The 122,942-nt window shown below is 37.3% G+C and overlaps 8 protein-coding genes and 1 long non-coding RNA gene across 16 annotated transcripts; 5 read left to right on the forward strand and 4 right to left on the reverse strand.

Moving 5' to 3' along the window:
- Positions 1–2,594: 2,594 nt before the first annotated feature.
- On the reverse strand, positions 2,595–11,683 carry LOC130428226 (thymus-specific serine protease). The gene is made up of 12 exons (XM_056756078.1): positions 11,620–11,683; positions 10,535–10,695; positions 10,301–10,400; positions 10,005–10,134; positions 9,800–9,923; positions 8,262–8,339; positions 7,160–7,207; positions 6,813–7,097; positions 4,108–4,240; positions 3,139–3,318; positions 2,827–2,978; positions 2,595–2,733 (listed from the first exon to the last, which is right to left on the reverse strand). Exons 1-12 carry the CDS (start codon positions 11,681–11,683, stop codon positions 2,680–2,682), a joined length of 1,509 nt encoding a protein of 502 aa, XP_056612056.1. The 3' UTR covers positions 2,595–2,679.
- A 1,228-nt stretch (positions 11,684–12,911) lies between these two features.
- LOC130428481 (delta(3,5)-Delta(2,4)-dienoyl-CoA isomerase, mitochondrial-like) lies at positions 12,912–22,040 on the reverse strand. Of its 3 annotated transcripts, none has more exons than XM_056756559.1 (11): positions 21,158–22,040; positions 18,650–18,773; positions 18,113–18,245; positions 17,675–17,763; positions 17,362–17,486; positions 16,094–16,145; positions 15,934–15,998; positions 15,661–15,731; positions 15,509–15,580; positions 14,829–14,979; positions 12,912–13,255 (listed from the first exon to the last, which is right to left on the reverse strand). In XM_056756559.1, exons 3-11 carry the CDS (start codon positions 18,238–18,240, stop codon positions 13,151–13,153), a joined length of 858 nt encoding a protein of 285 aa, XP_056612537.1. In that variant the 5' UTR covers positions 18,241–18,245; positions 18,650–18,773; positions 21,158–22,040; the 3' UTR covers positions 12,912–13,150. The 3 variants fall into 3 exon arrangements, with proteins under 3 accessions (XP_056612537.1, XP_056612536.1, XP_056612535.1); XM_056756558.1 differs by having other exon boundaries at positions 12,914–13,255; positions 18,113–18,277; XM_056756557.1 differs by having other exon boundaries at positions 12,921–13,255; positions 18,113–18,242; positions 21,158–21,240.
- A 144-nt stretch (positions 22,041–22,184) lies between these two features.
- On the reverse strand, positions 22,185–27,872 carry LOC130428480 (delta(3,5)-Delta(2,4)-dienoyl-CoA isomerase, mitochondrial-like). The gene is made up of 10 exons (XM_056756555.1): positions 27,622–27,872; positions 26,745–26,910; positions 26,356–26,444; positions 25,304–25,428; positions 25,114–25,162; positions 24,962–25,026; positions 23,937–24,007; positions 23,764–23,835; positions 22,819–22,969; positions 22,185–22,603 (listed from the first exon to the last, which is right to left on the reverse strand). The coding sequence occupies exons 1-10, from the start codon at positions 27,650–27,652 to the stop codon at positions 22,499–22,501; spliced, it is 924 nt and encodes a 307-aa protein (XP_056612533.1). The 5' UTR covers positions 27,653–27,872; the 3' UTR covers positions 22,185–22,498.
- Positions 27,873–29,807: 1,935 nt separating this feature from the next.
- On the forward strand, positions 29,808–38,797 carry hnrnpl2 (heterogeneous nuclear ribonucleoprotein L2). 3 transcript variants are annotated; one of them, XM_056756551.1, is made up of 14 exons: positions 29,808–29,937; positions 30,473–30,591; positions 30,864–31,101; positions 31,178–31,263; positions 31,504–31,600; positions 31,693–31,765; positions 34,940–34,972; positions 36,144–36,212; positions 36,423–36,682; positions 36,759–36,880; positions 36,972–37,173; positions 37,256–37,313; positions 37,891–37,995; positions 38,119–38,797. In XM_056756551.1, the coding sequence occupies exons 1-14, from the start codon at positions 29,851–29,853 to the stop codon at positions 38,175–38,177; spliced, it is 1,608 nt and encodes a 535-aa protein (XP_056612529.1). In that variant the 5' UTR covers positions 29,808–29,850; the 3' UTR covers positions 38,178–38,797. The 3 variants fall into 3 exon arrangements, with proteins under 3 accessions (XP_056612529.1, XP_056612530.1, XP_056612531.1); XM_056756552.1 differs by lacking the exon at positions 36,144–36,212; XM_056756553.1 differs by lacking the exons at positions 34,940–34,972; positions 36,144–36,212.
- LOC130428479 (uncharacterized) lies at positions 37,300–39,870 on the reverse strand. Of its 2 annotated transcripts, none has more exons than XR_008907470.1 (3): positions 39,439–39,681; positions 37,556–37,992; positions 37,300–37,427 (listed from the first exon to the last, which is right to left on the reverse strand). It is a non-coding gene; the product is annotated as an uncharacterized LOC130428479 (long non-coding RNA). The 2 variants fall into 2 exon arrangements; XR_008907469.1 differs by lacking the exon at positions 37,300–37,427 and adding an exon at positions 39,824–39,870 and having other exon boundaries at positions 37,783–37,992; positions 39,439–39,570.
- Positions 39,871–39,925: 55 nt separating this feature from the next.
- Positions 39,926–43,544, forward strand: chchd2 (coiled-coil-helix-coiled-coil-helix domain containing 2). Its single transcript, XM_056756554.1, has 4 exons — positions 39,926–40,102; positions 40,475–40,724; positions 42,804–43,002; positions 43,226–43,544. Exons 1-4 carry the CDS (start codon positions 40,056–40,058, stop codon positions 43,234–43,236), a joined length of 507 nt encoding a protein of 168 aa, XP_056612532.1. The 5' UTR covers positions 39,926–40,055; the 3' UTR covers positions 43,237–43,544.
- A 1,376-nt stretch (positions 43,545–44,920) lies between these two features.
- Positions 44,921–51,958, forward strand: phkg1a (phosphorylase kinase, gamma 1a (muscle)). Of its 3 annotated transcripts, XM_056757660.1 has the most exons (12): positions 44,921–45,124; positions 45,512–45,548; positions 46,191–46,287; positions 46,752–46,898; positions 47,043–47,221; positions 47,423–47,477; positions 47,565–47,630; positions 48,410–48,573; positions 49,461–49,551; positions 49,674–49,827; positions 50,877–51,002; positions 51,222–51,958. In XM_056757660.1, coding segments are annotated over exons 4-12 (1,104 nt in total). In that variant the 5' UTR covers positions 44,921–45,124; positions 45,512–45,548; positions 46,191–46,287; positions 46,752–46,896; the 3' UTR covers positions 51,489–51,958. The 3 variants fall into 3 exon arrangements, with proteins under 3 accessions (XP_056613638.1, XP_056613637.1, XP_056613636.1); XM_056757659.1 differs by having other exon boundaries at positions 44,921–46,287; XM_056757658.1 differs by lacking the exon at positions 46,752–46,898 and having other exon boundaries at positions 44,922–46,287.
- A 993-nt stretch (positions 51,959–52,951) lies between these two features.
- On the forward strand, positions 52,952–83,351 carry urb1 (URB1 ribosome biogenesis homolog). Its single transcript, XM_056757405.1, has 41 exons — positions 52,952–53,137; positions 54,258–54,397; positions 54,957–55,108; positions 55,198–55,327; positions 57,186–57,282; positions 57,359–57,444; positions 57,534–57,659; positions 58,065–58,192; positions 58,897–59,092; positions 59,886–60,023; positions 60,110–60,283; positions 60,389–60,515; positions 60,603–60,725; positions 60,819–60,931; positions 61,170–61,289; positions 62,107–62,223; positions 62,316–62,454; positions 62,563–62,733; positions 64,209–64,402; positions 64,572–64,784; positions 65,911–66,090; positions 66,916–67,181; positions 68,816–69,119; positions 69,272–69,533; positions 70,243–70,447; positions 71,172–71,349; positions 72,103–72,161; positions 72,577–72,764; positions 72,876–72,986; positions 73,067–73,130; positions 74,010–74,178; positions 74,390–74,498; positions 75,568–75,728; positions 76,896–77,007; positions 77,509–77,615; positions 77,698–77,841; positions 79,090–79,199; positions 79,301–79,498; positions 80,335–80,576; positions 81,677–82,255; positions 82,817–83,351. Exons 1-41 carry the CDS (start codon positions 53,005–53,007, stop codon positions 82,999–83,001), a joined length of 6,750 nt encoding a protein of 2,249 aa, XP_056613383.1. The 5' UTR covers positions 52,952–53,004; the 3' UTR covers positions 83,002–83,351.
- Positions 83,352–90,692: 7,341 nt separating this feature from the next.
- On the forward strand, positions 90,693–109,286 carry tgfb1a (transforming growth factor, beta 1a). The gene is made up of 7 exons (XM_056756734.1): positions 90,693–92,726; positions 101,043–101,306; positions 102,202–102,294; positions 102,404–102,551; positions 102,697–102,847; positions 106,024–106,134; positions 107,091–109,286. Exons 1-7 carry the CDS (start codon positions 92,405–92,407, stop codon positions 107,136–107,138), a joined length of 1,137 nt encoding a protein of 378 aa, XP_056612712.1. The 5' UTR covers positions 90,693–92,404; the 3' UTR covers positions 107,139–109,286.
- Positions 109,287–122,942: the final 13,656 nt, after the last annotated feature.

Here is a 122,942-nt window from a genome sequence, read left to right on the forward strand (position 1 = left end):
CCAAAGCAAGTCACTCAACGTACCTCCTTCTGGGCTGCTCCAACCGCTTCTTGTCCCCTCCCGCCCATGGTCCCATATTGCCCTGGATTTTGTGGTTGGTCTCCCTAATTCCAGTGGCAATACGGTAGTCCTTACGGTAGTGGACCGTTTTTCCAAAGCGGTACACTTCCTGGCTCTCCCTAAACTCCCCTCTGCGAAGGAGACAGCCCAGACCGTCGTCGATCACGTCTTCCGGCTTCACGGCCTTCCGGAGGACGTGGTTTCCGATAGGGGACCACAGTTCGTTTCTTGCTTTTGGCGTGAATTCTGCCGACAGATTGGCGCAACCGCTAGTCTGTCGTCGGGATTTCATCCTCAATCTAATGGCCAGTCTGAGCGCGCCAATCAGGAACTGGGTCGTATGCTCCGCTGCCTGGCTTCTCACAACCCTTCTTCTTGGAGTCAGCAGCTTACGTGGGCTGAGTATGCTCACAACTCGTTGCCGGTATCATCTACTGGTATGTCTCCTTTTATGTGTTGCCTCGGTTACCAACCTCCTTTGTTTTCTTCCCAGGCTCCCGAAGCTGCGGTTCCCTCGGTCAACGCGTTTATTCGCCGTTGCCGCCTTACCTGGAGAAGAGCCAGGGAGGCGCTGTTACGGACCAGGGACCGTACCAAGCGCATGGCTGACCGCCACCGGAGAAAGGCTCCCAGGTACATCTGTGGACAACGGGTGTGGCTCTCTACGAGGGACCTCCCTTTGCGGGTTCCGGCTCGTAAGCTGGCTCCTCGTTACATAGGGCCATACCCGATTGTTAAAGTCATCAGTCCGGTGGCGGTAAGGCTTCGGTTGCCTGGGTCCCTTGGCCGGGTGCACCCAGTCTTCCACGTCTCCAGGGTCAAGCCTATCTGTCGCTCTCCTCATGTTCCCCCCCTCTCCTCCCCTGTCTCCCCCCCTCCTCCCCTGGTCATTGACGGAGCTCCCGCCTTCAGGGTCAGGAGGGTGCTTGACTCTAGGCGACGTGGTCGGGGATTCCAGTACCTGGTTGACTGGGAGGGTTATGGTCCGGAGGAGAGGTGTTGGGTCCCGACCCGGGACATTTTAGACCGTTCCCTCATTGAGGCCTTCCACCACCGTCACTCTTCTTTCGCCTCGGGCGCACCGGGAGGTGCGCCTGGGGGGAGGGGTACTGTCAGGTCTCGGGTTTAACTTTCCTTTTTCTTCCTGGCAATCTCCTCACAGCTGTTTTCACTCACACTCTTCCGCACCTGTTCGTTATTTCCTCATTATCTTTCGACTCCTTATAGTCAGCCTCTGCCTTCCTTTCCGTTGCCAGTGTGTTAAATCCTTTCATGATTATCACTTGTGCTCTTGTCGTGTTATTTTTCTAATGCTCTTTCTTCCAGTTGCATTGCTGGTGGTTTCTTGTTCGCAGGCTGTTTGTCTCGCCGCTGCCTTCTATTTGGATTATCCGGTTTGGACTAACTCTGCTGCCTTCACTACTACGATTTCGCCTTATTCCCTTGGATGACGTTCGCACCTCGCCTGACCTTGCCTGTCTGACACAGAGTCCTCTTCAACCCCACGGAACCTGTTAGCACCTTACTGACCTTCGCCTGTTTGACTCCGATCTGCTCGCTCCCATTTACCTTTTGCCTCTACGGAGTTGTTTATGTTTTTGCTGTCTCCTAAGTTGATTAAAAGACTATTTAACGCATCTGCTTTTGGGTCTGTCCTCTTTCCGTGACAAAAGCCCTTAGCATACTCACAAAAATAAAGTTTTAATATATTTATGGTAGGAAATTTCCAAATTATTTTCACAGAACATGATATTTACTTAAATTTTTGTCATAACAGAAAAATCTATAATTTTGACCCATACAATGTATTTTCGCACTGCAAAAAATGACTTTCTTGCTTTCTTGTTTTTTTTCCAGTTTTCCAGTAAAAATGTCTACAAATTCTTGAATCAAGATGCATTTTCTTGATGAGCAAAATGACCAAAGAAAATAATTTTAATTTTCAGTGAATTTGTGCTTAAAACAAGCAAAAAATCTGCCAAAGGGGTAAGAAAAAATTATCTTGAATTGAGTGACTAAGAAAAAGGTAAACCTTAATTCAAGTTTATTTTACTTACCGCATCGTCAGATTTTTTGCTTGTTTTAAGCACAAATTCACTGAAATTTCATATTTTTTACTTAAAACAAGACTTATTTTCATAGGTCATTTCATCTTAAAAATTTTGCTTGATCCAAGAATTTGTGACATTTTTACAGGAAAACAAGTAAGAAAGTCATTTTTTGCTGTGTAGCTATTACATTAATGTTCCCGTACTGCGACTGGTTTTGTGGTCCAAGGTCACACAAATATTCTTACAGTATATTTTTGATTTATGTTTCAAAACATGCAAGCCATTTAAGACGAGCCGTAATCTCTTTTGCAAATTCATTTCTCTCGGCATTCTAAGACTTTTAAAGCGATCCATTTGCATCCCGTGCATGGTCAGCATACTGTAGGAAAAGCAAGAATTGTATTCTGTTACTGCTAATCTAACCATGGGTGTCGATAACACAGAACCTGTGTCATTTTTCTTCCGTAGGAGAGAGGCGGTGCTCTTTGATATCTTTTGGTGTGGCTGAGCAATATGTAAAAGCATCAATGCAAAGCTACTGGTGCTGATATCAAAATATCTGAATAAATCATGTAGTGCCATTTTGCATCGCAAGCCACATGGCCACACGTCTTTCAATCTCCTGCGAAGATAACAACATAAAATATGATGAATAGAAAAAAATCTGGCTTCCTTATCCCATCTGTTCACACAATGTTTTGCGCAGTATTTTTACCTTTCTGGCCCGGTGCAGCGCAGGTCTGTCGAGAGCTTTATTGTGGTTCATGTCAGCACAATGTGCAGTGCCATTAATAAGAATGACCCTGTCATTGTCCTCCGAAGTGTCATTCCAGGTCACGCTCAGCTCCGTCCATGGATCAATGTTGCCTTGGTGAGAAAAGGTAACAAATCTTTATGGTTCAGATAATGTTATATCACATATGGGGGATTTTAATAGACTGTGTTAAACCTCAATTGTGGTAACAACTGCGGCAATTAATAACTAAATTTTGTGACGAGCGTAAAAATGTAAAAGCAAGACGTTCACCGTTGATGTAGAGCACACGCTGTGTTCGTGGCCGGTTTCCTCCATAATACTGGTTGGTGAAGTCAATGTAGACAGGCAGACTGTACTGCGGGATGTTGAAGAGTTGAGAACAGAGCTCGGCTTGAGACTGGAGGTTTATCGTGTGTGAGAAAGGGCAGCTATCATCCTCACATGTCTGATCTGCTCCGTAAACCAACACAGAAGTACAAAGTTAACTTACAAAATAAAGTTCAATCATTTAGGCTCGGTTTCGTAGGCAAGGCTTTGCTCGAGCCAGGGCTATATTAATTTAGGGGTTTAGAAGGGATGCTTCTCCCAAAAATGAAAAATTCTGTCATCATTTACTCACCTTCGAGTTGATCCAAATGTGCATAAATGTCTTTGTTCTTATAAACACAGAGTGAGATATTTGGAAGAATGCTTGTAACCAGACAGATCTCGCCCCCATTGACTCCCATAGGAGGAAAAAATACATTATGATTTTCCCAGTTTATCACAAAAAAATATATTTTGAAGAATGTAGGACAGCAAACAGCTCTGGGGTACTTCTGATCACCATTGTATTTCAATGTATATAGTCAATGGGGGGCAAGATCTGTTCGGTTATAAGCATTTTTCCAAATATCTCCCTCTGTGATCATCAGAACAAAGACATTTATGCAGATTTGGATCAACTCGAAGGTGAGTAAATGATGACAGAATTTTCATTTTGGTTGAAGTATCCTTTTATGTCGCTTTTAAAAAGGGCCTTTCCTGATGTGCATCTTGAGGCAAAACATATATGTTTTAAAATAGCCTGGGACTAGCCTTAAGTCTGTGAAACCGGGACCAAATAATACAAATTGAATTGTTTTTAATTGAAGCAATTTATAAGAAAACATTTAATATAACATGTAATTATTAGTTTTTATGCTTAATATTACCAGTTTTATCAAAGCAGTAGGTATAGAGGGAGAATGTAATACTCACAGAAGCCAAACTCGGTGCAGGTCTGGTACAACCACGGCCTATAACTGGATCTAACTGTGGTGCTATTGAGTTCAAGCACAAACGTCTCATGAGAGACATCCAGACAAGTTGCGTCCACCCTTGCACGATACATCTGAACACACGCACACGATCATATACAAAACTGAGTGTTAAAAACATGCTGTCTGGTACCATTGCTCATGACAGACTATCTGTTTTACTCTCATCTTTTGTTAGGGTGCTTGCTTGGTTTGTGTTCATTGCTATTGTAAAATAATCCAAACTAAAATCACATCTCTAATGCATTTTTAACTCGAGCATTGATGAGATGTGGCATGTGTGATAGAAGCGGGCAATAGCAGAGCCAGTGATGCCCTCTGTTGGTCACATATGGACCAGCAGCATAAATTTTCCATTTGCTTCAGATAAAGGAAACATCTCACTCTTAGTCCTGCTTGACCTTAGTGCTGCTTTCGATACTGTAGACCATAAAATACTACTAGATCGTTTACACAATTATACAGGTATTCAGGGACAGGCACTGCAATGGTTCAGATCTTACTTAACAGACCGATATCAATACGTCCATTTAAATGGGAAATCGTCAAATCTTACGCAAGTCAATTATGGATTACCTCAGGGATCGGTTTTAGGACCCTTGCTTTTCTCCATATACATGCTGCCCCTCGGCAACATTATTAGAAAACATGGAATTAGCTTCCACTGTTATGCAGATGATACTCAGCTATATATCTCATCAAGACCAGATGATTCCTTTAAGCTATCCAAACTGGCAGAGTGCATCGAGGACATAAAACATTGGATGACTAGTAATTACCTCCTTTTAAACTCTAGCAAAACAGAAATATTACTTATAGCACCAAAATTAAGTAAACCGAATATCTCCGATTACAGCCTGCAAATTGAAAGCTGCACTGTTACTCCAACAAATACAGTTAAAGACCTAGGCGTTATATTAGACGGCAACCTGTCATTTAAAAATCACATCTCAAATATCATAAAAACAGCCTTCTTCCACCTTAGAAATGTTGCCAAATTACGAAATAGTTTATGTGTTGCAGACGCAGAAAAGCTTATTCATGCATTTGTGACCTCACAGCTTGACTATTGTAATGCTCTACTTAGTGGTTGTCCTGTATCATCGATAAACAAACTACAGTTAGTTCAGAATGCAGCTGCCAGAGTTCTTACTAGGTCAAGAAAATACGATCACATAACCCCAGTTTTATCATCGCTTCACTGGCTACCCATTAAGTATCGCATTGATTTTAAAATTATTTTTATTACTTACAAAGCCCTGAACGGTTTAGCACCTACTTACTTAACCGAGCTTTTATCACGTTACAACCCATCACGCTCGCTGAGATCTCAAAACTTAGGACTTTTGACAATACCTAGAATAACAAAATCCACCAAAGGTGGACGAGCTTTCTCATACGTAGCACCTAAACTCTGGAATAGCCTTCCTGATACTATTCGAGGGTCAGACACACTCTCCCAATTTAAATCTAGATTAAAGACACATCTTTTCAGCCAAGCTTTCACTTAATGCATAGTTAATGAACAGCAGCTACGCTAATTATTCTATTTATTCTCTTTCCGCCTCTGCCTCGGGATGCCCATCCCGAGGTAGGAAGAAGTTCCACCATGTCCAGACGACTGACAGATGCCCATCCCCATGCCCATCCCGAGGTAGGAAGAAGTTCCACCATGTCCAGACGACTGACAGATGCCCATCCCCATGCCCATCCCGAGGTAGGAAGAAGTTCCACCATGTCCAGACGACCGACAGATGCCCATCCCCAATTTGAGATTACACCAGATACAGCTGCAGACTGACTGACCATCCCAGCTCCATCTAAGGCAATTCCACCAGCTGCCAAGAGAAATATGACCATCGGACCATCCCAGCTCAGACCACTACATCCCCAACCAAGAGCAAAGACGGACTATTTGTCTTATTAATGCTGAAGTTACAATATTTGGTATTAAATGCTAAACTAAAATCACATGTCACCAGTCTGAGTGCAGCTATGACACGTCAGAGGGGATCTGGCCCTCCCGGTTGAGCCTGGTTTCTCCCGAGGTTTTTTTCTCCATTAATCAATCATTGGAGTTTGGGTTCCTCGCCACAGCAGGGCAGTGTTGGCCTGCTCACCGGGAGACTGCATTCATTCATTTATTTATTTATTTATTTAGAAATTAGATGTTATTTATTAGAATGAACTTACTCGTTGTATAAATACCATGCACTGTGCTGTGTTTTAACTTTTCTGTTTTTCCTGTTTGCCCTTGTAAAGCTGCTTTGAAACAATACACATTGTGGAAAGCGCTATATAAATAAACTTGAATTGAATTGAATTGAAAGTATTTTCATACATATAGACAATGTAGACACATTCAAGTGGCCCTATATTTTTGGAATGGTACTTTAAAAGAAACTTCAGTATAGAATAACGTCAGAAGTCAAGAATAAACTAATGAAACTGTGGCAGCTATCATAAACACTTTTTAAAGGGGATATATGACACAACATTTTTTTTTTGATATAGTGCTTGATGTTATGTTTATACACAAATTAAGATTCAAAGACACTGTATTTCCCACATACCGTGCATGTTGGTATCTCGCGCTATATGACCCCTTTAAAATTCCACATGAGATAAAGAACTGTTGCTGTGTACCTCCACTAGTTTGATCAGACGGTCGTATGCCTCCTCCTTCTGATTATAAGCTTCACTCTTATTGGTCATAATGTGACAAAGCTCCTCGATGTTGAATGCAACCCCCTCCTCATTGTACTGGACGGTGCCCATGAAGATGTCTGCTAAACTCTGCATAAATTCAGTCTTGTCTTGTGGTTTTATGGGGGTCTCACAGCAGCCGAAGTCTTTGGCAAGCTGGATTTCATTCCCCATCAGCAGAGCGGCCTCCACTGCGGCAAACGCCTCTCTCACTTCTGTTAAACACTACAACACACATTTATCCTCACAAAGAACACACAAAACGTGTTTTGGTAAAGGGTCTTTACCTTTTTAGAGCCTCCGACTGCCTTATTCATAAGACTACGACCAACCACCTGCATAAAACAAAATGAGATTTCATGCAAAACCAAATCACTACTGTTATAGACATGAACGAACTGTAATCTATTTATTTGTGTTTACTGACAGGAATTTCCCCCCTTTTAGTGTCAGTCAGCACGACTTTAAATCTAATGCATTATAAAATATGTTTTCTTTCATATGTATAAATACATATCAACGCAGTCTGATGGGAAATCTTTCCTATTTTACAAGGTCATTCGTGTGAATTCCTATTTCCTACAATCTCATTGGTATGTTTTGACTCTTCCCCTGTGGCGTCATGTTAAGGGGCGGGATTAGGGGAGCCATTTATAGTTGTTTTGCCACCTCGCGAAACTCTCTTTTTTAAGCTAAATTAGCCTTTGCGGCTGTTAATTTAGGGTTTGGGGATGAAGTAAGGTGTTAGTCAGACACATCCTAAAATATATGCGACTTGTTTGATATCAGGTTATATATATATATATATATATATATATAAACAGAGCATGTGTATTGAAAGGAGAATGACGTGCTCACTGACACGAAAAAATGGGGATATTCGTGTCCATGAACACGCATTAATAGACTGCGAATTTCGTGTCAAATTGAAATTTCAAACAATAAACATGTCCATCTATGCAAATTCATATCCACATTTAAAGTTCTTATGAACTGTAAGAATTTTGCATTGTGACAATTATGCACATTTCATTGCAAATTCCCATTACTTTAATGTGGTTAGATTATTTTAATGTAATAAAATGTCAAATTGGAAAATGAATTAAGATAACAGTTTACACTTTACAATTAGGTTAAATTTGTAACATCGGACAATGCATTTTAGCCATCATAAACTAACAGTTGACAATTATTCTGACAGCATGTCATAGTGTAAGTTAAAGCTAACGCACACATAAAGTAAAGACTAATATCAAGTCTTTAATTATGTAGAAACATGACACTAAACGATACAAAAATTAAATAACAGTGTGAATATGTAATTGTAAAAGTAATGTTTCAAGTGTTTTGTGTGTGTCGGTAGTAAGCCACATGTTCTTCATGTTTCACCTTATTATATGAGCTGAAGTCCAGCTGGGCGTGAACAGGAGCGGAGGACGCCACCGCTCCATAGATGAGATGAGGAAACTGAAAGAGAAAACAAAATTTTGCATGCAAAATTCAAGCAGAACGATGAAAGAGATGTTGTCACTCAAGAGCAAAAATATTGCCTTCCACTGTTTGTCTATACATGTTCACCATGTTCTGACATACATTACGCATCTGGAGATCTAAACCTGCCTATTGTAAAAACATGTGCACTTTCTCCATATTCATTTGTGATATTTAGTGTAATGCATGCAACCTTTATATGTATTCGTGTGAATGTTAAACACATAAACTGTTTAATCAGTTTGTCTTACACACCTTCAGAAGACCCGCTACAGAATATGTTTGCCATATTATTATACCTCATAGCACGTTTATTTACCTAAATTTACCCAAATTAGGCATAATTATAAATCCCATTATACACTATGAGAAATCCCTTTCTATGATATAATGGGTAGGCCTATTTACAATAAGCTGCTATTTGTTAACTTTAGAAAATGCATTATCTGACATTAGCTATCAATGAAACATTTATAAACATTTATTATTCCTTGATATTACGCGGCTCGTTGGAATGCTTGATTCTGATTGGCCAGTTGTGACATTTGCATGTTCGTTATTCCCAGATAAAAACCTCACAACTAATAACACACGTCGACCCCGATGAAGCAAATAATTTTGACAAGTTTTTTGACAAATTAAATAAAAATATATCTTTTAATAACATATATGACATTATATTTACAAATTATCAAACCAAATTGCCTGTTTGTGACATTTGAATGTCATACCTTAAAACCGAAAATAACGGCTTTTCCTAATATATATATATAAAATATATATATTTTTAAATATTGTTACATGGCTACTTCCCACATGAGAAAAACTGGACATAAAATGTGAATTTCAAATATTTTATTTGATAATTTTTACCGAATTCAGACCTTCCACAAGGAAAAGCCATTTTGTTTCGGTTTTAAAGTAAGAAACGATGTTCAAACGTAACAGACAGGCAAATTGGTTTAATCGTTTGTAAATATCACGTCATATATGCTATTAAAATACATATTTATTTATTTTTGTGTAATACTAACGTGCCCCTCTCAAAATGATTTGCAGGATGCGGGCTACAGGGTGTTATTAGTTTTGAGCGGTTGTTATTTGAAAGTAACAACCCTTGGAATGTCGCGGCTGGCCAATCAGAATCAAGCATTCAAATGAGTCGTGTAATAATTTGGAATAACAAACCTGCAAATGTTGCGACTTGCCAATCAGAATCAAGCATACCAACGAGCCATGTAATATCTAATGTTAACAGACACAACGTTTGATTTTAATAATGTATCAGCAAATGCTGAAATGAACATGAACTAACATTAATAAATGCTGTGTTAGTATTGTTCATTGCAAGTTTATTTTAGCTAATGCATGAACTAATTGTTAACAAATAGCACCTTATTGTAAAGTGTTACAAAATAACGATAATGACGACAGACCTTCCCTCTTAACCAAGCCGATAGAGCTCCCGCGTAGGAACCCCCAAAACTGATCCAGGTGTTCTTATAAGAGAGGCCAAAACGCTGGCTGATATAACGATGAAACACTGCCAGGTCAGCCAGACTGAAAGAGGAAGGAGATGTGACATAAGGTGTCAACTGTTTATTGTGATGTGTTATGGAGAGGTTTATCAGCACCGCTTACGCTTGCTGACTGGAGAGATCTTTCAGCTGCTGTGTTTCCAGACCATCAGGGTTAATGCTTTCCCCATAAAAGCGGTGTTCCAGAGCTACCAGAAGAGCTCCGTGTCTCTCTGCCATTTCCACATGATGACCTGAGAAATGAATGATGTCATTGTTGGACACTTTGAAGGTCTTCTTGCATCACAACATACTGTTGTTATAATGTTGCAATTACCACAAAAACTATTCTGAATTGAGCTATTTGATTTCTTTCGTGACAGTTATGGAGCTGAGATGTAAGGGAAAGTGAGTGCTGACCGTACAGTACACTGAATTTAGAGAGGGGGCCCTCTCCTGCTATGTAGAGAAAGACTGGTCCGTCTGATCGCTGCCAATAAATGTCATTCACAAAGAATCTCTGTGCAAAACCAACAGTGACAATTTCATCAGATATTAATAATGAATGTTGACTTATTATCTGTGTAATTATTGCTGAAAGCAATACAGGGCGGCATCGTATTAGACTGTTTAAGAGCGAATAGTTGTACGTACCTGAGGAAAGGTTTTGGCGTTTTCTATGTCTAAATGGTTCAGTGGTTGATGAATTCTGCCTTCTTTGGGAATAGCTGTGGAGGGGTGTGTCATCACATGCTGCTTTGTTCTGACCTGTTGGATATTATGCAATTGCTCTTTCATTCTCCAGAGAAGTCGACCTAGGAGAAAAATATACTGTATATATACGTATATATATAAATGAAAAGTCAGTAAGTGTTTGGTAATTTACTAATGTGGAACGTGGTTTGGGTGCTTGTTATTTTCGTTATTTTCAATTGTCAGTCGGATGTTTACTTATAGCACATGATACTAATTATAGTTATATATAAATTACTTTATAATATGGTTGTAATTGTCAACATTAGTTACAGGAGAAATGCAGAGATTTTACTGGGATCTAGTGGTCAGGTTGCGAATTGCAACCAACGGCTCACTCGACTGCTCCCCCCTCTCGTTCGAAGCACTACGGTTACTGACAATGAACTGAGATATTGTCACGATTCGCTTCTTTGTTGAAGGAGATTACTTATTTACGAAACCATGGGCCATGATAGCTGTTGAGACGCGGAGGAATAAACAAAGGTTATATGGATTATATACGATTGCATTATATTCCCGTCTCATGCGGTCCTTTGCCGATCCTGCTCCCCGTCTCTTTCCTGTCACCTCTCCACTTTCCAATCATAGTAATTGCAAAAAGCCCAAAAATATAACAAAAAAAAGATCCTCCAAAAGACTACACACAGGACCTTTAATGCACAATTAATTACTATGAACAACTGCAATAGCATTCACCGACATTAACAAAGATCAATAAATGCTGAAAATTATGTTGTACATTTTGTTAGTTAATGCATTTACTAATTTTAACAAATACAACCTTATTATAACTGTTATCTGATATTTATATATGTTGATCAGGGCTTATTTCACATAAAGTTTTATTTGTTTTATTTAAAGGTTATAGAACTGATAACAAGCATCCTGGAAAAAACCCAAAATATGCATGTTTGCTAAATGTATATTAACTTACATTCATATATAGTGTTAAAAATTGTAAGGTAGAAGATCATCAGTCTTACCGGCGCAAACCAGGTCAAGTAGCAGCATGACAGTTACACATCTCAGCGAAGATGATAAAAACATTATCACGTAATTATCTTTATAAATGAACTCTCCAGCTCAGTGTTTTGATGTGGTCTACAGCTAATACAAGATCAAACCCCTATTTATACTTAAATGGTGGCCAATCAGCTCCGTGTTTCACTTCACAAACGTTAAACACGAAATGTATTATGCTGACTTGAAAAATCACATGATATCCACGCTATGATGCCTTATTACATTACAACACCGAAGCACTTTCCCTTTCATTGACAATTTCACTATTGGTTATATCAACATGTAAGTCACTGTGACAAATCATGGGATTGTAAACACAATACTTTGGATCTAAAATGAGCCAGTAGTTGGTAGTAGTTGGGTAAACTTAAATTTGGCACCAACGAAAACATCAAATTTAAGTTTTACTTAACCAGACCTGGAAACACGTAACACATATCAACACTTAAATGCAAAAGCATAGAGGTATGTGCCCTTGACTTCTAGGACTTCAAGCGGCGCACGCAAGGCCGCATTCCATGCACCCTTGATATCGAGAACACATCCGGATACTTTCATGCATTCTCTGGTCTCTGAGACGTTCTGTCTCTTCTCCAACGTTATGGCAGACTTTGTCAAAACATTTTTGTTTTGGTTTGTATATTGTGTGTCAGGAACATTCATGTCTGTTGTCAGTCACCTGTATATTTTCCTGATAAACTGCACTTCTTGTGGCTGTTTTCAGAGATGACAGTAGACACTTTACTGTATATTTCTGCTAGAACTGATGGCCCTTTAAGAACGAATCATCTCTATGTAAACTGCGAAAACAGAACATTGCAAAGCGCTGACGTCATACGCATGTGTATTACATGTTTAGTCCCGAATCAATAATGGCGGCCTCTAGAACTGGGTGTTTGTGGCTAGGCGACATACTTATTGACATTTCTCCGGTAAAAATTTACTGCACCACTAAGACCAGTGGATACATATTTTTAACATACACCAAACTTATAAACACACATATACCCCAACAAAGGGTATTAGAGGGTGTGTGTATGTGTGCAGGCACCTTGTGTTTCTTTACAAAGTAACATCGCCATCCAGTGGCTTGTGGCATGCAAGATACATCTGTTTTCTGGGATCCGTGTGAATGCAGATCGTTTTGACAACGGTGTCATCATGAAACTTTTATAGCTTTTCTGTTTTTCATTGTGTAAACATGACCAAAGACCTCCACCATTTATTATGACCTTTAGTAGAATCCTTAAACTCCTGAAGGAGTCACAAATCGGGGCATAAAGAGCTTTCTGTCTGATGCTGAAGAACTAAAATCCCAATTCACCATCCAAGCAGCTCAGTACATGGCAACATGTTTTTGGTTAACTTTACATTCAAAATCATTAAAAGCAAAAACAAGAAATCAAACTTTATTGTAGCTTACAAGACCTATAAAAACATAACACTTCTAACTGGACTCCAAAAGAATACTGTTGGTGGTCCCACAGAGTCTCAGAACTTTGAGAAAACAACATCTTTAGGGCTTTTCTTCTCTTTAGCTGCCTGAGCTGACTTCATCAGATCTTGGGTTTGTAACATGCTCATATTCCAGCTGGCCTGCAGAGGGACAGATGGGACGGGTAGTACAGGTGAGAACGGTGTTATGTTTAAAACATGGGTGGTACATGGGTTGTTGACGTCTGTAATAGCACAGAAAGCCAAATCCTACATTTGGCTCTAGTTTAAAATTCAAGGTTCCAAGGATGGCAAATAAATTTGGTGTCGCGAGAGTTAAACGTTAAGAGTTAAGGTTAAAAATTGGTAAAACTTTAGTATAGGGACCAATTCTCACTGTTAACAGTTTGCTTATTATAATGCATATTATTAGCATATTGGCTGTTTATTAGTATGTATAAAGCTCATATTCTGCATGAACATATTCTACATCCCTAATCCTATCCAATACCTAAACTAAAAACATACTTTCTATTAATAAGCACCAAATGAGGAGTTTATTGAGGCAAAAGTAATAGTTCATGGTTTGTTAATATCGAGAATTGGACCTTAAATAAAGTGTGACCAAATGAAGTGTACTACTACATACAAGAAAGCAGATGAGTCTAGAATATAATAGTAACATAGAGTAACAGGGATAGTTCACCCTTATTTTATCTCAAAGGGTTATTTACTCAACCTCAGGCCATCCGATATGTAATAATAATAGAAGTAAACAGGTACCGGCACACTTTGAGAGTGACATATCATCTTGTAAACCTATTCGATTGATTTTGGCAAGAAACTGAACATTATTTACAGCATTACAGCCTCTGCCAAATGCCCAGAACACGCTATTAACTCTAACATCTATAAGCATTCATTTCAGTCTTGACTTAGCAAGCGGTTCTCAACCTTTTTTGTTGTAAGTCCCCGTTTTTGTATAGACTGCATCGTTTTGCGGCCCCCAAATAAATATTTATAATCTTTAACTTAGAATTTTTCATAAAACCAAAAACAAATGTAGTTATACAACGCTGGATCATCAACTCTTTCGGTTGGTGGTCTTATTTTAAGTTCATGATAAATTTCTATATTTCATAAAATGCAATGGAAAATTTGTGCCCCCCTGGAGCCACTGTAAATTATCTTAAGTTTATTGCAAACACAGATGTCTCAATTTCTACTTTATTCTTCAGCAGAAGAACAAATGTCACCCTGGATGGCCTGAGGGTGATATAATACATAAATAACATATTTTTGGGTGAAGTATCGCTTTAATTACACTTGAAACTAGTTATTTATTATTCACTTGAATGAATTAAAAGAGCCGTTGTTATGTCTATCATTGAAGGAATTCTAATCAAGCTTGACAGGACATAGTAATTATTAACAATAAGTTACTTTATTATAAAGTAATTATTAACAATAAGTAATTAAATACTTTTTGGAGAGAGTCATTTGTACAGTAGTCTAACTGCACGATTGAATATGTAATAAGTAACTAATAATTCATTACTTTTTAAGAGTAACTTACCCAGATCTGCACGTTATAAGAAAATGCTTTTCCATCGTAATGCATCAAACCACGTTAAGCATTTTTCACGTGAATCGTTTTAGCATGTCCAAGGCATTGCATTACATTTTCATCTATGTGTATAAGGGTTAAGAGTCTTGTGTCAGATTTAGATCTCACCATGTGCTTCAGGCCGTCTTCAACACTGTGATCTCTGGAGAAAACAAGATTGATTTTGGTTCCTTGGACTGCTACAGGACTCCTGCTAGCGATCTCTCCTGCCATCTCCAGAGCTCCAGCCATCATGGTCTCTTTATCTGGAAACACTCGGCTGTGTTAGAGAAGAGAGAACACGAGAACAGCAATGTTATAGGATTATAGTTATAGGTTATAGGAGCATCAAAGTGCCAACTATATATCACTGCCGACCTCTGAACCAGAAAACCATAATTAAATGAAATTACAGGCCTACAGGAGAAAAATATGTTTAAAAGGAAAACACCACAAACTGTAGATATTGGAGATAACAAGTTGATTTTAGAGGAAGAAATAAAATAAAGGACATGATCCCTTAAAATATGTATAAGTTAGGGACACATTTATATTGGTTAAATATTTAAAGCATGTATTTCCGAAATGAGATACATTTTTCAAAATATAATTTTTGAACAGGTCTATCAATCAAACTGCAGTCGCTTTGTTTTGATTTAAGCCACAATAACTCAAATAAACAGCTAAATAACACATTAAAAAGATGATTTTTTTAGTTATCTCTTTTTGGAAATAAACTCTTCATTTGAACTTTGCATTGGGTTAAGCAACCCCTCCATACCTTCTAAATTATTGCTTAAATATCTCACCTGACCAATCCACAGCTTTTGGCTTCATCTGCATACATCTTCCTGCCAGTCAATGCCAGCTCGTTCACCAGACTTAAAGACAATAAACACTGATGAAAATACTGTGAATTGCACAAAACTATGGATGTTACTGGATAATACAGCTATGATACCTTCGACTTCCAATAACTTTGGGAAGACGCTGCAAAGTCCCAAGATCAGCTACCAGACCAAAGTCAACATCCTGAACAGAAAACATCAATTACAGGAATTCTTTATGTACATTTAGGTTGTGAATTTTGATTTTTCAATTATCTGTGTATATATACACTATACATTCAACAGCAACTATGATGAATGGTTGTATGAACCGTTCCTGGCCCAAGTATTGGCTATTATCTTTGAAGGTAAGTGATGTTTGCAACATATGCAACAAGGTTACACACCTTAACCTGAAACCAGGCGTCTTGTGAACACAGTCGTATATCACATGCTGTGATCAGATCCATTCCTGAACAGATACACAGGAAAAATCCCATGTTTACAACTAATCATTAAGAATGCAATGCTAAAATTGTGATAGAAAGTAGTGTTTCGTAAACGAACCTCCTCCTCCTGTACATGCACCATGAACGGCCACGATCACTGGTTTTGGACACTGCAAAGAAACATCAGAGACATGATATAAAACACTTTGTACATGACATCATAATGTGAACTTTTCTTAACAACACATGGGGTGTCGTGGCACCCCCAACAATTCAATAGTTAGAATATTTAAGTGTTGGGTCGCGATTATGTAGAAGCCTTAAAGCGAGTCACGCCTCCATTACAGATGGTTTTGTTTTTACAACTTAAACAAACGTTACTTTGCATGTGCACTTTTGTGACTTCCCGGCCCAACTTAACTTCCTAAACACTTTCACAAACAATAAAGTGCCGGAAGATTATTGCTCAAAACTATGAGAAGAAACTGAGAAGAATTGTTACTTGGCTAAACTCGTCTCTCTAATATTTTGAATGTAGACTGCGATACTAAACTCAACCACTAGATGTCAATGTAAAATATGGTTTCTTTAAAGGCGACCAAACTACAGGACCCACTCAACATATTGTTCATTTAATAAAATGAACATACAACACAATTCAACAAATCGTTTACTTATTACCATTATTATACAATAAATAACAATACAAATGAAATAAAATATAAATAGTTGTTTCTGGAAACTAGCCAAACACAAACCGGAAGTTAACTGAGGGTCAGACCAGCGCGCGTCCGATGAAGCGGTCTATATTGAGTCCACCCGGAAAGATATTCATTAAATTATCGTTTGTTGTGTCTTGGCGAAAAAAAGCGAGTAAATATTTTTTTTCACCTCTGCAGCTCTGGTGTGTGTTTTGCAATTTTTATATGAATCTAAAAGAGTGCCCTACCCACATACTCACCATTTGAAAATGATTCTGTTATCTTACTCTAAAGTGTAGATTGGTAAAAAATACAGTCATAGTCTTGCGAGTGTTTTCATTTGATATGTCTTGTGTGATGTAAGTATGAAACTGAATATTATTCGTATGATTTTTGCAGGGGGTTGGTTGTGGGAAGACAAATTGAGAACTTTATTTTGTATTTTTTTACGTAACTTAAAGGCTTAATCAATAGAAGTGGTGGGAAAACTGAGGTTCTTAGCTTTCAAAATACACCATATACTGTATGTCTAGTTTTGTGTTTCAGATACAATGATGATGCAATAGTGGACCCACCTGTGGATCCGTATGGGGTGGCAGAGTTGAAAGGTTAACAGAACCGGCTAAACTGTTCCTTTAAGGTTTTTCATTTACTGAGATCATATGAATACATTCTAAACGCTCACCTTTTCCATTACAGAGAAAGCCTCTTGGTATTTGACTATGATCTGGCGAAAACCCCATGAGATTCTTGCTGTGTCCTCTCCCACAGGCTGTAGTAAATCAATGGCCACGTCCATAAAATCAAACCCTGTCAATTAAATGATCACGATTCAGTTAATATGTCATTTATGTCTGTAGTGCTGCTGCTTTGGATAAAGCGTCTGCAAAACGCGTACTAAATGTAAATCACAAATAAAAAAACAATGAAAAGAAAGTCATAAAGAAACAACCGGTCATATGTTTTAAGTGTTGTAGTAGTAGATATTGTGGCTATACCAGACGTGAAAAGCTTGCCAGCCCCAGAGAAAACCACCACACGACACTCTGAGTCTTCAGCTATCTGCTTGAAGCAGTCAACCATTTCACTGCAAGCAAAACAGAAATCACACATTCATAACAATTCAACAAACTTGTTCTCAAACTAGGGGGGCCCCAAGATGGATCCTTGGGGACACTCATTTTCTGTGGCATTTTATGAAATATAGAAATTTATCCTGAATTTTATTCCACTAATTTACCACCATCGGAAAGGCATGATGGTCCAGCATTGAATAAAAAAAATATTTTTGTTTATTAAAATACGTTTAAGATTATAAATATTTATTTGGGGGCCGCGAAGCGATGCACTCTATACAAAGGGGGACTTAGAACAAAAAGTTTGAGAACCATTAGCGTAGATAAGACTGAAATGAATAGACAAGGCCTCAGGTGTACCTCCAGAAAGCCGCAATCAATTCATTGTCTTTCTCAGGTAGACAAAGCTCGACATGAGTGATGCCATTGGCCGGGCGGCTGATTGTCAGGGTTGTGAAGGGAGGAGTAGGGCGTCCTGAAGTAGACATTTCTGCTTTCGAGACAGGAATACATTTCCTGTTAATACTAAACAAACCCATGAAAGATGACCGTTTAGTAAAAATCTAATATCTTGACAACGTTTGCAAGCATAACATTTCAATAACAGCAAATACTATTGCATGCATTTTTTGCAAGATGTGACTGCACATTTATTACATGACCTTTAACCCAATGAACTAACCCAAGAATGTGTAATCATTCACCTACATTTAGCTAAAGAAAATCATTTTACAGTATAAATACAAATAACTGTTGGATAACGATGCATATAAGACACATTTTTTTCCAAGACACAATAACAAACAATAATACAGTTTGATGATTACATCGATTATTAAAACAGAATATATCAAGATTATTTCTGTTGTTAAATATGATCAGTTCCTGACTACTTACTTAACAGCAGATCTGAAAATAGTTCCTGGTGCCTTAACCGATATTCACCCTTACAGGACTGTATGACACAGATCCACAGACTTCAAAATGTGTAACTTAACTTGGGAGGAGGGGCTATCAGACGCTGTGGGGGCAAAGTGCGAGCAAAGCTTCATGTGACATTTGCTGTATACATCATTAACATACAATCACAAACTGTGACAACTGAACAATTCTGTTGCTGAAGACGAATCCTTTTACCTGATCTTTATGGAAGACCAGGAGTGGGAAAAGTACAAAAATATTATACTCAAATACAAGTAGTACTTCTTTGATGAAATTGTACTTGAGTACAAGTAAGATTACCAGTCAAAAATCTACTCAAGTAAAAGTAGCTTGTTTCAAATGTACTCAAAGTAAAAGTTACTTAATTACTTTTTTAAAGCGAGGGGACCTCTCCTGTTTTGTGCAACACCAATAATAGTCATCATAGTGCCACAATAGCGCCTAATTTATATATTAAAACAGGTTACAAGTGCACTGCAACCAAAAGATTTTTTTGTCTTGTTTTGCAGAAATATCACAGAATCATATAGAAGAAATATTAATAAAACATTTATTAAATAATATACATTTTCCTGAGAAGCAAAATGAAGCTTTAAAAAAGAGTTTAAGCCTGGTGTTCTTAATAAGTTATCAATACGGTTATCCGTTTGATACGTATCTGCCATTTTCGTCCAAAGACTGGTTAAGTGAGCGAAATTGTATGATTTATGTTCAGAGCTTCACAGCACTCTCTCGCGGTGTTGCCATGTTAACATATTTTTAAGAGCTTCACATTTGTTGTTAGTCTTTTCTTATGAAGCTGCATATACTTTATATATTTAGTAAAGTGAACAGTTGCGCATAGTGTTTTTTTGTCTTATTAAATGTGTCGACGTGTATTTCTGACTTGTCATTGTTTGCTGTTCTTGTCAGAAATATATAATCTGGCAACAGTCTTTTTAACGGCAGGGCTGGTGAGGCTTTTCAAAATGCATGAAATAGCAAGCATATTCATGTGACTTTCTTGCCCCGCGCTTACAGAAGAGAGAGACATGATGCACGTTTAAATATGTCATTAAAGCAGAAGTTGTTCAGTTCGGTTCAATACACTCTGTGTGGATGCGGTGCAGAGACATAAGTGAACCGTGCGTCTATAAAACAGGATTAAACACTTAAAATATAGCATTATGCACCAATGTCATCTTGACTTTTACTAAACTGTCCAAACTTCTTATTAGTTACCAATGTAACAAGGGAACGAGCAGAATTTAAAGGTACAGTTTGTAAGAATTTTGCAGTAAAATATCCAAAAACCACTAGGCCATTTTTATATATTTTTTTCAGCTGAGTACTTACAATATCTCAGATGTTTCCAACTGCTTTTAAATCCTGAGAAAATCTCCATTCTAAACAGTGGACCGAAGACGTTTAGTCGCCTGTCAATGGCATCATATCCACGTTACCCTTTGTTACCGCCTTTACTGACGTAGCAACCGCGTGACACTGTGTTGACTGATACGCAAGTAGTTTGTACCGTCGTTCCGTCTATCATTCTAGCAAATGATGTGGGTACGTTCAAAATAACTTTTACTATAATTGATTTGAACACTTTAAACTGCGCAGTGTTATCACACCATTGAATTGGACAATTACAGTATTCATGACTAACAATTTAGTTTTAAACCTTACATTACTCGGGTCTAATCCATTATAATGAAATCAAATGATTTTATCAAACGCAACATTTATAAAACTTTATTACTTTTCCTCTTCCGCTAACATGATTTCTCGTTTCCGTCTGATTGATGTATAAGTGGTACCATCAGCGGTGGAGTTGAAGACAACATATCCCATCATTACACAGCATAACTTACTTCCCACCTATGAAAGACCGTAAATACACTTTAACGCGTTCGTTTCAAACGTTTTGTCCCTGTTGGCCTTCCATAGAACGTTATCTCTTCTATGCAGCTCTATTTGCATTGACATTCCAGCTACACTCCTATTTCAGCCCTAAGCCCTTAATGACTTGGAATCTGACCCTATGACCCTATAAAGTACACACTTAGTGATATATTTGCATACCATATTTGGTTAAAGGTAACATTTTGGTGGGTTGGTTAATGTTAACGTTTTCTTTCTGCATGCCGTTTTAATATAAGCAAAGTAGTTCTGAAATAACTCTTGATAAATTTACGCCCGTGGGTATTACACAACAGTACAATTGTCACATTACCATGAACAAATCATAAGTATTTAATTTTTAAAGTATTCTGAACTAGCTCAACTTGTAGCTGTAAACTTTATCCTCAATCGAAGGGGCAACACCCATTTTTATTGATACCAGAAGCACTACAGATATCATTTATGGTAGCCTACATGAAACATCTCGTAACATAACAGCAAAGACATACATTTCAAGTGTACATTTATACCAAAAGTGTCATTAGATAGCAAGTAAAAATGTTAAAGTTATATGCTCACCAGCAGTATGTCTCCAGACAGACGCACAGAGGAGAGAAATGCTGCATGTTCTGAGGAGAAGTGGACCACGCCCACTTTTTTCTCTATAACTAATGCTTTGATTTTATCTTTATCTTAAGACACCCAAAAACATTTATTAACGGGACACCACTGAGAGAAATCCTAAACATGCTTTAAATAAATGGAGATGTTTGTTTATGGCGCATTTTATAAATCCCGTTGGAGACATCTATAATAGATTGAAGTTCTGTAACAGTAAGATGTTCATGGATTCCTCATGTGACAATACATTAACAATTGAACTCACAAAGGTTACGCTTTAATTAGCCTGATTCTTCAATATATATTTTTAATATCTTATTTCTTTATTTTATATCAGTATTGGTTCATGATGCAGTGTTGGGCAAGTTACTCTGAAAAAGTAATGAATTACTAGTTACATATTCAATAGTGTAATTAGATTACTGTACAAAAAGTATTTAATTACTTATTTCTAATTACATTCTATATCCCATATCAACCTTGATTGGTTAAGTGATTCAAGGACAGACATGAAACTAATTCATTCAAATCAATATTATATAACTACATAAAGTACTCTTATTAACTGACCAAAATATTACAAAATTGTGAATTATACCGTACATTAAACCACAGATTTTAAAGTTGGACTTGAATTTTGTCATCAATTCCACTATTGCACACACATGTATTTCACAAAGTATTTACTTTAATTTCTTCAGAAGTAACTGTAATTAAATTACAGAAAAAATCGGAGTAATCCCTTACTTTAGTTTTTCAAGGGGAATGTAATTAAATCACAGTAACTTATTACATGGTAACTACACCCAACACTGTTGATATACCTCACCTGTGTCCCCGACTGTCATTCTTCATCATCTCCTCAAGCTACATCACAGTGTACTGTTCAAACTATTCACATATTCTTTTAACAAACCAACCTCCGGGGACTTTTACATTTACATTGAACCCTGCAACACTGTCGATATGTAAATATAGGAGTAAATTCATCTTTCAATTCTTTTATATTTAATGTTAAGAAAACAGTACAATCATCATTGTCACGTCATATTGTGTAAGTCGTCGTCAAAAAATGACAAGGTACATAAAGCACAATCTAAGGTATGGATCTTAAATGATTTTGTTTTAAACGTCGTCTGTGATGTAGTTTTTTGGTTAAACTGACATTTGTGTGCCAAACATTATTAAAGCCACCCACAAAAATACTGAATCAAACTTTTAGTTAACCAGATCTAGAAACAGAACTCTTCTCCCCGAACTTAAAACTAAAACGAAGAGTTAAGATGCTTCCACAGAGTTTCAGAGCTTAGAGAAAATAATGTCTTTAGGGCTTTTCTTCTCCATCGCTGTCTGAGCTGACTTCATCAGGTCATGGGTTTGAAGCATGCTCATATTCCAGGTGGCCTGCAGAGGGACCGACGACAAACGAAAGTACAGGTTAGAACAGTGTTATGTTTCAATTATGGGTGTCACATGCTTTAATGGCATATATTTATTTTGTCCCATATTTAAATTTCCTCTTAATAACCTTGAAAATATTTAAAGGATTGCTACACAACCTAAAAATGTGAATTTTAAATAAGGGCATGATTCTTATGTCAGACTGATTTAGATCTCACCATGTAATTCAGGCTCTCCTGAACACTGTGATCTCTGGAGAAAATAAGATTGATTTTGGTTCCCTGGACTGCTACAGGACTCCTGCTAGCGATCTCTCCTGCCATCTCCAGAGCTCCAGCCATCATGGTCTCTTTATCTGGAAACACTCGGCTGTGTTAGAGAAGAGAGAACACGAGAACAGCAATGTCAAGTTTCTTCAAATGATCAAATGCATATTGACAACAAACACATTGCGCAACAATGTAAGGTTGTGGCTTTAGAAGTCTTTGATTAAAGGATTAAAGAATCAAAGAGCCAGTCTACAGCCTGTGGGCATTAGTTCAATCAAAAGTACAGTAGGATTAAAGCTAAGGGATGTTGGAAATTATATCTACAACCGATTGCGAATGTTTTGGGAATAACAAACAATAGCTAACATTACAAATCAACTTTAAAGGCAAAAAAAGATGGTGTAGAATATACCCCCCTACTATACTATAAACATATCATTTGTTTTACTATGATGTAGTCACTTTAAAGTAGCAAAATTACACTCGAGGCCATGCTGTTTTGTTAATACAGCTACACGCTCTAGTACGTGATCGTTTTTACTTCTGAATTTCAAAGAGAAAATTTGTGGGCGTGGCTTGCGTCTTTCAACGCAAATTGATTGGATGTGTTAAAACAGCCGTTGCATTTTGAAATTAAACTGGCAGCAGACTGACAGTTAATGGGGAGGTCTTAACGGATGCTCCGGCCAAGCCGTCTAATCTACGTCATCTCAGATGGATCGTCATTTATGGCCGGAAGTGCATTTTAGATTTAACTGAAGATTATGCGGTTACGTGAAATTTTAAAAGAAAATGACCTAAGTAAGCCCACAGTATTTCCTATAAACGCTGCAATATTTCATGAAAAAATAAGAATAGTTCATTTTAATTTCCCTGGGACTTTAAATATCTCACCTGACCAATCCACAGCTTTTAGCTTCATCTGCATACATCTTCCTTGCAGTTAATGCCAGCTCGTTCACCAAACTCAAAGACAACATGAATACATTTTACTTTTAAATTGCAAAAAAATATGTTCTTGTTACTAGATGTATAATACAGCTTTAGATTCCGTGCATATTGTATACCTTCGACTTCCAATAACTTTGGGAAGACGCTGCAGAGTCCCAACATCAGCTGCCAGGCCGATGTCGACTTCCTGTTCAGATAAAAATAAATGAATACAGGCATCTGAAACTTAAAGCAACACTATAGAAATTTTGCCCACGCTTCCCACATGTGGTTGATAAGCGCAATTGCCTGTTACCAGTGATGTGTATAAGCTTATACAGCGACATTATTTACGTGAATTTACAGCGAATACAGAAACGTTTTGGGGAAACCATATGGCAGTCTTCCGCAGCCAGGGGATGGGCGGGGCATTGTGTACCGACCCGAACACAGAACTTACAAAGGGTGCTTGTAGCCGCTATGAGGCTGCTCAGGTAGCAGCGGCAGTAAATTCGTCCATTTAAGAGTTGTTCTACCTCTGAAATAATTTTGGTGACATTATTTAAAGGTCGAAAAACTACAAAGTGTTGCTTTAAGATACTTAAACTGAATTTTGTTTTAAAGATAGAGTTTTGCATGTTTATGTATACAATAATCTATGTATACATATACACTCACAGAGCACAGAAGGTACACCTGTTATATATATTTACATTTAAATTTACATTTAGGCATTTGGCAGACCCAATTATTCAAAGAGACTTTTATTGCACCTATACATTTACATAGGTATTTGCAATCCCCTGGGATTGAACCCACAACCTTGCATTGTTAACGCAATGCTCTTACCACTGAGCTACAGGAAAGCTCTTATATATTGTTCATTCATGTTAACCACGTGGCAGCAACACGGAAACCCAATCTCTATTCAAGACAGCAACTTGGGATCTACCCCATGAATGTGCATCCGAATAAACTGAGATTTAGTTGTTGTCCTTCAATTTAGATCAAAATCTTTGAGGAATGTATCCTTTGTTGAATCAATGCCACAGCTAGTTCTGAGGGCAAAAGGGGATCCAGCCCAGCACCAGCACGATATACTTAATAAAGTGTTCAGTGAGTATATAAGAGTAAACCACAATGAAAATCCTCTTTTACGCACCTTGACCTGAAACCAGGCATCTTGTGTACAAAGTCGTATATCAGATGCCGTGATCAGATCCACCCCTGTCAGAACACATAACAAGGAAAAATGTGTTTTATTCATCACTAAAATAATCACAATAGAACGTACATAGTGTAAGAGAAACTAACCTCCTCCTATACACGCACCATGAACGGCCACGATCACTGGTTTTGGACACTGCATAGAAACATCACAGACACGATATAAAACACTTTGTTCATGTCACACCTCCACATGAAGTGAATACCGCCTTTGTATGACTGCCTATCCATGTGGATATACTGAGATGTTCTTCTGAATGATGTCATCAAAAGTCACCTTTTCAATAACAGAGAAAGATTCCTGGTATTTGGCTATGATCTGCCGCAAGTTCCATGAGATCCTCGCTGTGTCGTCTCCCTCAGGCTGCATTATATCGCTGGCCATGTCCATAAGATCAATCCCTGCGTATGGAATCAAATGATTACGATTTAGTTAATGTGTCATTCGTGTGTCTTTAGTGCTACAGGCCGAATATATATCTTATATCTTAAAGTGCTTTTAGTTACAAGCAGTATCTGCTGATGCAAGCATCACTATAACTAATGCATAGCTAATACATTCCATGTACGAAGAGCTAGATTTCGCAAACAAGATCTTGTCCGAAAAAGGCCTCTTGCTCCCAGCCAGTTATACATCTAAAGTTGACCAACGTAATGCACGAAAAGTCATAGAATTAACATCAGATAACACATAGCAAAGAACATCAGATCTCTTCCCCCATTGAAAGCCATAGTAGGGAAAATAAATACTATGGGAGTCAATGGTGGATGAGATCTGTTTAGCTACTGACAATTCTTCCAAATATCTTCATTTGTGTTTAGCAGAACAAAGACATTTAAACAGGGTTGGAACAATAAATTATGACAGATTTTTCATCTTTGTGTGAGCTATCCCTTTAAACGGTGGGTCCACAAGGAGAGGGTCCCATGATACTTATTTGGGCTTGTATGTTTTGGGCTCTGAGATAAAGGGAGGGACGGCCCGGTCCACTGATCACCAAATGGTTGTGAGATGGAGACAATGACCCAGGAAGGTTGGAACATAGAGATGGAACATTACTGCTTCTAATGTTTTTAAAAGCACATTTTTCATATTAAAACAACCTGTATGATTTCAAATGATAAATGTTCCTGTAGCTCAACTGGTGGATGATGGTGCTTACTTCACCACGACAGTTGGTTCATTTCTAGTAAATGACACATGACTTCATGTACACCGTAAATGTACTGTAAGTTGCTTTGGATAAGGCATCTGGCAAATGCATAAATCACAGAAAAAGCATAAAAAAGATTTGGCTGTAAAGTGTTAGTGTAGTAGTGTGGATTTACCAGCTGTAAAGGTCTTGCCAGCCCCAGAGAACACTACAACACGACACTCTTTGTCTTCAGCTATCTGATTGAAGCAGTCGACCATTTCACTACGAGGAAAACAGAAATAACACAGCAATTCAACATAACAGTATTATAATGCATTCTCTGTAACTTAAGTGTAAACCGGAAAATGCGACCGTCTTTGTTTCCACGTTAATGGATCCAAATCGGTAAACTGATGTTAAAGATAGAGGACTTTAAGGATTGACTTGCACAAATGAATTTTACACCACATATGTGAATTTACAAAGTAGAATTTTGATTTCATTTGAACTTTAAGTATAGCATTAGTTAATAATGAATATAAGCCGCATGTGGCATATTCACAGAAGTCAGATCACATGCACCTCCAGAAAGCCTTGTTCATGGCGTTGCGTTTCTCTGGTCGACAGAACTCGACATGAGTGATGGTATCGGCCGGGCGGCTGATTGACAGGGTTGTGAAGGGTGGAGTGGGGCTTCCTGTGGACATTCCTCTGACAGCATTCAAGACAGGAATCAACAGACCCTGTTCTAAGCAGACAAGATAAATACACATGAACATTACGGATATTACAGACATGATCCACAAACATTTAATTAAAGTGTAGGATATTTAAGGCACTTTTATAAAAACATTACTGGTTTGCATCTTGAGACTAAACAATGGCACTGACATATTTTAAGATGTCAGGGCAAATTATTTTCAATTAAGACTGTTCAAACAATCATTTTAGTCTGGGACTAGCTTTAAATCTTGTCTTTGAAACCGGCTTCAATCTACAACCTTCTTTTTGTGAACAGTTATGCTTGAACCTTTAAAACGAATGGCACTTTCTTTAATATATTGCTACGGCACAGATTTTAAGTCCATCTATACATTAATATACACGCACGACACGGTAAGTGATTAGTGAAAGTCTTGTAGATTTCATCACACACACACAATAGAGCTTATTTGCAGAATAATGAACATATAAACATTTTATATTATTTACATGTACTAATGTCATTGGCATTTGAGCATGTATCGTGTAAATCACTTAATCTTCTTCATCTCATGTTATTCTAGATCATATGAAGTGAATTTTCAGATGTAATAGCACCTGACCCTTTACCCAGTGACCCAAACTCATACATGTGAAATTAACCACTTGCATTCATCTATGGAAAAGCATTATTACAGAATTTTTCCAAACTCATATTTTTGGTAATTTCGACCAAACAATATTCGCGACGACTTACTTCTGAACGCAGTTCTGAATAGAAACGTCATTGATGCCCTTTGACCGAGATTTACGTTGACTGGACTCGGGGTCTGTTTATGACTCAAAGAAAAGTGCCGCCTTGACACTTCAAAGACGTTGTCAAACTTCACTGTGTTTATCGAGTAAAATAACTTGCTATTATTAAATACAAATAAAAGCAGAACTATTCGGCATGTTTTATTTACGCCTTTCTTCTTCTTTGATGTTTATGGCGGTTTGCAAACCAACTTATCTTGCAATGTCCGCCACCTACCGTGGTGGCGTGAGGCGTTGATTATAAACTGTACCTATATTCCGTTATACAGTTTTGCTTTTTTTAGGAAATTAAACAGAGCTATATTAAATCTATAAAAACTGTTTAGCACATTCTATAAAGTCAGATAATTTAAATTTATTTTATTTTCTTATTTAACTGCAGTCTTTACCTTTCGTGTGGCTTTTATTAACTAAATCAGTACCTGCTTTACAGTTTCTGGAAGACTATTGATCAGACTGACCGGATTCATGCATTCTTATTGTTTGAATTTTCTAAAGAGATTTATTAAAAACAGCGTGCTCAATACTTATCTATACAACTGTATCATCCCCTCTATTTTTTAGGTACAGTTTTTTAATATGAGAGAGATGTAATTTATATATAACTGCATTTAAGTGTATGTTAATGTGTGTTATTGAAAACATGCTATTATGAAACTAATGAATATATAACATATATAACTGAATATATAATGCTTCTCATTAGATACATAGACGACACGGTAAGTGATTAGTGAAAGTCTTGTAGATTTCATCACACACACACAATAGAGCTTATTTGCAGAATAATGAACATATAAACATTTTATATTATTTACATGTACTAATGTCATTGGCATTTGAGCATGTATCGTGTAAATCACTTAATCTTCTTCATCTCATGTTATTCTAGATCATATGAAGTGAATTTTCAGATGTAATAGCACCTGACCCTTTACCCAGTGACCCAAACTCATACATGTGAAATTAACCACTTGCATTCATCTATGGAAAAGCATTATTACAGAATTTTTCCAAACTCATATTTTTGGTAATTTCGACCAAACAATATTCGCGACGACTTACTTCTGAACGCAGTTCTGAATAGAAACGTCATTGATGCCCTTTGACCGAGATTTACGTTGACTGGACTCGGGGTCTGTTTATGACTCAAAGAAAAGTGCCGCCTTGACACTTCAAAGACGTTGTCAAACTTCACTGTGTTTATCGAGTAAAATAACTTGCTATTATTAAATACAAATAAAAGCAGAACTATTCGGCATGTTTTATTTACGCCTTTCTTCTTCTTTGATGTTTATGGCGGTTTGCAAACCAACTTATCTTGCAATGTCCGCCACCTACCGGGGTGGCGTGAGGCGTTGATTATAAACTGTACCTATATTCCGTTATACAGTTTTGCTTTTTTTAGGAAATTAAACAGAGCTATATTAAATCTATAAAAACTGTTTAGCACATTCTATAAAGTCAGATAATTTAATTAATTTTCTTATTTAACTGCAGTCTTTACCTTTCGTGTGGCTTTTATTAACTAAATCAGTACATGCTTTACAGTTTCTGGAAGACAATTGATCAGACTGACCGTATTCATGCCTTCTTATTGTTTGTCTTTTCTAAAGAGATTTATTAAAAACAGTGTGCTCAATACTTATCTATATAACTGTATCATCCCCTCTATTTTTTAGGTACAGTTTTTTAATATGAGAGACATGTAATTTATATATAACTGCATTTAAGTGTATGTTAATGTGTGTTATTGAAAACATGCTATTATAAACTAATGAATATATAACATATATAACTGAATATATAATGCTTCTCATTAGATACATAGACGACAGATTAAAAAAATACATTAACAAATTAAAGGTTGATACAGCTAGAGAATGTGTATAATATATTATAACAATTTTATAAATATACAATTATACAAATATTACGCACTTCAATGATAAAAATATCACAGAGAAGCGCTTTCTGGCAATTTGGTTTTATCCAATCATAAACCGCAATATTGAATTTCACTATTTTCATTGGATTACAATGTTGATTGACAGTTTATTTACACCAGTAAGACTTGTCGTTCTTCTCAGAAGGGCGTTCCCTTGCCTAGCCCATTTTCTGTAGTTTTCATCCATTTCGTTTTGATGCGCGTGAATCGTTACGGGACAACATGGCGGCACAGACGGCCCGCTACTACAGCGAAGGCGGCAGAGCGACGAAACGGCAAAAAACCGAAAACGAAGGTGGAATGGCGACCGTAAGACGAGAGTTTATAAAGATACTATTGAATAGTTTAGTATTTACCTGAGTATTTTATAAAGTTGTATTTAGCTTGCTTTGAAGGTTGAAATGGCAAGAGTTAGCCTACTTGCTAACCAAACAATTAACGGTCTGATACAGCAACCTGGGATTTACACTACAGAAAAATACTGGAAATATGCCGAATGTGCTAAAATAACAAACCATGACGTTGAAATGTTAATAATATCTGATATATACGTTATATTAGAGGGTATTGATTTGATTTTGTAACACATGTCTGCAATTCTAATATTGCTGAATGAATGGATGTTGTATGTAACCTCATTAGAAAAAGAAAGCTTATGGGAAATTGTGTTCATAATATGCAAAGAGGAGTGTTCAAAATATGTCAATTGTTAGTTTTGCACATATACAATGTCTTTATATTGCTATAAACCAAACATATTGCTGTTTGCATGCGAGTTTAACACGTTGATGACCTACAAGTGTGTCACGCCTGCGCTTGAACTATTGAATTGTTTACATTGCAGGAAGGTTATGAAGATCCTCACAAGACCCTCCCCTCTCTTGTGGTGCATGTCAGAGGGTTAGTGGATGGGGTTTTGGAGTCCGACATTGTTGAAGCCCTGCAAGAGTTTGGAACCATCAGGTAATATGAAAATTAGTTTTCACTGTTTTATTCTTATGTATATATATATATAAAAAAAGATGGAGAATAGGAAACAGAATATGTGACAGAATTAATAGATAATGTGATCTTATGTTTTCGAGATGTCTCAATTCATTTGGGCGCCCCTTCATTTGCGTATTTTGCACTTATACTGTCAACTAAGTGCTTAAGACGTTAATGATGTATGAATCTGACCTCGCTAGTTGTGCTGTATCTTGTTTATGCCTCTTATTGCATCCAATTCTCTGCAGTTATGTTGTACTGATGCCAAAGAAGCGCCAAGCCCTGGTTGAATACGAGGACATGAATGGGTCCTGCAATGCTGTTACTTATGCCAACGACAACCAAATCTACATTGCCGGGCACCCTGCGTTCATAAACTACTCTACCAGTCAGAAGATATCCAGGCCGGGAGACCCTGATGATTCCCGCAGTGTTAATAATGTTTTGCTTCTCACAATCATGAACCCTATTTATCCCATAACCACGGTAAAGCTCACTATCGGCACGTAATATGTTTGCCGTTTTTCAAAAATGTTTGGTTTTAACGGCCTTGTTTTTACAGGATGTTCTGTATACAATTTGCAACAACTGTGGTCCTGTTCAGCGAATCGTCATCTTCAGGAAGAATGGTGTCCAGGCCATGGTCGAATATCCTTTTGTGTTTTAGGCTACGGATGTTTGGTAGAATGCAGCGGTTTATAGAACTCGTGAATATATCTTAAAGATTCGGTCTTGTTTCAACCTGCCGTAATTTTTTTAATGATGTCTGGAAGGGGTTGTGTATCTCATTAACCTTTCTTAAGTATACTGCATTATAAAAATACTCTAGATAACAATGTCTGTATTTACAAGACTTGATTACAGTCATATTTCTTTAACTCCCCGCACATTTGACTCCGTTCAGAGTGCCCAAAGGGCCAAAGCCTCGCTTAACGGGGCTGACATATACTCTGGCTGCTGTACTCTGAAGATCGAGTATGCAAAGGTGAGGATCGTCAAAATTGTATATGTTAGTGATGGGCGAAATAGCAAAAACCATCAAGTTAAACAAAACAACAAATTTATTTTTCCTTCCAGCCGACACGTCTTAATGTATTCAAGAATGACCAAGACACATGGGACTACACCAATCCAAACCTGAGCGGCCAAGGTAACGTGAACTCTGCGTCTGCTCTGACATCGCTCAGCGCCCTTACTGCCACTGTGGGGAAATAAGCGGGTGGGTCTTGGGCAAGAACTGCAGCGATCAATCTACCGCTCACCTTAGGTTATACCAACGTCTTCATTATATGTTGTGTATGTTGTTCTGGCTCTCTGAGGGGGAGGTAAAGCTCTATCCTTGTGATCCTCAGGATGTGCTCCTAATATCTTACAAGCTTCCTTTTCCAGCAAAGCCCATCTAAAGTCGGTAGTGTAAGGGGCAAGTGGCTTACTGGGTCAGCACCGTATCACTGCATGGTTTCTTAAAGTCAATGTGAAATGTTGATCGCAAAATGTTTTAAGATTTGATTGGATTGTAAAAATTGGTTGGTAGTGTTTAACCAGAGGTGAGTAAAATAAATGGGGTTAATATTGGTTTCATGGTGACTTTAAGACATGGCTTTGACTCGTAGATATTTGTCTGATGACGTACCCCAAAAAGTTCAAATCTTAGTTCTTCTGAACGAAATGTTCTTTGGTGCTCGCCCATGGCAATTTGCTCCTCACATTCATGCTGTACATTCAGAGACCAATACGAAAGCACAGAAACTTCCAGCAACACTCAGTACATCTGGACACTGGGGGACATGACCTATATTTCATTGAAGACACAACAAGTTGCTCACACTATCAGTCTACAAAGCACAACTGCTTCCTATCGCTGTGAGAAAATTCTCCAGATGGACAAACACTCATTTTACTCTCGTCAAACTGCAAGGCATCCTGACAAACACCTGACCACGCAACATTTCGCACTCCCACAGAACCGACACTGCCAACGAAGACATGCTACCACGGCACAACACACTGAAGGATTTGGGGTTGTCGGTGCAAGTAGTTTTGGCTCCAACACCCTTTCAGCCTTTTTTTAACGGCTCGAGAACAAGACACACATCACCATAACTTCACTGCTCATAAGGGATCTCGAAAAGTGACAACACACCACAATGCAAACAAACAAAAGCCTCCTCATCATTCGTGTCAAACTGACGTCCAATACCCCCTCAAAAAAAGCTTTCTCTGAACCTGTCTGTCTTTCTCTGGGCTACGCCTTCTCTCTCGCCGATCATTACAACACAACACTGACTCTTCACTCGTCTACAGCTGATGACACAAAACCACTCGAGACACCGAAGACACAGCAAACAACATTCTGACAAGCAGATGCACTGACATGCAGACAGATGATATGGCAACTTTTCCCCTAAAGCCTTTCAAAGATTTGGCTTGGAGGCTGCTGTTTCAGATACGCCCTCTTCCCCGTGTACTTCTTTAGTCCTTCCTTTCTCCTAAACGCTTCCTCTCTCTTTCAATGTGTGACATTTTTCCCTTTTTTTCAGTCCAATGACTACTGTGTAACTCCTTCCGTATGATGCAGGTTGGCTATGTGTCTCTAGTGGAAGCGCCAGTCAGTCTGAATTGGACACAAATTGCTCCAGGTTTTCAGCCGTTGAGAAAGAAGCTGTTGAAATGAGAAAACTGATGCCGACCTCAGTGGAGCTTTGTAACTGACACGAGAAACGCTTGGAAAATAAGTGGAATGGACTGATGGAAGAAAGAAATTGGACGTTTTTAAGTGCGATAAGGAAGAGGACGCCATGCTCAACGATGGCTAAGTTACGGCATCATCTACTTGCCTCGTCTCTCAACCCCCAACCCTTGAGTTTGTCCTGTAAGTAACCCCAAGCTTCTGTTGTCTTGGAGTGATACTCTCATAGTGTAATGTTTCGAGGGGACGTGTGAGAAAATGTTTGACTAACTTCCCCTTTTCTCCCCAGTTGTTTAGTTTTCTTCCAATTGGGGTCGAAAGTCGGCAAGGTTTATTATAAACATTGCTGTGTTGGGTTGAGCTTTTACGAATTTAGGTGCGATTGTCAGATATGTCGTAGAACCCCTTTTTTGACCGACAGGGCCCAGTTTGGCCAAATTCTGCATGTTAGCGCCAAAGAAAAGTTGGAAAGCTAAAAAAGTTAGATCAGTTTGGCTAGCTGATGCAAACAAAAACATGATCACAAAAAAACTAAATTCTTATGAATTTTTGTATTCAAAGCGTCCGATGTCACTAAATCCATTGCATTGTCTTCTTTTGATGTTTTTGAAAAGTATCATACTTGGAAATATATTGTGTGAATTTTATTTGCTGTTACCTTTAAAGTTAAAATGTTAAAAATAGGGATGTAACGATTCACTCGGCTCCCGATGTGATTGACGATACTGATCTCACGATGCGATTTATTCCTCGTCTACAAATTAGAAATGAACAACTGCCCTTTTATTTTTTCTTCAATGTTGCAAATTTAATTGTAAAATAAAAATACATTCACTCAAATAACAAAAAACTGCAAAAACAAATTCCAATTTAATTAAGAAATGAATAATACAAAAGTAAAAAGACTTTGTCTGTACTATAAAACCACGTATACATTTACTTCCAAGCGGTAAAATTGGAGTGAATGGGAGACGGTTTTTTGAAGCTCTAAAAAGTGCATCCATCAATTGAAAAATTGCTCTGTGGTCTTAACAAAGGTCTTCTGGAGCGAATAGATGCATTAGTTTAAGATAAAAATCCTTATTATAAAATGCTATTAACCCTAATGTCGAACATCCGCTACAGGCAAGAAGGGGCTTGTTCAAAAAATGGAGACGTGGTATAATATCTCCGACTTCATTATACTTCAAGAAAAAAGTCACATTAACTGAGGATCCCTTGAGGGTAGGGGAAATTTTTATTCAAGCTTGAAGTATCCCTTTAAGAAATATCAGCATATCCAAGTTTGCAGTATACACAGCGGCCCCTGCTATTCACAATGTGTATTGCGGTTCATTTTACATCTCAACCGTCTTGAATCGTCACATGTTTCAAATGGATTTACAACCGGCTTACAGTGAATCGTAACATCCCTAGTTAAAAATAACCCCTCGTGCACTATGCTTGGTTGTGAACAATTTATGTGATAACATAATAAGTTCCGTTCTGTTTTATGGCTGGTCTGATTTGATGCATTGTTTCACTGATTAAGAGATGTTTTTGTGACTTTAAAGCATTCATGTAGAGTAATACGACTTGTTTTAATGTTCAGAAATGTGAGTGAGATTTATGTTTGCACTGTGTGTACCTGAACAGGTGCAGATGCTGATGGCAATGGGGGAAATCAAGGTGTGTGTCTGCATTTAGACATTCTATGCATCCCCACCCACTCACTCCCTACTGTTATACATCACATGCTTACATTGCCAAGGGGATCAGCCAATGAGCTCTCTCTCTCTATCTCGCTTACTGTTGCCGTCTTGTGATATGTGGTTTGAGCTCCTAACTAACTGATTAAGGCTGGAATCTCTACAGAAAGCACACATTTATACATCTGACTGACTGTATTAAACAGGTTAAGAATGGTAATAGTGCGAGGTGAAACTTGTCGAGATCATGCATGGGTCATTTCACACTCCAAAATCAAAAGAGATGTAGGAAATAATTTATCAGACCATTGATATTTCTTTCATTCTGATGTTATTTGCCTATTTCCCACAATTCTCTGTGCTGTTAGAAAAGAAACTGGCGTTTATGTTGCAGAGCATTTATGCTTCATAGTACATAAATACTATCTATAATGTATAATGATTTGATATAACAAAAACTGGGATATAAGAAATACATTTCCAGAAAATTCAAGATTACTTGTATTACAGTAATGAGAATTTGGGTTCAATTTTACCCGAAAAGGAAAATTCTGACATTATTTACACAGAGTAAGACATTTGAAAGAATCCTTACAGCCAGACAGATCTCGACTCACATAGTATGAAAGATTACTTTACAAATATTTGTTCTGTTAAACACAAAAGCGTCATTTTGACGAATGTCGTACCCCAAACATTTCTGGGGCACCATTGACTACCATTGTATTTTTTCCTACTAAGGGGGGCAAAATCTGTCTTGTTATAAGCATTCTTCCAAATATCTTTCTCTGTGTTCATCAGAACAAGGCAATTTATACACATTTAGAAAAACTTCTAGGTGAGAAAATCATTATAATTTTTGGGTGAACTATCCCTTTAAAAATTTTGTAAGTCTTAATTCAAAGTATAAATGTGTGTGACATGACCCAGTCATGTTTTTTTTAGACATTCTTATAGTGTTGCCACTTTTTTCTAATATTCTGTGTTGTTCTCTCTGCTTATCTTAAAGCTCAAGTCAGTCATGTGAACATTCACATAGTCAGTGTCCTGTCCTGTCGCCTCTCCGCGAATTCATCTTTCGCTCTCTCTCCCTTTCTTTTTGCCTGTACCCCTTTCCTTTCTCTGGTCTTTTCCTCTCTCTCGCCTCTCAGATATGAATGCCAACCCCAACAAGCGCCAGAGGCAGCCGGCTCTGCTGGGAGACCACCCTCCAGAGTATGGTAAGGCTCGCTGGGGCACACGCGTAAACACATATGCTTCGCAAACAGGGGCTGTGATTGTTAAAACATCTGCAAATCGGGACGCATTCATCACAGTGGCAGCAAGATGGTGCTGTGTTGACATTAAAGCTTAAACTAACACGCAGGCCATGTGAAATGTTTCCTAAACTGCCCACAACCATCACAGATAGTCTGTTTGTTGGTTCTCAGGTGGGTATCACGGATACCAAGAAGAGAGCTACGGTGCTGGACCCTACGAAGGGCGGCGAATGGGGCCGCCCATGGGTGGTCCGAGGCGTGGCGGAACCAGTCAACGCTACGGAGGACAGTACGGCCCCCCTCCTCCACCCCCGGGTGAATATGGCGCACATGCAGACTCCCCAGTGGTCATGGTCTATGGCTTGGATCCATCTAAGATAAACGCAGATCGGGTCTTTAACATCTTTTGCCTGTATGGCAATGTAGAACGGGTATGTGAAACAAAACTTCTTTGATTTTGTCAAAATACAGACGGCTTTATTTGAGCATTGTTCACTCCAAATGCAGGTGAAATTTATGAAGAGTAAACCTGGAGCTGCAATGGTGGAGATGGGAGACTGTTACGCTGTAGACCGTGCCATCTCTCATCTTAACAACAACTTCCTGTTCAACCAGAAGCTCAACGTATGGTATGTTCTCAATCTGAAGGGGTTGGCTTGTGTCATTTATCTGCTCGGATCAAGAGCAAAAGAACCGATTCTTAATTGGCTTTTTCTTAAGTGTGTCCAAGCAACAGGCCATCATGCCCGGGCAGTCTTATGAGCTGGAGGATGGGAGCAGCAGCTTCAAAGACTTTCATGGCAGCAGAAACAACCGCTTTACTTCTCCAGAGCAGGCAGCAAAAAACCGCATCCAGCATCCCAGCAACGTTCTTCACTTTTTCAATGCAGCACCAGAAGCTTCTCCAGAGGTCTTCACTAGAGTAAGTTCATGTCAGATATGAGTTGATGCTTTTCTGTTAACGGGACTTGATCTTTAAGATGTTGATCTGTAACTTTGTTCAGGTCTGTGAGGAGCTTGATGTGAAAAGCCCTGCTAGTGTCAAACTTTTTGCAGCAAAAGGTAAGCGATGTCAAGTTTCTTGTCATAAAGTCTTAAAGTGTTGGGTTTGAGGTAGGCTTCGGATTGAAATTTGGCCTTGAATACAGAATCCAGGTTTTTTTTCTTCTCATCCGTCTGTTGGGAATGTGCGTGAAATTTTAAAGTTGGCTCTAAAACATACTAGTTCTGCTATCAATTGATCAGTTATTCATTATTATAGTTTTCACATTCATTTAATATGCATGTTATGCAGTTTTATTTACCCTCATGCCATCTATGGTGTAACTGTCGTCCTTTCTTCTGCCCTCCACGACTGGAGTAATGATAAATAGAAATTGCGTCTATTCCTAGCTTTGCAATGCTATTGAATAAAGTCCTGTTTTTTTAAGTTCCAAAAATCACATCCACTCATCATAAATAAACGTTCATAAATGTTTTCCGAGGTTAAACTACACATTAGTTTGAGAAAACAAGCATTTTGAGGTCAAGATAGGTTGCATTATAATTTAATCATGCAAAGATAAGAGATCTACGTCCAATATGGCTGCACGTCGTGTCCATCTCTTGTTGATATTTCATTCTCGCTGGTTCTCATTAGGTTCCTCATCAGAGAAGAGTTCGTCTGGGCTTCTGGAGTGGGAGTCTGTCAATGATGCAATGGAAGCCCTTGGCATGATGAACCATTACCAGATGAAGAATCCTAGTAAGTAGATATTTTGTCTGTTTAAGCTCAATGTAATGATACTTGATTTCTAATTATTAACAACTTTGGATCAATGAATGTTGAAAGTGAATGCTTGCTTATCTTCTTTTTTTTTTTTTGCAGATGGCCCGTACCCATATACGCTAAAGCTGTGCTTCTCCACTGCACAGCACGCAAACTAAGCAGCATATTTCGTCATGTCCCAGTATCAACCCTCATCATCTTCACTTGCTACGTTTATTGTCCTTTATTGGCTCATTTGGGCGAGTGGGTGTGCCGATCTGTTAAGTTTTGTCCTTTATATTGAGCCACAGCACAAGCAGAGAGTGAAACTGACTGAACCCTTTCAAATAGTTTTTAAGAGGAGATTCGAAAAGCTTTTGTACCAGTATTCTTTTTGTTACCTTTTGTTTTGTTCCTTTTTTTATTGCTTATTGTAATTGACTGTTAGCTGTGTGCTCGGCACCTTACTTTTAGAAACGTCGACCTGTAAAGAAGAGATTTTTTTGGATTGTAAAATAAAATTAGTGACAACGGGTTTTTGTTGTTATTAGTGGAAGAAGTGCAAGACTTGGGTTTTAGATAGCTGCCTAAATGTTACGGTCGGGCATTTGCAAACATGTGATCAATTTGATGATCTGCAAAGAATGAAAACTTAAAAGCGGCTCAGCGACACTCAAGAGTTTATTGTGAGAAATGGATCATTTTATGCGCTCACTAGGAGGAATGGTTGCTTTGTAAAATAAGAACAGAAATAACGTTGGGTGTATGCAGAGCCTAAATAAAAATGCATTTAATTCAACATTTCCACAATTTTATGATTACGAAGCATATTGAACTGAATGTTAGCTTCACAAAGCTGCTTTAAGCTTCCCAGATCAAACTTTATCTTGACTTTGGTCTGTGAAGCTTAGAATAGGAAGTAGGTTTGTTACTATAGTTAATGAACAAGCAAGGTGAGATGACAATATATTACATAGAACAATAACTTTATTGTAATATGTAAATATCGCCTGCCAGGATTGATAATTTTCACAAAAATCCGGCCCCATATTTTCTTCTATGAGTATATTAACATACATTATATTGTCTTTTAACAAACAAAATGTTATGTTTTATAAACTGAACCTCTTCAGAAGATAAGCAACAGCACCCCCTGCTGAATAACATTGAAAACACGGATTGCACGAAGCTTCCATCAGTGGCGGGGAAATGAGTATGTAAGGATGTTATGTGATGACGATCCCTGCGTTCCAATAAGCATACTGTCCGTCATAATAGTATTCAAAGAACACAAACGGCGGATATTACCCACAACTCACCGCGAGTTGGCGGAGTTTAGTGACGCTCCACTGCAATGAGTTATAAAACTGATGCGTCACTAAATTAACAAATGTAACTATACAGTAAACATTACATACGAAATTATACATTTATAAATACCTTAATGGAAAGAAGAGGTGTATTTTGATGTGTGTGACAGTTGTTGGCCACAATGTTGTCTAGGCAACAACGGCCACTTCCGCTTCCTGTTAGTACGTCCCATCTATTTTGCCATGCACTCAAATGTATCTGCTATTTCAACACAAAAACAGTACCTACTAAGTAGGCAAATTGAACCGCAGGGTCAGTCAAACAAGGGCTATTTTATAAAATTACACTTCCACAAAAACATTTTTTTATTCTAGGTATAAAACACAATTTCAGGTTAGACGACGGACATCATGAATACACCGCAAAGCCCTACAAATCAATATAACATATCAACATAGTTTTTTTAAATAAAAAAAATTAAATACAGTTAAAAATAAACTGAAAGAAATCTTACAACAGACTCAAGAATGTTACACGTATAATTCCCCACTTCTATTTTGAAAAACAGCTCGCGCGTGCGCACAAGTGGAGCCTGCTGACGTAACATACCAGAAAGTTCGCTTCCCCGGATGTAATAAGTACAGTACGAAGGTCAGAACAGCACAGTGAGTTATCTAAACGTGACATCCAAACAACAGATTTAATCGAGTCTCTGGGCTTTTGTGGAAGTAATAACAAACGCAAACATGCCGAGAGGAAGCCGAAGCAGAACCTCGAGGATGAGTTCTCCAAGGTGAGTGTGTGTTAGCGTAACATTAGCGTAGAAATGAGTGCTAGTCATGTGTCAGGAACTAACGTTGACAGTTATTCTTATGAACAACCATGTGTGCTGTCGTCGATATGTGCATTTTTATTGGACAGCAGAGGTCTCTTAATGACATTTTAACTGTTTGGATTTGTTTAAAACCTCACGAGTCTTTTGATTACATCATTACAAAGGAGTCATTATGACGTAGTAGTTTTGTAATGACACGAGAACACTATGAAAGCATTTTTTAACTCCATTTAAGGGTGTGTGTACAATGCGTGAATGGGCTTTTGGTTGTTTTCAATGGTTGATCAAACGGGTTCCCAGATCTCTGAGTAATTCATTGTCGTCTTTTAGTTTCTCCTCACCTCCACCTATGGCTAGGGCAGCACCTCCACGATCATATGCCCCAGCAACTGCCCCGGCTCCACCATCGGCAGTGGCCGCCGCTGCTCCCCGGCAGCCGGGTATGTTCGCCCAGATGGCGACGACTGCAGCAGGCGTTGCAGTGGGCTCTGCAGTCGGGCACACGATAGGTCATGCCATGACCGGTGGCTTCGGTGGAGGAGGACAATCTGAGGCTGCTAGGCCCGATGTGACTTATCAGGTAAACACTACTTATGTCAGCTTGTGTAATAACCCAAATCTCAGCTGGTTTTAAGTCCAGGGCTGCGTCCGAAATCGCATACTGTGAAAGTACGCACTGCATTTGAAGTACATACCATCGACAGTTAAAACAGTACGTTCCATATAGTGTAAGTGGGTGTAGTATGAATATATTTCGGACATACAGCGTCAGCCATATTTTATGGTCAGGTGTGCTCTTTTCAGGGTCAGGTGTGCTCTTTGACCTATGACGTATTAACAACAACCTACACGCGTTGATAAAAACATAGGCTGCGTCTGAAATCGCCTACTTCCATACTACATAGTAGGCGAAAATGAGTATGAGTCATGAATAGTATGTCTAAACCAAAAACAGTAGGCGAGAAATACCTGGATGGTCTACTACTTCCGCCGAGATTCGTGAGTGTGGATCGGACGGACACTTTTCTATCCCATGATGCCATGGGAGCTGAGCGACGGTCAAATTTCAAAAGTAAATCAAATAAATATTGCAGAAAACTTCAAGACGGACATCCGTTTTTAATATAAGTGCCAACAAAGGAAGTTCTTTTGCCCGAATGATGTTTTTATCAACGCTCAGCTGTAGGTTGTTGTTTATAGGTCAAAGAGCATATGGGTCACATGACCATAAAACATGGCGGACGCAGTATGTCCGAAATATGCAGACTATATAGAACGTACCGTTTTAACGGCCGATAGGTAGATTCTTATTCAAATTGAGTACGTACTGTCACAGTATGCGATTAAAGATGAGAAATTCATTACTTGGCACTTACATTAAAAACGGGTGTCCGCCTTAAAGTTTCCCCCTATATTTATTTGATTTACTTTTGAAATTTGACCGTCGCTCAGCTCCCATGGCATCATGGGATAGAAAAGTGTCCGTCCGATCCACACTCACGAATCTCGGCGGAAGAAGTAGACCATCCGGGTATTTCTCGCCCACTGTTTTTTGCATACTGAGGTTTCGGACATGCTACTCGTGACTCAATCATTTTCGCTTATGTGTAGTATGGAAGCAGGCGATTTCGGATGCAGCCCAGGTGTTTTTATTTTAGGCTTTAAACGTTTCGCTGGGTGTATGTATTGAAATATTTATTATGGCCTCAATGCAGACTTGTTGGAAACCATAACTTCTTCTTAAGAAAGAAAATGTGATTGTGATTGTCACCACATGCAGATGACAAGCATTAGTGTGTAATGTTGGTATCACTTTACTAAAAGGTTGTATTTGTTAAACTTAGCGTTAGCTAACATGAACGAACAATGAGAAATATAGTTTTTCATATGTTAGTATATACAATTGTTCATGCTAGTTCACTAAGTGTATATTTAATAATGTTAACTTTAGAAATATCAAATATATATGGTAGTAAGTGCTGAAATTAACATGAACCAAGATTAATAAATGCTGTAGTAGTATAACTAATGCAATAAAAAAATACAACATTATTGTAAAGTGTTACCATATGTACCCGTTAAAGGTATAGTTCGTCCAAAAATGAAAATTCTGTAATCGTTTACTAGCGCTCAGGTTGCTCCAAACCTGTATAAATGTCTTTGTTCCTATGAACACAGAGAAAGCTTTTTGGAAGAATGTTAGCAGTTTTTAGTTCTGGGACACCATCCACTACCATATTGGGAAAGAAATAGTTTTTTGTTCTGTTGAACACATAATGAGATATTTTAAAGAATTTAGGAAAACAAAGAGTTCTCGGGCACCTTTGACTACCATTTAATTCTTCCTACCATGGTAGTAGTCAATGATGTCCCGGAACTGAGAATGACTAACATTCTTCCAAATGTCTTTAGTTTATACAGGTGTGAAATTACATGAGCGTGAGTAAATGAAGACAGAATTTTCATTTTTGGATGAACTATCCCTTTAATGCTTTTCGGATGCAGCACATCCAACACATATAGGCATATTCAGTCCCTAAAGAAAATGGTTTAACTCAGATTTTCCTGAGTAAAGTGTAGTGAAAATTTTGCTATGCAATATCAGAAGTATGAATTCAAACAAATCCTAATAACTTTTTCTCTCAAATGTTTTCCTCAGGAGCCCCAACAGGGTCAGCCCATGTACCAACAGCCTCAGCCAATGTACCAACAGCAGCCCATGTACCAGCAGGACACACTACAGCAAAGTTCCTGTTCATACGAGCTGAAGCAGTTCATTGAGTGTGCTCAGACCCAGAGCGACCTTAAACTATGTGAGGGATTCAGCGAAGTACTGAAACAATGCAAATTCGCCAATGGTATGTATATTATAAAAGTATATTATGTATGTATATATACATTTTGGACTGTTACTATGGTAAAGGTGTGTCATGCCAGTGCTTTTTAAGGGTGTAACTGAACTGTGTTCTCGTATAGTTTTTCAAGTAAATGTTCAAACCGATCTTAATACAAAAATGTTAAAAAGAAAAGTATCGACGTGTAGTTACTAGTATGTATTAAAAGTACTTTTCTTTTCCTCAGGACTGTCATGAGATTTAGATGGAAACACGGACACGGCTCTTCCTTCTTTATTCTCCACCTGATTGCATTTAGAAAAATAATTGAGAATGGCACAGAAGAGTGATGTTAATAAATATCAGAAATGCAAAATGTAAAAGTAGTGTTTTTGGAGAAATGCTGCGTAACATATCTGATGCTTAGTAGTAATGTGTTATTTTTGACAGCTGCTGCTTTTTGTTTGTTTTGCTTCAATACAAGAGATGTGTTTTTCTCATAAACAATAATGTTTTGTTGTAATAATGTGATCTTGAATTGCAAATAAAATGATTAAACACTGAAATGCATGTGACTGTTGCTGTACATATTTAAATATAACCTCTTTTCAAATATTCAGTCATCTCATTGAGTTTATTTAACAGAATGTATAAAATGCTTAATAAATCATGTCAATTACATCACACTGCACACGTGACATTGCATATAAAGAGTTTGGTTCCAAAATGACCAGTAAAGCTTAGTTTTTTCCAATTACAGTTTTACTCGATTGTTTAAACATTTCTTGAAATGATGCACCAATTTCTCAAAACATTATACACAAATCCATAACCTCTCACCCGATTCTCCATAACATCCCATTTTCAGGTCAAAATATAGCTCTTATCTCAAAACCATTCAAACTTGCTGAAAAAACAGACTTTTCCTGCAGATATGACACACAAGGCCTCAAAATCCCCACACTGCAACATAATCACGCTGGTGAGATAAATTCAAAACACTGTTACTAAAACCTATTGTCGGGATTCAAGGATAATTTGACATCCCAGTGTTTATTAGAATATAACATAAGAGTGCACATAGAGCAAAGTGCAAGAATGAGCTTTAGGAAAAGTTAAACATTACCCAGACTGTAAAGTAGAAAAAAATGCTATCCGCTGCACCTTTAGCCAAATTTCATAAAAGTATCCGTATTTTCGGCAAAAATACAGAACAGGTAAAAAAGGGTGCACACGTGCTACAGTTTACTGGATACACAACAGTGAAATTTCTCTGATATAATGTGTAGTGTACTTATACTGTATGTTTACAGTAAGAAATATAAAGCCCAGGAGATGATTCTGGGATGCAAGATGATGTGCTCCTGATATTTTGATTGGCGTGTCATCAGTTTTGCACTGATGGGTAAATGTGTGCTATCTGAGTTAACATCTTGACACTTCAGCTCATTATATTGTGTGTTTGTGTTTTCTGAATGAGAACATGGTCAAACCTTTGCAAAATGAGTCTGTTTTTGTGAGGGGTTTGTACAAGTTGGTGTATTGTCATGAGAATGTGTTTATAGTTGTCAGTTGTGAATTGTTCCATGAATTGTGTGTTAGCTATCGAGAAAAACTGTAATATCAATAAAACTGCAGTTGGTTTGTTTTGCAGTTTTTAAGTCATAATAACTCAACTGACACAATAAAAACGATGACAATTAAAAAAGATTTCCGAAAATCCTTTTTGAACCAAACTCTTGATATACTATTATTAGAAAACGCTTTCACATTCACACACAACATTTCTAAACCAAACTAGTTTCAATTTAACAGTTTCGATAAAATAAATAATTATTATCGAATCGTTGAATATACTGCATAGTTATGTAATGCAATAATCATCGGTATATAATTGAAATGTTTAAAATACATTTTATAACAGTGATTTGGTTCCTTCAGCACCCCCCAGCACTGACAGTAACGCGATATGTTCCCTCACAGTCCTTAATGTCGCCTTTTATTTTTGGATCTTGACATTCAGAGTTGCCCTTTCGCCGTGTTGATGAACGCAGCAGAGCTGTGCATTTCTGTAACATGGACTGACCATCGAAGGACTAACGTTAGCAGGACAACAGTACTGGATTTATATAGATTATTTTAACAGGTATGGTGAACGCAGACGATTTTATGTAACATTAATCCGCTCGTGTGTAAAGTGATCTCGGCCACATTACTGCCGCTATATCCCTGATGATGCGGAACAACAGACCTGCAGCTTTATTAAACATCACATATCATCACATACTTTAAATATATGGACATGTGTGCGTATGTAAGCATAGATCCGTGAAACGGATTCTCATCATCTGTCTGACCCTTAACACGGGGAACGTTATGGCGTGACATTTAAACGCGTTTGCATTTATGAATTAAACCACGAAACAACAAGTTGCATTTTATTAACATGATGTACTTTCTTACAAATTACAATGTTTATTTTCAAAACAATATTTTTTTAATGATAATAATTGTACAGCTTTTTGTGTGCCAGATGCTCGAAACAGTCGGATAGTATCATACTACGTAACGTAAGTAGGCCTATATCATTGCGCATTTGCATTTATTTATTAAGTACAAACAGTGTTTTTTTTAAAGATTTATATTTATTTATTATTTTCTGTCGTGTGGTTATTATCAGATGTTTGTTTAATTATCTTCAAAACATTTAGCCCATAGAATATATGAATGTACACTGCAAAAAGTGTTTTTTTCTTGTTTTTCAGCAAAAATATCTAAATTTTAACATTTTCTTGATGAGGAAAATTACCTATTTTTTACTCAAAAAAAAAAACAAGCAAAAATAATCTGCCAATGGGGTAAGAAAAATAATCTTGAATTGAGTGACTAAGAAAAGCTAAACCTTAATTCAAGATCATTTTTCTTACCCCATTGGCAGATTATTTGCTTGTTTTTAAGCACAAATTCACTGAAATTTCATATTTCTTTACTAAAATCAAGATTTATTTTGTTTAGTCAGTTTGCTCATCAAGAAAATGCTTCTTGATTCTAGTATGTTTAGACATTTTTACTTGAAAACAAGAAAAAAAGACAACGTAAGAAAGTCATTTTTTGCAGCGTAAACATTAAGTCTGAACCTGAGTGAGTCGCTGATGTAAGTTTATGGGTTATTAGACTATTTACTGGTTTTAAACAATATTCTTATAATACAGACGAATCCATAATTATGGCCAAAGAAGACGAAATACCAGAATGGGTCGGAGCTCAGGACTTCTATGAGAAATATGACCCAAAGGAGATCCTCGGAAGGTACTGGCTTATTCAATTAATATATGGTTGATTCTCATAAAAACTATTTTGCATTCATTTAAATTGGACTCCAAAACAGACATGTTGTTTTTATGACTGTTGTTGTTGAGTATGTGTAATTCATACTGTTAGTTCAGCATCTTTTCTAGATCAGTGGTTCTCTGTAAGGCCCCCCTACAGTGCATCGCTTTGCTGTCCCCCCAAGTAAAGTCTTATAATCATAAGCTTAGAATTTTAATTAAAACAAAAACATATTCAGTTATACATTGCTGGAACATCAATTCTTTTGGTTGTTTGATTGCATAAAATCTATGAAAAGTTTATATATTTCACAAAATCTGTGGCCCCCCTGGATCCATCTTGGGCCCCCCCAGTTTGAGAACCATTGTTCTAGATAATCAAACCCACATTAATCAACCACTTTGTAGTTTGTCCCAAAGATTTCATATAATTTATTTCTACAGATCCTCCTTCCTGTGCGTGTGTCTTGTTTATTACAAATTTTGTCCGATTTTGTCTGTGGCTGGTCAAATTGTGTTATTGATACACTCTCTTGTGTAACTTGCAAAACGAAACTGCTTTAACCAATTTCACCTTCTCAAGAACATAATGTACGTATATATTTTCATTACCATTTGCATGAAATGTAAAATCTGTAATATAAGAAATCCGAGACATTACAAATGATCATTAACAAATGTGATTAATGAAGAGCAGAGACACATCTAATTGAATTCGTTCTGTTTTTATTGCAGGGGGGTAAGCAGTGTGGTTCGTCGTTGTATCCATAAGCCCACCACCCAGGAATACGCTGTCAAGGTCATAGACATCACTCCCTCAGATAAGATGAGCCCTGAAGAGATCGAGGAGATACGAAATGCAACGATTAAGGAAATAGAAATCCTCAAGAAAGTCTATGGGCAGGAAAACATCAGTGAGTGTCGTTATTCTGATGTTTTAAAACATGAACATATGGGGAACATATAAACCACACCTTAAAATGTTTGTCATTGCATTAGAAAACAACATCTCAAACCAAGTGTCAAGTATTTTTAAATAAAGATATACATCTTAAATAAAAAAACAATAGTTTTGTAATTTTGCAAGTCATTTTTTGTGTTTCTTATTTCACCAGTTCAGCTGAAAGATTGCTATGAAACTAAAGCTTTCTTCTTCTTGGTGTTTGATTTGTGAGTATATTGTGGTCTTATGTAAAGCTTGCTTTAAAATTTGAAACAAAAACCTTTTCAAAGTCATGATAAATATTGTTCTTACAGGATGAGGAAAGGAGAGCTTTTTGATTACCTAACCGAGAAGGTTACACTCAGTGAAAAAGAGACGAGGTTAGTGTCTCATATGACATGAATCTCCTAAAAACTCTCTGAGACAGATAATATGATCATTAACATTTTGGCATATGGCTGGCACATCATCTATTGATATCGAAGTACAATATCAATAGAAAGATACAACAAAATCTATTTTGCTTTACGAAAATAAATCGTATTTAAGGGGGTGATATGACACGACTGAAACAAATATTATGGTTTGTTTTAGATGTAATGTGTATACATGATTTAAGGTTAAGAAACGGTGTATTTTCCACATACCGTGCATGTTTGTATCTCCTCTTTGCTCCGCCTCTCTGAAACGTGCAGATTTTTTACAAACTCATCACTCTGAAAAGCGAGGTGTGCTATGATTGGCCAGTTAACCAGTGCGTAGTGATTAGTTGAATACTGCAAACGTGTGTCGGAAGTGTAACGCCCCTTACCAACACGTGTTTGCGGCATATGACCCCTTTAAGAAAAATGTTGTCATCGCAGTATTGCAGAAGTAATTTCATTTTGTAAAATAATTCATATGGCCTGTTACTGAAATGTAAACCATAGTTGTGTTTGATAAACTACCTTTAATTTGTGTTGTTTTAAATAAATACAACATCTCATGAGAAACGCCTTTAAAAATGAGATTTTAACAAATATAGATTTAATTTGGTGTGAAACACAATATTGTTATAAAATTCATCACCCTATATTGTGTGTTTAGAATTGATCACAGCTCGCTGTAAAACAAGAAAATGGTATATGTTCATTTGTTGGCATATATTTCTATTTCGCAGGAAGATTGTGCGGTCCTTGTTGGAGGTGGTTGAGCACCTTCACTCTCAAAACATTGTCCACAGGGATCTAAAGCCGGAGAACATTCTTTTGGATGACAATATGAACATTAAACTCACCGATTTTGGCTTTGCTGTGCAGATTGCCCCTGGACAAAAACTTAATGGTAGTCACTTTTCTAGCTATAGCTATCACTGATGCATTGCTATAATTGAACTCTTGGAATTAGGTTTCGTGGGTTGTCATAGCTACATAGCTGGTTGTCATCTGAAGAGTAATTTTCCCGTCCTGTGGTCATGTGGTGTGCCCTCTGACCTTTTTTACAGGAACAGGAACATTCTCGGTTCCAGTCGTGACCGGTTGCTTAAGTAAACGTGTTTGTTGCATGTCAGACTCTTTAGTCTCACTCTATGCAAGCATTTTATGTTTTTTTTGTGAGTTTCGTCAGAATGTTTGTACAATTTGTGTTCTTAGTTGACCCACAGCTTGAATTTCAACATTGAGTTATTGTTTAAAATGAACAAAACCCCAAACATTTAAAGTGGCAAAAAAGGCAAACTACAGAGTATTGGGGAGTATAGGTTTCATTAGAGCATCATTTCACTTTCTTCTCAAAGCCAAGCTGCAGTTTCAAGCATTGTTCAAATTGTGTCAAAGCTCTTGGGGGTCCCCTAACCAGCCCTACAACAAAATATTTGACGGATAGTAACTATTGAGTTTTGTCCTCGATAAAGTGTCATTTTAATTAGAGTCTTATAAAATGTTTTTGTTTTAGCGTGTTTATTTGACAAAAAAATATTTTGGACCCTGGGTTTTTCCATTAAAAGTTCATTATTTTTGACCTTATGAGGGGTCCTTTAGGGCTTATAAGGGGTCTGATGTAAATGTTAGCTGAAACATTTCTCAAAGTTGGACTTCAATTTTGGCCAGTACTGTACATTGTCATGTACCCTAAATCTAAATAATAAACATATTGTTTGCCTAAATAATATGAAGTGCATGCATTCAGTATCTTATAATTGATATTTTTCTTGTTGTGTACCCCACGCACAGAGGTATGTGGAACACCAGGTTATCTAGCTCCAGAGATTATCGAATGCTCTATGGATCCTCACCACCAAGGTTATGGAACCGCGGTAGATCTGTAAGTAATTTAGTGAAAGGCTATAAGAACATTTAGCATGCATAAGTAACTGTTAAATAAAAAAGTATGGACTAGTCTATATTTGGATGGACACGAAAAGATGATTTTCTTGTATTTCTCAGTTGGAGTGCTGGGGTGATCATGTACACCCTTCTTGCGGGTTCACCTCCCTTTTGGCACAGAAAGCAGATGCTCATGCTACGTATGATCCTGGCCGGTAACTTTCAGCTCACCTCTCCGGAGTGGGACGACCGTTCAGACACTGTCAAAGACTTGGTGGGTAATGTGTAGCAGAACTGAAAATATAAAAAAGTGACTTCATATCCGAAGAGAGAATTAACACTGTCCAAATGTATTTATGAAAATGCACTTTTGCTTTAAGATGGGCTTTACTAAGTAACTCCTATGGAGTACCACAGGGATGAGGTATTTTTGTATGCACCCCGGAAGCGAGTTAGCATTTTAGCACTTCCGGTTCCATCGACCCAAAGTCAATGTTTTTTTTTTATTGGTTTTTCGTAAATCACCTGAAATAAGGTTTGTGGTTAACAAACGCTCTAAATATTTTCATCTATGAAATAAAACACACCAGTCATGACCCGCCTGTGATTTTTTAAAACCTGTATTGTGTCTTTAAAACGGCGGTCACTAACAAGTTGCTAAATGCGACGACTTCCTTTGGTGCGGACATTGGACGTCATCGCGCATTTAAATCTCACAAATAATGCAACGAATCTCTAAAAAGATTGTTGTGGATTCATTCACAGAGTAATTACTCTCCAGAGAACACATTTTTAATAAAGTGTGAGAAAGTTGTCGGAGGCTTGGTGGTTGTGACGTTGATATCGAGCAGCCGTGTTGTAATCTTTTTATAGCCTCGTGTCCGATTATAGCAAATAATAGCAAACATCACACAAATTTGCATCCGAAATTTCTGCATGTTAAAAAATACGACCTCACGTTGTGTTAATTATATTACCTCCGATATTTTAGGACCGGGCTCGATTTTCTGTGTTTTTCGCATCCGTCAAGTATTTTAAGTAACCTTTGTAACAATTCAGAGACACCGTACAAATGGGAGCCATATACGAAAAACTAATACGAAAATTTTGAATTGTATGTGCAAAGACCTTTAATCTGTAAAGGTGATCTTGATAGACAATTTTGCGAACTTGCAAAAGTTTATGGGAAAAATTGATAGGCTTTGGTTGAACAAATCAGCGCAGCGCTAACTTCCGAGTTGGTCTACAAAAATACATCATTTCTGAGGTAGATCTGTTAACCTGCTCTGCTGTGCACGATGTGTGATGTGTAAACCTTTTCAGATTTCCAGGATGCTGGTGGTAAATCCTGAGTTGCGGTACACGGCAACAGATGCCTTAAACCACCCTTTCTTCCAACAGTATGTGGTCGCAGAGGTGCGGCACTTTAGCCCATACAGGAAGTTCAAGGTATTTGTTCTGTGTTGTTTGTCTTTTGTATAATAAGAGGGATAGTTCAGGGGCAAAACAAAAGTGCACCATGTTTAACTCATCCTCAAGGCTTCCCTCGGTGTACATGACTTTCTTCTTTCAGACGAATACAGTCAGAGTAATCATTTATATTGGCTCTTCCAAGCGTTTTACCATCATCCTTCCGAACATAAACAATACTTGTCGTTTGTTTTTCAGGTCATCTGCATTACAGTTCTGGCTACCATGCGCATTTATTGCAATTATCGACGTGCCAAACCAGTTACCAAGGAAGTGATCAAGAGTGACCCCTATGCACTTAAACCTATTCGCAAGCTCATCGATGCCTGTGCTTTCAAGATCTATGGCCACTGGGTCAAGAAGGGCCAGACACAGAACAGAGCTGCTCTCTTTGAGAATAGCCCAAAAGCTATCTTGCTTTCTCTAGCGGCAGAAACTGAAGATTCGTCTCTCCGAACGATGTAATGATTGTAAAACACATCACTGCAACTAAGACACCTATACACGGTTTCATTGAACGCACGCATCTGGCCCGAATTTACTTCTGGTCTGTGTTTCGTAGCTAGGAATATATTTTATATTTAATGTATACTTATTTTAATATTTCATTGTATATTAATTGTATTAATTAAACTACTGTTGTTGCCACTGAAACCATCTGTATTGGATAGCATGTTCATGTAAAAAACACACTTTAAATGTGTGGTGGTATGACAAACAGCCAATATCTCTGCTTTTGAACATGAATTAGCACAAACGTCAACGCACTTTTTGATTTGCTTGCAAAGCAAATATTATTTTGCTCTAAAGAGTTGCATTATTGGCTACGATGTTTAAATGTAGTTACTTTGTATTTTAAAATGGAAATGTTTTATGTGCTACACCTGGATACTTGAAGTTCCTCCTCTATCATAATAAAAGTCATCTTTTGATTATTCTGTTTTATGAAATTATTTGAAGTATTAAAAACACATTTCAGCATATGCTTTGTATATGATCCTGATATTATAATATTTTGAAGTGAAAAAAACTAAACAGATGCATTATTACCTCCTTCATTTGGTTCTTGAATATTAATTAATTAGATGATGCCTATTGGCTGAAATACAGTGTTCGAATTGACCAATAAAAGCAGAAGAATTAAAATTCTGTCATCATTTACTCATCTTTGTGTTCCATATCTGTATACATTTCTTTATTCTGATGAACACAGAGAAAGATATTTGGAAGAATGCTTATAACCAGTCAGGTTTTCTCCCCCATTGACCGCCATAGTAGGAAAAATACATTGATAGTAAAAAGTTCCCCGGAACTGTTTTTTGTCCTACATTCTTCAAAATATCTTCTTTTGTGTTGAACAGATTGACGAAGTATTCTTTCAAACTATGGGAGTCAAGATCTGTTTGGTTATAAGCATTATTCCAAATATCTTTCTCTGTGTCTCTGAACAAGAAATCTATACATATTAGGAACAACACGAAGGACAGAATTTTCACTTCTGGGTGAACTGTCCCTTTAACTAAGCAAGGGTACTGGGCCAGAGCCAATGAGAAAGAGTTCCGCCAACGATAGTACATTAAGCTGGTGCGTCACGTGATTCATGTTGCCTTCATATAGTTCCAGGAAGTTATGTTATCTCTTTAAATGCTTTATTCTTCATTTTTCATTCATTAAATGGCTTTCGTCTTTTAATTGGTTAAAAGTTTACCTTAGTTGCTCTGTTTAGTCGCAGCTCCATTAACTTGTAACTTCCGGGAACTATTGAGAGCCTCCACGAACCGCCGATTGGTGTGAAACAATTGTTCAATTCGAGTCAACAGAGTTGACGCAACTCTCTCTCTCTCAATGGCTCTCGACTGGCGAGCTAGAAACGTCACGTGGGAAAATGAATATTCATGAGCTAAACCTTTCCACGTGGTAGCTCCGTCTATACACTTCCGCTGCTCCATGTGTCTGTATTCTTTCACAGCGAAGTGAAGAGATGGCGAATAAACGTCAACATAACGAATCTCCCAAATGCACAACAACTGCAAAGCAAAGCAAACCAGAAGAAAGCGAGTTTAATGGCACTGTCTTTAAATCCATGTTAAAAGATCCGTCTAAAGAGCTAAAGGGTAAGTTTGTGTTAGCTGCTGAACGTTACCGACTCACTCTTATTGACTGTATGCGCGAATAATCGCGAGATGTAACGCGAGAATAATCGCAAGAACAGTTTTAATGTAAATGTGTTTTTTTAGCTATTTAGCAAGTTTCTCTAAATGGTTGAAATGTCATGATTTGTTTAATGGGTTACACTTTAAGTTTAAGATGTCAATGATGTCAGAGGAAACGTAGTAAAAAGTATTAAAAGTACATTTAAAGAAGCTCACCCAAAATAACCTTAAAACAAACCTCACATTCACTGCAAAAAAACTTTTTTTCTTGTTTTCCAGTAAAAATGTCTACAAATTCTTCAATCAAGATGCATTCTCTTGATGAGCAAAATGAGAAAATAAGTCTCGTTTTTAGTAAAAAATATGAAATTTCAGTGAAATTTTGTTTAAAACAAGCAAACAAATCTGCCAATGGGGTATGAAAAATAATCTTGAATTAAGGTTTATGTTTTTATTAGTCATACAATCTAATTATATTTCTTATCTCATTTGTTTGCTTGTTTTAAGCACAGATTTACTGAAATTTCATAACTTGTACTAAAACAAGACTTATTTTCTCATTTTGCTCAACAAGAGATCTTGACTCAAGAATTTGTAGACATTTTTCCTAGAATAAAGTCAGAAAGTCATTTTTGCAGTGTTGTTTTTAAATGAACCCTTTTTAATTTACTTGTTTGCTGTTTTTGAGGTGTGTGGAATAGTTAAAAGTATATTTCACCCTACAATGAAAATCTGTCATCATTTATAGAATAGAATAGAAATGGCTCTGAGAGTTACCAAACAAATTTACATTGTATTAATATAATGACAATAAAGTTATTCTATATAAAGTATATTCTATTCTATTTCTATTCTATTTATTGCCCTCATGTCATTCAAAACCTGTAAAGGATTTATTCTTCTATAATTCACATAACAATACGTTCATAAAATCCAAGATACTGATACAGTTCCTTGTTCAGTAATTTGATTGTGCTGTTTTTTATTTTTACAGTTTGCTAAAAAAGTAAATATTTTTAAGTGTTTGAGATGTAGGTACTGTTATTTTCATCATGTATCTTATGCATATTCTTTTTTCTAGGTTTGGAAACCTTCATAAGAATCGCACGGAGACTTCCCTGTGCTGACCTCCACGATGTCGTCGAGGGCTACATTAAAGTATCGGTCGAATGTTCAGAGATTTTTAAATTACTGGAGGCAGAGGGTCGGTCGGAGTATGAAGTGAGTCACAATGAAATAATCTTAATTAAAGATGGTTTGCAACCTGCCATAAAACGTACAAAGAAGAAGTACGGCCAGAATGACTTATCATGAGAAGAATCAAAATACACTTTAATCGCGTAACATCATTTAATGGAAACGCAGTCATTCCGCTAAATTGTTTATATCGTCATTTAGAAAACATCGCTTACATTTTGTAATGGAAAGCCCGCCCCGGAGACTCATCAGTCTTTATCGATTGACGATTGGCTCTTCTTACTCATCTTCGCTTGAACGACCATTTTGATGATTTCATTCACAGTAACGTCAGTTGTGCATCTTGAACGATTATTGTTTTTGATGAATTCAGTGTATTCCGTTATCGCAGAAATAAATATGGTCGTACTGCATTTAAATAGTTTTGTGAAAGTAATTACCTTCTATAACAAAGTAAGTAGTGTGCTAGTGTTACTATGATACTCAAATTCTGATCAACATTAGCACTTCTTAGTGTTACAGTCACAACTGTACGGCATTAAAGATTCACTATAGTTTGCGGGATATTTTTTGTCTTTTCTAGTTGATGCAGATTTTTCAGAGTCTCGAGATGATTTTGCTGCGGACAGCCAGCGATTTGAGTCACTTGAGTATGGTGGGCTCCAACATAGTTAAGAAGATGGTTTCAACTCATATGAAACTTCTGCTCACCTCCCTGCATGCTGACGAACATCGGTATTTCTTAGAAGAATCCTGCACATTTAAAAAATATGTATTGCATTGCATGCATCGCAGTGATATGTTTGACTGCTTTATTTCAACAGGTTTGTTCGCCAGTGTCTGCTGTTCCTGTCCGCTATGGTTTCTCAGGGAGCAGAGGCTGCCAGGGACATCTTCAGTCACACAAACTTCTGCAAAGGAATTTCTGGACTCGCTCGCAGAAGAGACAAAACGGTGTGCACTTGTTAAACTGTTGAACTCTTGGAGGAAAAAAAGCTTTCATAATGTTGATTGTGACAGGCAATGATTTCAACGAAACCTTATGGCTCGTTCATACAAAGAACGCTTACTTTAATACTTCTGTTTCACGTGTACGGGAACGTATAAGCGAACACTTTCGTACTTACTTTGATTCATTCACGTTCATACCACTGAGCTATATAAATGACTGAATGCGCCTAGAACGCTAAACCAACGGAAGGTGATGAAGCCACCGGAAGCGATCGGGCTGTTATCTTGACTTGATCAAAATGACGATCTAAAATAACCGTTTTTCAGCTTATTAGGCGCGTGATTAGTTTTAAATTCACATTTTGAATAGTTACTTCTGACTTTTTTTCTCCAAAGTTAATCTTTATTTTGTAAGTCTATAGATCAGTGGTTCATAAGGGTTTTGACGCATGCCTTTTATGACATATTGCAATACCTCTCCAGTTTTTATTCTACTTCAATGAATTGATGCTCCCAGGACACGTTTGGCACCTGGGACCGGATTCACAAAACTGTTCTTAAGACAAAATCTTAGATGGTTCTTAAGATAAATTATAGGAAGTTCGTAAGAATGTTTGTGAGAGCGATTCTCGAACATTTTTCAAAACGTTTTCAAATATTTTCTTAAGAACATCTTCATTTTTGTCGTAAGAATAAAATAATATGATTACACTCGCTTGCACATGTGGTAACTGTAGATGTTTATCTAATAAACTATATGTTTGTTACAAGCACATCGCATACTTATGTAGAATATATAGTATATTGGGATTAAACGGCATTTATGACTGCATGTTAGCTAATATGTTAGCAAGCGTTACATTTTTTTTATACTACGGCATAACACTTGTAACCCTCTCTGTTTCGATTCACTTTGTCCCAGAAAGGGATCTAGACCTAATCATTATTATATCAAAATAAATATTCCTTAATGGAAAGTTAACGTCGAAATTATGATTCTGGCCCAAAACAATACACGTCACATGTTAAACAACCAAATACATGTATTAAATCTCAAAAGGTATGATGTTTAAGTCAACTGTGAGGCTGTCGTTATTTTAAGATGATATTTACAACCGAAAAGAATTTGGATTCTTCAGGTTATTTTCCGGAATACGTAACATTTCTTACTTTTTTCTTAAAATTGGAATATATGAAAAAACATGAAGTTAACAAGAATTTTCTTCTTAAGAATGTTTTGTGAATCTGGCCTCTGGTGGTTAAACTAATAACTGCAAGATATGGAATGCGCTACCTGCGCCTACTTTGAACACGACGCGACAAAATTTCGGCAGTGCGTGTCCATTAACGGCACGTGAGATAACAAACGGCACGCATTCTATTCCTTGGACGAAATTTGCGTCATGCACACTGTTAGCTGAACTATACTTCAGGCTTATTAACATCCGCACCAATCGGTCTTACGTTTGTTTTTAGACGCACTCTGCAGTTTCACATTTTAAACGTGCGAACACTTTAAATTAGAATAGATTTATTGGACCATTAGTGTTTTATAACTATCAGTTGATCAAAAAACGCATTTATAATCATGCTAATGACATTGTTCCCTCTCTATCATTAAAGTTGTTGTGTGGACTCCACTATTCTCTTAAATTTTGATTTTTTTCATAATTTACTAACTGACAAAACACGATGCTAAAGATACAGCAGATTTTCCGCACTATTTTTTTTTCAAATAGTCGATTGTGATCAAAGCTATTAATGGTCGCTACCTACTTTCATACTATGAAAAACAAGCAAATTACAAGAACTGCTAGGGTTTTTTTGCCTGTCTGTGAACATATTTTTATACTTTTTACAGGGAAAACCTGATGTAAGAATGGCTTATATACAGTTTGTTCTCTCATTCCTGATGTGTGGAGACAACACAACTATTGATCAGATACTGGAAAGCAAAGGTAATGGTGACCAGATCCGTTTTGTCTTACACATGCGTTGATGAATGACACCCTAAATGCTTTTTTTGCTGTTTAGATTTATTGTCTGCAGTTTTGTCCAATGGACTTAAAGAAGACAGAATATCAATAGTAAACCTGATTCTTTCCACCCTTCAGACAAGAGTAAGACCTCCATTTGCAATGTTGAGCTGTTTTTCTATGTTGAAGATGTATAAATGAGCTATAAATATGAGCTTTGTTTTGCTTGTTAGGTTGTGCAGAATAAAGCCATAAGGAAAACTCAGAAGGTGCGTTTCTTTAGCGCTTCAATACTGGCTCAGATCGCCTCTCTTTATAAATGGAATGGGATTGTGGATGTCGTCACGGATGATGAAGAGGTACAGTGCAAGGTTACTAAAATTAAACTTTTAAATACGTTCCTGTTCATTGAAATCAAATCAAATATTGACCTTAAAACAGTTGCCTCAAACATGAACTGAAGTAAGTTTTAAGCAGTACAATTATTATAATAAAATGTTTTAATATTTTATAGCAAATTGAAAATAAACCAATACATTATAAAATGACAAAGCATGTACCAAAACTTTAACAAAAATTAACCCAAAAACTCAAATTATAAAAATAAAAGCTAAATTGAAATATGAATAAAACTAAAATCAAAACTCTGGTATAGTGCAGATGTTTTTATTTTCTTCTGGAATATATTGTTTGAGATTGAAATGTGTACAAAAATACAAAACTGAGATGTGATGAGATTTCATGTTGTATCATTTTTCTTTTAGGAACAGAAAGACCGAGAGGGAGGACAGGGTATAGTGAGAGAGCTGGTGCATAAGTTCCTGCTGGACCTCTGCTGTTCTCGTAAATATGGGATTAGTTTCTATGACCCCAGTCTGGGGACCATGGGACGGTAAGTTTGCATGAAGTGCATTAATCGTATTAAAGTATTTTATCCTGGGCTGAAATATTCCTATAAAATGGGCTTGTTCCCATTTGTGGTATTCGTGGGCATGAGAATGTGTGAAACGGGTGTAACGGAGTTTGAATGTTGTTAAGTTTAATAGACGGATTCATCTTAACAACATAAACAAATGTTTTGTGACCCCCAACTGAATTTACGGTACACGTTCACAAACAACAGAGCGCCTGTAGATTATTTCTGATAACAATAAAAAAAACAGAAGATGCGTTACTTGTCTATCTAATATTTAGAATTTAGACTGTGATACCAAACTCAACCACTAGATGTCAATGTAACATACGGTTTCTTCAAATGCGAACGAACTACAGGACCCACTCAAAAAATTGTCTATTTAATAAATAAAAAATTCAACAAATCGTTTTTTAATGCAATAATTATTCGTTAAACTAAGAATACAAATTAACATAAATTACATTAAATATAAATAGTTATATTATTAAAGACTAGCCAAACACTAACCGGAAGTTAACTGGTGGTCAGGAGCGCGCACCTCTGATGAAACGGTCTTAACCTTCACAGTTTCATGGTCTTATGCATACACATTCTTCATGTGATATTACAGAAATATAACACCTGACAGTGACGAAACACCTCTGTTCATCAGTTTTCTTTGTATTCCTTGTCGTATCCAGATTGGGAAACATTGTTCTCCTTCAGTTCCTGGTGGGGCTGAAGCAGTTGACTGAAGACGAGATGGTGGCAGATCTGGTTGTTAATATTCTGAAGGGCAGTCCTGATATTCTCACTAGATACTTAAAGGAAACCCAGTTTTCATTCACTCCACGCATCAAGAGCTCCTGGCAGGATAACATCACTCTTCTCAAGAAAGTGAGTCTAAAGGGCGATTTATGGTTCCTTGTCGGACCTAAGCCGCTGCCTATGCAGAGTCGCGTACCACATGCCGCGGACCTCTCCAAAAATATAACAACGTGTCAACCCGCAAGCACTGTGATTTGTCTATTTGAAAACCCTGCCTTCAGATAAAAAAACTGTGCGATAGCGTCGGGTTTACTCAAACACAATTGCGAATGAATTATCTAAATCAATTCTGTGTTTTTCTGTATTTATCAAATCAATTGTTTTATTGACACCATCACTGCTAAATGCTTCTCAGACGGTGTACACAACGAGAAGCTTCTTCTTCGGCTCTTGTCTTGGTTACACAAGCAACACGCCTGTGGACATTGACACTTAGTGGCCATTGTCTGTTGACAATATTTTTTCATTTCATTAAAAATATCAAAATTGTCTTCCTGCTTAAATGTTTACAAAATCTTTTTTTAGGCGTCAATGTGGATCAGGAACAATATAGGTATTTATGAATATTGGTGATATTTAGCATTCACTCTAATTTAAAAGAAAATTAGCCCAACAATTTAATTCAGCACAGTATAGAGTTAGGGCCGATTCACATTTCGTGTCTAAAACCGTGCGGAAGATGCGGAAAAAAAGCTGAAATATTTTAATATTGATGTGGCACTGACGCACCTAGAAAAACGGGAGCACCGCATCGCATCGCGACCACGTTGAGACCACGTCGCTCCCTATTTGTGCGCGACTTATTGACGCAAAAGAGGCGGAATGTGAATCACCCCTTAACAGTTGTTTGATGTTGTTGCAGATCTTTGAGGCCCAGCCGGAGATGTCCAAAGCTTTTCAGACATCTGAGTTGATTCCTTTACCTCGGTTGCTTTCCATGGTGCTGGTCACGTGTCTCCCTTCAGCGTGTAATAAATTGTTTTTCACTCAGGGACTCAACGTAAGCGATACCTTCAACAAATCACTCCATCCACTTCTAGATGTGTTACTAAATGTGTACTAAGGGCCTTTATTTTTTACAATCAGTTACCCAACGTGGTGGTCCAACACACCACACTTTCTCTCTTGGCCTTCATCCTCAAGCGAGCCCAGAAGAATATTGAGCACTGTTTAGACAAAAAAGTCTGGGAGACTTCGGACATTTACAATCCTGCTATGATGGAGGAGTTTGTTCAGCTCTTCAGAGAAGCCTTGAGCAAGGTATGTAGTGGTGTTATTTTATTTCTTCACTATACAAGTTCAGTGAAACTGCATGCTGTTAGGAGGGAAAAAGCTATATCAACACTTATTCTTCTGGTGTCGTAGATTCTGCCGGACACGCTGTCCATCATTTCCAAATGGCAGTCGCTCTCAAAGGAAAAGGTAGATGGTGCCAAGACGGCAAACACAGAACAACAGCAAGAAGACAAGAAAAGGATTGAAGAAAAACGGGGTGGGTGCCATTTTAGGGGTGTCTTTATTTTTTAAATGCTGTTGTTTATATACCGTGTATTAAAAATGGCTTTTATCCCGACGGCAGGTGAGGATGACCCACAGCTTATTCTGGTGAAAGCGCTGCTTCTCCAAGTGATGTGCTTGTATCAGAGGGTGGTACCTCACCTCGTCAGACAAAGCAAATTCGACTTTAGCAAGCTCCTGAAAGGCAGGCCACATCTCTACTGTTTTTTTTTGTGCAAGACATGTTATGCATCTGCTGTAGATGGATGAAGTAACGCTCTTATTGACACATTTGCAGGCGTGGTGATGAAGAGAGGAACGAAACAGGAAGTTCCTCCAGTTCTGCAGTATCAGATTCTACAACTGGCTCTTGAGCTCCCTGCCAGCAAGTTCTCCTGGTTCAGGGTTGAGGTACAAACATTGGGAAGTTTTTATTTTTAAGGCTTAAGGACTGAAGGAATGGAAGTTTCTGGGTGATTCTCACGAATTCTTGAGAATCACATTTTTTTTTAATTCATTAATAACAAGGAATCACATGTTTAAAAGCATTCATTTCAAGACTTTTGCTAAACGTTGAACATGTTTTAACCAAAAAGGCCTTAAAAATGACCGTAACCAATTAAGACTTCTTTCTTTCTGTCAAACACAGGAACTAGCAGATCCAGATCTTGAAAAAGGAGAGAACTCTGTTTTCTATTTGTTGTTGAAGATGCTTGTAAGCGGTAACAGTAACTACTTGAAGACCTCAACCAGGATGCTTGTCCTAAAAGTGAGTTTGTGTACCTGGGCAATAATGTAAACTGTTTTCTTTTGTAATGTATGTCATTCATGATAACACTATCTAGTGAATGGTTAGTTAAAACAGAATTAACACTGACATGGAGCATCTACTTGCCACTTAAAGAAAAATAAATACATTATATTTAACATTGGAGAAATTGGTTCTGATCATGTTTTAGTGGATTCAGTTTGTTCTAAATACAACTAAAATGTATATTAAATCCAATGCAACTGTTGTTGGAGTGATTTTTAAAGGTAAGGTAACACCCAATTTCTGCCAATCTCTTATTGACGTAGAATAGGGCGGGGCTATATATATATATATCGCGTTTCACATAAATTATACACGTCTTAATCGATTCTGTGTCTTATGCACAGCTCTTCCGTGAAGTACGGCTCTTTGATCAGGAAGTCTTGCTCGATCTAAAATCACTACTAAATTGAGTCGTTTGAGCATTTGAAAAAGCAAAACTCGTCAAACATCATTATTTTAAATATACTTTACTATCAAGAAAATACCAGAAAAGGGAAGATTAGCGATAGAATATTACCATTGGCTACGTCTAAAATCGTTAGTATGTTAGAAAGTTAGTATGAGTCATGAGTAGTATGTCCGAAACCTCAGTATGCAAAAAACAGTAGACGAGAAATTAAGAAAGCCTCATTATAAGCTGCATGGATAGCAATGCATTATACTCTATTCTTTTAGATGTAGTCTTTATATATGAGATTAACATTATCTGAATATTGAAAATATTGAATGAATATCATCAAATGAATGAGAAACGATCTGCTTTGTTATTCAGGTGTTGAGAGACAGCGGCGTATTCGAGCACACATGGAAGGAGCTGGATCTATGGTTGGACCATCTGGTCCGTTTCGACCCCTCACAGCAGGAGACCGTCATTCAGTTTTTAGATCATGTACTACAATCTGACCACATGCATCTAACTTTTCAATTTTTTTGTCATAAAATTGAGCAGGAATAAACATGTCTAAATGTGTTTGGTGACAGGCTCTTGTTCAAGTGGTGTGTAACCAACACGTTTACACTGAAAAAGCCACAGGTATGGTCCAGGAGGCGGCGTACCTGCAGGCAAACCTGAGCGGCCAAGAGGGAGATGAAGCTAGCATCCCCATATCACACATCGACGGTTAGCCATGCACATTTGTTTCGTAAAGCCACGTCTAACGTGTTAACCTCAAATGATGCCCTTTGATCAAACATCTTACGCCGTGTTCTGTTTTCTACTTTGTTTAAGATGTGCTGGATATGGTTGATGTTATTTTGGAGGGGGGTGAAGGGGACATCGGAGAGATCGGGCCGTCCCTCACCGACGACGTTATCCTCCAGACGTTCCCGTTCAGTGTCATCGTGCCTGCTGTGCTAGAGGCTCGCAACAATCTGCCAGCCAGTTCAAAACATAAAAAAGGTAATATTGTAATAAAAATCTGACTTTAGCGATAGGAAAATTGGGAATGCTGTTAGTGCAGATGCTCCAGATACATTAACCCTTGATTTCGAAACAAGCGTACAACACATTTTTTTTTTTCATTTTCATTCATGTGAAGGTACTTTCATCATCTATCCCATCATGTACATATCTTAAGTATTCACTTGGTAATTATAATTTAGAATATTGTATATTGAAGCAAACAGTGTACAGATATACGTATTTTTGTAGACCAACCCGAAAGTTAGCGACACACTGATTCCCTGGAACCAAAGCCTATGCATTTTTCCCATTGACTTTTGGAACATCGCAAAAAGTATGTTCATGATGTTTACTATCAAGACAATTTTTACAAATTTACACAAGATTTGCTATTCTTGAAGCCTAAATACAATGTGCAGAAGTAAAAAGCTAACACGGGGCTATAAACGGACTACACCACGGTAGCTCGATATCAACGTCACCACCACCAAGCCTCCGACAACTTTCTCAAACTTTGGTAAAACGTTTCCCTGGTGAGTTATTACCAGAAAAAATCCCCAACAATGTTTTTAGTGAATTGTGCCAATGTTGCGTTATTTGTGAGCTCGTACACAACGGGACGAAAAACGCATACGGTTCTCGCTAGCGTTTTTCTAGACGTTTTTCAACGTTCATACCTAAGTGGCGATGAGCCGAGAACGTGCATTTTCATTCTCTGACATAGATGCCGCTTAATGAAAAACAGAAATTCCCCGGTAAACAAGGTGGTTTTGTGCTTGAGCGCCCCCAAGTCGTGTTTTATTGTAACTTCAGCTCTAGGCAAGTGAACTAAAGTGCAAATCTCATTGGTCGGCCAGTTTTTAACGTGTGGCTTTAAACCCAAAAAACAAGCCTGAGGTGCAATAAAAGAGATGTTTTGCGCATCAGTGTACACTCACATTGGCGCCTTTTGTTTAGTCACGAGGCGTTAAATGTTGACGATAAACGCGCGCGATGTCGTCCTGGTGTTTACAAGCCCTTAAATGCGCGATGATGTCTAACGTCCCCGCCAAAGAAACTAGTCGCTTTTAGCAACTTGCCAGCAACCGCCGTTTTAAAGACCCAATAAAGCTTTAAAAAATCACAAGCATGTTAAAACTGGTTCGTTTTATGTCACAGTATGAAATATGAAAATATAGCTTTCATAACCACAGGTATTATTTCAGGCGATTTACCAAAAACCCATGGACTTTTGGGCGATGGAACCGGTAGTGCTAAAATGCTAACTCGCTTCTGGGGTTTGCATACAAACATACATCATCCCTGAGGCACTCTATTACTGCACTTCCTGTTAATATATATATATATATATATATACTTTAGCCTGTGTCTCCTCAACAATCCCATTTATCCAAATTTTTCCCAATTGAATTTGTTGTTCTAGCACTGATATTAATGTATTTTTGACAGTGATTTATGGGCTGTCTCTGCAGGTGCGGTGTATGAGTACATGAGTGCAGTTCTGTGTGACGTTCTGCACTGTCAGAGGGACCCGCTGGCTCTGTGTCTGACCCTCCAGCACTATGATAAAGAGTTAAACACATCAGACACTTCACCTCATCCTTCTCTTGTCACTTTCTACCATTACTACTCACAATGGCTTCCCAAACCAACACAAGACAAGCTGGTTAGTTCATATTGAAATACGACTCAATTGCAAAAGTGGATGGCAATTATTTGTATCCTTATTTGCTCACCCAGGTGTCAACGAATGCATTTGTTTGTTGTAAATATCAGTGTAAACATCTTATTTAGGCGAATAGTTATATAGTCTCAACTTAGCTCTTTTCTCACAGTTTATCGCTGCAGATATCACTGAGGGACCATCAGATGTTGGTCTGAGCGCTCTGCTGAAGGCGTCCTATAGCGAAGGACCCGATGCTTTCCTGCAGGAGGACTTTAAAGGGGCCGTACGGGAAGCTTTGGATACACTTGATCTGTACCAGTTTCCAGTGGTTGTCAATCAAGTGCTTCTCTACCTCAGAACCTATGTGGTCAATTTCAATTCGGTATTTAGTCTTTAAGCATATTCTTTATTTTTTATATGTTTTTCGGAGAACGTTGAGTGTTATTTTTGGGCCACAAATGTCCATATGGTGTGTTAAGGAGGAAGTATAGTTCCCCTTTATGCGTACGGGCACAGCGAACAAGTGCGTGTGGCGCTAATTTCATTGGCAAACGTGTCCTGAGAGCAGCGTTTTATCGGATTGGTTTTATTTGAAGCTGTGATCTCAGAAGGCGTGTGTATAACTAGGTTGTATGAACTACATTTGTCATCTTTATCTCTGTGCTTTTCTGCTACATTAAGGCTGAATTGTAGTTTTGGTGCGAAGATGAAGTCGAATTAGAAGATTTGAACAGATGTATCCACGGCATTGGAGCGTTTTTATTGTATAAGAAAGTGAGATTCACTGGGTGATTAAGGGGCCGTTTACACAAGACTGTTTTCAACTGAAAAAATTATGCGTCTTGGCAAAACTCAAACTTTTGAAGACTGGTCTCAAAGTGCGACTTTTTGAAAAGGCGCCTTTTTTCGTATCCATATAAACGGCAAGATGGAACTTTCTGATGACGATGACGTCACGCACATGCGTATTACGCACTCAGTCGCGCGAGTATAGCCAAAACAAAATGGCGGCTTCCCGTACTGTGAGCTCTCGCTGCTCGACTATGTATTAACGTTTCCCCAGCAAAATGTGGATTTGCTGCACCAATAAGACCAGCAGACACACTATTTACATTCGCCAGACTTTAAACACACATATACGTCGACCACCGGTATTAAAAAACACTTTTGGCTTATTGCAGTGCATGTGTATGTGCCAAGGCACATCCTGTTTCTTTACGCAACAACATCGCCATCCACTGACCTGGCATGCATACTACAGTGGTTTTATACGCTATCCCGGATCCGTGAAAATGCAGACGGTTTGATAACGCTGTCATGTGTACGTGAAACAAAAACGCGAAGGATAAACTTTTACGTATGTCATTGTGTAAACGTGCTCTAATATTTAAGGAATTATTTTTCATGTGGATGGCGTTTGAAGGCTCTTAGATGGATAAATGATGGAAATCCAGTGTATCTGATAATGTAGAGTGGTTCTCATAAGTGTATTTTTCCTGCGTTTACAGCTTGGAAAGGCCATCGCATCAGAGGTGTTGGGCAGTCTGATGACAGCGCTGAACTCTCTCGTTCTGAAGCTGTTGAGCTCAGAACAGTCAACTCACATTGATTCTAAAGAAACACCTGAGGACATAGACCTTTTCCTTGATAGCGACCTTATACCTGCTCAAAACCTTGACAAGGAACAGGTATGTCTTAGTTCTAGCTATATTCTTTGTTTGCTTTTAAAGGAATAGTTCAGCAAAAGTGAAAATGCTATCATTACAAAAAACATTTTTTACGAGCAGAGAAGACATTGGTGGTTTGTCGGGAATGGGATTTTTTTTACATCAAGTTACCCTTCTTAGCTTAAAGCTTTATCAATATAATGTGGTATAATTTTATTTGGTAGATGAATGGCAAGTGGTTCATCTCAAAATTTGGAGATTGAGAATGAAATGTGTTTATTCACTTCCGTGTCGTTCCAGACAAAAGAGACTTAAATAAATATTTCTCTTCAAATTCTAGAACTATATGACATATTATTTAATTATGTTTATCTTGACACAAACCTTTTGTTCTGTATAATGTAAGGGAGCGTCACATACTTTGAGGATAGTAGGAGAAGTTCTTTGTTCGGTTGAGCACAAAAGAAGATATTTTGAAGAATGTAGGACAGCTAACAGAGCTGAGGCACTCTCGACTAGCATTGTCAGTTTTCCTACTATGGGAGTCAATGGTGGCCAAGTACTGTTTGGTTATAAGCATTCGTCTAAATATCTTCCTCTGTGTTTATCAGAACAAATAAATGTATACGATATGAGGGTGAGTAAACAATGACAGAAGTTTTATTTATGGGTGATCTGTAGGGTTAAATTGTCTTTTGGGTGAACTGCCTTTGTGAACATTTGAATCTAAGGTATGTTCCTTCATTGGCTGTGAATGTATTTCTTGTCATTCATTGAAATCCCTGATGTTTGTTAACATTGGCTCAAGCATTGGCGGTCATTATCACTGTTCCTTCTTTTCTCCAGATCGTGCGGACTGTGCTCAGATCGGTGTTTAAACACCCGACTGTGGAGCAGTGGTTTTTGGCTCTGGAGTTGAGTTCTTTACCACCGCACACGCTGAATCCCGTGCGGTTAAAGCAGCTGTGTGGTTGTCTCACGGAGAACACGCTCACCCTGCTGGAGTCCAGTGCCGCCACCCTCAGAGACCTGGAGGCGTCAGACATTATCAGCACGTATCTGACCGCGGCTCACAGAGCCGTACTCAAAGAACTGCAAGAGAAGGGAAACAAGTGAGTAGCGTAGCCATTTCAGGTTTTTGGATTATCAGAAGTCTTCCTTTTGTGTCAGAAATGATTTTCTGCACCCGGTTGATTCATTCTGAGCGTTATGAACTGTTGCCATTTCAAAGAAAGTCAGAAGCTTAAAGTGATAGTTCACCCTGAAATGTCATTTCAAACCTCTATGACTTTCTGTCTTCTGCTGCACCCAAAAGAGGATATTTTGAAGAATGTCGTTAACTGGCCCCCCATTCTCTTGCATGTATGGGTTCCACTGCTGTTTGGTCATCAACTTTTTGTGTTTTGCGAAAGAAAAAGTAATACAGGTTCGAAATGACTATAGCATGAGTAAATGATGACAGAATTGTTCACTTTTGGGTGAACTATCACTTTGTTATTATATTTTTTCAGTGGTTTTGTTACTTGAGCTTTCAAAACTTCTCATGACCCCTCCTGACATTATTAGGAACATTGAAATTTGATGGCAACTTTAACCCACATTAAAATATGCACAGTACATTAAGACCACATCCAGCCGGAGAATTCCCCATCCTTTTCACGACGTCGTCTCAAGAAATTTTTGCATACACACAAAACCAACTCAAAGCGATGTAGCCTACATGCCAAATCAGTATGTGGCGCTGTAATTCTGCTACAGAGATGGACTAAAAACGGAGAAGAACATTTGGAGCATGCGCATAAACTTTTTATGCTGTGGTGATGACGACATCATCGTTTAAGGAAATATACAGATAGGCCCGATTCTTATTTTGCGTCTTTTCACATTTCTTATTTTAAGTGAAGACGTGCAGCAGGCTCGTGCAAATAGAGCCCGACACGGTCGCGATGTGCATGCGGTGCTGCGCCGCATTTTTCTAGGAGAGATTGAAATAGTTCAACTTTTTGGAGTGCCTCGTGCGTGCCGCAAGATATCTGAAGAGAGATAGTAGCGCAGCTCGCGTGTTTTCCACACGAAATGTGAATCAGACCATAGGCTGTACACGCCAATACGCAAGGGTGGAGTATTCAGATTGATCCACTCTGGGACCTGGTTTAAAAAACTAGCGGTTTCAGGCTCCCAAAACGCCAGATCCTTGTGGACGAAACGTCATTACGAAACAAAATCATTACACATGATCTACAGATGGGCCCGATTCACATTTCGCGTGTTTTCCGCATGCATTTTCGTCATTTTAATTAAAGATGCGTGGCAGGCGCGTACAACAGGGGGCGACATGGTCATGACGTGCATGCAGTTGCGGCGCCACATTTTTCTTGGTGATATGGAAATATTTCAACTTTTTGGAGTGCCTCACGTGCACCGCAAGTTATTTGAAGAGAGATAGTGGTGCAGCTCGTGTTTTCCGCACTGTTTAAGACGCGAAATGTGAATCGGGCCATAGGCTGTACACACGAATAAGTAAGGGTGGCTTTTTCAGATTTATCCCCTTAGGGACCGGGTTTAAAAAAGAAGCGGTTTCACAAAATCTTTACACATCTCCGTGTGGATGGCCTCTAAATAAGCCCGTTTTACACAGAAATGGTGATAGCGAGGCAAAAGTTACAGATTGTAGCTTTAATGGACAAGTGTCTTTGAAATACCCACATCCTCTTTTCAGAAAAGAATACTATGTATTGCATTTCAGAAAGTGTCCAAAAAAGGAATCGGCCTCTGTTCGAGTTCTCCTGGCTCTGCACGAGTACCTGGACTCATCTAGTCTGAAGGAGCTGGTGTCCCGTATTCTGCTGCTCCCTCAAGAGTGTCTGTTGGCTGCCAAGAGTGAGTTGAGCGTGTATGGTCGTGTGGTATTGAAACTCCTCACGGATGACGTGAATCGGCTGTCTGAAGAGCACAGCAGCTCGATCGCTCTGTCACAGGCTCACCTGCGGGGTCTGGCCGCTCTCCTCACGTCCTGCCAGTGTGTTCAGCTTGAGGACTTCCTGTTCCGGGTGCGTGAACTTTACACGGATGGAAATGATTCATTTTGTTTGAAGGACATCCTGCTTTTTTTAGAATCACAGTCACTGCCGTAGAAATCCAGTATACCTACGGTGTGATGTTTTTGTGATTGGAAAGTGATTGTGAAACTGCTTCCCTGTAGGTGTTGTCTCGGGAGCCGGGCAGTGCGAAGCTGATTCAGAGCGATGTTCTCCTGCACTGCATCCAGAGAGACGGTCCATCAGCCGGGGCCGTTGGCGTTCTCCTGCTGCAGAACTGTTCCACACACGTTCTCAGCTTTGAGCTCTGGTGCCTGGAACCATCAAACCTGTCACAGGTCACCATCGGGAGTGACAGCTTTCTGCGTTTACTCGACGCCTACCTGCAGAAAGCCGCCGTAGATGATCCTTCCCGATCCAAAGACAGTCAGTACTGCTGCTTGCTTTTCTCAAGTTTGCATTTTACATGAATGATTTCCCCCTTTAATCTCATTCGATTTACTTGCATGTGCAGCTTTACAAGCCCTGAGTTAGTGAGGTGAATTTGCGATTGTCCTTGAATATCCGTAACTTCCCTTTTCATTTTAAAAATAAACGAGGGTTTAACTCACTGATTTAAGTCCAGTGTTGGGTAAGTTACTCTGAGAAAGTAATGAATTAATAGTTACTAGTTACGTATTCAATGGTCTAATTAAATAACTTTACAAATGACTACATACATCAACCTTGATTAGGTAAATGATTCGAGGATAGACAGAAAACTCCTCATAACAATAAATAATATATAACTTCTTAAAGTAATCTTATTAACTGACTAATGTTAGAAATATACATTAATTCAAGCATTTCAATTTTTATGTCAATTCAAAGATTGTATGAATTATTTAGTTCAATAACATCCAAAGTAACTAATTACAGGAAAAATAAGAGTAATCCCTTACATTACTTTTTTAATGGAAAAGTAATTAAGTTACAGTAACTAGTTACACCCAACACTATTTTAGTCTTCGTTCACTTTCATAGTACGGGAAAGAATGGCCAGGCGAAGTTTTTTGGTCAACTGTTGCTTTATCATTTCATATTTTCGCGTTACGTTGATGTGTAAAATACTGATTTCTTGACGTTTTTTATCTAGTTCAGAGATCAGTCCTGAAGACTCTGAAGAAAGCGTTCATGTCTGAGCTGCGGAGCGCCGTGCAGGATGGAGAAGTCAAGGTGTTGACAGGTCTTCAGTTGGACGTCCTCTCCAACCTCATCCGACTGGCAGCTGCGAACTCTGACCTCGCACGATTTATGAGCGATCTTCCTGCTATCCTTCAGAGACCGGACAGTAATGAAAGGTACAACTATCATTTCTTCCGTCATATAAAGCTGGGCAGTATAGCTAAACTGTAGGGTGCATTCAGATAAATGTGGCACTTTTTTTAAATAGGCACCTAAATTCACCCCTGATTAACCGAAAACATTTGGGGTGGTTTCCCGGACAAGGATTATCTTAAACCAGGACTGGAACTGCAACACAATCGCACCGATTTATTTTATATTTAAGATATGTCAGTGTAAGTTGTATTCGATCAAGACATCTCTAAAATTAAGAAGTGAACAAGTTAGTCTGAGACTAGTTTTAAGCCCTATTCAGCAAAGCGGCCCATAAAGATTAAAAAAAACATTTAGGTGCAGCTGTGACGTGTCAGAGGAGATCTGGCCCTAAGTGGTGAGACTGGTTTCTCCTGAGATTTTTTTTCCACCATTTATTCACCAGTTGAGTTTGGATTCCTTGCCACTGGACTGCTGACATAAGATTATTTTAAGATTCTGTAAGCTCCATTAACAAATCTTCCTTAAATAGTGTAATAGAGCATTCACACAAGACGCGACTTGCGCGAATGAATTTGTGTGTAGTTCGACGCGTTAAATTTTTTGAGTTTACTCGCTTCATTCGCGCGTGAAATTCACTTCAGATGTCCTCCATTGTTATTTCTGCCACCTCTCGCTATCATGTCACTACTAGAACAAGCTCTTGATTGGTTAACGTGGTCCAAAGTTCAGGTTTAACTGTTTCAGGTGGAAGCTGGCGGACTCTGTGAGTGTTAAGCTGTCTGAGAATCCAGAACTGGGGACTGAGTGGAGGAAATCTCTGCTTGCTGCTGTCTTTCACTGGCTCATCGCTGTATACAAAGAGCAGAAAAACCCACAAGACCAACAAGAAGAAGCCATGTTGAAACGACTTCAGTCACTGATGGTGCGTACAAGCGTTCACACTAGGGCTGTCAAATGCTTGTTCGCTACCAGAGAAAACGTTTGTTCACTTAACATACATATCTGTACTGCGCATATTAATTTTGTATTTATAAAAACATATATATATATATTTATATTTGGGAAAAATACAAAGGTAACACTTTATAATAACTTTCATTTATAAATCATTAGGAAATTGTGTTCACGTAGCTAGAAATACAAGATAATAATCTTGTTAATGTTTACTAATGTAGTTTTTCTAAGCATTATCTAATGATTAACAGATCATTATTTAATGTTAATTGAAATGCTAACAAATGTCATAAAACTTTCTTCATTTTTGTGAATGTGTAGAAACATAATTTAGTACCTTTATTGGCATTGGTCTTTAACAACATTGTTGTAAAGGGTGGGTCGTTACATTCAATGCTTGCTAAAAGCATAACAATCAGCGTCTTACCCAACATTTATATATCATTTATATCATTGGTTTAAAAAAATACATTAAAATATTTCCTAAATATGTACACGTGTGTGTTTATCAATACAAAATTTAAATGCACAGTACATGGATGTATATTATTTAAAAAACAAACTTTTATTCTGTAAGTGATTAATAATTTGTCAACACATCTTTCAGCCATATTTTCTGTCATTATTACTTGTAATTCAATAACATTCACTTTTTATCTGCAGTTGTTTTGTTTCTGCTCTGGTTGTTATTATGTTATCTGATGTCGGGTTATCATTACAGATTTTCCCAGACACTGTTGCTGCATCAAATTGGAATAACTTTGTCAAGTCCGGTCTAAAGCAAGTGTTTTTTATTTATCTTTTAACATATTGAGAAATAGGATTTAAATATAGTTCACCTTCAAAATGAAAATTCTGTCATCATTTACCCGCCCTGTTGTTATTTTCTTTCTTCTGCAAAACACAAACAAAATATTTTTTAAAATGTCGGTCACCATTGACTTCTATTGTATGGACACAAAACCAATGCAAGTCAATAGAGACCGACGCTTTTCTGTTTTCCGACAAAATTTCTTCTTTTATGTTTTGGAGAAGCAAGAAAGTCATACAGTCTTGAAATGACAATGAGTCAAGTAAATGATGACAGAATTTTCATTTTGAAGGTGATCTGTCCCTTTAAAGAAGCAAGTAGAATATTTGTAGCTAGTGGTGTTTACTACTCGGTCAACATAAATCTGGTCAATTCCATGTGCAGGCATCGGTACCTTGATCCTGTTTTTCTGGAGACCCTGAACCACTTGTTAGAGATCATGTATGGGACGCTGGAGAGCCCTAAAGAGTTGATGCCCTTGTCCACCATTCATATGATGACCACCAGCCACTCTCAGTTCTTGTCCACGATGCTTTCCACACAAGACAGTGACGGTCTTCATTTGTCTAAAGGTAAAGAAAGACCTTCAAGAAAGGCCAAGTAACACCGTAAATAATTCAGCACCCATTCAACATCTTGGTCGGAAACTCTCTCTTTTAAAACCCAATATATTTGATTTGCAGAGGCGTTGGTGTCTCTTCTGCTCACTGTGGTGAGAAAATGTCCTGAAGTGTGTAACAGCAGTCACTTCCTCGTCAATCTCGGCGCGTATGGAGCATCGCTGAGCACCACAGGTAAACGCCTCCATTCATTTGACATGGTTCACGTGGCTCGTGAATGAGCGTTTAACACTTTCTTTTCGATGACTTCACAGATCAGAAGATTTTGCTTCTGCTCCAGGAGTACGAGAAGAACAACATTAGCCTCACGGAGTTTCAGTAGGTTTCTATGCACATTTCACTGAAAAATGCCGTTTTGAGACCATTTTGGCAATTCGATTCTCATGTATATGGTTTCAATTCTATTAGATTTCAATTCGATGCAATATCAGCATTTCATTTTAAATATGAGTTTTGCGGACGTGGAATCCATATTTAAATACATAGGCTGGTAACTGAAACCCCTCACTTGGCTAAATTAATGAAATACTCATTCACGTAAAATTACAGATAAAGAAAAGTAATCCCTTACTTTACTTTTTTGAGGGAAAAGTAATTCATTTACAGTAACCAATTACACACAACTGTTTGAATTATTTTTTACTTTTTCTTTAAGTAACCAAACATTACTTTAAAAAAACTTGAAACGTGTTTAAAGGGGTCATATGGAGCGAATATGTGTTTTTATGTGTCTTTGGTGTGTTATAAATTGCCCGTGCATGTATTAGACACGTAAAATTGTGAAAATGTAAGTATCGGAAACAAAAGATGCATTCTATAACTTGAAAAATTGTGCCATCCTCTAGACAAGAGGTTTCCCGAATCAACATTCTTTCTTTAAATTGAAGATCGATTAAAATCGAAGAATCTTTATTTTTTACCCAGCCCTATTTGTGACCCTGTCTGTGAAATCCAGGCCAAAGTCTCATAATCTAAAAATGAAATTATGAGTATTTCAGTCATTTATTTCAATCTTTGACAACATTCTATTTTCACAGAATGGTCTTTGCATTACTGTATGTAGGAAACCGTAAATCACAAAAATGATAAGCTGGATTTCACAGGCAGCGTCAAATTTGACCTTCTGCCCCTTAAATAAAACTCTTTTACGGCTGGCAGATCTTGAATAAGTATGAAATGCGTGTTATTTCTTATCAGATTTGTCTTGTGGGGTCCTGCCGCGGTGGAGCATCATAAAGCCCGCAAGAGTCTGGGTCCGTCTCTGTGGCAGAAGCCCAGCTCAGAGCAGCTCCTGTCACTGCTTTCCACAGACAACATGTTAAACACCATCACGCACTTCCCACAGCAGCGATATATTATACCTCAGGTATTCGCAGCTTATTAAATGAACCAGCGTACAGCATTTAAATGCACTTAAAACACAAGCTTGACCCAGTCAAGGAATCTCATTCAGTTGCAACATACAGTATACATTTTTACCTGAGAAAGTATCCTTTTCTATGAGTATTTCAATAAATTGCTGTATAGGTCTATGGTATTAAAAAAAAACTAAATGAGTTGTGAACTGTGTCCTACAGGATGGCAAAGACATCATCTACACACCGGAGGGCAAAGGTTGGGTAGATCCATCATCTATGTATGACCCGTGCTTCCTCCTGCCTCTCTTCAGCTTTATTCTTCGTCCAGGTAACCTGACACGACTCAGTTTCACAAAACTGTTGTATAACACAGATCTGATGTTGTAAATGTCAAGAAAAATTACATTTATTAAGGCTCGTACACACCGGATAATCGTGCGTGATTATTGCCGACATTTAAAGCCCTGTGACCAATGTGAGTGTGCGAGTGATGCGCAAAACAGCAGACGTTAAAGCATCATAAAAGAAAATGTGAAAAAACATCCCACTATACAGTGCGAATCACAGGGCTCCAGACTTACTTTTTCAACTAGGAGTTAAATGAAATTTTCAAGAGCGCAAGCAAAATATGTATGGGCACACTTACAATTATTCTATTATTTCCCCCAAATTAACTGTATTACCGATACTGACAAATAAGTTACTTGGACCGCCGATTTGGTTCTGCTTATTTAAAGATCTAAAGAGAAGCTTTGTTATTGATTGTTGCTAAATAGAGAGACTGTATTCTGAATTGATTTGAAGAAACTATGTTTGTCAAAAAGTATAGATTTAATTGTTAAAAGCAAAATGAAAGGTCTCGTGTTCTTACGACGATTTTATTGTGTATTAAGGACACTTTTCCTCTTCTTCACACAACACATGTAAATATAATGTCGAATAAAACTTTACAAAAGCATTCGCCTGTCGTTCGTTCTGGCTGTTAATGGATCTGAAATGATCTTGAAATGATCCAGGGCTGTCTATAAACTATTGCAATAACTGTGACAAATAAGGTAAAAATTTACTTTTTAAAATTACAAACTATAAAGCCACGCAGAAGTATATTAGTGGTATGACAAATGTTCTGTACTGTCAGGCGCAGGATATAATACGTCAGTGTCCGAAATCGTTCACTCAGTCCACTATATGTGGAAGAAGTCAAGGAAACTATTTAGCATTCGCTATATAGAGAACAGTGAATGAGTGAACGAATTCAGATGCAACTTATGAGGAATGGTCCACCTGTGTTCACCATTATTTGATATAAATATTAAGTAGTTACAGATAAAACTGCAATATTTTCATGCATGTAAATTAGTAAGATTGACCTGTTAACTATTTCTCTCTTTCAACAGAATGTGAGGTGGACTGCCAGAAATTTGTTACCAGTCATGCTTTGGGTGTTACAGTGGCGGCGCTGAGCAGTTATGACTGGAAAGTGAGGGCCGCAGCGTACCAAATACTGGGCTCGTTTTACCAGCACCTCGAGGGAGCTCGCTTCCGAGAGAAGAGACAGGTAAAGAAAGAGAGATATAAAGGCCAAACTAAAGTATTTCTTTAGTTTAAGTATGCCAACAGCGGCACAGTGATTTGTTTACTGTTCACCAGTGTTATATTCAAACTCCTGTGTGACTATTATTTATAGCTACATATCTACGAACCAAATAACGTTTCAGGGACGCAACGAGAACGTCTAAAACGAAAAACATTTTATCATTTAAATATTAACGCGTCGTGACTCACATGGTGTATTCAATTAATCTGTGCATTAAATATTCAATTTTATGCATAATTTAAATAATTTTCTAGTTAACTATGTATTATACAAAGAATAATGATTATAACGACAGCAGTATCCTAATAAAGTGCTGATGTTCAGTGAAGTACATGACATAAATAACCAGTGACTTCAACACAATATAGAGGATTTATTGACAGAGATGAATAAACATTAACATGATATTCTTGTTTTACCACAAGTTAAGCGGGATGTCTGTTTTTTAGAAACAACAATCAAAAGCTTCTTCAGTCACATTCACAAACATCAAGGTCTGTTCATTTAAGCGTGCCAAATTGACGGAAAATCACTAAAATATGTTTAGTCTCACATCTGTTAGGTTTAAAGAAAGAATATTAATAAACTGCTAAAGTTATATATCATGCATTGAGGTAAAACGAAATGGCCGGTAATGTTTAAATGATGCAGAACAGAGAATACGCATTCTGGACAGGTAAGTAAGTTAATAAATAAATAGAAACTGTTTTAATTGTTGTATTTTATCAAACTTCAGTTTATTGGCTATAAAAAAGTCAGATTAATAGCATTCGTTTTGACAATATAACAGATTTGACTCTCATCATACATTTTCCATATAATAGCATAATAAACCGAAATTACCAAATTCGTTAATCAAATGACCAGTGTCCATGTTATCTGACGACCAGTATACCACGTCGCTACAACGTTCTCCTTGGGATCCATCCACAACGTTTCTGGAACGTTACAAAAAATTCTTAGAAATGGAACTTTGCCAAGATGTCTTTAGAACGTGGTCATAAAGTAATGTCACGATGACCAATTGAAGACCAACTGGCAACGTCGTCAGACATATACTGTGTTTGCTGGGTTTTAACTTAGGATGTCTTCTCACTTTAATCTTGAATGTTTGCATTAAATATCCAGCTCCTGTACTTGCTTGACACAGTCAAGAATGGAATCCGAAAGCAAAATATCCGGTTGCCGTTTGTGCATGTGACGTACATTGCCAAAGTTGCTCAGCAAATTTTGAGACCAGGTGAGTGTTGAGAAAGTGCTTACACACGTTTATAGCAATACAGCTCTGTGATTTATTTACTCATTTGCATGGCATTTTGAAGCTTAATGTTGCTTTTATCCTTAACTGTTGTGCTAGAATTTTCATGGTTTAAACGACAACGATTTGGTAAAAACTACTTCGTAACGTCTTACCCCGTCTATGAAATAATGGGTAAAATCACCCCCCAAAAAGGAGCATCAAATATGTCATAGCCATGAAAACTTATTACATCAAAGATTTTGATACTATATTTTATTTTTTTACCTATAAATATACCTGAAGTTGGATTCTTAAACATACATTTCAGTCTCTGACATGGCCCTACTCTGTCAATACTAAAGATTTCAAGGTTATATTTTCAAAGAATGTTTATTTTGTAGAATCATTTTACGTAGAAAACAGTGACACTAGTTGGGTTTTCGTATGGGATTCATTCTGTATCAGTTTGCCTAAACCCTGACCTTTAACCTTTCTTCAAAGAGGAACACATGTATTTGGTGATAAACCGGTTTCTTCTGAGGAATCAGTTTCTGGACCTGCAAAAAGTCCCTGACTTCTTCAAACTCTTTTACAGCTTTGATCAAGAGGTACCAAAGTTTCAGATATCTGCTATAACTGAAATGATGAATCTGCTCATGTTTATAGAGTTATTGTTTGCTCTCTTTCCAGCACAAACTGGAGCGCGAATGGGTTCTGAGCGTGTTGGAGGAAGGGATAAGAGATAAGTTATGCTATGAGATCTGTGAGCAGCAGAATGTCTATCAGACTCTCCTGGGCTTTGGGAGCAGTCCACTCTCTGATCAGTCCTCTCAGGTACACGCGTGCAAATATATATTTGACCACAAAATCTCTCTGTTTGTGAAATTGGTATTAAGGTGCCCAAGTTTTGTCATGGAAACCCCTTCATCCTCCAAATAAGCTTTGATATCTTACAGAGCATTCACAGCAGACACGAGTTACGCAAATGACTCACTTCACAACAGATGCGAATTTGCGTCATGGGAGGGGCTTCTGCCAGATGGCTCCAGTCTCATGTATATGTATAATGTATATAGCTCAAATTGAGTCAAGAGCGTTTTTTCAAACTTACCAGATTGTCCGACCTCCTCACTCTTTGTTCCAAGCAAGATCATTTCTAATCCTGTTTCGATAAAAGTTAAAAGATGTATCGTACAGCACCGGGTATCCACATACAATGGCAGGGTATTTATTTATTTATTTAAAGAGTGCGTTAGTAAAATACGACTATAGAATGCGTGTTCACTCTTGCGCAAGGTTAAAGGGAGGGAGCAGACCATCTACAGGACAAGTTGGAATGTTGATCTTTATGTACACTGTAGTAATGTGCACCGTTTCCTCGCTAGAGAAGCGTTCAGTCTTGGCTCTAGCAAGTTCCGCCTCTAAATAGCGAATTTGCCATGGCATGAGCACAACTGGCTCGTAAAGGGAAAGGGTGATGAGACACTGATGCCCTGATCACACGAACATGAACATTTTCGTGTGCTATACGTCCATATGCAAAAACAATACTCGGTTACTAAAACCAAACATTTACAAAATTTCAAGATTTTTAGAAACTCTGGTTTCCGTGTAGATGGAGATTTGTCATATGACGTGCCGCTATCTCCTTTGTTTCGACATCAGATTCCAGGCTTCTGATTGGCCAACAAAGCTTTATGGTTAGGGTTATATCGCCACCTGTTGGATTGGCATGCTTTGACAGCGCTTTATAGCTCAATTTTTTTTTACGAAAAAGGAAAATCTCAGTTTATAAAAATACCCGTGTACATGTGGACAAGGCCTAATTGGTTTACTCCACGTTTTGCCCAAAACACACCCATTGCTCCATGATAAATAGGGAAAACGATTTTAGACCATGCGCTGGGGTCGCCCACCATTTTTCCCGTCGTTAACTAGCAAAAGTGTATTCGGACACACCCTAAGTGCACCTGCGCTTTAGACAATCCGCTTAGATCTTTAAAATAGAAACACAAAAGACAATTCAGTTAAATGTGAATTTTGTCAGTGCGATTTTGACAGTTTTCTCCTCTGCTGTTCTAGATTCAGATCGTGAACGTTTTCTACAAGACCGCTCATATCACCAGAGCTGCTTATGACCTCATCAAAAACCATGGAGTCTTAACGTGGATATTACAGCTGATAGGAAAGAGGTGGACAAGGATTTCGCTTATCTGCACATTTATATCTTCATCTTTTATCTTAATGGGTCTAGATGCTTAATGTAGTTATTGTGCTTATATGATTCCCACAGGTACATCGACAGCAGGTTATTAAGTCGTGTCATCGAGCTGCTCCATAAGCTGTGGTTCACTAACTTGGGTGATAAAGAGAGTCAAACAGAAGCAAGCGACGCTATAGAAGAGCAACCACAAACCTCGGCCAAATGTCTTCCTCTTCCAATCATCAATGAGTTTCTGTGCACACTACTCACACTCATCAGACATCTGGGGTAAGACTGGACATCATTTAAAGATATAGTTCATTTCACTTGAAGGGTTTATTTCACGCTCTTATATTCTTACTTCTTTTATAAGAGTCCAAGCCTATTTATTAGAGATGATTTACAAAAAACGAGTCGTTGGTATTTATGTCACAACTGCGTTGACATACTGTAACCACATTTTTAGTAAATATAAAAGTCGTAAAGGAATAGTAGCTAAAACATCCTGTTTATAGACTTGTTTCATTGGACACGCGCACTCCTGATCCCAAGTTAACTTCCGATTTGTGTTTGACGAATTTGTGTTTGTGTTTAAGAATAGAACCATTTATATTTAATAAAATTTTTGCTAATATTAATTAGTATTATTGTTTTAATGTATTATAATTGTAATAAATAAATGATTTTATTGAATTGTGTCGTATGTTAATTTGGTTAAATAAACAATTTGTTGAGTGTGTCCTATAGTTCGGGCGCATTTAAAGACAGCGTATGGTACATTGACATCTAGTGGTTGAGCTTGGTATCGCAGTCTAAATTTAAAACATTGGAGAGACAAGTTTAGTAATGCTTCTTCTCGTTTCCTTTGATGTTATCAGAAATAATCTACAGGATTGTGTACCGGAAGTTCAGTTGGGGTCACAAAATTGTGAATGCGCAGTAACGTTTCTTTGTTGTTAAGATACCCGTCTATAGGATCCAATACATATTAAAGCTGTGCTACAAAAAGCTTGATTCTTGCTTTTTTATTTTAGGGAGAAAAGTAATTTTTCGTCTGTAGTAAATAATTCCAGAATTATGATTTCATAGTAAAACTTTCTGTTTGTTTCTCTGGTGCTGTTCAGAGGTGGTGTGGCTGTACCTCAGCTGAAGGCATTCCTTCACACACTCTCTTCTGTACTGATGCATTGTGGGACAGTTTTAAACGCTCACAAGGAGGCCGGCTGGCTGACACTCCATCCACGGAAACCTTCTTGCTCCGAAGTCCTCAGTGTCCTGCAGCGCTGGGGAACTCTGGCCAGAGACACCTTCCTGCTGTCGGCTCTTCAAACTCTCGCCGACAAACACAATGTCAAAGAGCTGCTTGGTAAGAAGTAATGTCATCTTTTCCTGTTGTCATAAAAGGTAATCGGGACTATTGGACTCTTATAGGGAAAGTTCCTTGAAAAACGAAAATTCTGTCATCATTTACTCGCCCTCAAATTGTTCCAAACCTGTATACATTTCTTTGTCCTGTTAAAAACAAAGAAAGATATTTAGATGAATGTTAGCAACTGACATTCCTAGGATCATTGTCTGCCATGGTAGGAAAAAAAAATGCTTGGATTGTTGGTTTGTAAATTCTTCAAAAAATATTATTTTGTGTTCGTTTTTTTTCAACTTTTTATTACTATGGTTGTGAATGATGTACCAGAAATGTAATTTGCTTAGACCTTTTCAAATATCTTCCTTTGTGTTTAGCAGAACAAATAATTTATACAGGTTTGGAACAACTTGAAATTTAAGGGTGTGTTCACATTTGGTGTCTTTTTTGACAAGAAAAAGTTGACAAGGGCGCTTTTTTTAATAAAAAGCTGGCAATGTTGTGGTTACAAATGGCAGCCGAGGGCGAAACGGACATTCTAAGCAGCATTACGGAATTATATTTGAATTATAAACGGAGTGCGTATTTGCAGTAACCAATCATATATTTTAAAACTACAATACAAATTTCTCGTTAGAAATACAATCCAAAGTTATTAAAAAATGAAAAATTAACTTTTAATTTATACAAAAATATGCTCAAAACGCAGATTATGGCCACCATTTTATTTTAAAGACCTCGATTCTGCTTGACCGATCACCTTCTTGGCATGTTGTTATAAAAACTACAGGTCTCGCTACTCGCTTGTCATTGGTCAGCTATGGATGGAGGCGCTTTTTTTAACTTCGTTCACTTATAGTACGAAAAAAGAAACGCTAAAAATTGTTAAAGGGACAGTTCATCCCAAAATATTTCTTTTTCTTTTTGGGTGAACTGTTCCTTTAACTTTCCCTTAACAAACACTTGTTCACACTGGATGTCACATCAGGCAGATAAATGGCCAGTCCTTGGACTTACAGAAACAAGATATAGGTTACACAAACAAATCACATGTTTTGATACACTAAATGTTTTCTAACTAAACATTTCATTTGTATACGCAGGCTCTGGTCAAGGAAAGAGAGGAGAGAAAGGCCAAGGAAAAAGTCACTCGGCAAAGTATGCTCCTTTCCGAACTGAAAAACAGGACGACACTGAAGCTGGACAAAGTGATAATCTGGTGCAAACTTATTTGGAGGATTGTAAACCTTTGCTTCGAGACATCATCATACACTGGGAACCAAAAGTGCAAGAGCCTTCATGTGACAAACCCGATGCTAGTGATCTAGATGATGCCGCTACCTGTTTAGTAGTCAAGTGGGCCCTTAAGACATTGACAGAGAGCCCGTACGAGGACAGCAGTACCTCTGCTGTTTTAAAATGGGTGCAGAGGATCGTTCTGCCTCGCACAGATATCATAGATGCTTTAAGTGATGAAAGCACGAGAAAGGACTTCCTCAAACTTTATCACCAGACATGTGAGCACACGGCCCAAGAGCAGCGCTTCACAGTCGAGACCCTACAACTCTTCTCTGCCATCATGATTCAGATGCTGGAGGCAAACTGCGGTTCTGTGAGTGACTTGCATCAGATGGTGATAAGCACGTGCTTGCCTTCAGAAGTCGATGACGACGCCAATACAGGTAAGATCCAATTTAAAGCAACACTATGGAATGTTAGCTCACGGGCTCCCCCATGTGGTTGATAAGCGCAATTGTTTGTTACTAGTAAATACTGTCGCTGTATAAGCTTCCTCGTGGGCAGCGCATTTTGAAATGGAACTAGTAGTAGATTGACAGTTTAAGGGGAGGGGTTAACAGAGGCTCCGCCCAAGCCGTCTAACATACCTCATTTAACATGGATTGGATAGTCATTACAGATTTGAACTGAAGTTTATAAGGGCACAAGATTTTTACAAAGAGAAGGACCCACATTGATAAACTATTGACTATAAACGCTGCAAAATTTCATGAAAAAATAGGCATCGTCATTTCACTGGTACATTAAGGTCAAAAAACTACAAAGTGTTGCTTTAACAACTGCATGAAGACGCACAATATGAGTGATAAAAGCATTCAAGACCACATTCAATTTCATTGCGGTATTGAATTATATGACATAAATAGTTGAAACAGTAAAGTGTGACTGTGATGTTTTTTCTTCTCACTGATGTGTGCCATATTTGTTTTGTGTGATTGTTGTAGGGAAGGAAACAGGGTTAAAGTTGCTCTCCTTGTACATCTATGAGATGTGGAGTGGAGCTCAGTCCCCCGGCCTCCTCCTGACCCACGCCAGACTGCTGTGCCGAGACAACAGGACAAGCATGAAAAAATCTAAACCACACGTACTTCACATGTGTAAACAAATATTGTCTGCTGTAAACCCATAACTTTGCTCGGCTCATTTGTGAGATTCATTTCCAAGTTGAGTGAATCTGTTTTGTCATGTTCGGAGTAATTGTTTTAAATTTGTACCTTAAGTCAAACAAATGTTTTGTGTTTTATTGGTTTGGAGTGCTGGGTTTAGACAAACACATTTTGAAAAGCCAGTATTGTAGTATTCATACTATTACATATAAGTTAAGAATACAATCTATATTTATAAAAACTGTGAAGAGGGACATTTAAAGACACATTCATTGAGATCAGGGTTTTATTTGTATTATTATACATGAATAACAGTTTGCTGATATCGATTCCATGATGCTTCTCACATTAAACATTGAGTTTATCTTCTTGATTCTTTATCGACAGCATTTTTACTCTGTTCTGGGAGATTCATAATCTTTCATTAGTGGCACGCCAGATTTTTTGACTCCAGGGCCCCTACACAAACGACAAATGAAAAAGTATTAATTATTAAAAAAGTAATATTACTGTTTTATCAAGTGTTTCAAAAAATATTTGTAACTAAACAAAATGTAATCTAAACATTTTTCTCAGCTGTGTATCTAGAATGTTTTAATCAGCTCTCCATGTAGTGAATCGGTATATTGTGTATGCGTGGCACTAACTAGGGCACTTTTTTTTATACAATTGGACAGTAATCTGAAACAACGGGCGTCACGGCCAAACTAATTTAAAACACTACTGCCAAATTTCACTATTTCCCACATAGAAATAGAGCAGTTCTGCTTTGTATTGTGTTCATTTTTAGGAAGCAAACCTATTCGGACAGAAACGGTCAACTCGGTGTGCCCTGACTGCTTAAATAGGGAGCTGATGAAAGCACACTTAGAGATAGTTCAGCCAAAAAAACATTTATTCACCCTCATGTGGTTCAAAACCTGTGCATGACTCATTATTGGAACGCACACATTTGTCTCAGTGGTTTTGAGTTCAAACAATGGAAGTCAATGGGGTCCAATGTTGTTTGGTTACCAACATACTTCGAAATATCTTCTTTTAAGTTCTGCAGGAGAAAGAAAGTCAAACAGGTTTGAAATGACATGAGTGTGAGTAAATAATGAAAGAATCAAACCAAGTGACATCTGTAAAAAAAGGTAGACCTTCTACCAGACTTAAGTTTAATTTAAGATTTTTGTCTTTTAAAACACATTACACGCAGTGTTGGGTGTAACTAGTTACTGTAATTAAATTACTTTTCCTTAAAGAAAGTAAAGTAAGGGATTGCGTTCATTTTTTTCTGTCATTTAATTGGTTACTTCTGATGTAATTAAACTAAATACTTTGTGTAGCTCAGCTTCCTGTAGCTCAGTGGTAAGAGCATTGCGTTAACAACGCAAGGTTGTGGGTTTGATCCCAGGGGATTGCAAATACCTATGTAAAATGTATAGGATAATGTAAGTCGCTTGGATAGCGTCTGCCAAATGCCTAAATGCAAATATGTGTGAGCAATAGTGGAATTGACATCAAAATTCAAAGTCTAACTTTAAAATCCGTGCTTTAATGTATAATTCTCACATTTATAATACTTTGGTCAGTTAATAATACTATATGTAGTTTTATATTATTTATTTAAAATGAATTAAAAGAGCCCTTTCGTGTCTATTCTTGAATCACTGAACTAATCAAGATTGATGTAGGATATAGAAAGTAATGAGTAATTAAATACATTTTGGAGTCATTTGTTCAGTAATCTAATTACTCTATTGAATATGTTATTAGTAACTAGTAATTCGTTACTTTTTCAGAGTAACTTACCCAACAGTGATTACATGTTTTACTTATGTTTGACAAGCACATACTCCATACTATAATAAATGTTTTGATTTGTAAAACCTAACAAGCAAAAATACAAGTTACATCTACATCTACATTAACAAAAAAATAAATGCCATTTGTTTTGACTTTATTCAAAATCAGGCAAAGATTTTCTTCGATTTTCAAGTGATGCTGAAGTATCCAAATACTTTTTGGTGCCACGAATACTTTATATGATGATAAAAAATAAAACAGTAATTATCGAAGGAATGAGATGAGATGAGATGAAGTCACACTTACCTTGACAGTCGCCCAGAGTGTGAAATATGTAGCAAAATAAGAAAAAATAATGCAATGAATGCTGCCAGAAGGACCCAGAAAATGAGGACAATTGAATCTGAAATACATATTTTTGAATGGCGTTAGATGTCACATAAATGAAACATTGATTAAATATGAGTTTACAAGGAGCTCACATCGGTTGTACGTCAGTGTACTTGCGTTCACTAAAACTGGATCCAGATAGTCATAGTAGTACTCGTATCCCCATTCATATTCTGATGTCCTCGTCGAGTTCTTCATCGTGACAGTACAGACAGTGCTTTCATCAACACTGACATTTATCCAGAGACCAGCCACTAAGCCACAGCCCCTTTTCTGAAAACGTCAGTGCAACCCAAACATTTTTCACATATTTATATACGGAATATATTGTGAATATACTGTATGTACACTGTAAAACTTCCCTGTAGTTTTTGCAGCAGGTTTTAATGTAACTTTCTGTTGATTTAATGCCTAATTAATATACTTTCCAATTAGTACTGTTTTCAATTCCTTTTTATTTCACATAAAAAAAACTTTGACTTTCGAGATTCAAAATGAGCAAGAAGAGCACTGCCAAAATATTTAAGACTTCTTAAATTGCCAAACATTTACATAACAAGAAAAGTGACCCAAGATATTAAGTCTTGTTTTATGTAAGAAAAATATATAAACTAGATAAGTTTATGCTTAAACCTTAAATTTCACATTAAATTTACAGTAAGTTACTGGAAAACCTTCTCCAAATTACAGCTAAGATTTACAGTGTTTAACAGAGAATATCTATTCAATTTTTTACAAGAAGATGATAGTTAACGATTAAGTTAATGAATTAGCTAACATGAAATAACCACGAACAACACAGCATTTGTTAATATTAATTCATGTTAATTTCAGCATTTAGTAATACATTATTAAAATCACTGTAATGCACCATGAACTAACATGAATAACTCTATTGACATAAACTGGATTAATAAATGCTGAAAAAATAACTTATGTTATTATGTTATTACATTTACTTATGTTATCTAATAGCACCTTATTGTATAGTGTTTACGACTTGTTTTATCTGTTGTTTTATTAAAGGAATTTGGGCATTGATTCATATTTATACTACTGTGATAAACAAGTAATGTCTGTACTATTTGATGTTCTTTCAAATGGTGTTTCTCATCAATTTCAATATTTTTTTCAAATCAGGTGTAAACCCTCAATATACTTACTTAGAAAATGTCTATATTGTATTACATCATTTGGCATATTGTATGTTTTTATTTATTGGACACAGGTGCTATGTGATGTTAATTTTGCGTTTCAAATTCCCCACATATGTGTGATTTTACTTGCAAAAGTGTTCATTCCTAAGACGTATGTCACTATTCACTATGTAGTTAACACTAAATATATATTTTCTGAGCATTTCAGATGCTATTGGACCGTTAGCGCGCATGACCCCCAGTTAACTTCCGGTTTGTGTTTGTCTAGTGTCTAATAATATAACTATTTATTTATCAATACCTATTTATTTAAATAGAATTTGCAGTCTGGAGAGACAAGTTTAGCCAAGTAACGCATGTTCTCGGTTTCTTTTGATTGTTATCAGAAATAATCTACAGGCGCTCTATTGTTTGTGAATGAGTACCGGATGTTCAGTTGGTGTCACAGAAGTGCGCACGTGCATTAAGGTTTGTTTATGTCGTTAAGATGAAACCGTCAGGCACGTGCAGAGGGGGCTTTGGGGGCTTGAATCTCAGTTCAGGTTGGGATGACTTTCTCCCATTCGCTTCTCCACGCAGGCGCTCAGCAGCGCATACCGCGCATGCGCAGCACACTTTAGCGCATCAGGCAGAGAGCCGCAGAAGTGAAGCACATCCTCCAGAAGCGTTTGTGTTGGTGTGGAGGTGAGTGCATATGAACAGACCAGCTGTGCATCCAATTCACACATAATTATCCGAAAGATAAACCGCAAATATTGTTTTGCAAACATCCATCACTTATGAGCTAACGAGTCAGCTAAAGTTTCGCTAAGGCCGTAACTTATCATTGTCATACATGCTAACTAATGGAGAAACGACACGTGAATAAAGTGAAAAAACATGTCAAATGTAAACCAGGCATTTACTAATTAAAATGTGCTAATTTGCAAACATTTATCAGGCAATGCAGATGAATAGGCTAAACAAAATAACTAAAGCATATCACCAGTTATAAGTTAATGATCTTATATAATAGTCTTTTTAAATATTCATGTATATATATATATATATATATATATATATATATATGCATTTTGTTTTGGTTATTAGAAGGCTTAAAACAAAACACTTTGTGAGTTATGGAAATTTCCTTTACATAAGCGCAAAAGAAGACATGAAATAAAAATAGGCCAAAACTTTACTAGTTTGATGTCAGACTCCTCATCTTATAACTATCAAATTTTTGTATATGTTGTGTATGCTGATAGATCTAAACAGACCTCCCTCAAATGTCAAACAAAGTTATTTTCACCATCAGTGTGTGTAGCATGGTACAGTAAGTGTAATTAAAACAAAAGTAATAATAATAATAATAATAATAATAATAAGTAAATCTGCTTTTCATTTTTTGCAGTGTGTTTCAATCATTTTTGCAGGTTTTTATCCCCGTAAAATAACAAATTAGCACCCACTGCCTTTTACAGTTTAGTGTGAAGGTCATTGTTGGTTCCCAGTAACACCAGATTATTGGCTCCTTCAAAATAAACAAGTTATTAGTGAAATATGTCCTTTTTGCAGTCATCTATTCTTAATATATTCTTGAAACTTTAGCATAGTTTATAATATAAACATCCACATTGTGGCTTAGGTTCCTTTTTTTGTTGCATGTTCACAAGAATGGTCTCTATGTGAAATGACTATTTTGTAGACAATAGTTGGAAAATGAAATAACATAAAAATTTAAATGGGTGAATGTTAGGGATTTAAAAACTAGATGTTTTAATATATTTAACATTTTGTTTGGAAAAAATCATAACAAATATGAGAAGTGCCCTTTTTTCCACTTGAGCTGATAAAGCTAATTTAGGGCTTTTTGTATTTATATTGAATATATGTACACTTTCAATGGGATCCCCTATGGCATAGTTCATAACTTTAAAACCATTAACATAATAAAACACATTAAAAGACTTATATGTAAGACTTATATAAGACTTATATGACTTATGTTTTTCATAGTGATTGTATTATTCTGATCCTCAGCCTGCTAAATACAATAAGCCTTTCAGGATAGGCTGTTTCCATCACTTTTAACATTTGGAAAGCCATGGCCTTTGAGCTAACAGTCAAACCAAAAAATGGAAATGGATATATTTTAAATACATTCATTTAAAAGGGACATACATGACATATTGGACATGTAACTGGGGGCCCTACGTTTTATCCTCTACCTCTGTCACAGCAGACCTTCATCTTCTTGAATGAATGATCATGGTAAGTGAGTACAGAAGTGTTAAATAAGATTTACATTTAGTCATTTAGCAGACACTTTTATCCAAAGCGACTTAGAAGTTGAGTAAACAATGGAAGCAATTGGGTCAAACATTAGGACAACAAAAAGCATTAGTGCAATAAAAACATGTCTGACAAAGCCTATACAGTGTACAGAAAGCCAAGTTTAGTTAATCTAAGCTTAAATAAGGATGCATTTTTTTGTTGATAATGTAGAAAAGATATTTTACTATGAAAACTGTAGCAGTTTCTTCGATTAAAGAGTGTCCATTAACATGACTACAACAGCAACTGCTCAAAACCAATTCAATTTATGTAAGATTCACTGGTATAAAACCAAAGACAGTTACATAACAGTTACAAACATCTCAACAAATCTAACATAGCCATGATGAATAGATATTTTAAATATCTTAGTATAAAAAGATACATATATAGTAACCTAAATCAATCTAAACTATCTTTATATTTAACAGCATTATAGTTTTATAAAAATGATTTTATACCACACAATATTTATGTTTTTTAATTTAGCACTTCACCCATGCAGATTTAAGTCTTCCGATCAAAAAAAACTGATTTATTTTGTTGTTTCACAGTTATAAGGTTAAAGCTTCTTAACCGTTTCCATGGTGATCCATTGGCAATGTCTTCATGTTGTTCCTGTTAACTCTGGGACACTTGATTAAACTTATCCTTCAAACATGTTCAGGATCCGATATACCCCGAGTAAGCAAGTCTTGGGTTAATCAACCCCAGAGTTCAGGGTTTAGCTGACGGTAAATCAAGCCTGCTTTCTGGAATACTCCCCTGGTGCCGGTCAGTGTCCTCTGTTACAGCCTGGTGTCCTTGGCTTTAGTTTGTGTACAGGAGCTCGCGGGTCAGTGTTGGTTCTCACAAATGGTGTTGAGTGAAAATAAACCTGTCGCACTGTATAACTGAGGGAACGATCAGAGTTTGAAGTAGTGTGTTGCATTTTCAGAGGGAATAAGCACGTTGGTGCAAACTATAGTTTAAAGGGATAGTTCACCCCCAAAAAATTCTGTCATCGTCCACTCATCCTTAGGTTGTTTCAAACCTATACAAATTTATTTGTGCCGTTAAACACATAGAAAGATATTTGTAATGTTGTGTTCCCGAGCGCAAGTGTCTTACATGTTAAGTCAATGCAAATACGCGATAGCACATCCTGCGGAGCGATTCGCTTAAAGGAGGCGGCGCGAATTGAGCGTTTCGAGTGTTTGATTTTTTTTGGGGTGAACTGTCACTTTAAGTGCAATATTTATAATGGACAGAGATCAAAAAATAGATTTAGTACCATCAGGCTTCTGAACAATGTAGCCCACATGAAATAACATGTTAAAATAGCATTTAATTAATACATTTACAATTTAATGTAAAATTGCAGATTAGCTTATCTCATTTACTTATACCCTTACAAAATGTTTTTGGTATATTGAGTACTTTTGGTATATTGAGTACGTTTTCAAACATGGTTATTTTTACCATGTTTTTTTCAGTCAAATGGACATTTCTCGCAAAATCACCAGATAGAAATGATAAATTATTACTTTAGGCTTACAATTATGAATATGGCATTTTATAACAATATTTTTTGTGTAAAAATCAGCTCGGCTTTAAAATCAACTAGCCGTTCAGTACCACCAGGGGGAGCCATAAAAACATCACCTTGACCGCTGTCAGAGCACATTGAGGATGCATTTGTTTCATGCACTTATTTTTCGGCTGTATCATACCAAATCACTGAAAACTGTTTAATCACAATTTGTTTGAATGTTTTTGGTATTGGACATGGGAAGCGAACAAAAACATCTGCATTGATGCCACTGAAAATCTCCAAAAAGTGTCTTAAGAAGTGAATCATGCATTTACAAGACGTTCAATTGAAGTTGCACATAGAAATGCACATTCAAATTATTCTCCCTTATGACAGGGTTCATCTTCACGGGATTCATGCAAAAATTCTGCTGATATGCCGAACAGTTTATCAATGAACATTGTATATTATAAAATAAACAACAATAAAAAAGTGTAGCTCTATCTCTTTAGGTAAAGAGAGGACACGGTTGTTTTGAACGAATATTTAGGCTTCCCTTCATCCAACCAAATGCGGATTTGGATGACATGTGACGACTATTTCAACTTCACACGTATTTCATAACAAACCATCTTTCAAAATATGTGACGCAAGAAGATCATGAGAGATGAGACTGCGTTACACAAATACAGCTTCGATAACAGTCTTCTTTTGTCTGAGTTCCTTACCTTGCCACTTAGTCGGCAAGGTGCGCGGTTAGTTTGGCCAGACGTTAGTGTCATGCCCACGTTATTTACCTGTCTGTCCTTTCAGCGTGTCAATGTGTGTGTGTGTCTTGTGGAGGTCTTCCTGTGAAGGGGCCAGTATAAGAGAAGGACTGTGTGAGCCGCAGATGTTTCAGTTAGCCTCATTTCCTGGGCGGAGAGCTCTCGGCTCAAATAGTAAAGCAACAGGAGCCCGGAAAGAAGGCGAGCGAGTGAACATGAGCAGGAGAGAGAAGTTATTGGAACGTAAAGCTCTCACAAATCATTTTGTCACCAGCATGCTCTGACAAGCGAGAGAGAGAGAGAGAGAGAGCGCGTTACAAGAAGGAACTAATAAAAGAGCTGCGAAGAAGAGGAAAGAGGTGTGAAGGAGTTTTCCCCTTCGGACAGCTTGAAACTGGACACACAGACCTGAAGAGAAGCAAGCAAAGTACATTTGCACCTCATTACTGCGGTTCTCTCGCTTACTTCCCGCGGGCACTTTTTTTGGACGGTTCATTTCTTTCATCCTTTTGGTTCGCTCCATCTGTCATTTGAAGCGCGTGGGTTGATCGTGGTTAGTTTGATTTTTCCTGACACATGACATCAGCGGGGCTAAAACGCCAGGGTATTTTCCAAGAAGGGCTATTTTTGTTTCAGTTCCTCTCGGGAGTGTTTGCTCAACAGTGCGCTGCCGTGATGGGCATGTAAATAGATCTTTCCGCTCCTCTTTTGTTCGGGAGGGGGATGAAATTGAAACTGGAAACGTGAAATAACACGAAACCCGGTGTCGGCGTTGTCGGTCTCACTTCGGCTGCGTGCAGCTCGCTCAGACCTCTTTGAGCTTCGGATGCTCGTTTCCTAGAAGTCTGCGTGTTCGAGAAGTATTTCAGAAGATTCAATCTGTGAAGGAAAGTTAAGGTGCGAAGCTCTTACGCTGACGCAGCGCTCGTCTTGTTGCGCATGCAGGCTGCAGCATGCTGGTTTAGAGAGGCGCGCGGACTTTTGGGTAACGTGTCAAAAACCTGTGAAGCCACAGAGGAAAATTAGCGCGCAAACACATTTAAAGCGCGTCAAGGCGTCTGCACGCTTGTGTGTGTGCTTAAGGCTTGTCCAAGACTAGAGGAGAGAAAAATAGAAAGTCAGTCCAGACGCGTGGACTAGAACAAGCTTCTCTGTGTCAGTCTGCCAGCAATGAGCCGGGACTTAGGTTTTGCCAAAGAAAGCTGTCCGTGTGTTTTGTGAGTTTGTACTGTGCCTGTCGCATGCTGTGTGTGTGTAGCACGCATGTTAGTATGCATCTCTGTGCTCTCTCCATGCAGCTTTAAGAGGTAAAACCCGGTGATTAGGAATCTCCCTATAAGCAGACAGACACCAGGTGCTTTATCAAAGGTGCTTTCCAACATCATCATCATCAGGTTAACATTACGTCCTTCATTTGTTTGACCTGAACGCTACGTCAGTCGCAAGCTTTAAAGAGGTTTAAAGAGGACCGCTGGGGCTCACACTCGGCATCATGAGGTTGTTGTGTTTGGCAATGACAGCCATGTTCATGGTGGCTGGAACTGAGAGCATGTCCACCTGTAAGACTCTCGACCTGGAGGTGGTCAAGAAAAAGCGGATCGAGGCCATCCGCGGTCAGATCCTCAGCAAACTGCGCATGAACAAAGAGCCCGAGATCAACAAAGATAACGACAGAACGATCCCAGACAACCTGCTCTCGCTGTACAACAGCACGGTCGAACTGAGCGAAGAAATTAAGATGAAGCCCGTCCCGGTGCAGGCCGAAGGTGAGGACTACTTCGGCAAGGAGGTTCACAAGTTCATCACACGGCAAGGTAAGAAAAGCCAGAAAAGCCAGAGATAACTGATGTGTTGGTGATTTAGACTTTAAAAATGAGACGCTTGCACCTTGTGCTTTTTGAATAAAGTAATAAAAAAACAATTTATTGAGCAACCACAGGTTTAAACCTTTCTCCCTACTTTAGCACGATCGGCGACGGTAAGTTTATAGTAATGATACATAATCTGAGCTGTTGGATACGATGGATTTGATGAATCAGTCTGAATAAAATGGTCATTGTTATTAAACACGTGTGAGTGCACATTAGATGAAGAAAAAACGTTCAGAATTATTCACAACAAGATAAATGTGACATGAGACGAATCATTTGACTTGACGTTCTGGAAGTCATCCAATTGTTGTTGCAAAATGATACTCTTCAGGAAGACACAAGACCACCCCCTCAGAATTTATTTTGCGATAATAACCAGCTGGATGTACATTTTTCCTGCCTGTTATCGCGTTTTCAATTATTATGAGTAACATTACTCGAGCCAAATATCTCAGTTTATTACACACTTAATCCTGATTGGCCAATCACGACATTCCAAGGTCGGATATTTCTTGTTAACAACATTGAAAACGCATCGAGGGGTGTGAACCGGAGGGGCGTAAGTGATATTTTGGGTGAAATGGAGATTTATATCATCCTGAGCCAGTTGGTGCCAAAAGGGCGTGATTGTATTGTGGAGAAAAGCCTGTGGATAGGAGATGATTTAAAATGGCTGAAACATTGGTGCCAGGTGACATTTTGTACTGTATATTTTAATGACGTTTCTTTTTTTTTAAATACTGTTCAATAAGTACACTCATCCATGTGTGTAACATCTTTATATAAAAGACTGAAATCAGATCAAACTATGATATGTTTTTGTTCTGAAATGTCACTTACGCACCTCTGGTTCTCACCCCTTGACATGCTAATCTGGATGCTGCAAATCAGTTTGATGCACGTACAGTTTAATATCACACAAAATGTAAATATATATATATGTCTTGTAATACCATATGACATTATATTTACCAACGATTGAACTAAATTTCCTGTTGCTGGCTTTTGAATGTCTTAAAACCAAAGTAAACAGGTTTTCCTGACAGTAGGTCACAGAAGTGATAGTTCATCCAAAAATGAAAATTCCGTCAACATTTTCGGGTGAGCTATCATTTTAAGAACGATCTATTAAAATATTCCAGATCAATATTACATGTTCTATTAATTATGAGATAAGTAGCCATGTAATAAGCAGTATAATGTACAGATAGCCGACTGTTATGGCAGAACGAACCGCATTGTGATTTTTGCATTGCCAGTTCTATTTGCTTGTTTTTACCATAAACTAACTTGATTCTTACATAATATTTAATAAAACAAGACAAAATATCTCAGGTCACTTCTCTTGTCAAGTAATTAAATATTGATTTAAGATGTTTTGATATTTTTACTAAAAACGACAAAAGTTCACTCTATGTGTCTATACAGTTGTTTATTGTTACGTAATGCCACACTGTAGGAAGGTAATCTTGTGAGGAGTTGCCTATGGGAACTTTTTCCTTTTTATGTTTTTCGATGCGTGATCTCACAGCATGCCATTGTTACCTTTAATCATATAAGATAATTTCCCCCAAACAAAATTATTGACAGTGAAACGTAAACCCGACTCCCCGACCTCGAGAGGTGCTCTAGCGATATATGCTAAAGACCAGGGGTTCCCAAAGTAGGGGTTGGGTGCAACAAAATATAAAATAGTAGTTAAGTTAAAAATTAAACCATGCAAATAAAATCATCAGCCTTTGGAATTTCCTCCCCCTCGATCGTGACCCCTGAGGTGATTACGTCAAATTAGCAACCGGTCAGGTGCAGAAAGTCATACGTTAAATATTCATATTTGCGTGCGAATTATTTTTCAGGCAAGTTTAGGATATTTTTATTGGTCAAACTAAAAAACGTTGGTTGATATCGACCAAAGACAACGCAGGTTTCACGGTTGCGCACAATGTTTGTAAACTGTAAAGTCAGGATCAACGCTGGTTCGAGGCCGGCACAGTGTGGGGCCAGTACAACGAGTTACATTAGTTGGAAACAGTTCATAGAAATACGCTTATAATTTGTTACCTTTATTAATAATTTTATTTATTAAAGTTGAATCATTTAAAGCATTTATTGCTTATACCTTATATTTACAATTACATTTAGGCATTTGGTCTATTATACGATATAAGTACCATATAATTATTGACACTCACAAATTTTTCAACCCTGGCTACGACCATTCATAGCTCTGCTATAGTTTCTTAAAGGGTGTCTCACTCCACACCATCTGAAGTCAGCATCAAATTAAAAACATTAAATCATGTCACGTACACAGATGTGTTATAGGCAGGGTAATGTAACGTCAGCTGGTCAATATTGCAAAAGAATACTATGATACAAGACTTAACAGCCTGTCTTGTGACAATTCATCACGGAAGTATAGAAAGTTCCTCCTCCCAAATCTCTGTGGAAAGCAAACCGTCGTGTAATTTGGTTAATAACCTTTAACTATTTAATAATATTCTCTAATGCCGTAATGACCTCGAACAATGAATCATGGCAAACTGCCTCTCATTGTCTCGCGTGTTTCTTCACACACGCTCCAAAATGTCAAATCCCCATCTGTTTCAATGCTGTGCGTTGCCCTCCGACTATCTGGGGTATTTTAATAGCCTTGTTGTTTGTGCTGTCGGCTTCACTGATGAGATTGTTAAACTGAACCCTTCGGTGTCCACATTTAGCGCTGAGCGCGACTCCGTTTGATCATCCTGACAGCTGTTTGTTCACGTTTTCAGTTTGTTCTCTGCACCTTGCACCTCCAAGGCCCGTTTTAACGCTCGGCCACATCTGTTTTGCTGATAACTCATTTGACGCTCGCCACCTGCCTGCTTTCATGTCTTAGCATCCCCGCCCTACTTAACCGTATCGCCTTTTACTCCTTTAAGCGCTTCAAGCTCAGCATACGTAAACATCAGGTCTGCCGTGATGAAATTCACACGCTATGAACAAGACCTCGGCTTGTCATCTTTCGAGGGAGCCCCATCAATGTCAAAGATGCAAACAAAGAGCAATAGGGGCGCGAAACTGTGGATGAGGGTTGACTAGCGGGATTCACCGTCCTCTCTGTCTTTTGTGTGTTCTTCTGAGTTTGGGGGCTTTCCGGTAACTAGATCTCTCTTTTTCTGTTATGTGTCTCTTTGTTTCTCGTTTCTTTTGTTCTCGACAGGCCTATTTAGCAAGAAAGATGGCTGGTTGTTTCAGAAGCGTGACTAAGATTTTAGATGAAACAATTATGTGGTTTTTGTGCTGGAGCATCAATCGTCTTTAAGGAGCAAGCTTTAATAATTCATGAAATCCTGCTGCAATTGCAAGACCTCCCAGTATTTACATCCATTACAACTGCTTTGGCATTGCTTCATGACACAAGAGCTTATTGATGCACGGTTTCTCTCTTAAAAAAAAGTTAATCAAAAGGTTCTTCGATGCTATAGAAGAACCTTTTGGTTCCATAAAGAACATTTAACATATGAAGAACCTTTCAGGTTCTTTGTTGCGAAAAAAGATTCTTCAGATTATGAAAAGGAGTTGTAGGTGCACTGCAAAAAATGATATTCTTGTACTTGTATTTTTACTTGTCTTATAAAACTTTCTTAAATCAAGATACACTTTCTTGACATGAAAAGCGACACTTCGATGTTTTGTCTCTTTTTAAGGAGAAAAATATAAGAATTAAGTAAGTTTATGGGAAAAACAAGCAAAAAAATCTGCCAATGGGGTGAGAAAAATAAACTTGAATGAGGTACTTGAGAAAAAGGTCAAACTAAATTCAAGTTTATTTTTCTCACTTCATTGGCAGATTTTTTTTGCTTGTTTTTACAAAACTTATAGTATTTTTTACAAAGCAAGACAAAATATTTTTGTCTCTTTCTTTTCAAGTAATTGGATATTGATTTTAGAAGTTTTAGATCTTTTTACAAAAAACACGACAAAAATTCCTGTGTTCACACTTTTTCGAAGCTGCTAGCGTCTGTTTTACATTATAATCCTATAGAGTAAACCGCATTTTTACGTCCTGAGCGCTTTTTTAAATGCCAGCACTGCCGTCTTTTCTGCAGCTCAGAGCGTCTATTTTTTTTTCGCAATTTCTTATTGGTACGTTTTAGTTTATGGGTGGGGCTACATTATTTATTAAAATCGCATATTCGTATCGTAGAAATTCAGACGAATTTATCACCTTCTAAAATAGTCAATAAAAGCATTTTTTTTAATCTCCCTTTTAACCGGTGTCTCTTCCAGATTTCTGTCAGTCATAGTACATTGCCCGAGGGGTCATTATTTGAATGTTCGTCATGTCACGTTACATTCTTCACTTCGGTTAGAAGTCATCTAACACATCTGAGGTTGCTCTCAACTCGTATGTTCCAAACACTGAGCCAGTTTCCCCAGAGGTCTTGTTTTCGAGAGAACTGTTTTTCTCACTCAGCAGTTCTTGTGAGAATCTGCCAAGACTTCCTGTTTGCTTAACGTGAAATGAATTACGTTTGCCAATATGACATGCACACCGTTTTCTTGTCATACTCCACTTACTTTAGCAATAACTGTTATGAAATATGTTTTTGTAAATAGCAGGGTTTGGTTTCTTTCAGGGTTAAGGATAATTGATGCCACTGTATATGCTGCAGAAAACTATATTAATGAGTAACTAAAGAGAAATGACATCGACTTTCTCATCGTACTTTTTTAATTTAAATTCATAAAAAATGTTTACACTTCTGGCTACAAACCAAATCTATCTCAAAATAATGAAACATTTGTTGTAGTATGTCAGTACTCTGCAAAAAATGACATTCTTACTAGGCATTTTTGTCTTGTTTTTAGTAAAAATAAAAAATAAAACCTTCTTAAATAAACATAAAAGAAAAGTGAGCCAAGATATTTAATATTTTTTCATGAAAAATAATATAAGAATTAAGTACGTTTATGATAAAAACAAGCAAACATTCTGTCCATGGGGTGAGAAAATAAACTTGAATTTTTGGTGTCAATTTTGAAGTTTATTTTTTCTCACTATTTTTTTACCATTAATTTACTTAATTCTTATATTTTTCTCCTTAAAAGATACTTTACATCTTAGGTCACTTTTCTTGTCAAGAAAGTGGATCTTGATTTAAGAATGTTTCGATATTTTTACTACAAAACAAGATAAAAATACTTAGTAAGAATGGCATTTTTTGCAGATTACTTAATTATTTTCACATTTGCCATTATATGTAATAATCCAGTGAGATTTTTGTACGCCCAAGGAGATTAACAACAGCCGGTGCTCCACAGAGAGATCTGTTCTCACCATCATCAAGTCTATCTGTTATTACACGGCGAAAGGAAAAACTGAGACAAACTCAATCCAAAAGAACTTTTGTTCTCCAAGACGCTTGTTAAAATGACAAAACTACATTTCGTCAAATTCTATACAAAGACATTGATGCTTGTGTCAATCCACTGTTATTATCATTTACTATTATTCAGTGTATATAAAATATGAACACAGAATGAGTTAAGTGACCCTAAACTCAATATCAGTGGAAAATCAGTAACGTGCTCATAAATCATATACCGTACGTAAAATAGTGAGCTGGACCCTGCAGGCACCCGTGATTTTCCATGTTTTTTTTGTTCCTCTTTTGCTTCATATATGTGTAACTTGGCATTTCGTGTTATTACATGTCAAACATTGTGCTGACTGCTCCGTTCATCTGCCGGGAAAGTTTGTCACAGTTTGTGTGTGTGTGGAGCGGGATTGGTCGAAAAAAAAAAAAGGACGGGATATATGGACGAGGAGAGATGAGGACAGGAGGGTTGAGGCTGTGTGTTTTTGAAGTCAGATATTTAAACCCGCTGGAATCTGGTTGCACCCATCAGTAATGATAGGCCTGTCTCGGTGCCTGTTGGGACAGCTGTCCTGAGCTTACCTGAGAGTCAGCCTGTGTAAACACATACATGCACAAATCCCTCTCCACCCTCATCTTATTCGGCACACACCAGAAACAAAGAGCAGGACATTTTGACCCTGGTGTCCTTCATTTGTGATTACATGTCATGAACTGAGTAATAAAGGCTGACTGTTTATAGCTGGGTCAAAGGAATTGTGTATATATATATTTACTGTATATGTATATACATTAATCTATGCATTATAGATACACTGTAAAAAAAACAGTAAACAGTACAAACAGTAAAAACATAAATATACCGTAAAAAAGCTGTAAAGTTAGAGAATAAAAGGATATATTTAAAGTAGTTTTCCCCATTTTTTTTGTAAATGGTCTTGTTCTGTTATTTTAAAGGTTTTGATTGACCCTTTTAAAAAAATAAACTGTGAAAAATAATCTTGTTAATAAAAAAGAAATTTAAATAAACTGTTAAATGACACTTTCTCCATTATTCTTGTAAATTTTGGGTCTTTTTCTGTACAGAACACATAAAAAAATCTGTAAAATTATAGCATACAAGGATATATATGAAATAGTTTTCCCCATTTTCCTTATAAATGTGTTGTCTCGTTCTGTAATTTTGTAGATTTTGACCGCATTTAAAAAATAAACTGTAAAAAATGTATCTTGATAAAACAATGGAAATTTAAATAAACTGTTAATTTACACTTTCCCCCCTGTTATTCTTGTAAATCTGCGGTCTTTTACCGTAAAAAAACATTAAAATATCAGTAAAATTATAGGATACATGGATATATATAAAATAGTTTTCCCCATTTGTCTTGTAAATGTGTTGTCTTGTTCTGTCATTTTATAGGTTTTTGACCGCATTTAAAAAGAAATTGTAGAAAGAAATTTGGTTTGAAAAATAAAAAAATCTAAATAAATCTTGTAAAAATCTTGTAAATTTGCGGTCTTTATCTGTAATAATAAAATAAAAAATGTAGGCTACATTAATCTAAAAAATGTATTATGACTTGGATATCACTTTATTGACAGAAGAGATCTGGCCCAACTTACTTTGTCACTTAGTAACAAAGTGATTAGTTACTGTAATTTAATTACTTTTCCCTTTAAAAAGTAAAGTAAGGGATTACTCTTATTTTTCTGAAATTACATTACAGTTACTTCTGATGTAACTAAATTGAACTAAATATTGTGTAATATAGTTAAATATAATATAGTGGTAGACATGACATCAAAATGAAAGTGACTTGTAAAATGTATACTTTGGTCAATTACCGTAATAATGCTACTCTATGTAGTTACTTATTATTTATTTGAATTAATGAAAAGAGCTGTTTCATGTCTGTCCTTGAATCAATTCTAATCAAGGTTGATGGGATATAGAAAGTTAGTAATAATAAGCAATAAATACTGTTAGGAGAGAGTCATTTGTTCAGTAATCTAATAAAACTATTGAATATGTTATTAGTAACTAGTAATTCATTAATTTTTCAGGGTAACTCACCCAACAATGTTTGTCACAATCGTCTTAGGTTTAGTTTGGATACACTTTGCTCACTAAATCATTTCTGATGGTTACACTCTGTGTTTTCTTTACAGACAAAAGTACATCTCATAAATCTCTCAAAAACATATCTAGGGTCCAATTCCTCCCAAAATCAAGATTTTAGAGTGAATACTAAAAAACCACCATACATTACATTTAGGGATTTAACTTTGAAACTTGATAAATCCTAAGCAGCCAACAATAATACAAGTGCTGTCACAAGCTACCAGGTTTCACAAAGTGCTTCGCAGTACCTGTAAGGAGAGGGAAGGGTGTGTATTGTTCTTACAGTAATACTGTTTTTTACCTCTTTGCAACAAAGGAAGTGACCTTTCTTACAAACCTTTAAATGTCAGCCCACAACTCATGTTTTATTGTCATATGCATAGAGCTTTTTTGGGTGGGTCTAGTTGCTTTCATACAGAACAACTGGTTTATTGCTGCAAAAAATCAAAGAGATGGTCTTTGATATAGGAAACTGTTCCAGGTACATTTGAAAGAGTAACGCTGATGTCCCATATTGGAGTGCAATAACCATTAAGACCATACAAATAAAGACCAGTTTGTGGTCTGATTAGGAAAATGAGAAGGAAATGTTTCCCATGAACATAAATTGTGAAATATTTGAGATAAGTTAGGCCTATCTTAGTTCAAATATAAGTTCATCGTAAGACCAAATTCAGATGTTTAACTGGGCCAGTAAGCAATACCATAGAAAGCGCTTTTCTGTCTTAACTGAGAAATATTTGACAACAAGATTCTCTATTTTATTTTCAGCCCTGAACGGCACCAAACATCAGATGCTTTGTAACGTGTCAGAGATGCGACTGAGCATTCCAGACCACCGACTGCTGTCTCAGGCCGAATTACGACTTCGGATCAAGAATCCTACGATGGACCAGGAGCAGCGGCTGGAGCTGTATCACGGAACAGGCGAGCGTGCTCGATATCTGGGCACTCGATTCGTCTCTAAAGACTTGGCCAATCGCTGGCTATCATTCGATGTGAAGCAGACGATCACAGAATGGCTGCAGAGTACAGGTGAGGTCTATTATTACTTTATGAAGAGAAACACTGCATGGATTTATGTAAAATGGGACCCGTCATATTTAGGAACCTATTTTATTTGTTTAGTAGCTGTGATGATTTTACTCCGGGTATAGGATAAGATCCTTACTTAAGAGGATAGTTCATCCGAAAATTTCATCATTTACTCACCTTGGAGTTGTTTCAAATCTGTATAAATGTATTTGCTCTGATGAACACAGAGCGAGATATTTGAAAGAATGCTTATAACCAGACACATATTCCCACCCATAGGAGGAAAAATTACTATTGAACACAAAAGAAGACATTTTGAAGAATGTAGGAGACTAAATCGTTCTGCGGCTCCATTGACTATAATTGTGTTTTTTCCTACTCTTGCTCTTTTTGCTTGATAACCACCCACCCTGAACATATAAGAAACCACACAGAACCTTTCAAAAATGTTTCTCGAATTCTCCAAGAGCAAGCAGCACTTGCATTAACATACCCTCTTAAAAAATAAAGGTGCTTCAAAAGGTTCCTCGATGAAATAGAAGAACCTTTCTTTGGCTAAATGATTCCTTACAGAATCATCCGAACAGGTTCTTCGTGGTGAAAAAAATAGTTTTTTCAGATTATAAAAAGGTAAGAAAGAGAAGGTTCTTTAAAGAACCTTTGACTGAATGGTTCTTTAAAGAACCTTTGACTGAATGGTTCTTTGGGTGACCAAAAATGGTTCTTCTATGGCATCGGCGGCCTTTATTTCTAAGAGCCGGAAGCCTGATCGCATTTGCACATTGCCAACAAAAGCACGGTTTGACCAATCAAAGGTTATATCATACTTGTTTTATACTGTTTTACTGCCACGATTCTCAAAAACTCAAACATGTGTGTGTGTGTGTTTGAACAGAAGACGAACAGAGTTTAGAGTTGAGATTATACTGCGGATGTAAGACAGATAAAGACCAGCAGAATGCGGACAAGTTCCTCTTCACCATATCAGGTATGATAATCTCAAGCCTTGAAATTTAGTGTTGGAAGCGTGTTGGAAGCAAAAACTCCAACAATGTTGTAAACTTTGATGTAATCTGGCCGGGCGGGTGTGTTTTCAGGACTAGACATAAACAGGGGTGACACTGGTTCTATTGCATTAATGATGGTGAAGCCGTACATCTTGGCTTTATCTTTGCCCTCTAATGGAAACACCCTTGCGTCCGCCCGCAAGAAAAGAGCCGTTGGCACGGACGAAACCTGTGATGAGTAAGTCTCTCTTTCACACTTTATACTCTTTATACAAAGGTGCTTCAAAAGGTCTTCGATGATGGTTCTTTGTGGAACCAAAAGTGGTTCTTCTATTGCACATTTATTTTTAAACTTTTTACTAATTCCCAATAATCATGGGCAGAAAAACGGAGACTTGCTGTATGCGGAAGCTTTACATCGACTTTCGCAAAGATCTGAACTGGAAGTGGATTCACAAGCCCAAAGGCTATTTCGCAAACTACTGTATGGGCTCCTGCACCTACATCTGGAACGCTGAGAACAAATACTCCCAGGTAGGCTCTTTGATGTCAGTTAAGTGTAAATTACGTCATCCTATATGTCTTTTCAAACCCTCATGACTTTCTTTCTTCCATGAATAATAAAAGGAGAAATTTTGATGCAATGTAAGGTAGCGGTGAGTAAGGACATTTTCGTTTGTGCTCTGTCAAGGAGAGACAGTCATACGGGTTTGGAACAACATGAGGGTTCACGATGAAAATGTTTATGTTTGCATACTTATACCATGCACTTACATATGTACTTTACAAAAACGTACAAAAAGCAAGGATGAAGCCCCAACCTTGAACCTACTGTTACGTCAATTGGGGAAAAGCATATCGTACAAAATCATGCAAATTAGTGGCCTCGTAAAATAGTTAGAAAATGCCACAAGATTTGCAATAAAATTTTCTAAAAGGGGGACAATATAATTCAAGTTGTTCCTGATTGCTGTGAGTTTGGTCTGAAGGAACGTCAGCGAGCCGGAAGGTAATGACCCGTCCTGCCTTAGTGGTGACAGGACAGATGTTGTAAGTCCCTTTCACACATACTGGTGAATTACCATTAAGAGATCATGTGTGAACGCAATGTGGCAAGCATTTAAGGAAAGATATTAAAACACTTAAAAACAATGTGTTCAGATGTGTGAGGAGGAGAACGTGTGTTAATGAGGCCAAGCTGGTTCCTGGGTTATCACCTCAATAAGTTGTCACAAAGACAGAAATATACATTTCCATGTTTCTATTTCCTCCATTGTCTGAACGTGGTTTCACCTTGAACACACTTTCGGTTAAAGACCCCCTGTGGTGAAAATATAGAAATATTTTTTTTATATGTTTATGTGAATTGGGAGTGTTTGTTTTCCTTCGCGGATAATTTCATTTCTCTGGTTTCTGTCAGAAACATTTTAGGTCAAGGATACACAACGACCCTTTATGAGGCTGGTGAGATAGATTGTTTTAGGTTGGAATGTAATAAGCTAGCAGTTTAGCACTTAAAGGTCTTTGAGTTCATTTACAATGCATGGTTCGTGTCCACAGGGACATTTGAGGTACTTAGAAGGCAGAATGATAGTTGACAACATTTGAATGACTGTTTACCCTAAGGGTTGACATGTCATGGTCTGTACAGCATAATATACATCTTTAACCTAGAACAGAGATCGCTCATGTCAGTTTTTGAGCTCATTTTTGGTCAAATGTCTTCAGAAATCTAACAAGAAATGAGACTTGTGAATGTCTTTTGGGGTAAGTAGCTCCGCTGAATCAATGGCCCTCTCAACACAACAGCCTGCCTTTACAAATGAAGCGAACACAACAACTGAAATTTGAGAAAACCGTTTGGCCTCAGGACAAGCTCCAATTCTTCTGTTAGGCCTACACTGAATGTAGCACGATACCTCATTCCCCGAAAAGATTCAATGATGTTTACATTCTTGGACTGAGAAGCCAGTATTAGTCATCATGTTAATGAACAAAGGTCCAGTTACACACAAGCTTGTTTTCTCTGTGGTTTAAAAAGCCTACAGCGAAAACTGTTCAATTGTGTCAAACTTTGTTTGAATTGTTACAATGTTATAACATAATTTGCTATAGGAAATATTAAAGAAAAAACTATACACTAGAGTAAGAGGAAACATTCAGGACAAGAGGATTGAAGGGATGTGAGGTCAAGCAAAGAGATTAATGTTAACAAGACGCGTCACTGCCTTTGACATGAATGGGGAGGAATGCAACGCTCAATATGGCCGCCCTAGCGAAGCTCTGCGATATGGAACAGTTTATGACGTTTAAAATGTTGCTTTAAAATATGTCATTTTAGCCGGCGATTTGTAGAAATATCAGTATTCCCAATCTTGTTTGAATTACGAAATAACTAACTGGAGGCGCGTTGCAATATGGCCGCCGAGTGGCGCGTCTTCCCTTAATGGACTTTGGGTCATGGCAACATTGATGTCTGTATAGTGTATCTGTAAGTGGTCACAGCTTTAGGCCGCGGTCACACTTGACTTTTCCCTCCATTGCTAGGCGGCTCCAGTCTCGTTGCAAAATGGCTGACATGGATTTTGTTAAGACTTACCAGATTGTCTGACCTCCTCACTCTTATTTTCCAAGCAAGATCCTTTTTGTTCCTGTTTTGATAAAAGTAAGATGTATCGTACAGCTCCGGGTATGCACATACAGCGATGATGATTTTGTCCTCCATTGTTGTTTGGCATTTCTGCCTCCGCTCGCTACATCATATTCACGTCACTACTAGAGCAAGGTCGTGATTGATTTACGCGGCGTGAATTTTCACCAAAGTTCAAATTTTACAATTTGAGTGAATCGCGATGTCTATAGCATCTTTCCATTGACTTTACATGTAAATCAATGGAGTGTAACGCTTCATATGTGTCTGGTGTTAACGCAGAGTGAAAGTTTAAAATGGTGTCAAGGCTATATAGCGTGCAATACTAGAGGTTGATAGATGAACTATGAGACCGATTAAACCATGTTTTAAAAACACTACTAGATCTGTGTTTGGAGAAAAGTTTTATCAGCTTATTAATCAAACTAAATGATGTTTGTTTGGACAATGGAAAAATGAATAGAAAGAAAGTTTTCTTTGTGCGTGTACAAGTATGGAAATATGAAATATACAAATCATTATGTCAAAGGAAGGTCCCGGCAATGTATAGAAACCTAATGCGCGTGTGTGTATAAGTTGTAACTTTAGAATTTAAAATTAGTAGTTGTAGTTGACCCGTGTGTGTGTGCAAAGGTAGCCGTCCATCATTCAGACAGCATCTAGGTTATTGAGTTACAGTACTGTGGAACAACTGATGTTCATGTCGTCTTTCTTTTGTATGTCAGAAAGGAAGGTTTATTTGAACAGTCAGCTAATAAGATACCGTTGACTTCTCTTTTCTAAACGTGTTGGGTGTTGGTAAAGTTTGATTATGAACAAGTGAAGCCAAACCTAAAACCAAGCCTAAACCAAACCTTTTCATTGAGAAGCCTGCATTGTTTTTGCATTTTGATGTAACCACACCAACTTGCACCTGACTATGCTTTCTACGACTTTTGGATAAAGTGTTGGCAGTTAACGTGTTAGTTAGCACATGTTTATAATTTCGTACACATTCTGATACGGATCGCTTTTCTGTTTCATTTAAATATGTGTGTGTGTATGTTTGTGTTTACAACAGATTTTAGCCTTGTACAAGCACCACAACCCTGGTGCGTCTGCTCAGCCTTGCTGCGTACCTGCCGTTCTGGACCCTCTGCCAATTCTTTACTATGTGGGAAGACAACACAAGGTAAATTAGTTATTTAGTGAATCAGGGGTACTTTTCATTGACAGGTGATTTGGGGACTTTGCAATATTCTTTGTTATTCATTAAATGACAAGGAAAAAACAACCTACTCTCTATTAAAGTGATAGTGCACCCAAAAAATGATCATTTACTCGCCCTCTTGTCATTTTGAACCTGTATGAGTTTCGTTCTTCCGCAGACCACAAAAGAAGATATTTTGAAGAATGTCGATTACCGAACAGCGTTGGCAGCCATTGATTTCTGTTGTATGGACACAAAACCAATTCAAGTGAAACAAATATCTGCTTTTGTGTTCTGCAGAAAAACGAAACTCATGCAGGTTTTGAGGAAAACAAAATAAAATAAACTGTGACATATACCCCCAAAAAATTCAGATCAGTAAAACTGAAAAAGAATTGGGACCACTTTTTTTTTTAATTGCCAGTATGACCTTTTTACGCCACAGACTGAACCAAATTAAGCATAGCTTATTGTTACTGTTTGCACTTAATTGTTATTATGTAAACGTGTACTTGCACGCGTCCTTTACATACATTTCTATCAAAGTTATCGGACATTATTGACAATATAACTATTTTATTTGATTTATGTTAATATTAATTTGTATGATTTTGTATGAAAACGTCTATAGTGTTGAACTGTTAAATTGTTGAAAAAACCCCCACAATTGACACTCAAAACAATTAAAGAGAGTAACATTTTAAAATTTAAAACGTTCTGTCCCAAACTAGTCAGTCCCTACTGCTTAAACAATCTTATATTTACTGTATGTTATACACTTTGTTTGTATACGGACTGAAAATGACTCGCTCTTTCTTTACTCATTTTCTCTTGTATGTTGTTGTACATAAACTCGAAATTAGCTTATTCATTCATGGACGTCTGTAGAAATGTATTAACCTCGTGAATGAGTCATTCTGGTTTGGCTCTGTTTCCAGGTGGAGCAGCTGTCCAACATGGTGGTGAGGAGCTGCAGGTGCAGTTAGAGTTCATCTAACCTCAGAACACCGCTGAGTCCTCAAGAGCTCTCTGTGACTCTCTCACTCTCTCTGGACGATAAAGACACTCATGGAGAGGTGGACGTGTAGTCTCAGTGGGACAGATATAACAGAACTGACGTGGACAGGTAAACGTGGAAAAGAAGAAAAACGAAGGACAGTCTGGAAACCGCAGAAGAAAAGCTGTGGCCCTTAGTAGTGGATCAAGAACACACACATATGAAGCATTTCATAAAGCAAGCTCATATTCAAACCAAATATATGCTTTGTTATCTTTTTAAATGTTTATTCACATGGTTCATACCTCTTAATTTATTCTGCTGGTTAGGTTTATATTTGATTGTACCATAAATGCGGCATTGCAGCATTACATGCCAAATGTACAATGAAGATTTCTTATGGTGCTGAGGAAAGAAATCGATGTCACAGGAGGCTTATGTGTGGATAAGACACACTTTAGAAGAGAGGACAACAGTCTTTGCACTAAACTATGTGAGGGGGACTAAGATGCAAAGTCCCAGATATGTGGCTATGAGAGAATTCAAGGAACACTAGATGGACTCTTTGCTTATAGCAAGAACGCCACATCCGACTCTTCTCCCAAACCGATCTGCACTAGCAGGTGTCACTTCAGCACAGATTTCAAGCCCTCCAAGACTCACCGAAAACATCCAGGTCACATTTCAATCTAAAAGAACCAAAATTACATTCATATTTAATATTTTTATTGTATTTTCATCCAATGAAGACTATTTTAGGACTAAGATTATTGACACTACTCTCTTAAAAAAGGTGCTTCAAAAGGTTCCACGATGTCATTGAAGAACCTTTTGGTTCCATTTTATTTAAACTACATTTTTGTTGTATTTTAGCCTATTCCGTGTGGTCAACCTTTGCCTAGAATTTGTAAAAATAAACTCTAGGCATTTTATCTGTTCGCTCAGATGCCTTTCAAAGGCGCACCTATGCTGGGCTTTTATTGGTTGCTTTATCTTCAATATTTCCTCCAGATCGTCCGTTACGAAAGCGTTTCTTAAAATAAACGTATTTTAGTTGTGTATTATTATACATTTCAAAAATGTAGACTTACCTTTAGATTGATCTAAAAGGGTTTTTAGGAACACTGTTAACATTTCAGTCAAGTGATCCTTCATGTTTGAACTGTAGTGTATTTAGTACATAATTATTACTCGGCTCGTTGGAATGCTCGATTCTGATTGGCCATTCGCCACATTTGCAGGTTCGTGATTCCCAGATAAGAACCGCTCAAAACTATTAACACACGGTGACCCGGATGCAGCGAATGATTTTGACAGTTTTTTTTGACAAATTAATTATAAAAATATATTTTAACAACATAGTTTCACATTATATTTACAAACAATTAAACCAAATTGCTTGTTCATGACGTTTGAACATCGTTTCTTAACTTAAAACCGAAAGTAAACGTCTCTGCATTCGGTTAAAATGAGGTAATGAAATATTTTGAATACTCATTTCATGTCCAGTTTTTTTCTCATGTGGCAAGTAGCCGTGTCATAATTGGGATAATGTACAAGCACCCGGCTGTTATCGCAGAAATAAGCCCTGGCAGTGTGATTACTTAACACACTGGTGCCTTATTGTCATGAAAACATAATTTTGTCTTGAAATATGACTTGGAGATGTTCTTGTGAGATTCAGCCATGTTCAGTTGTGTTTGTCTTTGTGTGTGTTGTATTTGTGCTTTGTTTCTCAGCTGCGATGGCCTTGCGCTGACATCTGTATGTGAACATAAGTGTAGATATTTATAGAGGCTTCATTGTCGGCTTTGCTGTTAAGTGGTGGGGTTTGTGTTCTGTGTTTTAGTTTAGAGTCATAAGCTTCACAATGATGTACACAATGATGAAATAGATGGGCTATCTACAGTATAACATGTTCATGCTGTCTAGGTTTTATATTTTGACTTTTAAATATTGTATTTTTTATGTGATTTTACATCTGCTGTTTTATCTGTTCATTATGCCGGTGTCTCTTGACAAGCATTTCACATTCACGCAATGTTCCGTTACATTATATTTTGTTTGTTTCTTAGTGTTTGCACTTATTTTATGTCATTGTGTCCCATTCACAATAAACAATTCTCTGTTACAGCCAGTACTATCTGTTGTGATAAAGAAACAAAGTACCGTAAATGAAGCTTGAAACACCAGGTTACTAGCAGTTTAAAAGCCTTGGATCTCAATACCCTTGAAAAATCTAAGCTTTAGAAATACAAAAAGGCCTTTCAAAATTAAATTAGAAGTTCTGAGAAAAACAGAGCGCATACAAAATACTAAGTTGGAACAACTGGAACAATTTTAAGGAGAATTTCTTTTTCTAGTTTACGCGGGTTTCTCATCTGCGGAAGTCGTCATAGTCGTTGGGTTAACTTCTATAGCGGTGAATGGGAGACTACCACAAATATAATTTTTTGCATTCTAATTTGCTTGAATACCAAAAGAAAAACTCAACTTTCAACATACAAAATTGGAGTAAAGGGAGTCTACTGTCGGCAGTCAAAAGCGAGGAATGTCAAATTTACCGTGACTTCCATAGATTCTGTATAAGAAACAGACTTGCATTAGCGAAGGTGTAAAAGAATTTGATGCAAAGGTTATATAATTCAAAGTATATCGTTATAAACGCACACAAAATCTTTTTTAAATGAAAACATAAAAAACTTTAGAGGATAAACCATGCTGTTCGTTGAATGCGTCATCACAGGCTTGTAAAAAAAGTCCAAGAGTAAACATTATTTAAACAGAACCCTAATAAAGCTAACAAAAAAACGTTCGTAGAGTGTTTTGCTAACAATCCTATTAAGTTATGATAACGTAAGTCAGCATCAAATTGACTCAAACCTTCTCTCTTTTTGTTTCTGTCGTTCATTTTTACTTACACAAGTTCACTTTACTGTGCAAATCATGACATGTTCCTTCATAACACTTTAAACGTCTTAACATTTTATTGTTAACTCTTTAGTTCTTTATCCATTTCTCCGCTTCCCTCTGGGTATTACTGACACGGGGCTGCTCAGGAGTTGAAAATAATGGATGCAGATCCAGACCTGCTCTTAAAAACCGCAATGGCTCCTGCATGGAAAATTCACAAATACAGACCGAATACACTGCCATCCACGCCAGCTTTTGAGAAAATGTTAATCTCGTTCACAAACCCTTGGAGATTTCTGAAAGTTCTTCTTGAATCTGTCCACAAACTCTGAACCCTGAAGGTTCCACGCAGAATACCACAAGAGATGAACAGCTTGTTTCTCTCCAAACACAACGTGCGTTGTTTTGGTCTCCCGTTGAGTTTTTTTACAAGCACATATTAACCAACGCTTGGGTCTGTCTTTGCCAAAGCACAAAATGTGCTAGCTCTTGACTGGTCAAAGCCTGAAAGCTTTTTAAAGTTGACTTGAAATCAAAATGTATTAATTTTGTTAATGCATGTTCTCGGGTCTATTGTGCAGCCTCCTTTTTAGACCCTAGAAACCACCAACACTCATCACTAATGGATGAATAATGAGTTTTTGAAATCTGGACAAGTGTCAAATGTCATGACATGTGACTTTATTAAAGGAATTGTGTGTTTTGTGTACTTCATTATTGGCTGAAGAATTGAAGTTAAATTCACATGTAGGATGAGATGAAGAGCTCTCTCGAGGTATCACGGACCTTCTTGGTTGCAAACGTAACGTCTCAATAAACCTTTTCAGTGGGCAGATAAAAAGCTGAGAGATATTAGAGAATCATCCTTACATTTATGGTTAAGTGGTTGTGAAATGTCACGTAAATCTTTCAGAGTACTAATGCAGGAGCCCCAATGAACAGATAAAGTCAACGTTGTGTGTTTCACTGAACAGCTGGATTGCGGATGGGGGACAAACGAGCAGAAATGTTATTTCTTAAATTCTATCATTAGAAATTAACTTTAACCACAGCACATTCCTTTTACAGCACTTAAAGGAGTAGTTCACTTTCAAAATAAATCTTCATGATAATTTACTCAACCCCGTATTTGTTTAGTCGGAAAGAAATAATTTTTTTTTATTTCAGGATTTTTCTTCGTATAGTGGACTTCAATGGACTACAAACGGTTGAAGGTCAAAATGACAGTTTCAGTGCATCTTCAAAACACTTTAAATGATACCAGTCGATGAATAAAGGTCTTATCTAGCGAAACTATCTGTCATTTTCTGGTTCATTATATGGAGAAAAATCCTGGAATGTTTTCATCAAAAACCTGCATTTCTTTTCGACTAAAGAAACAAAAATATAAACGTCTTGGATGATATGGGGAGTGAGTAAATGACTATATCATGAAAATGTATTTGAAAGTGAGCCACTCCTTTAAAAAACATAATGGGTATATGGTCTGCCAATACCAAAACAACCTAAATCAATTTGTTTTGATAGCAATGGGTCAATCAACTCAAACAAGCACTATTGTCAACGTTTTTTGCGCTGTGTAAAGTTACCACACAGGAACACCCTACAGTGATCTGCTTTGAGTGTTAACATCAAAACCACCAAACTTTAAATGCATCCTGTAATCCTCCCTTCTGTTGAACAAATCAAGCGCCTGTGAATGCTAAACTAAAAGTCAACTTTATGTTTTACTGCTAAAAACATTTGCACTGTTGTCGTTTTACGAGAAAACTAAAAGTGAACACGTTCTTGTCAGGCTAGCATAAAAGAAGTCACATCATTTGCCTTGCTTTGTTTTGAATCATAAAAATTCTGACACCCACAATTTCGTCATTCAAGATCACTGGCTACAGAGAATAATTAAAAGGACACTTCAATGGAAAGGCATGGGAGTATACCCATTTCATTTCAAACTCCCACCACAAGAAAGCTGATGTATTGAAACAACACTGCTGCATCACATAGACAAAGACATTTCATGAGGACTTTGATTTGCCTGCATGTACTGTATACATGAAAATAATACGTTTATGTCAGAAATCCTTGCACGAGGAATCAAGATTTTCTTCCTGTTCAACTAGTTTTGAACAACTTTATACCCAAATAAGTTGGGAAAGTTATAATGTTCCCAATTTTAAGTACGAAGAACTATAAAGTTTTGAGTTTGTTGTACTGTTTTCAACATTATGCATGTAGCTTTTTTATTTACAGTTAAATAAAAGAAAGGTCTTATGACAACCTAAACATTTCACGTGCATCAACAATTCCCTTCACAGAGAGATGCAACACAATCGAATGAGACTGCACCTCCCACAACATAAGCATAAGCACCACTCCTCTGAACGATGGTAACCCCAAAAGTCAAAAATACATCAAACTCTTCTAAATATCCAAGATAAATGAACGTTCATCATTAACAAGGCTTTTTGCTTTCTAAAAACTCATGACAAAATGCTTAATTTTACAATTTACTCTCCTAATGCAGTCTCACCCAAAGCATGCCGAAACAGACTTTCGTTTTCAACAAATAGTATTTTATTAACTTGTTGAAATGAAGTAAAACTAACTCAAAAGTACGAAATAGTTATGGGAGCTCAAAACATTTAAGTTAGGACGGTTTTAATTAAGTTTACACACTGAAACTGTTTAATTTCTTTGAACACTTGGGTTTACAATGTGGGGTAAATGATAACTGAATGTTCATTTTTGGGTGACCTGACCTAAACCTAAAACTCATTCATCCGACATTACACAGTAAATAAATGAATTCTCTGGTCACCTTTGAACCTTCACCTGTTCGTAGAGGGCCTTTGCTGTCACTTGCCAGGTCTCCATTGCAGATTTGCGGTAAACTTAAGCGATGTTTTCTAAATGTCGATTGAAAAGGCTTCGGAATGATGTAGATGATGTTATTCGATTGAAGTGTATTTTGTGTCTTCTCGCGATAAGTCATACTGGCTGTACTTCTTCTTTGTAAGTTCTATGGTAAGTTTAGTGCATAGTGCCACCTACTGTGATGAAAGAGTGAGAGAAAGTTAGATTTTGAAGGTGAGACTTAGACAGAAGGGTTCACGTTCACATTTCACTCCTTTTTGTAACACCTGGAGAGATAAATATCATGCGCTTCAGCTGTGCAGAGCATGTCTTTCACCCTTATCTGTCAATGTGCTTTTTTTCTCTTTTCAATTCAAATGACACTTTGAAGAAGCTCCCTAGATCTTTGTTGCCTTTACAGATAGGGGAAGAACAAAAGCGCCAAATAAAAATAAATAAAAAAGGGAATGGAATCATACACACACCTTAACTGGATGACCAGTTTACCAAAAAAATTATGGTTTATGGCATAACTCCATGTCTCACTCAGACTCAGACTGTGCTGATCTTAGCAGATCTCATGGACTTAGATGTGAAGGTTGAAAGTGATGTATCTTCTGATCTTAAAGAGAGGAAACCACAGTTTTCACATCACAGAAGCCAAACAGAACGAGGAATGTTTCTGAATGTATAACGGCTCGGTTTCCAAACGTAGTGTACCACACATAGGTGCATTCCCAAAACAACAGATCTTTTTTGTCAAATCCTAAAGCAGTGCTATCTTAGATTCAAATGAAATTGTCATTTGTTAGCATATTACTACTACTGCTATTACTAGTGTATTACTACTGCACATTTATAGGCTTCTTAAAGTTGTATCTGCAATAAGCTAAAATCAATTTATTACTCTGTTACGAGCCACATAATTATTTGTGTCAGTTTCGGTGTCCCCATGGGATAGAAATGAGCATTCGTACAAAAATCTGCAAAATGACCATTTGTATCTCTCGCACACTCAAAAAATTTTTTTTGCTGCTTGTTCAATTAACTTAACTTGCTTAAGTTATATCAACAAAACTTTTGGAAAATTTGGTCAGAACATGTTTTTTTATGTTAAGTCATATAGCTGAATTCATTCATGTTGGGACAACATGTGTAACATAAAACAGTTACAAGTGGGCTAAGGACTTAAATTTCCCTGCATGCTTTGCGTATAACTGCATTTTCAGAGTTATTTTCTTAAATAAGTGTTATTGTATGCATTTTTCGGTAAAAAGTAAAACATTTTATTTTTTAATGTTCATTTATCTTTGAGGTTTTGAAGAGTTAGTTATATTTTTGAGTTTTTAGGTTACCATTTTTCAGAAAAGCATTGCCTTTGGTTAGGTTGTGGGCGGTTACGAAATGCGGTAACAAAGTGCATTTCTGTTTAACTATATTATTTCAATATCTATATATTGAAGATAAATAAAGTTTTGTCTAATAAATGTTAAAAATATATAATATAATGAAATGTTTTTGAGAGCTTTCATATATAATCTAAGTGATAAAATAGTTTTTTTATATTAATTTAATGTAAAATATGCATGTATATGACACAAATTACTACTACTAAAAAAAATAAGTTCATACAACAAGATTATAAAGTAGAAAAATTTGATTTGATCAAAAATAAGATTTTGTCTGAGAAATGGAATTCCATTTCATGGAAAAGTTTTCCTTAATTTAATTAAATTTGTTCAACAACTTCTTGAGTGCTGTTTAGAGCAATTAACATGTACAATATGCGAGACCCAATCACACACACACATTGGTTAAAGGTAAATCTGTCTGGTTAATTCTGGGTGTTTTTGTGAGCAATAGAGGCTCATGAGACAGTGAAAGGCTTTTTCATTCAGACATAAACGTTTGCCTAATTTTAAACTTTTGTGTCAACGTGTATTTTGACGCAGGCTTAGTTTGTGTGTCTGGTATTGATGAGTGTCTGTGTTATGAGTCAGTGTGTGTGTGTCCGTCTGGCTTGTGTTTGGGAGGCACGGTGAAGGATGACTCATACAGCAAATTTCAATGAGTGATTTTCTAAAATAAGAAAACAAGCAATTTGATCTGTGGAAAGCTTTATTTTTCCACGCTACACTTCCTTCCTGTCAGTGACTCTCTTGGTCTCTTCTTTTCACGTGTCCTTCAAGCTTTCTACGATATTTAAAAACTAAATTCCTTGTGTGTTCTTTCTGTATTATTAAAGTATTTTCATGTAAAGTTTTAAAGGTTGTTAACTTCACTGAACAACTATTCAAATATATTTTGGTAAAACAATGTTATTTGTATTATTGTTTTTTCTTATATGTTAAGGGTTTGAAAATGGTGATGTGAATGTTTGGCAAAAATAAAAATAAAGTTACACAATTTTTTTTTACTTTTGCAATCGGGGAATTATATATTCCATTCTTCCATTCCATTTTCTACCGCTTGTCCGAACTACCTCGGGTCACGGGGAGCCTGCGCCTATCTCAGGAGTCATTGGGCATCAAGGCAGGATACACCCTGGATGGAGTGCCAACCCATCGCAGGGCGGAATTATATATTTGACCGAAAAAATATTTCTTTGTTGCGTTGAACATGGGAGAAGATATTTTGAAGCATGTGCAAAACCAAACAGTTTCCTTGTCAATAGTGCCCGAGAACTGTTTGCTACAGTGGAACAATACAATTTGATGAATGAGCACATGATGACAGATTTTAATTTCTTGGTGAACTATCCCTTTAACCCGTCTGTGCCGTTTAATCTGCGTAACAATCAGAGATTTCTGTAGCTCAACTGGTAGAGCCTTGACTTGAATAGTGTAAGTCGCTTCTCATAAAAGAGTCTGTCAAATTTTGAGGTTTATAAACAGAATAATTTGGGGTTAAGGGACCGTATAAAACGTTCAAACATTTATCTAAAAGAACATTTTGACGGCCTTTTATGATATAATTTTTTATAACCTAGACAGTGTTTTACATTGAAAAGTAACTTTATGCTGCTTAATTATCATAAGCTGCTTGCACTAAATACATTTTTGGAGGCGCACGTGTTAATACAAAACAGAGTTTTTTTGCTACTTTTTGGGCATTTTCATTCTCTGTGCTCACTTTGCTTCTCTTCAGTATATTACTTATATAGTTCAATTGCTTATTTGTGTTGATCCTGAGTGCGTGTTAATATAGATGAACTCCCAAACAGTTTTATCTCTTTTAAAAACAAGTCCTTTAAGAAATATCATATATTCCATTTCAAAAACACAGGGTCAATTCTTTCCTTAACAAGCTGTATTTATGCAACACAAAAATACAATATTTTCATACAATCTTCATACATTTAGCCTACACAACCTGCTTCTTCATGACACCTGTTGAACATCATACAAATTCATGCACGAACAAAATAAACATGCATTTTATATCCAGTAATGATGTCTTATTAAGATCATACAAACTATGATATATTAGTGTATAATTGTATCAGCACAGGCCTATGAAAAAGGTCACCATTGTTACATCTTAAACCTTATTTCGTTAAGTTTCATCAATTTACATTGCATAGAGAAAAACCTGCAATAATACCACGTATTTTAATAATTTATTTATTATGTATTATGCATGTAAAGCTGCTTTGCAAAAATGATAAATGTGAAAAGCACTACGTAAACAAAACAGAATTGAATTGAATATTACATGAGGTCTTTTCCTTGACACGGGTGCTTTTGACTTCCACACTTTGAGCAGATGAAGACAATCTTTTAATGCAAAGATGTTGTGAAACAACATGTATTGTACAAAAGTGTTTAGAGTATGGCGTCCCAGGGAATAAACGTTCATCGGAGACCTTGGAATCCCTCATGAAATGCCTGTTCTCACGTATCTTTGAAACTATACTGACCCCATTTTGGAGCCTGAGGCTGGGGGAGTGTGATGACATGGCTCAGGAAATTCCCCAAACTATTGAGTTTAATTTCACTATGGGGTCCAAGTACATTACTCTGACCCTTCAGCAACTATCAGCCCGGGATTCATTCGCCTCGTAATACGGCCCCCACCATCACTCACCACAAAACACAAGCAGCAAACCACAATTATAACAAACACACAGTGCAGAAATCTTCAGCCTCTATGCATTTTTCGAGACTCTGAGTCATAAGAAAGTGAGTATACGGTAGGCATCGCGGCTTCTATGTGTGATTGTGGTCTTATTGTAGCCTTGTTGATTCACCCCACTAGTGAATTTTAAAGGCATAAGTAGTTTCTAAGCCGGGCAGAGTCATGAATAATTACATTAGTAATAAGAAGGTAAACATTAGTAACGTAGTAACATAAAAGCAATTACGTATTTTGTGAAGTCATGTACGTGTCACAGAACAGAGCAAGGCGAGCATTTCTGTTTATAAAGCATGCACACTTTTTTTTTAGAAAATGACTGATGGTTTCGCTAGATAAGAACTTAAATCATCATCTGGTATTGTTTAAAGTCCTTTGAAGCTGCACTGAAACTGTCATTTTGAGCTTCAACCGTTTTGAGTCCATTGAGGTCCACTATGGAGAAGAATCCTGAAATGTTTTCATCAAAACCTTCCTTTCTTTTCGACGAAAGCAACAAATGCATAAACATCTTGGATGACATGGGGGTGAGTAAATCATCATGAAAATGTATTTTGAAAGTGAACAACTCCTTTAACATTAGAGTGCTTGTAAAATTCTGAATTGCTTCGAAATGTCATAAAAATGAAAAAGTGAAATACTGGAAGGAATGCGGTTGGAATCTAGAGGAACTGACCTCCAGGAAAGAGAGAGACGCATTGGTGTGGGAGGTTAAGATGGGTGGAGGAGAAAGTTGTGAGTCACTAGATAGAGAGAGGGAGAGGGCAGAACGCTGCAATGCAGACAAACAAAAACATGGCTCTTCAAAGACTTTGTTGGAGGGGTCCGAAATTGGCTGAGTCACCCCTGACACCCATTTCCTGAAACACGAGCACTCTTTAAAGAGGCAGACGTTCCTAGCAATGTGTTCGTACAGCATAGAAGCGTGCACATGGTAAGGCTGGTAAACCTCACGGAGCAACATACTGTATGCAAGGGACACACATATGTGTATTTGTTGTTTTTAAAGTCATTTACAGTACAAATGTGTATCATGCACATAGATCAATTCAAGTGCAAAAGCCCCTCACGGTACAAACCGCACCACACCGCACATATAACACATTCAATCTCAAGGTCAGAAAGTAAAGAGAGTTTATGAACTTGACCCAGACATGAAAGCGTAGCTTCAAATATAGTATACTTAGTCATTTCCTCAGCCGAGACTGCAGCTGTCCTGAAATTACAGTCCGCTGGTCCAACACATGGCATTGGAATGATTCTGAACGCCCTAGGAGATCCCGATAAGCAGACCAACTATGATCGAAAACATCGCAACAATCTGCCATCCATGTGATAACTCATTGGCGGAGCCTGTCCTCTAAACAACGACCATATAACCTGCTGTTATATAAAGTCATTTATATAATGCCCGCTAGCTGCTTTAATAAAAACAAGAACCAAACAACAGTGTTTTCCAGGAATGATATTTGACTGTCACTACCAATCAAAATGGAGATACGTTCCTAAGTAGTTTGTGAACTTTATACATAGTTCCTTACCCATCTTTCCCCCACCAATTTCATATTTAAGGCAAGATTTACTGACAGCTTGCGGCAGCGCAAACGCTTCTTTTGGGGTATAAATCTACTGCTGGCATGGGCGCCGTAAAGGAGTGAAGGTTAGGATGATTCTAAGGGCCCAGGCTGATTAAGGGCCCAGAAGAGCAGACCCCCTTTTTATTTTCCTATTTGTAGGGGGCCCAGAAATTTTGGTTTCCATAGGGCCCAGAATTTCTGGCGGCACCCCTGACTGCTGGTATTTACTAAAGACACGCAGTGAAAATTAGCGCTGAAAAGGCGTGGACAGAGCTGTTTTTGCATTTGCGATCAAACTTATTTTCTATGCATTTGTAGCAAACTTTATGGGAGGAAATAAAATGAATTACGCAACACAATTTACTAAGTTATGCGCTCGTCATTGCACTGGTGTTTTCAAAATTTATTTAACGCATCAAAAAATGCATGTTGTGTGAACCCTGTGCTAATTTGCGCTGCTCTTGGTAGATCGCCTTGGTCATTGTGGAAATGAGATTTTGCGTCAATATTTTATGGTTTGTTTTAGATGTAATGCAATATGTTTATACGATTTGAGTTTCAAAAATGCTGTATGTTCCACGTACTGTGCATGTTTGTATCGCCTCTTTGCTCCGCCTCTCTGAAACGCACAGATTTCTTACAAAGCTCATCACTCTGAAAAGCGAGCTGTGCTATGATTGGCCAGTTAACCAGTGTGTAGTGATTGGTTGAATACTGCAAGCGTGTGGCGAAAATGTTACACCTCTTATGATATTTGGGACATCGTGTTCCTCTTCAATTGTACTGACAGGAACGCCCACCTAACTCGCGTATACATTTGGGCGTTAAGTAATTAATTACCTGTCATGATCCTGCCACAAGACTGAGAAAACCATGACTAGGAGAGGCAGAATCACGACAAATAGATTGAATTAAATCATATGACTTATATGTATTAATTACATGCGAAATGCAGGCGACATTGACTGTGTTGATGCAGAAAATTGTAAATTGGCATTACAACGTTAAGATATGTGACCCTGGATCACAAAACCAGTCTTGAGTAGCACAGAAAAATGTTAGTAAAAGACAAAAATACATTGTATGGGTCAAATTGATATATTTTTCTTTTATGCTAAAAATCATTAGGATATTAAGTAAAGATCATGTTTCATGAAGATAGTTTGTAAATTTCCTGCATTAAATATGAGTGGAGGGCCTGCCACGGCGCTTCAAAGGAGATTTTCTCAATATTTTGTATTTCTTGCTCCCTCAGATTTCTGAGATTTAAACTGTTGTATCTCAGCCAGATATTATTCAGCTTTCATGTGATGTAAAAATCTACATTTCGAGAAATTGACCCATAAGGCTGATTTTGCTGTCCAGAGTCACATATTTATTATTTTACTTACGTTGGATTCCCATCTCAAGTGTCTTCTGCCGAATCCCACTCCCTTGTCTCTATCCAATGCTTTCCCATCTGTTTTCCGCTATCAAATTGAAGGTAAAAGCCCCTAAAATATAATAATAATAAAAGTATTATTGTACATATCATAATCTTGATGTGGTCACCCTAATGGCATATTTAATGTTCTTGACAACATGGCATTCTAGCTGTCAAAGACATGAAGACAGACGTAAAACCAATAGATCCAATGGATCACACATTTTTTGACGGTGAGAATTAGTAGAAGAGCTAACAGAACTGACCTTCTTTCAGGTCACAGCTAGAACAGGAAATTACAGCACAGCAGTCCAGCATGGACCTGGGATAACAGGAAGTTCCACGATGATGAGAAACAGGAACGGGAACCACAGCAACATCCTGATCTGTGTTTTTTCTCTGCTCCAGATTATTTTCGTCCAATATTTGTTTTTCTGCGTGGTCATGAAGGACACCGAGAGGGTTGTTGTTGTTTTGAACATGAACAAGAATTTTATAAACTAACTGCGTCAGGAACGCTTAAACAGTCCTACAGCAGGACACTTCCTCATAGTCCATGCGCTTCACACTAGATTAACACGGCCACACAAGGTTGGCTTGGCGTGAGTCATTCTCACTGTGGGTTTGATGCAACATGTGTCCTCACCACCACTCATTGCTTATAAAGCTAAAGACTGCATGGAAGAATATATTGCTCACCGCAGAATAGTGTGGCTACTGTTAAACACTATAAAAACACCAGCCACACACGCAGATAAAAGACAATTACTTACACAATGTCATTCACTTTGTCCTGCCCTTCTGAGTTATTTTTAAGGCTGAAATAATAGTTTTATTTGCTTGCTGGAAATGCACAAGCAGCTAGCACACGAAGAGCGGGGAAAACCATAAACCAATACTGTAGGTCATTTGCTTAGCATTCCCGCTGGCGGACCTATTTCTACCAGAGCAGCTGAATCGACACCTTATACGATAATATTAGCCCTTACTTCTGCTTCTCACTCTAAAAAATAAACCTTTTAATAAAATATTTTAAAATCAGGATGTGATTTTTGTCAGTGAGATGTATAAAAAAAATATTTCTCTTAAATTTACATCTATTATTTAAGTTTATTTAATGAAAAGAAATAAGTATTTAATAAACAAATTATATTTTTAATACACTTAGGCCCGGTTTCACAGACACACTTTAGCTTAAACCAGGACATTGCCTTAGTTAAATTAAGATATTCATGTCGCTTTTATAAAAATGCCTTAGAAGAATATATTACTAGTGTGCATCTTTGAGATTTTGGGGCAAACTTTATTCCAGGAAAAATAGTTGAGGAAAAATCCGATAGAACATTAAATTATGAGATATTCCATATGCGATACGATATTTCTTTTTCTAAAATCAATTACAATATATGAAAAAGATTATATAACCAATATGTATTTCACATAATTTTAGGAAAAAGAAATCATCAGTACAACTTCTGAAAGTAAAGAGCCATGTTTGCTGTTGAAATAAACAAATCTGACATTTTGTAAACAAACAAAAATAAATAAAACAAATCTCGCTTTGCGACGCAGATTGTTGAATGATTTGCGTCAGAGCTATCATGCCCACGTACGCATATCCCAACTATACTATACGCATGGACCTAAAAATTTGACCATACATAACTTTTCGAAGAATTTAATAGCTCATTTATCGCAAACCATCGCGTTATGCATATTGCGATATGCACGTGTGGGATATTTCGATATATTGCACATCCCTACGGGTCACACATTAATTTTAGTCTCAGACTAGGTTAAAGCCTTGTCTGTGAAACCAGGCCATAATTTTGGTGGATTCTTATAGAAATATGCAAGTTACTCAAATTAACTTATTTTTTTACTTACATTTACTCAGTTTAAAAAGCAAATTTCATGGATTTTACCACTTTTTGTCCTGTTTAACACAAAATAATATACGTTGAAGAATTTAGGAAAGCAAACAGTTCTAGTGCACAGTTGACTACCATTTAGCCGATGATGTCCCAGAAGGCCAGAAATGTCAATTGCTAACATTTTACCGAATTCTTCCATGAAACAAAGTTTACCAAATGCATATTTATGTAAATGTAAATGTCTGCCAAATGCATAAAACACAAAATTAGATAATTTGAAGAATTTATCCATACAATGAAAGAATATTGAGACCAGAGGCTGCTTAAAGATCATATAACAAATATCCAAACATTATATTCAGTACAGCGATTATCAGTACATTTCTACGACTGATAAAAAACTAAAAAAAGCTTAATAAGAGGGAATCTGTTGTAATTTATGTTGCAGTTTTGATTTCCCAACAGTGTGTGCCATCTCTCTCCTTATCTGAAATTCCTTTTTTTTCTCAGACACATGCAGCCTCACACATAAACGTTGGTACGCTGGTCTGAATTCCTCATTTCCTGTTTTGGGCGTGTATCTGATGCCTTGTTCTTCTGTCCAACACACATCAAACAGTCCTTCAGCCGGGGAGAAAACAGAGAACATATCGAGGAATGGGATAAATGGGAAAGAAAGAACAGAGAAAAAATGAAAGGGCAGAAAATTACAAAGTTGTGGGTTTTGGTTTCTTCAAGGAACTTGAATCTGTTGATTCCACGTACATAAAATGACTCACATTTTCTCACTCCTTCAGTGAATCGTTCCTTAGATTGCAACTGTTCACGGTGTATAAACAGTATCTTCAACACGAGTCGTGAAATTGTGTTAAATTCTCATCGTCATTCTGCACAACTAACGCAGATCTACAATATTTCATCCAATCACATCAAACCTTATACAGGGAGATAATTAGGTAATTAATGTTATTTTTGTTATTCTAATCACTGCAGTCACATTCATACATTTCAATAAGTTC

This window comes from Triplophysa dalaica, chromosome 9 (genome assembly GCF_015846415.1).
Source record: "Triplophysa dalaica isolate WHDGS20190420 chromosome 9, ASM1584641v1, whole genome shotgun sequence".
In the NCBI taxonomy this organism is placed as follows: Eukaryota; Metazoa; Chordata; class Actinopteri; order Cypriniformes; family Nemacheilidae; genus Triplophysa; species Triplophysa dalaica.

Coding starts and splice junctions, on each gene's coding strand:
- LOC130428226 (XM_056756078.1), bottom strand. CDS start 11,683: ATGTTTTTATCATCTTCGCTGAGATGTGTAACTGTCATGCTGCTACTT. Junction 10,135..10,300: donor TAAATTCAGTGTACTGTACG/GTCAGCACTCAC, acceptor TTCATTTCTCAG/GTCATCATGTGGAAATGGCA. Junction 2,979..3,138: donor GCGTGTGCTCTACATCAACG/GTGAACGTCTTG, acceptor TTTCTCACCAAG/GCAACATTGATCCATGGACG.
- LOC130428481 (XM_056756559.1), bottom strand. CDS start 18,240: ATGTCTACTTCAGGACGCCCTACTCCTCCCTTCACAACCCTGACAATC. Junction 17,764..18,112: donor TTGATTGCGGCTTTCTGGAG/GTACACCTGAGG, acceptor TTTTGCTTGCAG/TGAAATGGTTGACTGCTTCA. Junction 17,487..17,674: donor TGGCAAGCTTTTCACGTCTG/GTATAGCCACAA, acceptor TTTAATTGACAG/GGTTTGATTTTATGGACGTG.
- LOC130428480 (XM_056756555.1), bottom strand. CDS start 27,652: ATGACGTTTCTATTCAGAACTGCGTTCAGAA. Junction 24,008..24,961: donor ATGCCTGGTTTCAGGTCAAG/GTGCGTAAAAGA, acceptor TTATCTGAACAG/GAAGTCGACATCGGCCTGGC. Junction 22,970..23,763: donor AAAAGCTGTGGATTGGTCAG/GTGAGATATTTA, acceptor TCTCTAACACAG/CCGAGTGTTTCCAGATAAAG.
- hnrnpl2 (XM_056756551.1), top strand. CDS start 29,851: ATGGCGGCACAGACGGCCCGCTACTACAGCGAAGGCGGCAGAGCGACG. Junction 30,592..30,863: donor CAAGAGTTTGGAACCATCAG/GTAATATGAAAA, acceptor AATTCTCTGCAG/TTATGTTGTACTGATGCCAA. Junction 37,314..37,890: donor CAAACTTTTTGCAGCAAAAG/GTAAGCGATGTC, acceptor GGTTCTCATTAG/GTTCCTCATCAGAGAAGAGT.
- chchd2 (XM_056756554.1), top strand. CDS start 40,056: ATGCCGAGAGGAAGCCGAAGCAGAACCTCGAGGATGAGTTCTCCAAG. Junction 40,103..40,474: donor TCGAGGATGAGTTCTCCAAG/GTGAGTGTGTGT, acceptor GTCGTCTTTTAG/TTTCTCCTCACCTCCACCTA. Junction 40,725..42,803: donor GGCCCGATGTGACTTATCAG/GTAAACACTACT, acceptor TGTTTTCCTCAG/GAGCCCCAACAGGGTCAGCC.
- phkg1a (XM_056757658.1), top strand. CDS start 46,205: ATGGCCAAAGAAGACGAAATACCAGAATGGGTCGGAGCTCAGGACTTC. Junction 46,288..47,042: donor CCAAAGGAGATCCTCGGAAG/GTACTGGCTTAT, acceptor TTTTTATTGCAG/GGGGGTAAGCAGTGTGGTTC. Junction 51,003..51,221: donor GCCCATACAGGAAGTTCAAG/GTATTTGTTCTG, acceptor TTTGTTTTTCAG/GTCATCTGCATTACAGTTCT.
- urb1 (XM_056757405.1), top strand. CDS start 53,005: ATGGCGAATAAACGTCAACATAACGAATCTCCCAAATGCACAACAACT. Junction 54,398..54,956: donor AGGGTCGGTCGGAGTATGAA/GTGAGTCACAAT, acceptor TGTCTTTTCTAG/TTGATGCAGATTTTTCAGAG. Junction 74,499..75,567: donor CAGCTTTATTCTTCGTCCAG/GTAACCTGACAC, acceptor CTCTTTCAACAG/AATGTGAGGTGGACTGCCAG.
- tgfb1a (XM_056756734.1), top strand. CDS start 92,405: ATGAGGTTGTTGTGTTTGGCAATGACAGCCATGTTCATGGTGGCTGGA. Junction 101,307..102,201: donor AGAATGGCTGCAGAGTACAG/GTGAGGTCTATT, acceptor GTGTTTGAACAG/AAGACGAACAGAGTTTAGAG. Junction 102,848..106,023: donor CTGAGAACAAATACTCCCAG/GTAGGCTCTTTG, acceptor TGTTTACAACAG/ATTTTAGCCTTGTACAAGCA.